Below are 144,179 nucleotides of genomic sequence, written 5' to 3' on the forward strand. Positions count from 1 at the left end.
GTTGACATATGTTCAAACACAGAATAGGTAAACAGTAGTTATCATACCTTACCAGATATGCACATTGGTAAGTGTCGCTAAGACAAGCCCACACAGTTTAAACGCCTGTACATTTAATCGTGTGTTAGCTCTGCTTAGCTTTGTGCAAACTCGCGCAAACCTGCTTAAAGCCGCTTTAAAGTGCTTTAATCACCCTCTCTCCATGAGCCCTTGCTCTGCCCAGCAACAAAATAAACAACCGTTGTTAGTTTTGAACCCAGCAACATGCAAATCATAGTCACAGCATGTAACCATTAAGCCACATAAACTGTAAGAGCTCGGGATGATTTCATGAACATATCTTGCAGGACAATCACTGTACTATAGGGAATGTATATTGTGGAAGCAGTAAACATTCAAATAAGATATATACACACATACATAAATATAAATATATATATATATATATATATATATATATATATATATATATATATATACACACACACACACACACACACACACACACACACACACACACACACACACACACACACACACACACACACACACAAACACACATTATATATAATTATATATATACATATATTTATATGTGTGTAAACATATATCTGCAAATGTTTGTGTCTCCATTCTCTTTTCTGACTCTCTCAATATCTTACCACTTACAATTACCACTCCCACCTTCCACTCTGCAGAGCTACTCATAGTAACCTGACATCTCAACAGCTACCAAAAATGGCCATATCCTCAATCTATATCCCACCAGGGAATAATATCATCATCCTTGAAGACATTGTATCTTGGTGTTTTCTTCACATCCCCTTTGAAACTATCATACTTGGGGATGTAAATGTAGACTGGAACTCAGTTAACTCTACTACACCATCTCATAGTCTCACTCTACATGGTTTTACTCAGCTTGTCTCCTCCCCTACCCGCCTTGGCAAAAACCATTCCAATTCTATCCTAGACTGGATTCTCGTAAATTCTCCTAATTTGTACCACCAGCCAAGTACACTATCTGACTCCATCAGTGACCACCTACCTATCCACATTACTAGGTACTCACCCAACCTCACTAGTACTCACCTCTTAAAATACATCCGCAACCAAAGAAAATTCAATACCACTTCCTTCAACAAAATTCTCTCAAATATTTACTGGTCCTGCCTATACTCTCTACCTTTAAATGATGCAGTTAGCTACTTCAACCAGACATTCCTTAGCATACTCAACTCTCTTGCTCCCATCAGGAAAATAAAAGTGAAAGCTAAACATGCCCCCTGGCTATCCAAAGAAACTTTCTACCTTATGCATAAATGAGATGCCACTTGGAAACAATATCAGAAAAGCAAATCTCCCACCCTCCAGCAATCTTATAGGGAACTTAGAAACCTTACAAAAAAAAGAGTCAACCAGGACAAAAGAAAGTTTTACCTGTCTCACCAATCTCTACAAACTACTAACCCCCAGAAGTTTTGGTCAACCATAAAAACTCTTCTTAACCCTGGCTCACCCACAACCCCCAACCCTTTCCCCAAACAATCTCCCTCAGATACTGCCATCCATTTAAATCACTACTTCATTGATACCATTTCTAAACTAGTACCTAACACCTCTAATAACCCCAACTCCACCTCTAATTCCACTTCCAGTTCTGTCACTTCAGTTACCAGACTCACACCTTTTTCACATTCACAATCTGACTCCACTAACCTCTCAGACCCCTTCATGCTCAAACATGTCTCTGTTAGTTATATGAAAACTCTCCTCAGTAAACTAAAACCTTGTTCTCCTGCCCCTGATAACCTACCTCCTCAATTCCTTAAACTTGCTGCTAACTCTGTTGCCCTTCCTATTACCATTCTAATCAACCGCTCAATCCAAGAATCCACTGTCCCCCTATTTGGAAGGAATATTTCACTATCCCACTACATAAAGGAGGTAACTCCACAGAACCATCTAACTTCCGTCCCATTGCTATTCTTTCTCCCCTCTCAAAAATTCTTGAAAAGTGTATCCATTCTCAACTGCTTTCCCACCTTACTCAAAACAATCTTTTAACCAACACCCAGCATGGTTTCAGGCCCAAACACAGTGCAAACACTGCACTCTTATCCTTCTCTCATACTGTAGCTGAGGCCAGAGACAATAATAAACTTGTATCCTGCCTCTTCTTAGATCTCTCAAAGGCTTTCAATACTGTCTCTCACAACCTTCTACTTCATAAACTATCTCAGCTGAACATTTCCATCCTCACTTTAAATTGGTTCTCAAGTTACCTGTCCAGTCACCTACAAGCAGTTAAATGTCAAAATTCCTTCTCACCGTTTCTGAAAGTTTAGACTGGTGTTCCTCAAGGTTCAATTCTTGGTCCCCTCCTTTTTAACCTCTTCACCAATGACCTACACACTTCCAGCAGTCTCTCCTCTATCATACAGTATGCAGGTGACTCATCTCTGATCTCCAATGACCTACACACTTCCAGCAACCTCTCCTCTATCATACAGTATGCAGATGATTCAGCTCTGATCTCCAATGACCTACACACTTCCAGCAGCCTCTCCTCTATCATACAGTATGCAGATTACTCATCTCTGATCTCCAATGACCTACACACTTCCAGCAGCCTCTCCTCTATCATACAGTATGCAGATGATTCATCTCTGATCTCCATTTCTGACTCTATCAATAACTTCCACCATATCACCCAATCTTCATTTTACTCTATTGAGAAGTGGCTCTCCAATAATCAACTTATCCTGAACCCCACTAAAACTAAGCTCTTACTATTCCTACCTAAAATTCTAGCCCACCACAAATCCACCTTTCTCATATCTTCTCTAAATTTCACCATCATGACACCAGACTTACACACTAAACTCCCAGGTGTCATCATAGACAACCAGCTCAAACTGGACCTCCACATAATTCATTCTATAAAGAAAACGCACCAAAAACTGGACATGCTATACAGAAACAGCAAATTCCTAACCCCCAACTCAAAACTACTGCTAGCCCAATCCTTTCTCCTCCCCACCCTCCTCTATGGCTCCCCTCTATTTTCCAATCTACAAAATAACCTACTGGCAAAACTAGACCAAACCTATAACAAAATTGCTAGATTTGTCACCAGCAGCCCCTATAAATCTCATCAATGCTCTGCTCTCATAAAATTACATTGGCTCGAATCCCCACACCTTCTAACCAAATGTCAGCTGATCCAAGCTTTCAGAATTCTTAATTCAAACTCTGACTGTCCATCTCTGTCCAACCTGATCTCCTGGTACACCCCTCCCCAATCCCTGCACAGCTTTGAAAAATGCTTACTACAAGTCAATAAACCCAACAAGAACATAGGTAAAATACTCTATAAACACTCCACCTCCCTTACCTGGAACAATTTTCCACTCCATATTAGAAGTCTTACCTCCCTTCCTAACTTCAAACATGACCTAATAGTGTACCTCCATAACAACCCTTTATGTACCTGTTATCATCCTACTAAACCCCTCCCTCTCCATATACCCACTTCACCATTAAGTCTGGTCTATAAGACCTTTTTCCTCTTTCTATAACTTATTTCATCCAACTGCTCTTCTTTCTGTACCCTCCCTCTAGTTCACTACATCCTCCTCTACTTCTATTTTCTTTTGCACCATTCCCTTTTCTGACCTACAGTCCCTTGTGCAGTGACCCCTCTCTACTTTTTACTCTCAGTCTACTTTCCCTCAGTTCTGAAGCCCCTGCACTTACACATTTCTTCTTCTAGCCACTAATCAAATTATATCTTGTTTCTTTTCATTATATTACCTACAACCTTAACTTCCTTCCTGCTTACCTGCTGGATTTATTATTGTTGTTTCTCCTGTTACAACCTATTACTACACCTTTTGTATATATAGCTATGTACTATTCCACTGAGTACATTATGTTCTGCTTATCCATTGTATCCATAAGATTGTTTTGCTCTTTAATATTGTTAATTTGTCTCTATTTGTATGTATTTGTATGTCTGTTTGGGGCTTTTCCCCTCGGGTCTCCACTGAAAAAGGGAAAATTCTTACCCAGCTGGACCAACCCGGTAACAAATGCGAAATGAATAACTATATATATATATATATATATATATATATATATATATACATATATATATATATACATATATATATATATATATATATATATATATATATATATATATATATATGTATGTATATATATAGATATACATATAAACAACACACTTGCAGATAAATACTGGTAAGCCTAGCAAACACCACAGTACAATGGCTGTGTGGATAGATATATCCCCCATGAGAGTCACACAATACCCCTATATATCCTGTGGCAAGTCATACTGTAGATATAATGCTGGGGTGGTATGGGACATTCATCTGCTGACCCCACACATATACAGTCCAAGTAACAAGTACACACTCTGCCAATACATGATCATGATAGGCCTTACAAAGTGGCTAGACACACAGCAATCTCTTAGGCAAGTAATTGAAATTACTAAAGAGAGCAAAGTAAAACCCAAATAGCCAGTAATCCTACAGTTTCCACCTTATCAAATGGCCAGAGTATGATATGTTTGCACAAATGAGAATGTTTTCATTAAAAAACACATATAACACTGCTGTTTTCCCAAAACAGGTTTATTTCTTTACTGTTTCAATTGTTTATGCCATGTCTTACAACATGTAGGTGTGTAAAATACAACATAACTGAATTATGCACATGGTTAGAATTGCTGGAGCCATGTCGGACTCCAAACCAGTTACAAGTGGCGTCCCACAAGGCTCAGTCCTGGGACCTTTCTTGTTCGGTATATATTTCTCGGAGGTACAGGCCAACACAGAAGGACTGTGGCTGACCAAGTTCCCAGATGTCTGCAAACTGGGCACCATAATCGACTCTCCAGCCGACACAAGCATCCTCCAAAAGGGCCTCATAGAAACAGACAACTGGTGCCAGAGCCATGGCCTCAAGCTAAATGCCAAAAAGTGTATAGTCATCCCCTTTGGCAAAAACAAAGTGCCCACAAATTACCACATAGGTGGTAATCCATTAAGTACAGAAGAAGTAATTAGGGACCTGGGGACCCAAGTTGATAGCAATCTCTCATTTGACAACCACATGGCCAAAGTGGTTAGAAAAACATTTTATATAGCCCACCTAATCATGAAGGGATTCACATCTAGATTAGGGGAGGTCATCATGCCTCTTTCCTCATCCCTCATCAGGCCCATAATTGAGTACAATGCCCCTTTTGGGATATACCTTACCAAACACCTGCAGCAACTGAAAAGACCCCAAAAGTACCTCACCAAGAGGATCAAAGGGATCAAACAGATACCATATGCTGCCCGGTTAAAGAAACTCCAGCTCTACTCAGTGGCATACCACCTGCTCAGAGGCGACCTGTGCCTGACGTATAAAGCCATGTCCAACCCAGAATTAAGGGACATGCTGCACCTCAAAAAATCCAAATCCCATCGAGCTACACGCTCGAGAGACTTGAACCTCAGTACTGAAATAAATAGGACATGCTGGAGGGACAGATTCATAACCCAGAGACTCCCTTCACTCTGGAATAAAATCCCAGTCAAGGTTAGGCAGAGTCCCTCATTGACTCTCTTCAAGAGGAATCTTGATGAGTGGATGGGAGATCGTAGGTTTACCCCAGGTTTCACTTCTGTGTCATTGTTAGACAGAGGCACAGTATACTAACCTCGAAAAAGGGCATAGCAAAATTAATTTAAAATGGGTGGCGAAAGCCAAACATACTCTGGCTAGGCTTATAAATGCCCTAGGGCAGATAGCCTAGTATGAACCTATGAACTTATGAACCTATGCAAATAATAAAGGAAACATATGATACAGTCTTGCTTCTACCATCTCAGGACATTTTCCAATTGTAAAAATTGTTGTCATCAGTACCATACCTCTCAACCTGTTATAAGCAAAAATATGGACAAAGCATAACATGACGGCGGACAAATAGGGACTGATTATAAATATTCTCCACATTTTTTCATACTACCATTTAATGAATGTTGGTCACCTTGTTTGTCTCAAAAATGTTTTTTTTAGACACCTCCCCTTCCTATATACTATCGTGGGGCATTCATCTAGTTTATTGTGAATATCTTTATTGCTAGACAAAGTAACCCAATTTTTGTACAAAATATATTTAATCAGTTTACTGGATATATTAAAAGTAGTAATAAAAGCTCTTTTAAAGTCCCTTTGTTCTGTATTATCAGATGTTAACCTATTTAGTACTGTTCTTTCATCATTTTCATTATAGTCATTAAAAGTAGGGAGTTCCAGGGCGGAAATGGCCATATCTATTTGGCCATTACCAGGATAGTTATCCTCCATAAGGCCTCTTTCCCTCAGTAGTTGTTTAAAAAATCCAGATTCTCTTTTATTCATCACCTCCAGCATGACATCCTTCACCATTCCAACTGGATAACCTCTTTTCAAAAACATCTTTTTCAGCACTTCACATTCATCTAAAAATGAATCGAAGCAAGATACCATCCTCGCAGCCCTCACAAACTGTACCTTCACTACACATTTATTCTGCTTATAGGGATGCCCACTATCAAAATGTAAAAAACTATTAGACTAAGTGGGTTTTCTATAAATTTCAGCTAAAAAGCATTGTGAAGTAGAAAATTGAGCATGATAGGATGGAATACAGTAAGAACATAGCTTATCTTGAACCACCCAGATCCAAAGCATGGGGGGAGAGGGCTGGCCAGGAAAGGAGAAATGTGACAGTTGAACAAGAGGTTTTTTAGACGACCAGGAGGAATTCCCTGTTTTGAGATGGTCACAATGCCTCAGAGAGAAAAACAACAGGGAAGAATTTCGACAGAGGAGTTATCAGGGACATTGGGGAAGGGGCAAGAACAAATATCCCCGAGAGGCAACACCAGGGGGAATTGGAGAGGCAACAGCCATGGACACTGGTGAATATCCAGCGATTTGAGAACAAGACTACTAATATTTTAACTATTCACCTAAACACGAATGGGGACTTTAAAGTGTTTAATTTCTCCACTCTGCCAATTAACTCTGTGGACTGTGATCTTTTGGCTAGGGGTTTGTCTTTTGTTCCAGAAAGTGATTTGAATATGGCTGAAACAATTGTAGATTTGAAACTTTTCATTAGAAAGTTAAATTTGAAAATTTTATTCCAGAATGTTAAATATGTTAGTAATCCATTACATATATCTAGCACATATAATCCACCCATCCATCCAGCTTTATTATTGTTTGAAAGGTTATGTGAGATAGTCATTCGTGACACATTAAGAAATTGTCCTGGTGTCAATTTGAGTAAAGCTAAAAATTCTAGCTTGAAAAAAATGAAAGGGAATAATAATGTAAGGATCATTAAACCTGACAAGGGTGGGGGGATTATAATTATGGATAACAAATTGTATCACGAGAAAATGATAGAAGTATTAATAACTGATACTTATCAAGTAGTGTCCCTAAATGAAGTAAATGGAGCACATAGGAGAATTAAAAATTAACTAAATGATCTCTTTATTGAGAATAGTATTACGATTGATGAATATAATTATATGAATGCAGCTTATCCAAAAATGCCAACAATTTTTGGTCTCCCTAAGATCCACAAAAATTTAGAATACCCACCCATGAGACCTATTGTGGATTCTAGGGGTTCCATCACTCAACCTGTTGCTAAGCTTATTGATGCCAAGTTGAAGAACTTACTAAAAGATGAATTGAGCATAGTGAAAGATTCTTGGGATTTCTTGGACAGGATGAATAGACTTGAATTTTTGCTAGATGGTATCTTTATTACTACTGATGTTAAGGATGTGTATACCTCCATCCCTCATGATATAGGTTTGGAATGGTTCTGTGACTATCTATTAAGAAAATGTTTACAGCAAGAAGTTATTAATACTTTTGAACAATTAATGCAAATAGTATTGAAGAATAATTTTATTTTGTTCAACAGTGAATTTTATCTATAAATGAAAGGTATTGCAATGGGGGCATCATGTGGTGGTATCTACACTAACATAGTGATGTTAGAGTGGGAACAAAGATGCCTTGTAAACTCTCCTTTTTACAGTTTTTGTAAGACCTATTTACAGTTTTTGGATGATATCTTTATTTTCTGGAATGGACCAGTTAGTGCAATTTCTGAGCTTATTGAATATATAAATGGGTCAACATGTTTTTTTAAATTTTCACATATTATAGACCACCAAGAAATTGCTTATTTGGATGTAAAATTGAAGAAAGATTCTACTTCATGATGCTTTTTAGCTGAAATGTATAGAAAGCCCACTTATTCTAATCATTTTTTACATTTTTGATAGTGGGCATCCCTATAATCAGAAAAAAGGTGTAGTGAAGGGGCAGTTTGTGAGGGCTGTGAGGATGGTATCTTGCTTCGATTCATTTTTCGATGAATGTGAAGTGCTATAAAAGATGTTTTTGAATAGAGGTTATCCAGTTGGAATGGTGAAGGATGTCATGCTGGAGGTGATGAATAAAAGAGAATCTGTTTTTTTTAAACCACTACTGAGTGAAAGAGGCTTTATAGAGGATAACTATCCTGGTAATGGCCAAATAGATATGGCCATTTCTGCCCTGGAACTCATTACTTTTAATGACTATAATGAAAACGATGAAAGAACAGTACTAAATAGGTTAACATCTGATAATATAAAACACAGGGACTTTAAAACAGCTTTTATTACTACTTTTAATATATCTAGTAACCTGATTAAAGATATTTTGCACAAAAATTGGGTCATTTAGTCTAGCAGTAAAGATCTTCACAATTAACTAGATGGATGCCCCATGAGAGTATATTGGAAGGGGAGGTGTTTAAAAAACATTTTTTGAGACAGACAAACAACGTCACCAGCATTCATTAAATGGTAGTATGAAAAAATGTGGAGCTTGCAACTATTGTCCATTCATTTATAAGTGAAATAAATTCACTATTAACAAGGTGCAAGTAAAGTTAAAAAATAAATGTGATTGTAATACTGAAAGGGTGGTATATTGTGCTTTGTGTAACAAATGCAGATGATTCTATATTGGAAAAGCTGAGAGGAAATTAAAAAAATAGAATATATGAACACTTGAGGGACATAAAAATAGAAAAGAAACAAATGCCTTAGCAAAATATATTTTAGAATTTAATGATCATACATTCAAGTTTTTTTATTATTGAAGTAATAGAATATAGGGCTAGAGGGGGTCCCTGGAATCTTCTCGTAGCAAAAAAAGAAACATTATGGCAAATCAGGACCAATGCTATAGAATGCCCAGGCTTGAATGAATCTCTGTCTGTGACATGTTTTTTTAAAGTTAAAAGCTTTAGAGAGATAGCTATTTAGTTTTAAAATGTGCAATTGTTTATTCACTTTAATTCTATACAACATGTATTTATATGAGTGAATATAATGCATTGTACTCATGTTTTTTTGAAAGAATGCTAATGTTTTTGTATCAAACGGTGACTTTCATTGGATGTTTTATATTGGAGGCGTGGTTGTGGTTTATTATAAAATCTCATTCATAAAACGTGATTATATTCTGAGGAAGTTTATGATTGGACAGAAACGAAAGTGCTTGAGTTAATGATATTTTATTCACAAGGACCAGTATTGGTACTGTGGAGTTTTTAACAAAGTGATCTGTGTTCATGTACAAGGACCAGCATTGGTATTGTGTGTAACTGCTTTTTTTTACCTAGGATTAAAGTTTGTTCATTGGGTCTACCTTCAGCATGCTATTTCTTTCATACATCCACTAATGATGATGAGATCTGGGAATCAAATGTCAGTCATTCATTAGTGACATCCGTCCTCATATCATCTCAGTCATGTGTCAGACAAACACATAGGGGTGGTGAAGAACAGAGGAGACATAACTTCTACACATCTAACACATTCAGCAATGATTTGTGTAGTTGTGAGGTATGGTGTACAGTGCATGCCAGTGTGCTGTATAGGTGCACACCATTAATGTGTACAAGGGTGCAGTGAATCCCAGGTGAAGGGGCATCACCTACTAACATGACTCATGCATCCCACATATGTATATTGTTTGCAACCAGGATTTAAAATGGCTGCACTGCCTGATATTGAGTGCCATGTGTCATGCATATCAATTGTTGGGTACTGAGGTCTGTATAATATGTTTTTGCCACCTCACCTGTAAGTGTGTATGTGTGCAGAAGTAAACCATAATGTACAGTCTTAATTTACATTTCTTGTCTGCCCCTCATAGGTGGCAAGGTGGGTCAGGGTCCCTTCTTCAGGGAAACTGATGTCAGTGTCCATACAGACTCTGACAATGATGATAGGCATAGTGACACACAGGTAGTTTGTCAGGGGCTGAATCTGTGCCATTGGTTGACATCAAACTTTTATCCACCCCATCCCCGCACACAGTCACAATGCCCATACATACACCATTACCAGTGGCCATAGATGAGGGACAGTTGGCAAGTCGTGGCATGGGACAGGAAAGTGTGGGGACTATGGCAAGTGTGTCTGTACACAGCAGCCATAGCTGGATGACCGGCAATGTTCCACATAGGCAGATGTGCAGGGGTGTTCGTATGAGGGTTGCTCACCATCATGCCCCTGGCAGAAGTCCCACAGCAGGTGTCACCAGACACATGTTTTGGGCCATCATGGAAGCAGAGGCACATAAGGAACACTACACCAGAGATAGTCTGAGGCTCCAGAGGGCTAATCTTCCTGCTGTATGTGACAACATCCATGATCTTGTAGGTGCCCACCATTATTTGGCAGAGGTCATGGATAGACGGTTGGGTGAGATGGTGGGAATCCTCGACCATTTGATGTCTGTGGTACAGCATGTGGTGGGAGTAGGGCTTTGGCCATGTGGACATAGGTCAGCAACACCAACAGGTGGAGGTCTACATGGCTATGCAACAACTCACAGCCGTTCCCATAGTGCAGCACCAGCACTGCAGGGAGGGTGCTGTCCATGCCACAACACAGTAGGACATGTGCACATGATCCTGGCTGGTCCCAACAGGGATGCGGATCCAGCGAACAATTATCATCATCAGAGGAGAGTAACATATCTGGACATCTCCCTGGTAGTGCTCATGCAACCCCTGGCAGGCACAGTTCCCATGACCATGGCCAGACACAGTGAACTGTACAACCTGCATGTACAGTCTGCAGTTGTCCAACAAACTCCTGTATACGGCAGCCACATGGCAGAAATGTGTGCATACATACACACACACACACACACACACACACACACACACACACACACACACACACACACACACATCACCAACACAGCTAGGGCACCTCCATACCTACACATACCATGTCTGCACAGCACATTTAATAAAGAACCCCCTAACCCACACACATGATGTCAACCAAATGGCTCAGCCTAGGCCTCTGGCAAACCCACAGCACACCCTGTGCATATGATGATACCTGTGCCACATCCCTGTCATCCATACCATCAATGCAGGGACATGCTACTATGGTTCTGATGCACAGAGTGAATGTACTAAGGTTTAGCAATGTAATGCTGTTTAACATGTTTTCAGCTGGAATGATTAATGCTTACACATCAGGGTGTGTAGCTGTCCAGCCATGATGCATTATAGCTGTCATTAACACTGACTGATTGTGGTCTCTATAATGTATTCTGTGTTCTAGGTGTCTATGTGTCAGCAGGATGTTAGTCTACTGTCCTTTCCTACAAGAGGTATGGCACTGTGGTGAAACATTGACTGTGTCATATCCTGGGCACAGCTGAATACAAGTAACAGGTCTGTATAACAGATACTGTATGTGCCACATGGCTGATAGGTCTGAGGGGTGTATACAGGTGAGTGCATGGTGGCTGATGTAAACAGCTCTTCTACAGTGGACAATGGTAAGTGTACTGGGTGGCACACATTAAATGTTTGTGAATAACACACACACACACACACACACACACACACACACACACACACACACACACACACACACACATACACACAGAGGATTTGGTGTTGATGCAATACACAGAGAATACTGTTCACATGGATTTACTTCATTTTGCAGTGAACTCATTCTGGCCTATGTAATTCCACGAAGACCAAACTGACAAAACATCATATCAGTAAATAATCAGTCCGCCAGTTTAATGTCATTGACAATGGTACTGGAAGGGTATATGTCCTCTTCTCCAATGTAATGCAGTCCTGGAGTGGGTAAACATAGGTGTGCTGGTGTGGGTGGTACAGCCCCCCACTTTGGAGGGTGTGGAGTGGTGTAGAACCACACATAGTGTGATTAACATCTACTTAACCTGTTAACATATACTGTACAGTATAACAGCACACTAAGTGGGGGGATACACAAAATAATAACCCCTATGTAGGTGGCTGTGCCCACAACAACCACACCCAGCTGTATATACCAACTCCAATATCACTGTACAGTTGTAGAGTGGGGAAGAGGGCATTTACACATCCACTACTAGTTTTGATGGAATGAATTTCCACAAGATGATTGCTTTGAAGTGTTACCTTTTGCCAGTTAGTTCTCGGAAAAATGATCTCCTGGGACATATATCTTCTGCAAACTGAAGTAGATCCCTTCACATACACATTCAGTTATTTGGCAACACAGAGAGTAGAACCCCTACCTATATACTTATTTGTGGCCTTAATTGCACAAACTACAGAGCTTTTAGGGTGAGGTGTGTCCCGAGTTTTCTGTTAAGGGAAGAACATCACCAGGCCTTGTACAGTATGGTAATTGGGGATATACTGGGTGTTAATGAACAATACATTGTATGACATACTGTCATACACACATTGACAAACACATACAGTCATAGACACATTTGACATACCTGGGTTTAGCAGTGCTAACTACCTTGTCAGTGACTCCATACTGTTACAGAGTTTTTGCACACAGCACATGCATCATTGGGCTGGATAGTGTAATCAGTTACCTGTATGGTTGATGGTGACAGCGGTCCTCATACAGTGGACCTTGGGATATGTACTGGGGGTACCATGGTGTAAAGACAGCATACCCAGCACCAACACCCCACATTGGATATTTTATTCATTGAAACCCATGATAATGCTCTGACATACCTGCAATCATACATTGACCAGGACTGCAATACAAACCCTTTTCTATATAATCAGTGCTACTACAGGGATATGCATTTATTGTACATGCCACAGGGATAGTAGGGTGAGGGTTTGTCCTGGCTCTCCTAATGTCAGCAACATCACCATCCCATATAATGTATGGCAACATTTTAGTGTATTTGGAGAATGTGTCCTCAGAATGCTGCCCCCTACAAATATGCACACTCACACACAATTGCACACACATACACACATAGACACACACACACACTCACATTTTCAAGGACTCAGAGGGTAATTCATGGCTATCTACCCATTTGTAGAACAGTATTATGCAGGTACTGCAAGGTCCAGGTAGCCCATAGGGGGAAGAGTGTCACATGGTGCATTTAATGTGAATTACAGCAGCAGTGATTTCTAAGTATAGCAAGGGGGGTGTAGTGGGTGAGAAGGCCCTCAGAGGATTTTCAACTACAAGCTTACAAACACACAGACACTGTTATACTCAATAATGCACACAAACATTTGTCAGTACTGAGGTCCATAGGTACAGGTGTTCCTAGGTGTGTACCCGGCTAATGTCCATGGAGAGATTAGATGAGTAGGTGATATGAGTACACTGGTATCATGCCACCTGACATTTGTCAGCAGGCCATCTATCAACTGATGCCACCTGCGTGATCTCCAGGGTGACAGTTAAATTCAACATCCATTCATCTGGTTTTCTCTTGAAGAGGGCCAGTGAGGTGCTCCAATTGACATGTATGCAACTTATATTGCATAACATGGCCAGTGTCTGGGATAGGGACCTGTACCCAAACATGTTCTGTTGACTGTGGTAGTCTGGCTGAGGTATCCATGAGATGTGGTGCATACAGAGTGGGGTTTCCTAGCTGTGGCATTCATAAGACAGCTGGGCAAACATGTAAATGTCAGTCAATCAGAGATTGCCTGTAAGCAGCCAAGATGAATACCTGACATCTGCACATCTGTACAGAGAATAGACAGAAAGTAGCTAGCCAACAGGTTATACATTAAGAGGAATGTTTTGACAGATAGACATCTGAAACTGATATGTATGCCATAACTACATGACAGCAGTCCTCAATGACATGTCCTAAAAATACAGTAGTCTACAGTTAATATCAACATATCAGATCAATATCCAATAGCAGATGGTCAAACACCAAGAACACGATAGTTAGTACTCAGAGTCCAGCTTTGCATGCAGGAGTGTATGGTTCCAGTACTACGATCTGCAATCTACTCTTACTTGGAAAAGCACAGTTAAAAGTAGTAATGTAATGATACAGTATATGTTTGTGTGACTGCATATAACCTGGGATACTATCCAAGTATGAATTACATACATAGAGAAAAGATTGTGGTACTATCCATGTATACTCAGGTGTCCCATACAGTATATTCACACCCCTTGCTACTTTAATGAAAGCACATAGAAGCATGTTATGTACATGGAATTAAATACACTAATTAAAGATGTTATTACCCTGCTATTTTATCTGACTGGAATGTGATCACTGGTTACCAGGGCTGAGCTATGATTAGCAGGTGTACACATGGCTTAAATGTAAATGTTAAGCAGATTTACACTCTGGTAAGCAAAGCCAACACGATGTAAGCACCTTTTTGTTTAACCGTACATTTGCACCACTTACCATCACACAAAATCACGCAAACACGCTTAAAGCTGCTCAGACCTGCCTTAACCACTCTGTATCGAACAGTCCTTGTTCTGCCTAGCACCAAAATAAACAGCCCTTGCATGTCTTGAACCAGGTTCCTGTACACTATAGTCACAGCAATTAAACACTAGGTCATCTGAGCTATGAACATGTCTGTTGTTTTTCAAATATATCATTCAGTACACATACTGAATAGTAGTGAACAACTGCTTTGACTACTACAATTGTTTAGTACTTGTAAGTGAAAATAGCGTTGAATCAGTCATATTCTTATATGTAAGATATACATATAGATTAATATGGTGGGATACATCAGAGAAGGAATATACAACACTCATGTTTACACATAAAAGGATATAGATATATGTTTATAGGTTCATAGATTCATAGGTTCATAAGTTGATAATAGGCTATCTGCCCTAGGGCATTTATAAGCCTGGCCAGAGAGTGTTTGGCTTTCGCCACCCTTTTAGAATAATTGACTGTGCCTCTGTATAGTAGATCACAGAAGATAGCCCTTTTAAGGTTAGTTTACTGTGCCTCAGTCTAGTAGTGACACAGAAGAGATCCCAGGGGTAAACCTATGATCTCCCATCCACTCATCAAGATTTATCTTGAAGAAGGTCATTGAGGGGCTCTGCCTAACATGGATTGGGATTTTGTTCCAGAGTGAGGGGAGCCTCTGGGATATGAATCTGTCCCTCCAGCATGTCCTATTTATTTCTGTGCTGAGGTTTAAGTCCCTGGAGCATGTAGCTCTAAGGGATTTGAATTTCCTGAGGTGGAGCATGTCCATTAATTCTGGATTGGACATGACTTTATACGTCAGACACAGATCGCCTCTGAGTAGGCGGTACGCAAGGCTAGTCAGGCTTATAGGGCGATAGTTTCCAGGGTCCATTGTGGCACCACCTTTGTGGAGTGGGACCACTGTTGCTGTACGCCATTCCTTGGGTACATATCTGGTAGTAAGGCTGAGATTGAACAATAACTTTATATGAGGGTTTAGTTCTTCTTGAAGCTTGTGTAAGATGCAGCCCAGGACACCGTCTGGTCCCATTGATGCTGTGTTTTTTGCTTTGGAGAGGGCAGTTCTCACCTGTGCATCTGTGATCTCAGGAAGGCTACACTCTGTTGGGATAGACATTTGCTCTTTTGGGGGGGGAAGGGGGGAGTTTGCACTGAACATTTCTACCAGGATGTTGGCAATGTATGTGGGTTCAGTGTATTTTTTGTCATTTTGCACTAACTCAGAGTATATCTGGGAGTTGTCTCCCAGGTTTCTGACATAACCTAAGAAGGCCTTGTGATTATCTTTAGTGTCTTGTGCAATTTTTCTTTCGAAGCTGGCTTTAGATGATTTTATGAGGGATTGTAGTTTCTTGCTAGTACTGATCAGAGATGCCTTCCCTTTTTGGGATTTTGCTCTATCATGTAGTAGCTTTCTCTTTCTGTTGTATAGCTTATTTGTGGCCGGGGTCCACCAGGCAGGTCTCCTGCCTTTGGAGGAGTGAGTCTTGGTTTTATTTGGGATAACATGCTCCATGCATTCCTGCAGGTGTCCATAGAATGCTTTTGTAAAGGATTCTGCATTTTGGGCCATATTTTCCACTGGCCCAGGGGCTTTGAAGGATTCCACCATGGTTTTGAGAAGTGTAAAGTTTGCTTTTGAGAAGTTCTTCACCGTGGTTTCCTTGGCTGGGTGTGGGGACGGGATATGGATGTCCAGTGAGATTAGTTTATGGTCTGATCTTACCAATGAGGGGTATACCCCTGGTGTGGAACATAGAGACCCCATGTTGGTGATGACCAGATCCAATATGTTTTGCCCTCTTGTGGGAGTGGTGACCAGTTGTTCCATAGCATTTGAGTTTATAAATTCTAGGAACCATTGGGTGAGGTTGTTTGGGCTTGGGTAGTTTTTCCAATCAATGTTTGGGTAGTTGAAGTCACCCAATATAATAGTGTTTGGAGAGACCTTCATATTCTCCAGTGTTCTCAGGAAAGCCAAGTGAGGTTCCTGTGTTTGGGAGGGTGGTCTGTAGCAAGCTACAAACTGAAAGGCAGTTTTGCCCACTTTTATTTGCACATGGATGGTCTCCGATGCTTTGTGCAGTGCCACTAACCTAGAGGTGTGGGTATCTTTGATAAATATGGATACTCCCTTGTGGTTCGGTCTGAGTTTTGGGGCCGAAAAGCATGGTGTGAAATATAACCTGTTAGTGCTGGGGTGCTCTCGGGAGCCTTGAACCAGGTTTCTGTTACTGCACAGATATCGATATTCTCCATACTGAGGAGAGTCCCGAGTGCATGCATCTTGAGGTTTAGACTTCTGGCGTTGAGCAGCATTACCCCTAGTTTTTTTTTTCTTTGTGTTTCTATGGAGGTGGGTTTGTCTTTTGAGCCTTGCCTAAAAAAGGCACTATGTTATTTATATATATATATATATATATATATATATATATATATATATATAAATATTGGTAAATCTCTCTCTCTCTCTCACTATATATATATATAAATGTGTGTGTGTATATATATATATATATATATATATATATATATATAGATATATATATAGTATATATATATATATATATATATATATATATGTATATATATATATGTATATGTATATATATATATATATATACATATATATATATATGTGTGTGTGTGTATATATATATATATATATATATATATATATATATACATATACAACATATGTCCATGACATGTAGTGAAGTCATACCTCAGCATCATAACTCTCAACCTCTCATTGCAAAGGAAAGTAATGCATGTATTTCAGTTATAAATGTAGAATGTTCCTACAGTGGCAGGAGTTGTGTAAACATACATGTTGTGAAGGAAGGATCTTCTGAAACTGACATGTACAACATCAGTTATTGACAGGCATCATAAAATCATCATAGTGAAGTACCACACAAATCACAGTAATGATCCTTTGGAACTGAGAAGAAATATGAGCAATAAACATGGACAGTCTGAAAGGCCTTAGTGCAAGAAATGTGGAACAAGCCTGACAAGGGGGATGTTTAAAGCCATGAAGATGGGGATATATCAGAAATACTGAACTAGATAAGCTCACACAGTTGATGTAGTCACACCCTCCTGTCTGTCCTAACACATATTAACTGGAGGAGCAGAGATCCCAAGCTACATACTTCACACTAGTTAGTGACATACATCTTCACACCAGCCCCATGCTTTGTCAGAAATACACAACACGTATGGTCTCCAGGCAACAGTACATCTGACAACTATCTGGACATAACATCGCACTAGGGTAAATACACTAAGCTACTAGGCATGTCACCAAGCACTGTCTACACTACAGGCAGACTGCCACAACACTAACCCAATTTACTTATGGGGGAATACACATGTAATTGCAAATATAGAAGGTACTACAGGCATGTAACAGCATGGAGTAATAGACACCAGTGTGAAAGTGCATACCCACAACCAGTCTCAACATAGTTACAGTCACATAATGGTAAGCCTAAGTAATAGTACAGTTTATGGCCTGTGAGAACAAAAGTCATCAACATGTTTCCCACTCACGCACTAACCCTATATATACTGGCCTAATTCACAGTGTAGTCTGATGCCTGACTGTGGTATGGGACATGTCTCAGTCTGGCCCTACAAATATATAGGCTGATAAGGTATCAGAAACTGGAGCAGCATGCAATGTCAGATAGAACAGGACCAAGAACACTGACATCTGCCCCAGTCTGTACACAGGCCAATAACATGATCACAATACACCGCTACATAATACACACACTCTGTCAACAATCACCATAAGTATACAGACCTCACTACTGTACAGACTACAACAAAATGTCCAGGTTTTGTCCTCAACTATTAGGCCTCCTATACATTACATATCTGGCAGTCTGATATATTACTGCTTGATATCAGGAATTATGTCAGTAAATAATGGTATACTGTACATATTCACCTCTTACTGCATGCCATATGAACAAAGGGTGACAGACTTGGGGGACAGAGGCACAAACATGGGCAATATTGACATACTGCAGTTATAAACTGAGAACATTGCTGGTGTAACAGGGTTTGTTGTGACATATCTCTTCAGAGGGATATGAAGTCAGTAACACACATGGATGTTACCATTTACTGAGTACAGTCATCAGAGTTTGCTACAGCATTTATAAAGACAGAAAATGTGTGAGTAACACACTATATCTAAGACTCCAAACTCTGGTCAGTCTGCAGATAGCCCTACAGGTGAGAGTTTTCTCAGCCACATAAGACTGTCATATCAGACTTTAAATCATGCAGAACAGCCATATCCACACAAACTCTATTAAACCAACATTACTTCAAATGTAGAACAGCAATGCTTACATTCTGTCCCCATGTCTGGAATATTCCCCTCCAGTTTGTAGGCCTGTCTCCACAGTGTTTGTTGTAAGAGGTATTTCCAACTACCCTCTGCGATGCTGTTTGTCGCGCACCCACATGAAGGCCTGCTCACCATGAAGGAAAATGGCCAACACACATTTGCAGTGCTTACTTATAGGAGTGTGTTTCCATGCAATTGGCTATAGGAATGATACCATATGTGTTCCACATGCAATTAGCAAGTGGAGGACTCCAATTCATGTACAAGCCATTAGCTGATCTTGAGCATTACCTACCAAAGTCAAGCTGCTGCCTATGCAAAACAGATGCATTTTTCCACATCTACCAGAGAGGGGGAGAGAGAGAGACAGAGGGAAAGAAAGAAAGGAAAACAAAATGACCCAAGTGTGTTTGTGTATGATCCATGGGTGGAGAGACATCTCTGGGTATTATTATAGTTGCCTATATATACATGTATGGCTGTGGATTGTCTACAACAACCTCTATGGTGTTTGACAACTATTGGCCTTCTAGTGTGACATTGGGACATATGGGACCTCAATATGAAAATGTAGCAAAGCCCACCCTGCAATGGATGCTGCTATTTACACAATCCCACCAACATAGGACACTAATGATGCACACACTTGCCAGTACTGAGTTTCAAACCCCTACCTAGCTATGCATCGGTACCATAGTGTTAGGCAATTATCATGAGCATCACAGAGTTTATATGCTGAAGAGCTGTCCAAGCATATCCTTGAAGGTGAGTGACATCAGTTGCAGTACTAAAGAAGGGGTAAGGGAAGTGCAGCAAGTGTGAATGACAACAAAATCAGGTGTCAACAAAGACTCACACACACATTTTCACAGTTGTCAGGACTAGGATTAGAACTCCAACCTAACTAGCTTGCTACATTATAGTATTATGCAGTTATCACAAGCACCACGGTGCTTATATGTTGGAAAGTTGTCCAAAGGTATCTTTTAAGGTGAGTGACATCAGTTGCAGAACTAAAGGAGGGGAAAGGGCAGTGTAGTAAGTGTGAATTACCACAGAATCTGATGTCAACAAAGACACACACACTCTCACACACACATTTCACAGATGCCAGGACCAGGAGTAAATCTCCTACCTAACTAGTTTGCTACACTACAGTATTACACATTTATTGCGAGTGCCATGAAGCTTATATGGATGAGAGTTGGCCAAAAGGTTATTTCAAGCTGACTGACATCAGCAGGCATAATAAAATGAGCAATGGCAGGTGTAGTGAGTGTGAATGGCCTCAAAATCATTCACATCCACATATGCACACACACATTATCACAGTTGCCATATCTGATATTAGAATTCCTAACAAACTAGCTTGCTATACTATGGTATTATGCAGTTATCTCAAGTGCCACGGAGCTTATAAGGCTAAGACTTGGCCAAAGGGTTATTTCAAGGTGACTGACATCAGGAGGAGTGTTAACATGAGCAATGGGGAAGAGCAGTATGTGTGAATGGGCCATAAAGCATTCTTCTGGAAACACACACACACACAACTTTAAATTTGACAGGACTGAGTATACAAATGCTACATGAATACTGATTTTTACTATTGTGTTACACAGTTATCACAAGCACCACAGACAGTATAGGGCTGAGGGCTCATAAAAGGAATGTCTGCAGTGATTGACATCAGCACATGTGATATCGGCCAGTTGGATGTGTAGTGGATGGGACAGACCTCATAATGGAATTTTATCTGTCACTGTCTGTCTCTCCCTTCCCCACATATCTGTGTGTGTATGTTTGACATATTATAGTGTGTTGGCCTTTCATATGTGTGAGTATTCCTATCCAATGTGTGTGTGAAGCATGAATGGTGTACAATTTGGTGTGTGCGCTCAGACATCTGCAAATGACAGATATGTATAGTCCACTGTGTTGTCAGACATGGGCTTCATTATCTAAGTTTAAGAGCATGCCCAGTATGACCTTCTGTATTGAGTTTCTGAATCCATTCCAGGTAGGGTTGTACTCCAGTCCAGGGTTTGGTGTTCTCAACCTACAGATAGCAACCTGTTTCTGCAGGATATCTGTAGATAGCTTGACAATACGTAGTCACAATGGGCAACGGATAGGGGATACTGTAACTATTGCTGTCTGTGCTGCTTTTGTTGCATGGTTGGTGTTAGCAGAGATATTCAGACATATGTACTGTTTTACACTGTGATGTATTATGTCATTGACTACTGACAGATATAATTATTTGCTCACAGTTATTTACTGGGAAATACAAGATGAATGAAGCTGAGTCCAGTACTGCAGTCCGCAGTCTACACATTCTTGCACATTCCTGCCATTCTGGAGGGGTAGCTACAGACACTTGCAGATGGGTCTGTGTAAATGGTCCAGCACCTTGGCAGTATGGCGGCTGAGGGTCCTCTTCTTGTACATATATCGACTTTCCAGAATGGCCATATCCTGCTGTGGACATACCTCTCAGCTGTACAGATTCACCCAGGATACCCAGAGGCAGGACTCATATATCTGGTCAGTTTCCCTTCACATTGTGGTTTACGAGCAGGTTTGTAACCACCCATTACAGAGTTTGCAAGCAGGGGTAGTATGGGCACATATCATAGTTTCAGACTTCACACACTCCATGACGTCCATGCATCTACACCCCCCACTCTGTTATTCTATTCTCGTCCTAACATTATGAGAGCGTTATCTGGGAAGTATCCCTATAGTTGGCCATATATACCAACGGTATTTATGGATTGGTCCACAATTCATGCAGTAGGACATTGGGACCACTCTACTGAAATGTGTCAACATGGCCTTGCATTTGTGTTCTGTTGACTGTGTTAGTTTGTTAATTGGGATCCCATGAGATACCATACATTGACACTATGGGTGAGGCACAGGCCTTTGACAGAAGACTGTAGGTCATTTGGTAGTGATGCAGGTCATCTGTAGCAGACCAGTGCATTCTGTCACTCCTACATTTCCCAGGCAGCAAGCCAGTGGATTCCCCTGGGGTGACAGGGTAAGTGTGCATGCTGTTAATGGCAATAGTTCCTGTACATATTGACCCATTGGTCTGGATGCAGGCAGGGTGCTGCTTACAGCTAGGCACACACCTGCATAGGACACCTCTTCAGCATGCTGCATTCTGTGGCTATTCCTATACAGAAGTGAGGTCATACTGTACTCATTCCCAACAGCAAGGATATGACGTGTGATAAACCTGTGGCTGATGGTGGGGGTGAACTGAGTGCATGTGTGATATAGAAGCTACAAACAGCTGACTCACAGATATACCTGGGACATTCCCCTTATGCTGCCTTGTGCAGGGACATTGGCAGTCTCTCAGTACTTCATAACTATGCCTTTTGTGGTCTGCCAGTGATTTTCCAGACTACATCACTATTTAATACTACACGGACAACTAATATGCTGCTAACCTGTATGTACAATTCCAAAGTTGTGTGCAGCTGACAGTTACATTTTATGCACTCTGTCTGTGTACTGTGTGTATGTATGGGCCCACATTCATGGCATGTCCATCTTTCAGACTGTGACAGATATTGACATCTGGACAGTGAGTATGGATGACTGCTGACATGGGTATTGCTGAGAAGCATTGTGGTTGGCACTGCAGTTGTCAGAACATGGCCCTGTCATCCACAGTACTGCTCATAGGCCACAGAGACACAACCCTCCATGCCTACATGCTGACCACCTCCACACAATATTGAACACATGACAACCTAACACATGGACCCCTGCATATTGTACACATGCAACACTCCATCATGTAGATTGGGCTAGCTCGGGTAAACTGTGCTCCATTGTTATTACACCACACACTTACATGTCACTGCATTTCTACATAGGATTGTGAGGGGGGCACACCAGATGACTTTAAACATTTGCTATGACTGTACTGGTATTTCAGGTACTCTGTTGGCTTCCATTTCATTTTGTATTCTGATCTATAATGCAGACTGGAGGCATATCAGTAGAGTACAGATCATAGGTTTTATTGGCTTGGCCTACATTTCACTTTCAGACTTCTTACCCTTCAGAACTGACATACAACTGCCAGACCTGTTGTAGTCTGTCTGTGTAGGTCTGGAGGGGGGGCTGTTGATCATTGCCATCAATTGGAGGCCTTAGGCCAGCCTTTCTTTATGGTCATCTACACCTGCCTTGCTGGCTGAGGCTGGTGGTGGGTATGTGAGCCCCACTGACATGCATTTGTGTGTCCTATGGACACACATTTGGGCCACCACATGTACAGCAGTGAGATTTCTCACTTTGTCTAATACTGCCTAATATGTTGACAGCAGTATTTGTTATGGATTTCATGCTGCCCATATAGGTGTCCACTATCTGCTGCCATCACATTCAGTGACCGATTCCCTTGCATGCTCATTTCCATACCATAGATACAACTATCAAAACATACTACTCCGTTCAGCAGGTGATAGGAAGACTCACTTACCTTGTGGCTGTGCCAGTACTGAGGACGGTGCTGGAGAGCTGACTATGCTGGATGCACATAGTACACTCCCTATACTTGGTAAAGCACAGGTAGTGTCATGTTTGACATCCCTTTTACTGTATGTGCGAGTCAGAGAGAGGTGTCATTCCCTGGGTCCCTACCATGTCATGTATGTGCTATGCATTGTCTCTTTGCCAAGGCCTGGGAATACTGGGCATGCCTCCTTCTGCCTACATGGGCAGGCTCAGGTAGTTCCTCCTCCGAGTCCCTCTGTGCCTGTGATGGCCTTGGCAATGGTGGGGGGCTGTGTGGCCTTGACTCATGCTGTTCCTGCTGCAGCTGTTTCCACAGAATCATATTGTGTAGCATGGCACATACTATGAACATCTGTGTACATGTAACTGGGGAGTACTGCAAGGCTCCACCGGATATGTCCAGGCAGAGGAACCATGACTTGAGCATCCCAAACACACACTCTATTATGATTCTGCTTTGTGCGTGTGCCTCATTATGGAGTTCTTGTTCAGGTGTGTGTGCATTTCTGAGAGGTGTCATCAGCCACGGCTCCAGTGTGTAGGCATCATCCCCCACTAGGTGGCCATATGGGATGTCCCCACTGGCAAATGCCTGGTACAGCTGTGTCATATGCCATATGTGGGAGTCGTGATAGTTTCCAGGACTGCCACCACTCACATTCAGGATAATGCCCTGGGCATCACACAAGACCTGGCAGTTGATGGAGGGGAAGCCCTTGCGGTTTATCTAGACTCCACCCTGCTTGCTGGGTGGTGCTTTGATGTGTATGTGTGTGCAGTCTTTAGCACCCACTACCTCAGGGTATTCTGCTATTTGGTGGAAGAGACCCATATTGCTGGTCAACGCCTCATGAGTTTTGAGGAAATATATGTGCTCACCAGCATGTGCTGACATGGCATCCAGGAACTGGTGGAGTACCCTGGATGCTGATGCCTGTAAGATCCCCATGATATCCCCATTTACCCTTTGGAAGGTACATGTGGCTAGCATTCTTAAGCCTACACATACCTTGGTATCCACTGGAATGGGTTCCCATCTGTTGGTTCTGTGTTTGAGGCATGGCCGGCACAGCTCAACAATTTGCTATAGAATGTCCCTGTCCACCCTATAGTGCTCCACTATCTCTAGTTCATGTAGCCCCTGGTAGGTTACACTGGCTCTTCTCCTCCTCATCACTGTGGGCTGGTCATCAGCATTCACATCCTCATCACCCTCAGGCTTTTGCACATTTTTATGTATGAGAGCGATATCAGCCCCTAACATTTTGTTAGTTTTGTCAGATAAAATTTCCCCATCGGTGTACACCACTGGTGTAGAGTTTGTGGAAAAAAACAGACTGGAAGGTGTTTGCATAGTTTATAGTAGTGTGCTAGGCTGTTCCATGCATAATTGGCTGCTTCTGATACATTTCACCTGCCAGCTATGCTAGTTATCCTTGATTGCCTTCCTACTGCTGTTTTCCCTTCCCATTGCCTTCCTGTTTATGCTCCAAGGCACGACACTCATACCCAGTGCTCAGATGTGAAGAGAGCTGGTATTTCCTGTTTTTTTTTTTTTTTTTTTTTTTTTTTAAACCTGGTGCGCAGCGCACACACTCGTTTAGGCAATGTAAACACTGCTAGGCAGCCTCAGACACACCCCTTTCCTTAGCTGTGCTTATTTAAGGGCAAACTCGGGCCACAGAGCTCCAATACGCTTACAGCATGCATGACACTCCCAATTATGAGGTCATCTACCTCTTATACTTATACCATGGTGTTGCTGCACCTACACAGTTGTGTGCAAGCTAACACTGGAAGAAATCTGTGATTCAGTATCAATCCCCTCATTTGCATAAAAGAGAATTCTAATTCATAGTTACCACACTCACACTAAGCCTTCCCCCTTAGCAACCATTATTCCCTGGTATTGTTGTCTTATGCATGCCATTGGCTATTATGGCAAAATGCTGATTTGGATTTAAAAGCTTATTTCCAACTTTTTTTTTCTTATTTTTGGGCCGATCCCATTTGTGCCCTACTCTTAAACGGCCAGAATCGTCCAAAAAAATAAAAGTTATTTTTTTATAATTTTGCAACTATTTCTCATTCCAATGGTCATATATTTGGCCACTGGCATGCCTACTACATTGAATACATGCTTTCTTTCAAGCTGTCATGCCTCCGTTTTGTAATTTGCAGAAATGCATTTGGTTAGTAACTGAATACATTTCTGCAGGTTACACTAGTCCTGCACAGACACTTTCCTGCTTCCTGGATTGCTAATTCACCTCAATTGCATTTTGTTTTTTACCAGAAAATGAGGTAATTAGCATATAACAGTGGTGTCCATGCAGGAATAGTGTAGGAGCCTTTGTGCACATCCAAAGAGGTTGTTCCTGGATCACTTATCGGCCATATTGCATGCAGCACCTATTGCACTATTCCTGCACTACATGCAGAGCTTGCTGAATCCATGGAAATATTTTTGTTACTGTATTGCTCTTAGGTCATTTTAACAGTATTCTGTATTTCCTAACCTCCTCTGATACTGCAAAAGCTGTTCCGAGTTTCCCGAAATATTTCCAAGTTTCGCAAAGTTTTTGTGTGTTTGTAGAAGTTTGTGAACTTATTTCCAATGCTTCTTGATACTGCAGGAGTTCTGCATTTTGTTGTAAAGCATTTGTTACTGCACTTCAGCTCAAAACCAGTTTGTTTTACATTAAGAGGGTTTTATTCCTCACTCTGGTGGGAGCAGAGGGCTTATTCAACTCATCTGAATTGGGACAGCTGATAGAAGGCTTATTTTGCTTTTATCTGATTGGACTGAGGGCTTAACTATGTAAAAGTCTTTCATTCTACTAGTATAAAAGCCTCAAACATGGTTAAGCATGCCTCGTATATAAACAAACCTCTCCAGTTTAAAATCCTCTATAGGATATGCCCTCCATAGTCTCCCACTCTTCATAGCTGCTGAAAGAGCTGCCAGTTTGCACAGAGGGCAGTACCACTGCAGGTCATTTAATAATATACTACAAAACACACTCACTTAACCCTTTAAATGACTCTCCCCATCTACTAAGGATCTGGTACAATGGATAGGTGCTTCCCTCTCATTTCTTTTTCTGGCCTGGTGGATATGGCCAGCCTTAGGCAGTGCAGTAACTGCCTCATGTTCACTAAAAACATATATTTAGAACAGACAACTATAGTGTGTAAGAGATACAGATATACAATGTCATTGGTGGCAAAAGCTCTCACATGCAAACATGAAAAATGCAAAAGATTGTCAGCCATAAACCCAAAACCCTTACTACCAACAATAAGGAACAACTAGATACACCCACATATGCATAGTTACATACATGTAATCTACACAAACCTTCAGGACTTCCTAAAAGCATCTCTCAGTGTCCCCACACATACTGAAAAAAGACAGCACCTCACAAAAAACATAACTCTGAAAATCAGCAGCTAAGCTTCCAGTCCCAAAAGGCAACACACCACACAGCCAATCATTCTAGTTATTTGGGACTCCATTGTAAGACATACTGATCTTCCCCTTTCCCGGCTAAACAAGGAGAAGACCTCAGTGAGCTGGCTGCCTGGAGCCAGGATCTGCCAGATCATGCTTGCACTTAGGTCTTTAAACCATAAGTACCAGTATTACATGGCTATATTCCATGTGGACGTAAATGACTCAAGACGTACTTCACTGGACTATATGAAGAGAGATATGATGGAGCTCTCTGAAAATGTATCCCAGGTGGGTATGAATCTAGCTTTGAGTAGCATCCTACCTTCACCAATGATGATACCACAGTACCAGCAAAAATGACTGACTTCAACAGTTTGCTTAGTTTCTGGTGCCACAACAAGGGGATCCAAGACCTGTCAGCATGGGGAGACATGATTGACAAACCATGATGCTTTGCCAGAGGTGGATTGCACTTGTCACCACTTGGCTTCCGAATAGTGGCAAAAATTTTATCTATCCCCACGGTGTGTTTTTTAGGGTGTGCTAAGTTGTTAAACCCTCCAACATAACAAACATCACTCATGACTTCCTCTCCCTGGAAACACTTCTTCCCCAGGAGAATGCAGACATATGTGCAGTCATGGAAACATGGTTCAGAACCATGGAAAGCACCCCTGCTATCAAAGGTTACAATGCCTTTCATACATTTTGATGTCCCTCAGCTCAGGATAAAATAAAGGGAGGAGGTGTATCAGTGTTTATAAAGGACTAGTACGCTGCTAGACTGGTCCAACAACATGACTCACTTGAGCTGCTCCATGTGAAACTATGGCACAAATATATAGTAACCTAAATTTTGGCCACCAGATATCTACACACAGATATAGTAACCTAAAGTTTGACCACCAGATAGCTACATTAGTGAGGAAATCCTTCAGTATGGCTCAACATATAAGTAAAGGCATGACATCAAGTTCAAAGGAAGTCATAATAGCCATTGTACTCAGCCCTCAACAGGCCCATATTTGAGTACAATGTTCACTTCTACATGTACCTAACCAGGCACTTACACCAACTGGAGTGGCCCCAGAGGTTTCTCACTAAAAAGATACAAAGTGAAAGACACGTCTTATGCAGACTGACTAACAACCCTATCCCTTTACTTCATCTCATATCATTTATTAACAGCTGACTTATGCCTAACCTACAAGACATTTTCAGATCCAACCCTAATGAATATGTTACATGTATGCAATAAAAATTGTATGAAGGTTATGCGTTCCATGAAACTGAACCTTATTTGTGACTGTAACAGTACTTACTGGGGAGACAAGTTTTTGTCCCAAAGGCTACTTTGTCTATGGAATAAACTTCCCATCTTGATAAAACAAAGCTCATCCCTCACTCTCTTCAAAAAGAATTTGGATAAATGGATGGGGAACTGTAAATTCACACCTGGGGTACTGTCCATTTCCCTTATGGACAGAGTCAGTCTGTAACATGATTCAAGGCTCCAACACCCAAAGGCCCACTACCCTGTTACTACCCAATCCCATATCTGGGTGATTAAGATATAATATCGCTATATCCTGGGTATTATTGCCTAACCTTGTAAAGGCTTTTGTGCTATTAGCCTAGTAATCACCAATGAACTTATGCTGATGATATCCATACCAAACTCCATCTCTTCATGGAAAATTTGTATAGTTATGTGCATACCTGCCAATCCCAGATCTGTTTTGCATTAATGACATTCTTCTAGTCATTTAATGGCTTAGTCCTTATTACCTCCTCATTTATATGCTCTATGCTCTTAGGTGTAAAGTAAATTCACCATTATAAGATGCTTTTCTCAGGCTTTGAACAGGTGTAGAGGTACTTACTCCCCAGAGCTGATATGTTAGTTTTCCCTCTGCATGGAAAGCATGATATATTTCCCGACACAAAAAAAAATTCTAAACTTTTGTTGAATTCTTTTCTTTTGTTTAAATTGACTATTGAGGAGCTAAAATTCAGTGTGCTCTTTCAGAACCTGTAGTTATTATGTTTCTAATAATCAATAGACAGCAATATGACAGTAACATCTTAATTCAGTTGTCCTTGTCAATCTCATTTGGCCAATAGATTAGTCAATCTTTTCTCTTTCCAGTTTAACACATAATAAAACTTTAACATCTATTCTGTTTTACCCTTTCTCTTTTTACTACAACTTATAGTAACAGCTGAAAATACAGCTCCATTTACTAACAGCAGATCTGTGTACATAAAACCTCCCTACATGGTTCTAAACTGCAACACAATAAGTCATAAATCATAACTTTAACCTGATAATCTTTCCCAGTCTATCAATGGGAAAGCAGGAGTGTTTGTCTTGATAAAATTATTATCACCTTTACCAGGTATTTCTGTTTACCTCACAGATGTTTAATGCAGGGGTTAGTATAAATAAGTATGGGGGTATGATACCAAATACCCTCACATTTGGTAAGCAAGATGTCCTGTTCCCAGCAAATAACATTTGTTTTTCTTTTTTTTGTTCAAGATTTGTGCACCTGCAGTAACCTGTCTCCTTGGTACACAGGGATGTAGCCCTTAGTTTGGCCCAGGCAGCTGGAGTTGAATTAGTCACCCAAGCACTGGAGAGGTATGGCAGGGATGAAAAAGATTAAGGTGGCATACTATTACTATTCTCATTTGAATAGTAACGACTGCTTATGAGGGTAAGAGCACATGTGGAATACATATAGATGTGCCATCAGGAAAACCACTTCCCATGCTGAGTGGTGGGAAAGGTGCTGCTTATGAACAATGGCCATTGAATAACTGAGGAATGACAGATAGCCCATTGTACATCATCCTTTGATTTCACAAGCTGTACTGATGAACATAGGAATAAGCCAGAATACCCTCAAACCACCCCTAATGGCTATGCAAGTGATGGCCTAACCAGGTCAACATTCACAATGGTAATGGGAAACAAATGGTCTTCTAGGCACAAATGAGGGCTGATAGTCAACAGGCAGCAGGGGCAAAGAAATGGAAAAAATAAAAAAATTGTGTTGGTGAGATGTGATCATCTAGTTGGTATATCAAGGAGATGGAAGATGAGGATAAGCAGGTGAACCATAAGTCTCACTGCTATCTTAAGAGAGACAAGGCCCAAACTCTAAAGTAACTGATTTGCATATATGCTATACCATCAGAAACATTTCCCTGAAAATTGAACAACACGTACTTACAAGAGAGAAATATATTAAACACGAAATACTGCTTTCCTCTACTTCCTTAGTACATTCAATTCTCAACCTTCATCTTACTCTGCACTTCCTCTGCTGTAATTTGCATTCAGTAGCCCTTGAATATTTAACAGATGGCACAACCTTCTGTGATATGAGAAGATCAGGATGCTAACCATTATACTACTCATGTATGGAAGAGACAGGGGTAACTGCCGTTGGTGCTATTGTGCTTTCCTAAATGGTTCTGATGGCTACCAGAGGGATGGTCGCTCATGTCATATCACTGGTACAAAACATGTTAAGGCAAAAATGAAAAGTGCATATAGACCTGATTTAATAAATAATTCACCAAATTCAACCAGGTCACTAGAGAATAAGGGAAATATGTGATGTTCTCTGAATATATATTGCCACCATCCACACCCAAACTTGAACTACACACTGGCCACTTAAAGAGGTCCCTTTCCCACCACTTTCTATGAAACACTGTATTTTCTAGTGTTCTTTATAAACAATAACTGCCTTTCAAACAAATTTGTATTTTCTCACACAAACATAAATAAATGCACACACAGACACAGACACACACATACTTCCCATGGAAGTCTGGTAAAATTATCCTAGTCCCCACAGCTTTCCTCTGGCCATGGTAGCAAAGGCATGGAACCCAACCATGCCAGTTACTTGCCCCTCTTGATTTAGGCAAACAGAAAGAACAAATATTAATTTCTCACTAGAAAGTGATCAGGTGATCTGGCTTCTAGACATGGACATCACGGCTTGTCAACCTACGGTGCTAAATAACATCCTCTTCCTGAATAATAAATGATAATGCATTAAATGAGCCAATAGTCTGAAATAAGAAAAAAATGCACCATTTTAAATGTTTCTGTACCCCATTACCACAGAATAAATCTGTTATAATTTATCTTCAAATCACTTTCAGATTCCTCTTTTTCTACTTCAGAAAACATGAAAAGTATGCATTGTGTTATGCATTACATATTCTGGAACTTGGTTATTTTTTTCTGCAAAACTACACAAAGAAGACATAGGAAGACATATATCCATTTTGGTCTCATTTTTCTGCCTACTTTATAAATGCAAACTCCAGCTTCTACTTGTCTAATGACATATGTTCCATATATGCCAAAGCTTGTGTATGTCTGTGTATAACTAAATTTAGTCACTGTATTTGGCACAATAACTTCCAGAAGAAAACAGTTAAAATCATTTACAGCCCTTCTTATGAAACAATAATATATTCTATTAACTCAAAGCCACTCAGAAAACATGGAATTGCAATAGATTCATATACTGTTTCTAGGCTAATGACCCAAGGGAGCCTTTCTAAGTCTAGCCAAGTTTTCCCAAAAGAATAGTGATATCCTGCATCCAAATAGGACATTCAGGGCCAGGCATTTATAAGCTACCTCTATCCATAAAGGACATGGATGCCAAGCCCAGTGTAAATTTCCTGTGTCCCATCTACTTGTCCAGGTTGTGCTTAAACTGGGTAAGAGACAAACTCAGCTTCACATGGATAGGAGGCCTGTTCTATAGGATGGGCAGTTTCTGGGACATATATGTTTCTCTTCAGCATGTCTTAATTAGGTCACAGACAAAATTCAGGTCCCTAGACCTTCTATTTCTAGTACATTTTTGATTTATGAATATGTTGGAGATTCATAAGTGCAGGGTAGGCATAGATCACTCCTCAGCAATCTACAAGAGAGTGAGTAGAGGGAAAGGGCTTTAAGGCATTCTGCATAAGACAAGTTTGTTACACCTTGTATTCTTTTTGTGAGGAACCTTCAAGGTCACTGTAGTTGCTGCATATACCTGGTCAGATACATACCAAAGGCAGCATTGCACTCTATGACTAGTCTGATAAGGGCAGAGTGCAGTGGGATAATGGCTTCTTTGGACCTATATGCCATGCCCTTACTTATAAGTTGTGCAACATAAAAGGATTTCCTCACCACTATGACCACATGGTGGCAGAAGGTAAGGCTTCTCACTATGTGTATACCCAGATCCCTGACCACTGGGTCGACTCTTAGGGGTGTATTATCAACATGGTAATTAGCTGGGATGGTTGATTTCACAAAGGGTACAATCATGTATTTCTCAGCATCAAATTTAAGACCATGGCTTTGGCACTATTTATTGGTTAGAAAGAGACCTTCTTGAAGAATGCTAGTGTCTGCAGGGGAGTTGAAGATAAAGCCCAATTTGCAATCATCTGCAAACTTAGTCAATCATAAACCTTCAGCATTTGCTTCCATTTCAGATAAATAGATGCTAAAAAGGAGAGGGCCTATTTCCTAGCCATAGGAGACTCTGCTAGTGACTGGCCTCTTGGACTAGGTGCCCTCATCTGTTCTGATGCCTGTAACTGATACCTGCAGCTGTAACTACTCATAATTTTGTGCATGTGTTTCTTAGGTGCCTTTTCACCTATGCTCATACCTGCATATGTAGTACATTTCATATCAATGCATCTTTGGTTATGGTAAAAAAAACACACATCAAAATGTTAACATTTAACACTATGATGACAAACAGTATTAGTTCTTGCTATTTCAAAGGGAGTTGAGCCACCCACCTTCTAACATCATACTGTGTTATTTTATTGCCATTCAACTCTTTATTTTTACTATAGTACCCATACAGTCTTAACAGATACACTGGCTCAGGGATTAAATAAACTCCTTGTAGGATTCACATGAAGTCTAAATGGAGTTTGCATCTTTGCATGATGAGCAGCACTAATCACATATACATGCCCCCATCACACTTTCTTGAATAAAAGTGAGGTTTTGTGGTCAGTAACAGTGTTGCCAACCAGAAAACCATGCAGAGGAGCACGGATGCAGAGGGATCATGCATACAAGTTTATCTACAGGCAAACTTGCTCTGTGAGATTGTGCAAAGAGCCACAATGACTACCAGGATAAAATTACTGCAATGATTGCAATAGTAACACGTTACAGAAAGTGTACTTAGTGCAATGTACACTACAATAACTTTTTGCATGATGAAATATTGGATATTGGGGTGATCAACAAGGGAAATGCAATGCAAGATTAATACACTGGGCAGGGGAAGTGTGCTGCTTAAAATGACCACAGACATAAATTATAGGAATGAAGAAAGATAAAGAGGACATGCACAATATGTCAATGTACACAAGATAGGATAATTCAATGTATGTATACTTCCAAGACAAGTCAATAGTATAACACTAAGTACAAAAGTACATAGCACAGCACATACTGCTGTTTATACCTCCTGTTTTAAGCACATTCATATCATCAAAAAAATAGTATATATGCAACTGTCACACAAGGATACATCTAAATGTAAATAAATAGTTGTGATATTAACATTACTGACTGGGGAGGAGGAGAGGACATTTATCAAGGATGTTTTATACAATGGGGGTATGTGCATGTTGTGAAGATCTACAAAATGACTTGCTTGAATATGACTGAAATGTCAGCATACCTCAAAAACAATCATGAAGAAATAAGCAACAGACTCATGGACAACTCCTGACAGAAGCAGGCACAATCAGAAACTATTTTAAAATATTGCAAACATTAATCTGTGATATTGCCAGAATATGTGAATTTAAGTTATTATACATGTTCTGCATGAACAGATGTGTACAACTATAATAATTGTCAGTATTCTATAAGGTGAAGTCACCAACCCTTTTCTAAAAATAAACAAAGTTTGGAGGGGTTAAGTGGGACAGTGTTGAATTCACAACCAATTCTGGCCATTAAAAGGGTAGCATAACACATAAGCCACTAGCCAGACTCACAAGAATCAAACCCATGCCAACGATGTTGTCAATGTCCTCTGTATTTATTGTGTGCAACACAGAAATACATATCACACATGCATCTTGCACAATACCTTGAAGGGAAGTATGCACTGTCAATTACTTCTAGGTCTGCATACCAAAGAATAGTTCAGTAAGGGCAACAAGATGTGTGCAAGCTTACTGCACCCAATGTAATGCACTTGACTAAAGCATCCCTGTCAGAAATAGCTATCAACCATAAGGATAGAAACACTTACAGACAGTATACTATTATGAGTGGATTCCCTACACACATCTGGGTATTGCATGCATGTGTCATATGTAATAGCAATGGATTTTATCTGACGCATCTGCAGTTGATGAGTGAATTAAGAAGAGGTGTGTTATAATGAATGGTACATCAGTATTTGAGACTGTCAGCAATCCATCAACTATGCCCATGTGCATAGAAACTACAGCAGTGCAAATCTAACATCAATGAGTGAGGAAAATGTCAGTGTGATATTGTTCACATTCCAAACAATGCATGGAGCACACTGTAAGAAGAGCATGTCAAAACTCAACACATGTGTGTTAAATAAAATCAAGAAATCAATACACAGGAGGTTCAGGTTCAAAAGTTTACTACTGTACACCAGGAGGCAAAAAACGTACAAGTACAGAATTTTGTCTAACATGAAACAGGAAGTATACAATTTTTATAGTCTTAACATTCAAGTTGTGCCCACCTTACTGACGTGGTATGTCACAGGGCATCTACATCACTTTAGCTTACAGTCCTTCATTCATAAAATATTGCTGATGCTGTATATTTAAAAAAAGTTTTCCTCTGGTAACAATACGGCCTTGCTATCCACCTGGTCAGACATAATGTCTTTCTGTAAAGTTACTTCTTCAAGGCTTCAAACTAGTCCGAATACAATAGCAGATTCAGTCTTTTAATACACTTCTTTGTTCCCTGTAACACTTTCCCAACAGCTGCGTGTTATCTTAGTGACACATACACAAGGCCAAATCATCCCAGCAGGAAAGAGCAGAAGATTTCATTATTTCACATATTTAATTTCCTGACCCAGCAGATAATCACTTGTGAAAAGCATAAACATTAAGACTTGCTGAGCTGGCAGCTGCCAGGGTCAGAGTTCAACTTGCTACAAGCCACACTGCAGTTTCAAAACTACTTGCAATTACACATGAATTCAGCCTTTTTGTTATATCATTAATAGAATAAAATGCATTACATACTACTTTGCTTTTAAACTAGCATTTCACATATATTCAAATGCATATTTTTCTAACATTTTCCCTCCTATTAATTCTTTTTATTCTATTTTGAAGTATGCATAATGTCATTTCGTCTCCTAACCTCTTCCACTAAGGATTTTCAGCTAGGTGAGTCATTTGATCTATACTTCTGAGATCAGGTTTTCAATCTCAATATCTTGATACATAGTTTCAGTAACAGATACATCAATAAAATCTTTGATTAATCTTTTCATGCAGGGAATTCCACAACAAACACATGTTCCTATTAGGAGTATACCCACACAAATAGCAATCAGAATATTCATTAGGATGGAATCCCCCCCCCAAATAGATTCTGGAAAAAGTCCATCAGTGGGTTTGGGCCTGGTTCAGTCATGGCTGATACTTGCTGAATTACCTCTAGGTGATTGTTAATTTCATGCCTATAGTCTGGAATGTACGCACAGCATTCTTCTTTGATAAGAGCGCACGTACCACCTCTCGCCGCTAGGGTGAAGTCAAGAGCCATTCGATTTTGTAGCACAACAGTTCTCATTGCTTTCAGTTCATCAGTCACCAGTTCTAGGGCAGAGAAAGTTGCATTACTCATTACTTCGAGAAGTTTTGACAGTTTCCTCAACTCCCAGATTGATTTGACTGCTCCATATGCTGGGAATATTCCTGCCCAAGATATAACACTGTCACTCAAGTCCATATGAGTTAATTTGCTTTTGTCCTTTATGTTATTATGGTCTTTCCAGCCAGCTTCGATCCGTCCTACTGGATTTACAGGTTTCTCGACTGGACCTTCAGGTTTTCGGGCTGCTTCTCTCACGTTTCGTATCTTACCCAAAGGTAATTCTGCAGTATGTCTTATAGCCGGAACTAGATAACCCAAAAAACAACTGCCGGACCAATTCTCAGGTAGCCATTTATATGCTTTTTTCCCACAAATAAAATAACAGTTTTCTACTTTAGTACTAATACGCATTAACCCTGCATGAAACATTTTTTGGTCTATAACTGACAATTGTTTAAATAAAACAGGATTCTTGCGAATTTCATTCATGGTTGTTTTCAGTGAGTTCAGATATGAGTCATAATTAGTATTGCAAAGAGTATTGCCATTACTAGTCTTAATATAACACCAATAAGATATTGTTATATTACAATTACTCCAGCCCACCTGGAGAGTGTCATTTTTGTAAAAACATACAATTCCCTTTTGTGTGACAGGTAAAAATAAAGCTATTTTGTCCTGTGATCTCACAGTTCCTGTATCAAAAAGTAAATTCTCCCAAGTCTCATTTATCCCCAGAGGGACAGCAGACATTATCAGTCCTCCATATGCTGTTGGTATAGCTGTACAGACCCAGCAATTTGAAATGTTCATAGTCTCTGCATATACACGCTTCATGGCTAGGTATGTGTTAAAATTTGGATGCCAGTCTATAGACGTTTCGTCATGCCTTCCCACTTTCACTTGTGTGGTTGAGTGTAGGAAAAAACACAACAAGAGGAAAATTGTCACAATTGTAGTCAATAAATGTATACTCAACAAAATGATTATGCAACATCTCTGGGGTTGATCTAAATTTCTATTTGCTTTGTTCTTGGCCATTTTGCCCTTGTTGTATATCAGTCACAAAGTTTTTATCAAGTTGAAAGTTCTTTACCGGTTTGCAGTGTGTCAGATGGACCCAAGACGTCCTCTCAGCCGCTCTTACTGCAGTAGGCATTGCCAACAGTACCTGGTACGGTCCTTCCCACTTTGGACTCACCCAATTCTTCCTCTTTGTCACTTTTAGCCACACCCACGTTCCGGGAGCCAAAACTGCTTCCACTGGTCTGGTCTGTTCCTGATCTGAAAAAGAGTTAAACTGCAAAACAGATTTATTTGTTAACAGTTTCCTCATATAACTAGCTAATGAACTGTCAGCCTCTTGTTTTGCGGGCATGAGAGCTTTCCACTGAGGCACATAATATGCTCTCCCAAAAACCATTTCAAAGGGAGTCAAACCCTTCACATTTGGAACCATTCTCATACTCAGCAGTGCTAAAGGCAGACAGTGTATCCAATTCTTCTGGGTCTCCTCAACTAACTTCCTAAGTTTACTTTTAAGGGTTCCATTGTACCTTTCCACCAGTCCTGCTGACTGTGGGTGGTAGGCACAATGGTTCTTCAAGGAGATTCCAAAAAATCTTCCAAGTTGTTGGATTGTCTGATTAACAAAATGTGTGCCATTTTCACTATAAATCCTTTCCGGAATGCCAAATCTAGGGATTACTTCTTTTATCAGGGCTTTCGCCACTCTTGCTGCATCTGGATTTTTAGTTGGAAACGCTTCTACCCATTTAGAAAACATATCTACAATGACTAGACAATATTTTTTCCCTTCGCACTTATTCAATTCTATGAAATCCATACAAATAGTATGGAACAGATATGGTGGTATAGGAAAACTTCCTTGCTTAGGTTTAAATGCCCCTTGTGCATGGTGCTTGTTACAAGTATGACAAGCTGCACAAAATTTTTTTGTGTAGTTTGTGAATCCGTATGTTTGGAATATTTGGTTTACTAACTGTACCATCCCCCCTGTTGAGACATGGCACTGTCCATGACTCAACAAAGCTGCATATCTAAATAAGTTAGACGGCAATATCGTTTTTTTCTCTTTGGAAATGTACAGTCCATTTTCAAGAATTGCGCCTTGTTTTTCCCATTTTTGTTTTTCTGCTTTTGTAGTAAACGTCTGCATTGTTTTCAACATGTCTAAATCTAAAATCTCAGAGGGTTGCAATTCCTCATTCAAAAGTAAAGTTTCTGAGTCTGAGGCCGCCTGCTTTGCAGCTGCATCAGCTCTCGCATTGCCTTTCGAAATTCTATCCTGTTGTTTTGTATGAGCTACACATTTGCAAATAGCCACTTTAGTAGGTAACTGAATAGATTCTAATAATTCCAAAATAAACTGTGCATGATTAATTGGTTTTCCACTAGATGTTATCATTCCCCTATTTTTCCATTGTTGTGCAAATACATGTACTGTAGAGAAAGCATACTGACTATCAGTATATATGTTTACACATTTGTCTTTTGCTAAAGTACATGCCCGTGTCAAAGCTATCAATTCTGCTGCTTGTGCAGACAAGTTATGTGGTAGGGGTTGGGCTTCTAAAATTTCAGTGTCTGTAACTACTGCATACCCCACTAGATTCTTTCCTGTAGGACCCCTTTTGCATGAGCCTTCCACGTAATATGTCACCTTGGCATCATCCAAGGGCATATCTGTGAGATCTTGTCTAGGCAAGGTTAACTGTTCAATTTCCTGCAGGCAGCTATGCGGTGTGCCATCCGCAGGAGTTGGGAGTAATGCTGATGGATTTAATGTCGTACATCGTTCAATTGTCATATGAGGTTGGCTCAGCAGTATAGTCATACATGAAAGATGTCTAGCAGGGGAGAGATATGCTACTTTTTCTTGCAGTAAAATTATTGCGACTGCATGAGGCACTCTCAATGTGAGAGGGTGGAATAATACCACTGAGGCCGAAGCCTGTACTGCCATTGCAGCTGCAACTACTGCTTGTACACAGTGAGGCAAAGATTGCGCCACTGGGTCTAACTGCGATGAATAATAGGCTATGGGGTGTTGCTTATCCCCATGTTGTAGTGTCAGCACTGACGTCATATATCCTTGCTTGCAATCTACTGTCTGGAAGAACCATTTGTGATAATTTGGGAGTCCTAAAATTAATGAAGAAGCTATCAACTGCTTCAACCTGCAGAAAGCCGTTTCTGCTTCGGGTGACCATTGTAACAAATCTTGTGCTGCCATTGGCATTTTATATATTAAGTCAGTCAGTGGAGCAGATTCCAAAGCATAATTTGGTATCCAACTCCGACAAAAATTAGTTGTCCCCAAGAAGGACATCATTTCCTTCTTGGTTGTTGGTTTGGGTGCTTGTAAAATTGCTGTTTTTCTATCCTCGTCTAGTATCCTACCTTCATTGGATATCACATATCCTAGGTATTTAACCTGCTTTTTCCAGAGTTGTAACTTACTTTTGTTCACTTTGTGTCCTTGTGTTGCTAAGAATTTCAATAGTGCTACAGTATCGTCCCTGCATTGCACTGGGTGGGGGCTGCTAGCAAGATGTCATCTACATAAAGTAGAATTTGACTACCTCCTGGTGGGATAAACCCTGCCAGGTTGCTAGCCATTTCTTGTGCAAATATTGTTGGGCTCTCACAATATCCCTGTGGTAGTCGAGTATAGGTATACCTTTTACCCTGAAATGTAAATGCAAACCAGTATTGACTATCAGGATGTATAGGTATTGAAAAGAAAGCATTACTGATATCTACCACAGAAAAATATTTCTGTTGTGGTTTTAAGTCATTTAACAAAGTATGTGGGTCTGGCACCGTGGGTGCTCTGGGTATCACTGCATTGTTCACAGCTTGTAAATCTTGAACCATCCGCCATTCCCCGTTTGCTTTTTTAACAGGAAATAGGGGTGTATTACATGGTGAATCAGGAGATTCTACCAGTACTCCTTCCCTGAGTAATGCTGCTATTATAGGTTTGATTCCTATTTCTGCATCTTTCCTCAAGGGGTATTGTCTTTTCTGTGGCCTAAACGCCGATTTTGGTGTAATTGTAACTGGTCCTGCTATTCGAATAAGTCCTACATCTGACTTGCCTGTTGACCAAAGAGCCATTGGTATCTCACATAAGGCTTTCTCTTCTTCCTCTAATAAAAATGCTAATCATCTGTCCTCGCTAGATTGCAAGTGAACAGCCGGATGTGTCTGTGTCAACCAATTCAACTTTTATTTCTATATTCCCTGTTCTGACAATTCCAAGTCAGTCTGTTTCTCCCACCTTGTTACCTTTTCTCCTAAGTCTGCCCATTTCACGTTTTTATTCTTAGTCAAGCTGATATGTGGTAATCAATTTGACCTATATAATGCAAGGAATTCTTGAGGTAATGAACAGCTAACCACACTGTTCCCCTCAGTATCCCAGTACAAAGTACGTAATGCTAATCTAGTTGCACGATTTCTAAATAATTCTTGCTCATATTCTCTATCAGGTCCTGGCGTAGTACAGTAGTATAGAGTACAGTGTAACAAATGCTGTCGATCAGTGTCAAGGGAGGGGGCTTTACTGATGGCTACGTTCATCACTTCCTCGGTTACTGTCCCTGGACCAGTCGTAACTAGGTCCTGGCTGTACCAGTAAAATGTTTCACCCTCCGATCGCACTACAAACGTATCCATTTGTCTCTGTGCCTCCATACCCTGTACAGTTGGAACTACTGCTATGCCAAATATCTGCATAAGGTCCCTACCCAATAGGTTCACTGGACACTTTGCAAAAACAACAATTTTACTTCTTTGGGTCATACCTGAAACAGGGTCAGTTATTGCTATATCATGGGAAAGTGGTTCCCTGTATAGCTGTCCATTTGCAGCTTTCACTAGTATATAATCAGGTGATTCAGAATGTTCTGGTAACTTGGAGGGGTGTATCAGGGTATGTGACGCTCCTGAGTCACACAGGAATTTGACTTCCCTTCCCTCCACCAGAAGTGTAACTTCCGGTTTCATATCTGCTAAGTAGAGCTCTAAGCTCAATAATGCTAAATCCAAAATTTCACTTTCTTCATCCTCCGTATCCACTTGCACTTCCTCTATTCCTTCTATCACATTTACATTTGTTCTCTGTTTATTAACTTCTCCTGACGATTTCTGACTTCTGCATGATGTATCTTCACTATCATATACTCAGTCCTCATCTCCCTTATCTTCTGTGATTACCTTTTTGTTCTGTGTACAATCCCTCGCTAAATGTCCCTTCTTTCCGCACTTAAAGCATTCACCTCTCTTTTTTCTTTCTTCAAAATCTTCTGACCGTTTGTCAGACTGTTTATTTCCCTGGGCATTTTTCTTTCCCTTTTTACCTGACTGTAACACAAATACTTCAGCTCCGTCTTCAGCAGTGAAGACTTGCTCCTTCTTTTTCTTCTTGCTATTAAAATGTCTTTCAGCATGTCTAGCATATTCAAGTAAGGCTTGTAGCCTACCTGTTCGATGGTCTATCATGTGCTTTGTAATGAAGCTGCTGATAGGTGCAATGCAACCTTTTAAAAATGCATTTTTCAATTGTTGTTCATACTTGGAATAATTCACTTGATTTTCAGGAACTGTCATACCGCTATGATTATTAAAACATTCCAATAATCTAGCATAGTACCCATCTATCGTTTCATTTTCCTGTTGTATGCATTGGTTAATGCAAGTCCAATCTGCTCTAGGTTTCCATTTCTCAGAGATTCGGTCTGTAAGACCTTTCACTCTATTGTCTAATTCTGCATCACTATGTGGGAGTGGTTTAAGCTCTGCATTACGAGGATTCCAGGTGCCACAAATCATGTGCCAATCTGGACCTATAATTTGTCTTACTACTTTTTCTACTTCTTCCCCATTCAAGTGGTAACTCAACCTCATGCCTTGAAATCTTCTAAAAATTTCGTAAAATTAACTTTCGGATAGGGGATTCTCTCAGTAGCTTTCCGGATATCCTCCGGTGTCCATGGTCAGTATACTAAGAGTGTTGGGTCCTGCCCTGCCTGTCCTGCCTGAGGATTTGGAACCTCTATAAGTGGACATATTTCTTCCTCACTCTCATCCTGTAGGTTTCTCTCTATCTGATATGATTCTGTGTCCCCATGTATTTTACGTGCTCGGGATCTAGTTTCAATAGGATCTCTAACAAATGGTTGTGGTCTTGCTGAGACCTCAGGATAACGCGGAGGCGGACCAGCCTGTCCACTCGCTTCATATCCTGAAAAAGGCAACAGAGGGGGCAGGGGAGGAGGAGCTGTTGCCATTACTAAGTTATTGTCTTCCTTGTCTAAGAATAATGTTTTTGAATTTTTAATCTTCTGTTCCCTACGATTTGCTTCCTCAATCCACCTGTGTGCCTGAGGAATGCCTAATTGGCGTTGCTTTTTTGCCTGACCTCCCGCATCGGATTTAAGTTGCTTAAGGAGTTTAACCAGTGAAGTTTTATCTAATTTACCATTAAATTAATATTTGTTAACCCATTTCGTATAATACCTAACATTATCAGAACGTTGTGATTGCATATATTTTGCGTCTTCGGTTAGGGGCGGATCTCACGACGTTTTAGTGCACTGATTTCCCATGTCAAAAGAAAATGTTATGTAATCCTTCTTATCACGTGATATCAAGATTTCAATTTCTTTTCACAGTTTATCTAGAATAACTGCCTACCTTATTCTGTTACCCTAATCTATGACCAAATACACAGTAATTCCTTTTGTCCCTGATCTGAATAACAAATCTTGACAACAATATTTACTGTAACCTAGTCCCTGATCTAAAACGGAAAAAAGGCAAAATCTTCCTACCTGAGCCTCCGGTATTGAGCTGTCCAGGATCCGCTCTTCGGCCACAGATCAGAAAGTGGCCAGCCTCTTTAAACGACAATTCAGTCAGAGGTCTTTTCACCCAAGAAGAACCGTTTTGGTAACTTCTCCTGCGCAGTATTCGACCACCGGTAGACTCTGATCTGCAGCTGTCTGAGGGATTTCAGGTCCGAAGGACCAAACTGTTAAATAAAATCAAGAAATCAATACACAGGAGGTTCAGGTTCAAAAGTTTACTAGTGTACACCAGGAGGCAAAAAACGTACAAGTACAGAATTTTGTCTAACATGAAACAGGAAGTATACAATTTTTATAGTCTTAACATTCAAGTTGTGCCCACCTTACTGACATGGTATGTCACAGGGCATCTACATCACTTTAGCTTACAGTCCATCATTCATAAAATACTGCTGATGCTGTATATTTAAAAAAAGTTTTCCTCTGGTAACAATACGGCCTTGCTATCCACCTGGTCAGACATAATGTCTCTCTGTAAAGTTACTTCTTCAAGGCTTCAAACTAGTCCGAATACAATAGCAGATTCAGTCTTTTAATACACTTCTTTGTTCCCTGTAACACTTTCCCAACAGCTGTATGTTATCTTAGTAACACATACACAAGGCCAAATCATCCCAGCAGGAAAGAGCAGAAGATTTCATTATTTCACATATTTAATTTCCTGACCCAGCAGATAATCACTTGTGAAAAGCATAAACATTAAGACTTGCTGAGCTGGCAGCTGCCAGGGTCAGAGGTCAACTTGCTACAAGCCACACTGCAGTTTCAAAACTACTTGCAATTACACATGAATTCAGCCTTTTTGTTATATCACTAATAGAATAAAATGCATTACATACTACTTTGCTTTTAAACTAGCATTTCACATATATTCAAATGCATATTTTTCTAACAATGTGCCACCGATCACTATCCCTCTGACACTGACATTGAAATAGTTAAATTGTATGAAATCCTGACAGGTATGCATGTATGTTCATGTAAACTAGCAAGTGGTAATACTGATCTGATATACTGTTATGTCGGTGATGCTGTGTAGTCACAACATAGTTGTACCTAGGGTCCAATTGCACTTCATAGTTTCATGGTTTCATGGGGAGAGTACTATGCTAATGTTCCAAGATGACAGAAAATCCTAGCCATATTTAACATGAGTTTCACAATTTTAAATAGCAATGTGAACAATGTTTACACATTTATGAGAATATGCTATGTTATCTAAGACCAAGCATGAGGGACATGGTATAAACACCATGAGAACAATTACCATTAGCCATATGTTAATGTAGTTTGTACCTGATTAGCGTCAGGAAAGGCCTTTGCTTTACATGAATGGCAAGCTTGTTCCAGAGAAGGTGTAATGTCTGAGAGATGTTTCTATTTCACCAACATGATTTATTATGCCAGAGGCTAGGTTAACATCCTTGGAACAAGTGACTCTTGTGCAGTTTGCTTTATCAATGTGTAACATTTTCATCAGGATCAGACTGCAGAATGCCATTTAGAGGGACACAAATCGGGCCTTAGTAGTCTGTAAGGGACAAAACACAATAATATGCCTTTCAGTCCTTCCACATAGTTCTTGTCTTTTACACCCTGTATCTTCATTGTGCAAAATCTGTGGTGTTTCTACAGCTGTTGCTGATGTCTCATGAGTTACATGCAAAAAGGTGCATTGTTCTCAATTATTGTAGTGGTGGGGGCTAAGTACAATGGAATTATAAATCCCTTTAATCTGGATGACATGCCCATTTTTATGAGTTGTGCCACATGAAGGGGATTTGTAACCACTCTGGACACATGGTGTTCAAACTTCCAATTACTATCTACCTGAGTACACAGATCATGTACCACTGGCTCCACATTTTGGGGTGCGCTGTCTATATTGTAATAAACTTGGGTATTTACTTTAAAAAGTGTAATAATTAAGTTTTCTTGGACATTTTATTGTGTTGTCATGGCTTTGGCACTAATCATTTGTGTGAGTTAATACTTTCTGCAGTATATCAATGTTATTATTAGATTCAAGGATTGTTCACAATTTACAGTCATCTGCAAATTAGATTGGATGAACGCTAAGTGTGCCTTGACTTCTGTGAATTAAATATCAAACAGGAAAGAGCCTAATATGGAACTCTGTGGTACTGCACTAGTCAGTGACCTTTTAGTAGAGGTGAATTCACACACTTTGACAGTATGTCCTGTTGGTGATCCATTGTGCTACACACCTGGTGACACAGTGGTTTATGGCCAGTTTAGACAGTTTCTCTGTAATATCTAAGTGGGGAATTGACCCAAATGCATTGGCCAGGTCAAGTTAGGTGGGATGGCCATTCTGTCCCTCATCCATGGCCTTGGTGACCTTCTCAAAGAAGTACACAATATTTAACAGACATGATATAGCTTTAACAAATAAAAAAATGTGTTTATTACACTGTCAAGAGATTACATATGTCCTTGTTGATAAGGTCCATAATGATTCTTTCCATTGGCTTACAGATGAAGCTAGTCAGGGTTGTGTATCTATAATTACCTGTGTTGGGTGATGGTCCCCCATGTTCAGACAGATGACTGTTGTTGGCCACCATTCTGCCAGACAATAGCTTGTCTGGAGACTGAGGTTAAGTAGTAATCCAACTGTGTTGGCTAGGTCATGTTTTACATTATTAATAAGCCAAAATGGGATGATGTCTGAGCTCATTGATGAGATGTTTTTAGCCTTAGACAGTGCACAGATTATCTGCTCTCTTGAGAAAATAATGCTGAGTAATGTTTGTATGTAATCATTGGTGAAGTTTGATCCAAATCTGTCAGCTAGTAAGTTGTCTATTGCCTCCAGTTGAGTATTGATAGTGCCATCCACCACCAGCTCTTTGCATAGCTGGGTATTTCCCTTAAGATTTTGTACTTACTTAACAAAAGATTTGTGACAGCACTGCTAAATACAACCTTGGGTTTGCATCTCATGACACACAGTGGAACTGTTAACACAGTCGTACTTCTCCACATAGTTCACGTCATTACATCAGTTGCACATCATATGCCTATATGTTTATCATTGGAAAGGTGTGTGTTAGCACTCAGATACTATATATGGGCACATTACAAATTAGGTGCATGCAGTGCCTGCAGAACAGTTAATGATACAAATACTGACAGTCAAACAATGCTGCTGGGCAACACATGAGTAATCCCCTTGTGAATAATAGCACAGATGTGCATACAATGAATTCCACAAGGTTGCAAGAACATATGACCTGCTTATATGTGTGGTGGCCCACCTCTAGCCCAGTAATCAAGGAGCCTCAATCCTCACAACTAGCACCAGTGTAGGATGTGCATTGGGATAGTGACAGGTACACACAGAATTTCCAGATGCAGCTCACTGCATCAAGTGCAATTTCCATTAAGAACACACAGAGACCAAAGTCAGTCCAGGGCTGGTTTCTCCCTCTTTCTCCATATCCCCAGTATGTCTCCCCACTGGCACAGCCATAGAGTTGAGATCTCAGTTGAGTGACCAAGCCAAGGCCTCCAGCACCCTCTCTGTCCAACCAGTGTTTCATGTTCCTGCCCAAGTAGCTGACACACACACTCTTTGAGGTTCGAGTTACACACATGCACACACATACACACACACACACACACACACACACACACACACACACACACACACACACACACACACACACACACACACACACACACACACACTTTACTAGCTATGCTCCCTTCTGCCAAGATTATAAGGTAGTTTCCCCTACCACCAGTCACTCCTTATCAGCTACTTTAAGGCCATTAACAAAGGGTGTCCAGTCTCACTGTGTAATTTTACTATCAATACAAATGGTACTTTGACCAAGAACAAGGCTATTAGAGGTGACCTACACAGTGTCACCAAATAAATATTAGAGTACTCTCAGAGCTTAAATATGTCACACAAAGATCAGCCATAAAGAAATGTTCACATATATTTAATAATAAATAATAAAAGAACAAGACAATGTTAATATATATATATATATGTACAGTGATCCCAGAGTTCAAAAGCACAGGAAATATTTAAAACAACATTGCAGGACAGTCTCAAATTATTAAAGAAAAATATCTAAGCTAAGCTTTGTTATATATCTGACTATATCTAAAATAATTATACTATACCCTCATACACGTACATCAGAGCACGCAAGGCAGATGTGATGAGTGGATCTTAATGTTGTCAGATCAAAGACAAATACAGAATAATGCCTCTCACTAAGAAACTTCCAAATTAATATCTCAAATATTGCTGCTGGGATAGCTTACAAAATGACTCTATCCTAGGTGAAAAACAACCATTGATGCAGCTGGTAGCATTTGGCATCTACCTGTGAAAATACATACACAAGGGCTTTTCCTCAAATCCTGGTACTTGCTGGAAGTCATGAAACAATAAAACACTTGCAAGATAATGCAGAAAGTTCCCTAGTTTTAGACATTGTGTCTCCTTAATGCCATAAAGTAATTTAATTTCAGCTATTTTTCTGAATTTTTTTTCCTCTTGTGTTCCAGTTTCCATTGTTAAAATATATACATTCAAACTGTTACAATAGTGTATGTACATTTCTGTTCCCTTCCAGCAGGGCATGGTGTGGATCCATTTTTAAACAGCACCTTGTAAAATACCTATTTAGCACATGTCTGTACATACCATCTTATATGACATTCAGTTCTAATACATTTGTAACGCAAGCATATGAATCATGTTGATATTCACAAATGACATATAATTATTTATTAAATTCCAGACCGCTGTGCTGCCAGTATCTCTGTTTGTCACACTTCTATATATATCATGTTGATATTCACAAATGACATATAATTATTTACAAAATTCCAGACAGCTGGACTGGCAATATCTCCTTTCATGACAATATGGCGACATGTATATCAGCATTAAGTGGACGAAACAAGGTTTTTGTGCCCATGTAATCAGAGTGATGCAATATTACTGTATGTCACATATCAGTTTATAATGTTAGACATACACATGCACACATGTGCCATACTATAAGTGTCACTGTGATGGCTAAATGAGAAATGTGTAGAATGTTAATATACTCCATGACAAGAACACATGCCTTACCAAGGCAACAGTATACATAGCATCATCCCACATCAACAGCCTTCAAGAGGCATATTATTACAGCTGTTATGGAAGGAGCATGTAATAAAATGGCAGCACTCTCCATCAATACATTACCTGAAAACGCAGATTGGAATGCACTGTTGTAGGGCTACCATGCATCCACAGCTCTACACAGCACATATGGATGGCAGCAACATTGGCAAGTGCAGTCTTCATAGGGTCATAGGACATTACTAAGCTAATGACCAACATCACATAAAATTCTGGCCATTAATATAGCATTTAAACTAAAATTACCATATCTATATGATGGTAGATAGTAGGGTTACATGCATATGAGTGCATGTGAAGGATTGTATTACATGCTCCCTTTATGCGTATGAAATGTGACCATCCCATGACTGAATTAGCAACAACACATCCAGTGGTCTGCAGATGGCTTGCTGAGGTTCCCAGAATGGCTGACTTTCATTATGTATCTATGCATCTATGCATCTATGAGATGATAGCATCGTCCCTGGTTCTGCAGAAAGCATGTCATAATACCAGAGGGAATTAGGGTATTTTGGATTCATGGGGCTATGTTAAAGGTGCTCCTGAGTGTGATTCAAATGAAAAGAGATTCAAAAGATCATATAGTGGCATCAATATACCACCAACCACACACACACACACACACACACACACACACACACACACACACACACACACACACACACACACACACACATACCAGTTGAATGAGGTCACATTTGAACATTAGGCCTTTGTACATATACAAACTGGATTCCATATAATGCAATGGTAGTACCACTGCAGTTGTCTGACTTTACATTGTTCCAGTGCATTTTATAGAGGATGACAGCATCAGTATATGCTAAGGAGATGATGTTGGGAAGAGTGTGTTGCATAAATGTGGATTCACATCTTGCTGTAGAATTGTTTACCAATCCAATTTAAACACACACACACACACACACACACACACACACACACATAGTCTGCTGTGAGGTTAGAACCACAATCTACCTACACAAGCTAGAAAACACAGTTGTTAATGCTCGTGCCAACACAGATATTTGATTTTAATACTGTCAGAGTGAACCTTACAGGGGGGTCACATCATAAGTGTCTGTTTATAATAAGAAGTGGATAGGAGTGTATGACATAGCAATTGTATCACATGATTGTTAAAACTGTCTCAAGGCTGATAATATAATGAAAATACACATACAAGTTAACCACAGTGAGTACAGAACCCCTGTCTAACTATCTTCAGAACGCACTACCTAACACAAGCACAACAGCACAAGCCTGTCTTTCATAGTGTCAGACAATAATTTATCACAGACGACATCATTTATATTGAGAAGAAGATGGTAGGAGTGTCTTGCATGGTGTTCTAAAATGGTCTCTAGAATGTGAGCTAACTGAACACAAACACATACCAGTTGACTGCAGTGAGAGTAGATCTTCTGCCTAGCTATCTACAGAACACAGTATATAATGCAAGTACAGCAACACAAGTCTGACTGTCATACTGTCAGATAACACTTTATAGCAAATTACATCATCAATATTTGTTTATAAAGAAGTTGATAGTAAGAGTGTCTCTCTCTCTCTCTCACACAACACACACACACACACACACACACACACACACACACACACACACACACACACACACACACACATTGACCAAACTGAGAATAGAATACCTACGTTGTTATTGACCATCGTACATAATGCAAGATAACTGGATGTAAAGCAGAAAATACACCCCTGAGATTCCACCTGTGTCACTGCTGGACAGGGGCTTTGGGTGCTGACTTGTCTAAACATGGGCTAAACTCTTGGCTAGGCTTATAAGGGCCTCAGGACCTCAAATCCTATGATCCTATGGCATTTATGCCAATTTTGATAGAATTAATATGAAAGAATGATGTTTTTTTTTTAGTTAGAATGTATTGATTACTAGTGGGAATTAAACACACCAAATCTGAATATACCATTACACTTGCCTTCTACAATTACATTAAGCAATAAAATAAAGCATGGATGATTGCTTTTTTCTAATATTTGTTTTAAATAATTTAATGTATTTACAATGTATACACAAAAAGAAGAAAGTCAACATCACTTATTGTTATACAATAATGGGAGTACATTGAATCATCAAGATTAAGAGTCTTGGCATTTCAATAGCAACATTTAAAGGTTATCCCAAACACTAAAAGTCTTAGTATGATTTATAGATCTTATTCTGATCTTTTCAGTTTTATATAGTATTGCTGTTAAATTTAAAATTTCTCTTCTGAATATACATTTAATTTTTCACAATCCATAAACATATGTCCAGTCAGCTTTTACATCTTTACTACAGCTCCAGAAAACTGAAGACGTCATTTTACTAAACTTACAGATTTTATAACTAGTAACAAACATTCTATGTATGTATTTCCACATGAAAACTTTACAGTATAAACTTGAAGAAGTTTGACTAATGATTAAAGTAACAAAGTTTTATTCTTACCATCTACTGAGTCATTCAATTCACTGCTATCTTGCATCAAAATTATTATTTGTAATTAAATTATATAACTCGGACAGGCTTCCTCTGTGCATCAATCTACCTTCAATGATAACATTCATACATTCATATAATGGGAGAATAGTGTTCTGTTCCTCTTTACTCATATTATCTGCAAATTAATTTAATTTCTTACTGATGAATAATATTAACTGGTTAACATACCACAATACTAATCCATTCTTTTTAGTAAATTCATTTTTACATTGTTCTGAGTTTCATTAAATCTAAAGCTGTATGCAATGGAAAAGCACAACAATTTCCATTTTGATATCAATGGAGTTTTAAAAACATATTTCTAAACTGTCTTAAGAATTGATTTCATATATACAGAGTATAAAGATTGAAATGAATTTCCTTCTAAGGTAAATTTTTGTTAACTAGATGAAAGGATTGTTACATACTTCGAATTTATTATATTTAATAAACTTATAAGAATTTAGTATGGTGTCCCCTGGTGGTTTTCCATTGAGTATTGTAAGTTTGAGTCTATCCAGAGTATAAGAGAGTTAAAATTTGTATCAGCAAAATAAGATTCTACATCTGTGAAGCAAATACCACTATATTCCCATAATCCTATATGATTTTATAAGCAATTCTCTGCTTTTTAGGATTCCATATGAATGAAGTTAACATTTTTTTTCTATTCCTATTTTCTTTAAAAGTTTTTTTGTCAGGTATTAAAGTTACTGAATGCAATATATACACATACACACACACACACACACACACACACACACACACACATATATATATATATATATATATATATATATATATATATATATATGTGGGTCTGCTTTGACCCATCAAAATTACACATAATCAAATCTCACATACCTGTTCCCACTTGTTCGAAAGTACACTAATCGGAAAGCCTAGACTACTGAAATCCTTTCCCTTGGAAAGGAATCACTTGGCCACCATGGTAAACTTTGCCCTTTCTTCAATGAAGTGTGATCTTGGAGTGGGCATATTTAAGTAGGGGGGTATGGGAGTGAAACCCCCCAGTTTGGTGGGTTTTGTTTTGGTTCATTTATGTTTTTATTCACGGTGGTCAAGTGGTTCCTTTCTAAGGGAAAGAATTTTGGAAATCTGTGGTTTTGAATTACTGTACTTTCAAACAAGTGGAAATGGGTAAGTGAGATTCGATTATGTGTAATTTCGATGGGTTGAAGTAGACCAATATATATATATATATATATATATATATATATATATATATATAATCATTTAAATAATTACTAACATATCGTCAAAGCTGAAAAAAGTAATTAATTCCATTTTTAATAAGAAGTGACACTTCAGTTTTTTTTCAGAAGTATTATTAATAATCTTACTCACATCTTGATAGAGTTTTATTTCTAAATATTTTAGTCTTTTTCCTTCCAAATTATATATTTATTTATATTTAAACTTTACTATCTAGCAGTTGATTTAACACTGTTTCAGTTTTATTATTACATTTCAGCAGTGATACTTCTTGAAACATTTCAATTTCCTTATCAATTTCTTTGAATGAATAATTTAAATCTCCTATAGTTAACAAAATATCATCTGCAAAAAGTTGTATTTTAGATTGACACTCTATGTTAATTAAGATTCCATCATCTTTTCATTGCTTCTCATTCTATTAGCTAAGGGTTTGATAACTAATGCAAACAGAGGGGACTAGGGACATCCTTGCTTTTTGCCTTTACTTGAAGTGAATCCTTTAGATATTTAAGATCCACTTTTAACATATGCTTTGGAGTTTCTATACAGTTTTTATACTCCAATAAACTGTTCTGAAATGCAAATGCTTCTAAAGTTGTAAACAAATAGTTCCAATCTACAATATCAAGAGTTTTTTTCAATATCTAGACTAATTATGGACAATTTCTTATACATTCCTTTAGCAAAATCTAAGATAGTTACTACCCTTTTATATTATTGTAATTTAATCTGTTGACTATAAATCCTGTTTGAGCTTTTTTAATTAATTTATCTACCATATCTTTTAATCTGTTAGTAAAAATGGAAGTAAATATGTTATAGTCCATTTAATAATGAAATAGGTCTTTATGAGGAAAGTAACTTAATATCCTTTCCTTGTTTAAGTATAGGTAAACTTACAGGAAACTTCTATGAGGGAAGAATTTTTTTGTCACTCTGAATTATCCTGAAAATGTCATTCTGTAATTCTAAAATATTTAACCAAAGCAGACTATATAATTCCATACTTGAACCATCTACACTGGAGCTTTACCATTTTTTCACTTCTTTTACTTTTATTGAGATAATAGGCTTATTCAACATAGAGATATTTGTTGGTCATTAAGTTTATTAGTGAAATTTTTCTTTAATTACTTGTCAATGTTGTAATCATCAGGATTTTTACTTTTATCTTCATAAAGATCTTCACAGATTATTTTTAAAAATATTAAGCATTTCATCTATGTCTGAGACAAGGGTATTAGTGGATATTATTTATTGTGCTTTTTTGCTTAACATCTTACTTCCATTAGCTTATATATGTAAATTTTTGAAGTCATTGGATAACTGTGCAATTTTATTTCTTCTAAAGCCATCTCCACCTTATGCATCAAAACTGTTTAATATTTTGTCATTACTTTTTTGTTATTCATACCTCACTTTGTCTATTTCATTAAGTATTTCTAATAACTTTTTATCCCACTATTTCATTTTATTACTACCCCATCTTGCCATTTTTATCTTTAATATACATTTTAAGGAGTCCCATAGAATGACTTTAAAGATAAAAAAAATATTGATTTGTTCCTTAACTAATTGCATTATCTATACTAGGATTCTATAAATAATCTGAAATTTCCTTATATGCAGTAATATAGTAATACTTAGTGCAGTATGATCAGGTGAAGGACAGGGAATAGTTTTAAAATCATTTGTTGTATTAAGTAAATCTATACAGGCATAAATCCTGTCAATTCTAGTTTGTTCCCATGTGCATAAGAATAATGAATGAAGAAGAATAACTTATCTTCTGCTTTTACCAGTAATTCAACTAAATTATTATTACTAATCCTTCTGTTTAGTGCTTTAGCTGATGCCAGTAATTTAGCTTTTTCTGTTCACTTGTATTTTCTGTACTAGATATGCAGTTAATATCCCCTGCTAAAATTAAACTACCCTTCCAATGACTTTGAGTAAGTTTTAATGATCTTTAGCCATTCTTGCATCATTTCTAAGGATCAAGTAAAAAATAGCTAGTGTATAGTATTTGCCATTATATGTAATTATTACAAATGTATACATTCCTTTAGGATCATTAATAGAGTCCATGACCTTACGCATTACAGTAGATTTTCTCCGAAGTATAGCAGATCATCTCCTCTTTTTGTTAAAAGAAGCAGATGATAACAGTTTGTAACCTAAGTTATTTAAATATTGTGTATCTTTATCAAGTGATTCTTTTACAAGAATTTAATGCTGCCTTTATTTAACTTTAGATATCTCATTAATGATTTGCTTTTTTTGCAATTATTTAATCCATTTACACTAATTGATAATAGATTAAATCTATCCATGCTGTGTATTTAAAAATGTTTCTATTCAAAAATATGACATATTTATCCACACTATCTTAATATTCCACATTTTTTTAATTCTGCCTTGCTAAAACTCAGAAATAACAACAACAAAGACAAGTCTACAGCTCTAACTGTACATATTGCTAACAAAATACAACATAGCATGGATACCAACATTTCTAGTTTGCCTGTCCAGTAGTCAAAGTACTGCATTATCTTTCTGCCTACCAGCACCTAAAAATTAATAAAAAGAAAACTGGCCAAAAGCTACCATAACTTACAAATAATTAATATAATATTATATACAAGTCAAAAATAATAGAATATTAATGTAGTTATATATTTTGCATTTTAAACCCCCCATTGCTGCATAAAGGTTTAATAATCCTCTTCTATTAATCACAAATATTAAATAATTCACAAATAGTGTGCTATATACCTATTTAAGTAATAGTAGTATAAATTGTCCATTAAAATAGTCCTAAGTTATTCACTTATTCAACATTATTATAACTAAATCTTTAAATAAATAAGTAGAACAGAGTGGGACCTGAAGAGATAAAGTTATCTTTAAACTTACAGATCAAAGGTAATCTTGTCATACTTAGCTATAATACAAAAGGGAAATCAATGCACATATATACATACTGATGATACTGATACATATTTTATAGATCTCGCAAAAGGTGTGAATTTATTTTTAAAGTACACATGTCTTTATCTCAGAATTGTGTATCACTATTAACATGACAAATATCAAAATATTTAAAAATCCTTTAGCTTATTAAAGTACGTCATAACATTATAGGCATTATTGAGGTGAATGTCTTACTATTTCTTCTTCTCCTTCTTCTTCTTTTTCTTCTTCTTTTGACTGTTCCTATTAGGGGTTACCACAGGGTATCATTTGTTTCCATTTCTTCCAGTCCTGTGTATCTTGCTCTGTCACAGGAACCACCTGTGTGTCCTCTCTTACCACATCTATAAACCTTATCTTTGGCCTTCCTCTTTTCCTCTTAACTGGCAGCTCCATCCTTAGCATCCCTCTCCCAATATAACCGGCATTCCTCCTCAGCACATATCCAAAAGAATGCAATCTTGCCTCTCTGACTTTGCCTCCAAACCATCCAATGTCTTGCTATTTCTATGAAGTTAAAAATATTTGCAGTCTCTATTGCATTCAAAAGTTACAATGTGCTTAATTCAAATCCCTTTCTCCCTTCCCAGATTCAAATATATTGAAAAATCTACTATACTTTATATTAAAATGGATAAACTGAGTTAGAAATATAACACTCAAATGTCAGCTTTGACTTATGAATTTAATTATTTCAGGTAGTCTTAGTGAATCTAATAACATACAACATGTAAAAAATCTTCAAAGTTCATATGACTAAGCTTCAAATTTCAGCTTTCAGATTATTTGCAAATATTTTATATGATGTTCTATGTAACTAATATGAGATATTGTATATTCACATTTCTGCCATATGTAGGTATATGTAATATACATCTTTCGCATAGGCAGTTTGTTATGCAAATATATTTTCTGTCTCATTTTCCCACTATATTCTACCTTATTCTATATATCTTGTATTTCTAAAACCTCACATCAAAGAGCCATTTATTCGTAAGCACTCTATTAAAGATTATAGCATGCGTATATATATCTCTTACCTTACTGATACTGCTCTTTTATTAATCTCACCTATTAAATATTTCATTCCTTCCACATTTGCATATTATTCATAAGATGTTTAATCCTATTAATTCTAGTACTACAAGGAATCTCGATTATATAAAATAATTCCCAATTTTTTAATCTGAATGTATGTGTCTTTAGCCATTGTGAACTGCTCTACTGATCTAAGCTTCATATCCTGACATCAGAATTTTGATTACAGAATGCAAATATGACAGCTCACAGCACAAAGCAGCTGCTAATTTCTTCTGTAAGTTTCTCATTCTTCGTAGTTGTTTTAAGCTGTTCTAACCAGTGAACATCTAACTTTACTTTTTTCCATTAATATGTACAGTGAGAGTTAATAACACTATAACTAACATAAGCTATGTTCAACAAAATGTAAGCAAATTATATGTTAGCAACAGCTCAATATAAACATTATTATAGCTTTTGTTTTACCATTTCTTTCCTTCCTTTTAGTAGATTTCTCACATATTTACTTAAAAAAATATTCCCTTCTGTTTTCACAGACATCAGTGATGAACTTTGACCTAGATTTTCTTCAGAACAGTTCAAGAAAGGAAGATGCAAAAATTCTGACATGGAGCATTCTTTTGATGTTAAGTTGTCTATCTCACCTTCATTCTTGCTGGTTGGTTCGGAGCCAATCCTCAGCTCCGACTCGGCCATCTTCTAAAGCTCGAGAGCTATTTACTGGCTCGAGGCCTCCCCATATCCCATGATGCCTGGCGGAAGATACCCAGATCTTGCTTGCCGCTTCTGCTGTGAGGTTGTCTTACTGGCTCAGGTCGTATATTTTATTATTGTTCTCTGTTTTTCTGATAAAAAAACTAGTAGTTTTAGTGTAGTTTGTAAACTTTAGAATTCTGTTTTCTAGGGATAACTTTGTTTAAGTGTGTATTTTTTCTGTACTGTATTCCCCGTCCCTTCAGAAAACTCATTTTAGTTAGAGAGCCCCCCCCTCTCTCCCTTCTGTATTAGCCATTTAAGTTAGAGGCTAATCTATTCCTCCTTAATAAAAAAAAAAAAAAAAAGAAAAAGTAGTATATATATATATATATATATATATATATATATATATATATATGTATATATATTTATAGATATATATAGTAGTGTTTCTTACTTAGTCTAGTTGTTGTTGTTAGGCCTTGTGATTGTTGCTTGGGTGTGGTATTCGTGTGTGTGTGTGTGTGTGTGTGTGTCTGACAGTTATCATACCCAAAATTGTTAGTTTGTGTATTTTTTTTTTTGGTATTCCTTTCTTTTAATTATGTCTAAGGATACCAAGGTGTCCGGATTCAAGAAGTGTGATTCATGTTGTCAGAAGATGTCTCTGACAGATGGTCACACTTCTTGTGTCTATTGTCTCGGCACCGTACACCTGCAGGACTCTTGTTCGGTCTGCCATGCTTTCAGTCCAAGAGTCCTGCAGGAGAGTAGGAATAAATTAATCCTATGGGGTTTTCTTAAACTCGAAGAGTCACCGGCAAAGGCTCAGCCTGTGAAGTCCTCCAAGCCACCTAAAACTTCGGCTCCCAGCTCGGAGCCGTTGTTAGGTGAAGCTACCACTTCTGCTTCGGTTCCAGCTGGAATCGATGCTCCTGCCTCTCAGTCGGTTCCGACACGTACTTCAGAGCCATCTGGGAGTTGAAAAAGATCCAGGTTTCCATCCCTGGAGTCAATACGCTCAGCTCTGAGGTCTCCTCTGCTCCAATCGGAGCACAGTCATCGGTCCTCCCACTCTTCTCGGTCATCGAGATTATCAGATCACAACTTGGAGAGAGTGGTCAGCAGGCTTTTGAAATCACAGGCCCTAGCAAAAATGTTGTCCAGCCCCCCTCAACAGGGTTCGGCTCCGTCCTTGTCTGCAGTCATTCCTCCTCCGACTCCTCCCTTGAGTTCGGAGCCAGAGTTCATGGGGGTTCAAATCGTGGAACCTTTGGCACCAATTCCTTCTCCTTCGGTTCTGTCGTCGGCTCCGATCACTTCCTTGGTACCGTCCTTGGAGGGATCTGGGCGCCAAGACTCCCTTGTCAGCTCCGAGGGGGCGAGTGGCATCGGACACTTGTCAGACCCCGATCTCCCCCTCGGAGCTTTGGCGCAGGTGAGCTCGGCTCCTACATTGGCTTTGGAGCTGTCCCCCTCTGTGCGGAGAGGGATTCCGATATCATCAGAACCAGAGCCTTCTCAGCATCCAAGCAGGGATGCCTTCGAGGTCATGAGGAGTGTGCTGGCCCCTGAATCAGCCCCACAATCTTCCCCTTTGGCTCCTCCCCCTATGGTGCCTGTGCCTGCCTCTGCCCCTCCTCCAGACACCAAGCATGGGGAACCAACACTCCAGGGCACCCCATTGGGTGTATCTTCCTCTTCCGAGGCCTTCCCTGATCATTCAGAGGAGCCACCTCGTCAGAGGAAATGCAAGAGGAAGCATGTTGACTTCCCAGAGTCTGTCACATCAGATACCGACTTAGAGGAGTCGGAAGGGTCCCCGAGATCCCCCTCTGAAGATGTCTCATTCAAAGACATCCTTGAGATGCTTAGGCAGAGGGGGAACTGGTCTACCTTTAGCCCTTCTGAGGATGAGTCGGTATTCCTGGATGCATTTGGATCCCGACCCTCCACCTCCTGGGTGTCTCCGCCTTTCGACCCACTCATGTCTGTGGTGGCTCGGAAGGCATGGTCAGCTCCAGACACAGTGGAACCGACCCCTAGAAGACCAGCCAAATTCATAACTGCACCACAAGACAGTTTTTGACCAAAGGTGTCCCCGTTGATGCCATGGTGGTAGCGGCGGCCATGAAGAAGGAGTTGGCTGAAACTTCATCTGTCCATCCCCCTAACAAGGAGTCTAGGACGATGGACAGATATGGGAAGCGGATGTTCTCTTCAGTGACTTTCTCTATGAAGTATCTGAGTTATTTGTGCCACTTTACCCGTCTTCAGAGGGATCTCCTTAAAGAGCTTGGAGATACCCTCGAAGATCCATCAGCTGAGGGGGCACAGGCTACGGTAGCCTCCCAGCTGGTGACTCTTAATTCAGTGGTGAACTCCTCCATGAGGCTCATTTCTTATGCAGCCGATGGTGCTAGTAGAGCCGCAGGCACAGGCGTTGCCCTAAGGAGACACGCTTGGATGTGGCTTTGTAACTTTGCGGAACCTTTCAGAATATCTTTCACCAACACCCCCTTTGATGGTTCCTCTCTCTTTGGATCACAGGTGAAGGACACCCTTACCAAGTGTGAGCAGGAAGGCAAGACTCTCTCTGCTGTGGGAGTCAATTTTTCCACTCCTTCCAGACCATATCCCAAGGGTCAGAAGAGTGGAAAGATGTGGTTCCAGAAATCCCAGGGAGCCTTGCCGGGCACATGTGGTGAGTTCCCCTCCAGGGGCAGAGGAGGTAACAATAACAGATGCTGCCCTCGTGGCAGAGGGGGTCCGCAAAACCAGGGCAGCAGAGAATCTTTCTCTGACAAGCCCTTCCAGCATCCCTGAAGGGTTGCCCGGCTGCCCACCTCTGGAGGCAGTCGGGTGAAGATTATCGCTGTACCCAAGACCCTGGCAAGACATAACACAAGACAAATGGGTACAGTCTGTTATTTCTGGAGGCTACAGAATTCCCTTTGTTCCCGCTCCCTTGTTGTCGAACAAGTCCCTTCCAGATGTTCCACCCAATCTAAGGGATCAAGCAGTTCAGGAAGTTTCAAAACTGCTAAGAAAAAGGGCCATCCAGCAAGTCCCAGCAGACCAGCAAGGATCTGGAATTTACTCAAGGTTCTTTTTGGTACCAAAAAAGATAGGGGACTGGAGACCCATTCTGGATCTTAGCAGACTAAACAGGTCTGTACACAGAACAAAGTTTTGGATGGTCATGCTACAGTCCATTTTACCCTTTCTGGGTCAGGACAATTTGATGTGCTCCATAGATCTTCAGGATGCATACTACCACATCAAAATGGACAGGTGCTCCAGAAGATTCCTTCGCTTCCGGCTGGCAGCCAGCCATTATCAGTTCAGAACTCTGCCCTTTGGTCTCACCACAGCCCACATGGTGTTCACCAAATGTATGGCAGTAGTTACCATTCACCTGAGACAGCAAGGATTCCAGGTGTTTCCATATCTAGACAACTGGCTCCTCACTGCTACCACCAGGCACCACCTTCTGCAAGCCAGAGACTACACTATCCAAACTTGCTCCAGACTAGGTATCACAATAAATTTTGAAAAGTCTGCATTGTCGCCTTGTCAGTCTATCACCTTTATAGGCGCAGATTTAAATACAAAAGACAGGTCAGCCAGCCATCCACCAGATAGGGTGTTAGTCATTTGGCGACATGTCCAGGTTTTGTTAGGATGCAAAAAAATTCAAGCCAGGTTCGTCCTCCAAACCTTGGGTCTTATGGCAGCAGCGATCATACTCATCCCTCTGGCTCGTTTTCACATGAGGATCCTCCAGTGGTTTCTTTTCACCCAATGGTCCTTCCAGCAGCTTCCCATGTCTCACATGATTACTATCACAGAAGCATGCAAAAAGCAGTTTGCTTGGTGGATGGTCTCCTCATCAGTGCCCCAAGGGCAGACCATTTGTACTTCCCCCTCCAGTTGCTACAGTGACCACGGATGCCTCCCTGATCAGGTGGGGGGGCATTATCAGGGCATAACAGTCCAGGCCACCTGGCAACCTCAAGAGTACCATCTGCACATAAACGTCTTGGAGATGAGGGCCGTGCTTTTAGCATTGCAAGCTCTTCAGAACTCTCTTCCTACCAGGACCATTGCAATTCAAATGGACAATATTTCAGTCGTGTGGTACATCAACAAGCAGGGCAGGACCAGATCCTACCCCCTATGTCGAGAAGTACTCAGACTCTGGCAGTGGGTGATCTCTTCCCAACAGTTTCTGACCACAATGCACATCCCTGGGAGATCCAACGTCATAGCAGACAGGCTGAGCAGAGCTATTCTCATGCCTCACAAGTGGTCTCTGAATCAGGTGGTGGCGGACCAAATCTTCCGCAAATGGGGACAACCTTGCTGCAACCTCTTTGCCACCCTCTTCAACAGCAAGCAACTTCTTCTCTCTCCTTCCACTTCTGGGACGTTCCCCCAAGACACTCTAGTCCACGATTGGCCTCAGGGACTTCTGTATGCATTCCCTCTTTTTCCCCTAATTCCCAAGCTGATACAGAAAGCTACCGTATTGGGCTGCAAAATGATCCTCATTGTTCCTTACTGACCTCGACAAATTTGGTTCCTGTTCCTGCATCATCATCATCCTCTCGAGCACCCTTGGACTCTGGACCTAGTTCCAGACCTTCTGATCCATCAATCAGGTGGGCTGCATCATTCCCTACAATCGCACCAGCTCACTGCTTGGTTGCTCCACTTCCAACCTTAGCCAGGCTTCCTGATATCTCCCAATCGGTGCATGAAATCATTTTATCATCGCAAAAGTCTACCCCTAGAAAAACTTACGCTAGTAAGTGGAAGCATTTTTCTTGCTGAGCAGAGGCTAAGAGTATAGACCCCTTTTCAGCCCCTGTACACCACATCTTGGAATCTCTCGCGGAGCTTTTTCATACCGGGTCTGCTTCCGCTACAATCAAGGTGCAGTTAGCTGCAATTTCAAATTTTCACTTTGGCCTGTCAGAAAATAATATAATGTCTCATAAGCTTTGTAAAGCCTTTCTCAAAGGGATCACTCTGCTCAGGCCCCCAGTGAGAGATCCTCCACTCCCGTGGGATCTGAATTTGATTCTAGCTTCTCTAATTTTGCCCCCCTTATAACCTGCAGCTTCTTGTTCTTTGAAGTTTTTATCTTGGAAAACACTTTTTCTGGTAGCAATTACTTCAGCCAGAAGAGTTTCGGAAGTTCAGGCTCTTTGTATCCATCCCCCATACCTGGTATTCCACAATGACAGGGTTGCTCTCAGGACTAATCCTGCCTTCCTTCCTAAGGCCTCTTCTGAAAATAACTTGAATCAGTCCATTGACCTTCCTGTGTTTTTTCCCAACCATTCCAACAGGGCGGAATATAAGTTGCATCAGTTAGATGTTCACAGGCAACTGCGCTTTTATTTGCATAGGACTAAGGACTTCAGAAAATCGGACCAGCTCTTCCTTTCTTATGCAAAGGGTAAACAAGGTCTACCAGTCTCAAAAGTGACTTTATCCAGGTGGTTGACTTCTATCATCACTTTTATATATCAGATAAGGAATAAACAATTGCCTGTTAAACCAAAAGGTCACTCCACCAGAGCATTAGCCACTTCTGTGGCTTTTCAGACTAGGTTGCCCATGGAATCTATTTGCGCAGCGGCCACGTGAGCCAACCCTCATACTTTCATCTCGCGTTATAAGTTGGACGTGGTTTCCAAGAGCAGAGCTGATTTTGGTTCCACTGTTCTGAAGAGTTTGTTCCACTTAGCCACCCAGGATATTAGGTGCTAGGGACGCTGTCCCAACCAGCAAGAATGACGGCAAGATAGACAACTTAACATAAAGAAGTTATGTACCTACCATAATGTTCCATGTTAGTTATCTCCTCTCACCTTCTTTCTTGCATCCCACCCTCCATCCCCCTATCCTAGTAGACCGAGAAGAGTTCTCTATGGGTTTTCACTGGCTGAGTCTTCTCTGGCTGTTCCACTCTACCTGGTAGTCTCTATGGTAGGTTTTGTGTATTATAGGATAGGATTCCTTCATTATTTTGTCTGCTGTTAGTCTTACCAAACGAGATCTGGGTATCTACCACCAGGCATCATGGGATATGGGGAGGCCTCGAGCCAGTAAACAGCTCTCGAGCTTTAGAAGATGGCCGAGTCAGAGCCGAGGATCGGCTCCGAACCAACCAGCAAGAAATAAGGCGAGAGGAGACAACATGTAACATTATGGTAGGTACATAACTTCTTTTTTTCAAACTTTTTTTAAATGTTACTTGCCTCATAAATGACCTGTGATAGAAATGTGTTACACAGGAACAAAGAAAACAAAATCACCAGCACTTTAACACTTCTAATTAACATATTACTTATATCTGACATTCAGTTAACCTAGCAATGCACAAACTAAGCAATATTGAACAAATAAAATAAAATTCTTGACTTATATAGTCTTAAAGTTAGCAATTTGATTGATTATAATATAATGACATTCTCTTACATGAAGTATTTGTTTAAAATTTAGAAATACACTTATAAGTTTATTTAAATGAAATATGTTAAAGTCTTTCACTGTAAATATAGCAAAACAAAAACCTAACCATTTATATTCTCATCATGAAAATTGTTTTAGCTGAAAATTTAAATAAATACTCGCATATGTTTTGAAACTTAAATTCTAGTACAGATCTTTTACTTGAAGGGTAAATCTATTGCTTCAGAAAATAAAAGCCTGTAATCACACAATAAAACCCACTTGTTTTTAAGATTTTTAATTTTAGAAGCAGTTTTACAGAAATTCAGCTCACTCTGTCTCTTGAGGGATATACTGTTCCATTTAATTACCTCAGTATTATTAAAGATGTTAATACTGTTAACAAAAGTGGATGCCTTCTCCAGTGTGTTTAAATATTTTGGTTTCTTCAGAAAGAAATTATTTGATCTTTACGGGAACACCAACATGGCTTTCATATTATACTTTATAAGTTCATTGATCAGTGGTAAACAGAATTTTCTTTTACTCATTAACTTTACTGTAATAATCAGTTTCAAATCTGACTACATGTTCACCTATTTTAATTAGTGGGCTGGATCATGCTGTTTTTAATATTTGATCTTTTTCTACGCTACACATGAACTTAACTATAATTTAACATGCTAGTGAGCTTTCCTTCTGTGAAGGTGCTCTCAAAGATCTATGTGTCCTTTCCATTCCAAAAGATAAAGTTTCAGGTAGATTTAATGTTTTAAGAAGCCAGGTTGTTAAGAATTTTATTATATTGTCTCCCTCATACTTTTCAAGCATGCTATAAATTCTAATGCTATTTCATCTAAGTCTATTTTCTAAATCATCAGCTTTTTCTGAGCCAGTTATTTTATTTTAAAATAAATTCAGTGTGAGACTCAGCTTCAGTTGTTCTCCATTCATGATCATTTAAACCTTCTTACATATTGCTTATTTGTGCATTTTTTGTGTTTCATAAGAATTTCCTAAACGTTCTATCCTCTTTCTGGTCTCTTCTTGAAACCTTCTAGTTTGGTATCCATTTTATCTATTTTAAGTAATAGTTACTTCATACTAGATATTAGTTACAGCATGTCTTTTTTAACACAAGAATCACACATACCATTTCTTGAGTGACTCATGTTGAAGTCTCTTCTCTCTTAACCAAGCACTTGAAATTCTGACAGAAAAAATACTGCTTTTGAACAACTTGAAGCTATAAATCGTTTTATCTGAATATTAATGAATAAAATTAACTAACTAGTATCTCCAATTTTTAATTTTTTTCATTGTATTTTCTGTCAGAGAAAAGTTTTTGATCACAGAGGTTTCCCCAGTTGCTGCTCTCAGTTAGCCATCTTGGCTATGCCCCCTTACAATTATTCCTTGAAAGACATACAGATGACTATGTATTCACTGTCCCCTTGAGTTTCCCCCATTGTGATTCTTAATTGTTGCCCATTCCTTGCTTCATTTCTTTCATGACCATCCTCCCTGCAAATTGTGGAGACATCTACACATGGTAAGCAAATGTTTATTTGCTTATTACTAACAATTATTATGATATATAATTATCTGAATGTGTAAGGAGGATGTAATGAGTGTCTCTTTTGCTGTACCATCTGTGATAGTGTGACCAGTGTTACTTTTTTTCATCTATGTTGGTTTAATATTTAGTGTAGTAGTAATTTCATTCCTTTGTTTATTCTTATTATCACAGGTGATCCTGACACTGAAACTTTAGGACTCCAACCACCTGATGTGGTAGGCTCTGATGATGATGGTAAACAAACATAAGCACAGTCAGGGGGTGCAGAGGTTGAATCTAACAATGAGGTTGTGACTCACTCTTCCCTTGGATTGCCTTCAGACATGCTTACACATACCAATTCCACTGACCCCTCAGATAGCGGACAGGTTGAGAATGACACAGTTGATCAGGGTAGTGTGGTTAGTGTGACTTCAGTGCTGTTTGATTCTGACCATAGCCAAAATGTGGGTAAGGTGTCATATGGGAGGGTTGGTAAGGGTGCTTAGAAGATGCCTGTTGTCCACCTTGCACTTGATCCTGGTGTGTCATTACATGGCACTTAATGTATGTTTAGGTCTGTCATGGAGGTACAGGCACATACCACTAGGGCCTCTGAGGAAATACTTAGGGTTCTACATGTGACACAAGCTGATGTGAATGACTGCCTCCACTGTCTGGTCAATTCTATGGATCAGATGAATGACATAATGGAACAGGCAGTGTCTATGATGGAATGTCTGCTGTGAGGGGGACTGAATCCACATGGCTGTAGGTCTGTAACATCATCTACTGTTAGCCGACATAGCCGTGATAATCCTGCTCAAGTAGTGGCACTACTTCAACTTCTCCATCAGTGGTTCAGGTGACCTTACCCAGGCATGGTAGGCCATGGGGTTATATAGTAATGAGGAAAGCTCATCCATCAGACATCACTAATGTTCAGGTTGCACCAGCACATCTGACTAATGGCATATATGTGCTAATGCAACTCCTGGCAGAGCCAGTTCTAGCAACTGGGGACATTGAAGATAAACTGACTCTACCATGCATGGCTCACACCTGGCTAACATTCCAGGATGCAGAGCTACCACAGTGATTGGCTGTGTTCATGCAAGCATTCACATACACATTTCACATCAACTGTCTAACAGACACCTGCACATAACAGGTACATGAGGCATTTGTTAGAATTACAGGCCATTCTGTCTAAGTGACCATTTGATAATTAGCTACATTTCTGCCTTTCTATCTTTCTTATTCACACACACACTCACTACTTTTGTGTCAGGCTTTGGCTCCTGCCCCCCGCAACCCCATCCTGTGCAAATGATGATAACTGTGCCATCACCCTGTTCTATCGTTTGGATTCAGGGATATACATACATATATATATATATATATATATATATATATATATATATATATATATATATATATATACAGCCTTTTTAGTGTTGTGAATTGTGATTACTTCCTTGAAATCATTGCTACATCAGTGAGGCTTATAGTTCTACTTGTGAGACTGGAGGAATAATTAGAGTTTGAACTGCCTTTTTCTATTCTGGGTATTTCAGATGCATGAGGCATGTTAGCTGATAAATGGCAGAAATCTTTCTACATAAGTCAGTCCTATTTCATATTGATGTCATTGGTGCACAACTCCCACACATTCTGCCTCAGTAGATTTTCAGGTAGCAGTATGCAAGTATTTTCCATTCATTAATATTCTTACCCATTTATTTTTCTGTTCCAGGTTCAGGGCTGAATCTGTCTGATGCTAGTAGTGCACAGCCATTATATGGGTAAGTAAAGGTTGTGAGAATTGCCTGGCATCAACTCTACTAAACGGATATGCGTAAGATGTGTACTATCCACTGTCTCTTGGCCAAAATGAGGGCATATTGTGCACACCTATGTCCAACTACATGCACGGCAACTGGTGGTACCCCTCTCTGATTCCTCACCTGTATGTGGCTGTGGTGACCTTGCCAGTGGTGGTGGAATGTGTACTCCTTCCCCTTGGTGTTCCTGTTGCAGCTGTTTTCTCTGGATAATATTGTTTAGGATAGCACAGAGAGTAATAATTTTGGAACAAGTACTGGGATTGTACTGCAGAGCACCCCTTGATGTATTTAGGTGCAGAAACCATGACTTCAGCAGCCCAAACACATGCTCTATGATATTTCCTATGTGAGCATTCCTCCATGGGTTTGTGTGCATTTCTGATGAGTGTCAACAGCCATGGTTCGAATGCATCCCCTGCATCACCCAGTAAATGGCCTTGTGGGATATCACCCCTGGAAAACGTCTGGTAGAACTGTGAGTTGTGCCAGATGTGGGATTAGTGATAACTGCTGGGTGTGTTAGCATACACATTCAGGATGATTCCCTTAGCATTACACATGACCTGGCAGTTAATGCAGTGGAACCCCCATTCTGTTACTGTAGACCCTTCCCTATTACTTGGGTGGTGATTGATCTTAATGTATGTGCAGTCTGTGATACCCAAGACTTCAGGGAAGTGTGCTATGGGGTAGACATTCTGCATAGTTGTAGCTCTGTCCTCAGGAGTATGGGGAAAATGTATGTGCCTCTGGTATTTTATAGCATAGCATTCAGGAATTGATGCAGAATCCTGGATGCTAATGCATGTGACACTCCCAGCATATCCACTGTTGGTCTCTGGAAAGTCCTGTCATTAAAATTTTAGGTGTTACACATACCTTAGTCTCCACAGTTAATGGTTCCCCTTGTTTTGCCCATGCTCTCAGTTGAGGAAGCCAAAGGTTGCAGAGTTCTTGGACTGTGTCTCTCCCCACACTCTAGTACTCTACTATTTGCACCTCATGCAGACCATGAAACCTTAAATAGCATCAATATACCTTTATCCTTCTTGCCCAAGGTTTGTACACAGCAGCAGCAGAAGCAGCATAGATCTGAGCCTGTTGCACATACATTTGCACAAAAGCAGCAGAAGCCTAACATTCTCTCCCTCTAGTGTAGTTTGCATGGCAGTATTCCAATAGGTTTTGGAATACAAGTCAAAAGCCTACACTAGGGGTAAAGGATTGCTTTATTGCTTGTTGAATAGCTCCACCATCTTGGATTGGTTGATTAGCATACAGTTCAGTTGCTTATGCTGTAATTAGCATGCCATGATGTTTACCATGTTTGTGCAGCTCTACATATCATATAGTCACTGACTTAATACAAAGCAGCACGCTACTATGTGCACATCATGCTGCGACACACATACAGTTTTAGAGAGCAGTGTAGGGTTTATTGAGTCCTGCCCATTATCTTTCTTGTAGTGGTATGTTAATTTTAAAATGATGTGGAGTGATTTAAAAATTCAGTGAAATCACCAACCTTGTCTTCTGGCCCTTTCCATAAAATAAATATAGCATGTAAAAGTCTAAGGTATAGTTTGCAAAATTAAAAAAAAAACTCAGAGGTAAACACATAATTCATTTATCAACTACTTAAAACCGAATTAGCATAGGTCAGTGCACATACTGCATCCATAGCTTCTTCTCTGTTTACCTATTGGTCTCACCTTCAAACAAAATAAAATAAAATTATCTAAAACCATTTCCATAAGGCCCATAACAGGGTTATTATCATTGTTCATTAAAAATTCACAACAGATAAGAGTGTCATGAAATAAAAATAATTATTCAGCCTGTGAATACATGAAAATTGATCAGTAATGTCAATAGTTAAAAAATCCCATGTTCTATCCTATACTTCACTGTTAAGTCTGCACACAAAATCCCAATATTTTTTTAAAATATGGGAATGCCTCTGCAATATGAGTTTGAGAACTCTATTAATGTAGACTAACAATAGGTACATTTTTGAGCCTCAAGCACCTACAATAGGTCTTATGTACTTTTATGTATTTTCAGAATACCGAAAATTGTAGGGATTTTAGGTGAGTCTATGTACAGGAACTGGAAAATCTCTCTGGAGATAGATGTCTGTAGTAGGCAATCATTTAAGTATAAATCAGTTTTCTTGTATATTATGTTGACTTGATTCTCCGAACTGGGTTCATATATGGAGTCATCCTGAAGAATGTTAAACATTTTATGTATATAATCTATACAATAAAAAATCACACTATTAACCTTAAGTGTCACCCCTGGGGTTCCAGATCTTGGCCAAAGCTCTTGTCTTCCCATTGTGCCTTTTTTAGGCCATGTCCCAAAGACAAATCTTCCAATGTAAAAGATCTGTCAAAAAGCAAATTGAAGGTCATGCTGCTCAATGCTATGAGCCTTAATCTGAAAATGCACTTACTGGAGGCTCTCCTCACACTGGAAGATGCCAATGTCTGTGCAGTCACAGAAACTTGGCTCAGGGATACAGAGAGCACACCTGCCTTACCAGGCTATACCTCATTCCACACTTTATGACCCCAAAATGAGGTTGCAAAGACTAAGGGTGGTGGAATCTCTATCCTCATTAAGGACAGGCACACCTCCAGACTGGTTTACCAACATGGCGCACCAGAATTACTCCCGGTGCAACTGACAGTTAGCAAAACACCTATCCAAGTTATAGACAGCTATAGACCCCCTTCCATGTCTCAGAACACCCTTACCTCCTACCTGGACCTACTTGACTCCAACAAGGTACCCCCCTAACACCCTGATCCTTGGTGACTTCAACTACCCCACCATAGACTGGGTGTACTATTCCTGCACTAATGCACTCAGCCAAAAATTCCTTGACTTCATCAGTTCTGACGCACTACATCAGCTGGTCTTATCCCCCACAAGGGGAGATAACATACTAGACTTGGTTCTCACCAACATGGGTGACCACTGTACCACTCCGATGGTGTGTTCTTTCCTGGTGATATCAGATCATTGGTCTGTCTCATTCAAAGTTTCTATCCCACTCAACTCCTCCCCAACTATAACCAGGCTAAAAAACTTCTTAAAAGCTGACTACAACATCCTAAGGGAAGTTATCAGCAGCTTCACACCACCGCCCCCCTCAGATGATGCAGACAACTATGCTGAACAGTATGCCAGTGCACTATACAAGTACCTGTGCAACTGCATGGACTCAATCATACCCAACAGAACTAAAATCGCCAGTACTTTCCCCACTCCTCACATCTCTGTAGATTAAGTGTTAAAGGCCCTATACAAGGTAATAAACACAGCTTCCATGGGACCTGATAGTATCCCAGGCTGTATTCTGCACCATCTCCAGCAAGAACTAGTTTCACCTTTGAGCACCCTATTCAACCACAGCCTAACTACAGGCTTTCTTCAAGCAGAGTGGAGAACTGCCATTGTCATTCCTTTGCACAAAGGTGGTGCCAGTACTGACCTAGGAAACTATCGTCCCCTCAACTTGACTAGTCTGATGTGTAAAGTCATGGAATGTATTATTATGGATCTCATAAACAGGGACATAGGCATAGGCATTCTCCTAGCACTTGACCCCACACAATTTGGATTTGTCAGGGGTAGATCTTCCCTATTAAACCTAGTTGACTTCTTTGAGACTGTCACCAAGGCCCTGGATGAGGGAAAGTCTGTACATACAGCTTACCTTGACCTGGCCAAGGCCTTTGACACAATCCCCCACTCGGCCATCATTGAAAAGCTAACACAACTTGTTGTTAATCCCTGTCTTGTCAGATGGGTGGCCAACTGGCTCACAAATAGGACCCACAAGGTCAAAATAGGAGCTGCCACCTCTGACAGCAGACCTGTCACTGGTGGTGTTCCCCAGGGAGCTGTCCTGGGACCTCTACTGTTTGGCATTTACTTCTCAGAGGTCCAGGCAAAGACAAGGGGCCTGTGGCTGACCAAGTTTGTGAATGACTGTAAGTTGGGTGCTGTTAATGACTTCCCAGTTGATGTTAACATACCGCCAGAGGGTCTCACAGCTACAAATAACTGGTGCCAAAGTCATGGCCTTAAGTTAAATGCAAAAAAAATGTATTATCGTACCATTCAGCAAAAACATAGTCCCTACTGATTACCACATCAATAGCAACCTCCTAAACACACAACCTGTAGTGAGAGACCTTGGTACTCAGTTTGACAACAATCTCACATTCGACCATCATGTGGTGGTCAGAAAAGCCTTTTACTTGGTTCATAAGTAAAGGGATTGCATCCGGAAAAAAGGAGGCTATTATCTCTCTGTACTCCCCCCTTAACGCCCCATTTGGTATGTACCTCTTCAAACACCTGCACCAACTGGAAAGGCCACAGAAATACCTCACAAAGAGAATCCATGGCCTCTAACACCTATCCTATGTGGACAGGCCTAAATCACTATCACTCTATTCGGTATCATACAGATTGCTCAGAGGTGATCTGTGTCTCGCCTACAAGACAATATCAGACCCTGCCCTACTAGAGATGCTCCATATCCATAAGTCTAACTCCTTGTGCATTAGCCGCTCAATAGGCTTAAACCTAATATGGGACATCAACAAATCCTGCTGGAGAGACAGGTTTGTCTCCCAGAGGCTGCCTATCTCTGGACTAGACTTCCCATACATGTTAGAGTACCTCACTGATCCTCTTCAAACACAACCTTGATGAGTGGATGGGAAACCATACATTAGTCCTAGGTTTTCCACCTTTGTCCTTCATTGACAGAGGCAACAGGTGCTGACTGAGGTTTCTTTTTTCGGCATAAGCTCTTGGCTAGGCTTGTAAGGGGCACGGGGCCATTAGCCTAGTAACCTCCTATGATCCTATGGTCCTATAATCACAATCTCCTCACCTTTGTCCAGCTTCATTATTCTAATACTTTTATCTTTGGTTAATTGATCAGGAAGTAATTTCTCACCTTTTGACAAATTAAATCTATTAACATATTTCTTTTTGTTTCCAAAGTATTTATAAATATCCTGTTATAAACCTTCTCAGAACAATGGACAATAGGATGTGGAGTAGTATTATAAATGCTTTTCTTTTTAATGTTAGTTGTGTTAACCCCTCCTGTTCCATAGATGTCCTCTGAGTTATAATGCAAAGTTAGGATTGTTATTCTTGTGCACATTTTTTTTTTATTTTTTTAAAATCAATACCCAAGTTTTATCTGTGGTAGAGGAAGAACACCATTTCAGTTACAAAACAGCCCAAAACCTGAAAAATCTCTTTGAGAAGGATGTACCCCATAGCTTTAAGAACACTGTGAAAGGAACAAAAATGTATGTAGAAGTTGTAGGCAGTGGCCAAATATTTTGGCAGAAGGCATTTTAACCATAACTTGTAACAATGAAACTATTACAAATTTAAAGCTTGGTAACTGTTGCTCAAAAGGAGTTGTATACATCAAAAATGTGTTAATTGTCCAAGTTTTCATATAGGCAAGACTGAAAGGTTTTTAAAAAGGAGGATATACGAGCATAAGCTAGACATCAAGGAATGTGCAAATAATTCCTTATTCAAGCATGCAGAGAAGTATAAGGATTTTAAGGTGTTCAAATGACCAATTATTGATGATATTAAACCCGACCCAAGGGGAATGTTGGGAGACCAGGTTAGAATATACAGAACTATTTGGCAATTAAAATTTAATGCAATATCTACAACAGGTCTTAAAAAATGTATCCATTGTCCCAGTTCTAAAATTGAGAGCTGCTAAATATTGAATATTTAAAATATATTTTTAATATTATAAAATATGTTTTAATATTTTAATTATAAAATATTAGGCACACAAATCAAGCAACCTAATTTTGTTTGATGGGACTTTAGCAGGAATGGGATTCAGATATGGCCTTTTATCCCACATGTCTTACTTGTGATTAAAACTTTTTAGACCATCCATAGCCACTTTAAATTATTTCAAAACAAAAACAAATAGCCCAAGAAAATGGACCAGCCAGATTGCAAAAATAACTTGTTTAATGAGCGCTTTCATCCACTAAAAAACTCAGGTGAACTTCATCAAATAAAATGTAACAATTAACCAAATGCTTATATTTAACTCAAAACCAATTACTGCATTTCCTAATAGGTTCATAGGTTCATAGGTAGGTACTAGGCTATCGGCCCAAGGGTCTATGTAAGCCTAGCCAACAAGGTTCCCTGGCTTATGCCACCCAAGAAAGTTATTTTTCTGTGCCACTGTCGAGCAGAGGCACAGAAGTGATCCCCGGGGTGTATTTCCTATTTCCCATCCACTCATCAAGATTTTTCTTGAAGAGTGCTAATGAAGAACTTTGCTTGACATAGATGGGTAGCCTGTTCCAGAGTATAGGAAGTCTTTGAGACAGGAATCTATCCCTCCAGCATGTCCTGTTTATTGTGGTGACAAGGTTTAGGTCCCTAGAGCATGTAGCTCGGAGGGATTGGGATTTCTTTAGGTGTAGCATGTCCAATAGCTCTGGGTTTGACATAGCTTTATATGTTAGGCAGAGATCACCTTGGAGTAGGCGATATGCTATGGAGTAAAGCTGGAGTTTTTTGAGGTGGTCAGTCTAGGGCATTTGTTTGAGGCCAGTAATCCTCTTTGTGAGGTACTTCTGTGGCCTTTCCAGCTGCAGCAGATGTCTTGTGAGGTACATTCCAAAAGGGGCGTTGTACTCTATAGTGGGTCTAATGAGTGTCGAGTAGAGGGGAACAATGACCTCTTTTTTCCTGGATGAGAACCCTTTTATGATGAGGTGTGCCATGTAGAAGGACTTCCTGACTACTGTGGTGATGTGAATATCATAGGAGAGACTACTGTCCACCTATGTCCCAAGGTCTCTTATCACACATTCGGTGTTAAGTAGATTGCTGCCTATGTGGTAGTGCATGGGTACAGAGTTTTTACCAAAGGGGGTGACACTGCACTTTTTGGCTTTAAGCTTGAGGCCATGGCTCTGACACCAGGCATCTGTCTCAGCAAAGCCCTTCTGTAGGATGTCCGCATCATTTGGGGACTTGACTATGGCTCCTAGTTTGCAGTCATCTGTGAAATTCATTAGCCAGAGGCTTCTGTGTTAGCCTGTACTTCAGAGAAGTAGATACCAAACAGGAGAGGTCCCAGGAAGGAACCCTGTGGTACTCCACTTGTCACTGCTTTGAGGTCAGATTTGGAGTCTGCAACTTTTACAGTGTGGGTTCTGTCAGTGAGCCAGTTGGCAACCCATCTTGTGACGTAGGGATTTATACCTAGTTTAGTGAGTTTAGCTATAATTTCAGAATGGGGGATGGTGTTGAAAGTCTTTGCGAGGTCAAGATAGGCTGTGTCAACCACCTTACCCATATCTACAGCTTTGGTGACTGCCTCAAAGAAGTCGATCAGGTTCAGGAGGCATGATCTGCCTTTCACAAACCCGAACTGGGTGGGATCCAGAGTTTGGAGGTTACCAATGTCTTAGTTTATGAGTTCCATGATGATACGTTCCATGGCCTCATCAGGTTTGTTCCCGGGATCAGTGATGGCATCCCTTTGTGGAGTGGGATAACTGTTGCTGTGTGCCATTCAGTGGGCACAAGCCTGATGCGAGGTTATTATTGAACACGGTGCTTAAGTGGGGAGCCAGTTTGTTCTGAAATTCATGTAAGACGCAGCCTGGGATGTTGTCCAGTCCTATGGATGCTGTGTTTTTGGCTTTAGAGAGTGCAGCTTTTACCTGCATAGTTGTGATTACAGGGACTCTGCATTCTTCCTGTATAAATATGGGCCCTTTAGGGGGTGGGGTGGGGGAGGGGGTAAAGTTAGCACTGAACCTATCTGCCAGGATGTTGGCAATATCAGTTGGTTCTGTAATTTCCGTGCCTTTGTGCTGTAACTCAGAGCAGATCTGGATGCTGCCATAGAGATTCTTGACATAGCTATAGAATTCTTTGTGGTTGTCCTTAGAATTAGTGGCGATTTTGTTTTCGTAGCTAGCTTTGGAGGATCTTATAAGGGATATCAGCTTCTTACTGAGGCTGACCAGGGAGCTTTTCCACTCATGGGATTTTACTCTCTTTTGCAACAGTTTCTTCCTTCTGTCGTACAGTTTGTTTATGGCAGGGGACCACCAGATTGGCTTCCTTTTTTGGAGGATAGCATCTTGGTTCTGTTTGGGATAGCACAATCCATGCACTTGTGTAAGTGCTTATAGAGTGCATTTGTGTAGGATTCAACAGTTGTAACTGTATTATCCATCTGCATGGGTGTCATTAAGTTCACCACTTCTGTCTTAAGAAGCATGAAGTTGGCTTTGGAGAAATTTTTTACCGTGGTTTCCTTAATGGGGGGTGGGGGCAGGATGTGGATATCAAGGGTGATTAGCTTATGGTCGGATCAGACCAACGAGGAGTTGATTTCAGGTGTGGAACACCGGTCACATGTTGGTAATGACTAGGTCTAGGATATTCTTGCCCCTGGTGGGGGTGTGGATAAGTTGATCCAGGGCATTGGAGTTTATGAATTCCAGAAAGTGTTGAGCTAAGGAGTTGGTACATGAGTAGTTTTCCCAGTTAATGGTGGGGTAGTTGAAGTAGGCCTTTATTAGGGTGTTTGGTTGAACCCTAATATTTTCCAGTACATCAGGAAAAGAGGAGTGGGAATCCTGGGGCATGGTGGGGGATCTGTAGAAAGCTACAATTTGGATTGCAGTTTTGCCCAGAGTTAGTTGCACTGGATTGCAGTTTTGCCCAGAGTTAGTTCACAAAACCACTCCCCCTCCTTTTTAAAAAACATACATCCCAAAATCAATTTCCACAACAAAAAACACTTAACAAATGTCTAAAACCATAAAGTGTTCTGGGAATAAACACTTGCCATATTTGTCATTGTATAATTAATCTTATTCACATTAATACAAATGAATATAAAAAGAAAATAAAAACGGTAATAGTAATGTTAGTAGTAATAAGGAGCAACGTGGTATGGGGACATGAAAATGCCAGCAGGGGAGACAATTCTGGAACTTTAGACACGCAGATTAACAAATTTCTGAAACTTGTTCGTCAATACAAAAAACTTCAACTTGAAAACTGTTATTTGGGGGAATGTCTTTGGCATGAGCATGTTCCTAAGGGGCTGTGAATGTGGAGATACTCCACAGGACTTGTAAAAGACTCATCCTTGCATCGACAACTGATTTCATTATTTAACAGGCAAGGGTGTGATTTGCTTAAAATTTTAATGGCTGATAATGTTTCTATAATGTCAAATTTGAATGTGGATATTTGTAAGTTGGATATTAGTATCAGGAATGATTTATTTGTGCATAAAATCAATGAGTTTAGTCTGTCATTGACAGTGTTGACAAAACTGTGCCTGAATTAAAAATGAGAAAAGACAAAAAGTTGGTTAGAGACAAAAGTGACTATGATAGTGGAAGAGCTTACCCTGACTTGCCTTTAGGGCAACAAAGGATGCAACAGGGGGAAACATTTAACACTAGTATGGATGTTGAAAGCGACGTAGTAGAACAGGCACATTACAATGAGAACTACCCTTTAGGGAACCCCCCCTTATGAAGGTCCCAGAGAATAATGAATCAGAGAAATGGGCAACAACACAATGGTTACCAGGACACTTACTTTTACCAGGATTATCAGTGGACGGGAAAGGGGGGGCAGAATCAGACACACTACAGGAATTAAATGTTAAAACAGTGATGCTGAATTTTATGACATCTGTTCCATAGTAAATAATGATGAAAATGATTTCAAGATATATAATTTAAGTCAGGCATCCATCATGACAGCTTGGGAAAATATGTTTGAAAGGGGACTGAATTTTGTACTGCCCAGGAAGGCCAATGTGGTAGAGAGTATCCTGCAGTTAAAAACATTTAGTAGGAAACCGAATTTAGCTCTGCATTTCAGACATAACAGCAATGAGGGACCCCATTATGTAATAAATTAAAGCGACCAAGTACACCCCCCCATGCACCCTAAGGTTGGATTATTTGAGAAGTTATGTGAAATGGACATCAGGAAAAAAATAATTGTATGACATCCTTGAATAAATGTAGTAACCTGCCCCAAGATGAACTAGAATTGTTAAAACACATTACTATGAATAAAACAATTAGGATAATGAAACCGGATAAGGGTGGAGGGTTAGTGATTATGGATACGAATGACTACATTGGGAGGATGTTTGAGATTTTATATAGTGACATCTATATGGAAATTTCCCGTAACGAGCTCAGTACTGCATATAGGAACATAGACTTAGTGATTGATGAGCTTATGTTAAATGGGCAGATTACCCTGGAGGAACATGTTTTCCTGAGTACAGCCCATCCTAGGATTCCGACCATCTTCGAAATTCCCAAGATTCATAAAAGTGTCAATAATTCACCACTCTGCCCAATTGTGGATGATAAAGCATCCAAGACCTTTTGTCTGGCTAAATTCATTGACCATAAAGTGAAGAATGTATTAGAGCAAAGACCCTCTTTGTTCAAGGACTCCTGGGACTTCTTATCAAAGATAAGGCAGGACTTATATGATGATAGGTTACTTATGGTTACCATAGACATTTGTGACCTACTCTTTGTGATCCCACATGATTAGGGAATTGAACGGTTTTATGACTTTTTGTTTACTAACACTAATTTAGATTACAATACTATTCTTAGTTAGGACATGCATGGAACTTGTATTAGATGACAATTTCCTGATTTTTGAAGGGCAGATTTTTAAGCAAACACAGGGGATGTCTATGGGTGTTTGCTGCGCCCCAGTGTTTGCTAATATAGTTTTAGCCCAATGGGAAGATTTGTTTGTCCTGAATTCTCCTTATAGGAATCCTTGGGTACTCTATGGTCGTTATTTGGACAATATAGTCCTGTTATGGAAAGAAGGGAGGAAGCAATTGGAGAGTTCGTTTGAATATCGTAACAACGCTACCTCATTCTTGAGATTCACGATGAGTGTTGATGACAACAAGCTCAGGTATTTAGATGTTACTTTAAGAAAGGACTATAACAACAAAATGTTTACGTCTGTGTTATATAGGAAGCCCACATATTCGAATATGTTTTTGCATTATGACAGTTGGCATCCCATGCATCAGAAGAAGGCCCTAGTTAAAGGGCAATACGTGAGACTAGCTAGAATGGTGCCAGAAAACGACAAATTTATTGATGAGTGTATGGTATTATTGGGGATGTTAACAAAAAGGGGATATCCTGAACAATTTGCCAAAATTATCATGGACGAGGTTGTTAACAAGAGAACTGATACTGTTTACTGTATTCTTTTGGGTAACAGAGATGGAATGGGACAAAATGCTTCCCTTGAAAAGGCTAACAGCTTTGAGAGGGCTTTAGTGTTACCATTTACAAAAAACTTTTTTGATATCCATAACATTGTTTTCAAACATTGGAATGTATTTACACTAGAACAAAAGTTAATTGCTGTATTGGGTAACAGTACTACTTTTGTATATAAGAAGGAGACCTCATTTAAAGGTATGTTGGAAAGAGTTCATGCACCTTTTATGGAAGGTGGTTGTTTTAAATGCAGTAGGTGGTTTCGGTGTAAGTTTATGTTGGAAGCAAAACAGGTCAGAATTCTCCATTTTGGGGTGATAAATCCAAGGAGAAAATATTTTTGTTATTCTAAGGGGGTAGTTTATGTCGCTATGTGCCAGCTCTGTGAATGGTTCTATGTGGTAAGACCAAGAGGGCCATTAAGCAGAGAGTGTATCAGCACAATTATGACATTCTTAACAAAAATGAAATCAATGCCTTGTTCAGGCATATTAGAGACCATCCTAACCACACTTTTAAGTTTTGTGTGATTGCCAGTGTAGACCTTGGGTCAAGAGGGGGTCCCTCTGATGATTATCTTGAGTTTTTAGAAATGAAACGACAGGTTAGATTGAATGCTTCCATCTATCCTGGACTCAATGACAGAATTGCACTTTTCCCCTTACTGAAATTAAAATCTGCTTTTTGCATTTAGCAGTTTTAATGTATGTCAACACAAGGGCTTTATTTCATGAATACAATGGGCTAAATTATTATTCTTTAGGTCTAAATGTTATTAGTATGAATACATTTTAGTTTTTATGAAGTGTTTTCATGAGATTCAGTCAGGATTTTTGTTTTATGTGACTTGTATTAATTAAGGGTGAGGACTTGATTAGTGTTCAATTAATTCTTGTGCAGGAGGTTTTGTGTGTGTGAGTAAGACCAAGAGGGCTTATATATATATAGGGAAATGTGTGCTTTGTTAACTTATTCTGAAGAAGTCTTGTATTTGGAAACAAAAGCGCTCAATAAATTTTACTTTTTGCACCTGTGGAGTTTGGCTGCTTACTTCTACTTCCCTTGTTATTCTTGGTTCTTGTCCTTGTGGTTTAAGTAGTGATAAAAGGAATTCATGTAATGATAGTACACGTTCAGAACCCTCCAAAGACATAAATCAATATAAATTAATACATTATTTTGTTGTCCTATATAAACATCCTCCAAAATATTAACCCTCTCTAGTCAAGGCTTTTAACTTCAATAAACAGGAAATCGAACAGTAATCATTTAATCCTGGCCATCTTTAGGCACTCAATTTAAGCTGCCATAACAATTGCTTTTTCTCTAAATAAAGTTTATCTGGTCCACCTCTCGGACCCATCTTAACATTGTTGATAGCCATATACTTAAAACTGTGCCCCAGAAACTGTAGCACATGCTTTGCAAGGACATTGTTCTGTCCTTTCCTGATATTATATTCATATAACTATATCCTAGCCCTAAGTCTACAGTCAGTTTTTCCCACATTAAAACATGGGAAATCATTACACTTGGGCAGATATACCATCCCCTTGGAGTTAAAGTCACATTTCTGTGATAATTTGTATTCCATCATGCCTATTTGGAAATGAAAGCCCGTATTGATCTTACTACAAAAGAGGCATCTCCCATATTTCCCCATTTGGGAAAGACTGTTCCTCTTTTTGTTACTCAAGTTGTCCAGGATAGTCAAAATTAAGGCCTCTCCTGTACACTGTTCTAGGTGCACTCCCGAGCTTCTATCTACACAATTTCTCTTCGGCTAGTATTGGCCAGCTTTTATTTAATCATAATCTTCTTTCGGCTATTCCCGTTAGGGTTCACCACAGCAGATCACCTGTTTCCATTTCTTCCTGTCCTCTGCATCTTGCTCTCACACACCAACCACCTGCATGTTCTCTCTTACCACATGCATAAACCTTATCTTAGGCCTTCCTTATTTCCTGTTACCTGGTAGCTTCATCCTTTGCATCTTTTTCCCAATATACTCAGCATCCCCCCTCAGCACATATCCAAACCAACGTAATCTTGCCTCTCTGGCTTTGTCTCCAAACCTTCCAACCTGGGCTGATCCTCTAATATACTTATTCCTAATCCTGTCCACCCTCATCACACCCAGTGCAAATCTCAACATCTTTATCTCTGCCACATCCAGCTCAAACTCCTGCCTTTTTGTCAGTGCCACTGTCTCCAACCCATATAACATAGCTGGTCTCACTACCCTCTTGTAGACCTTCCCTTTCACTCTTACAGGTACTTGTCTGTCACAAATCACTCCTGACACTCTTCTCCACCCACTCCATCCTGCCTGTACTCTCTTCACCTCTCTTCCACACTCACCGTTACTCTGAACTATTGACCCCAAGTATTTAAACTCATACACCTTCGCCAACTCTACTCCTTGCATCCTCACCATTCTTCTATCCTCCCTCTTATTCACACACATATATTCTGTCTTAGTCCTGCTGACCTTCATTCCTCTTCTCTCTAGAGCATATCTCCATCTCTCCAGGGTCTCCTCCACCTGTTCTCTACTCTCACTACAGATCACAATGTCATCTGCAAATATCATAATCCATGGGGACTCCTGTCTGATCTCGTCTGTCAACCTGTCCATCACCATTGCAAATAAGAAAGGGCTCAGAGCTGATCCTTGATGTAACCCCACTCCACCTTAAACGCATCCATCACACCCACCGCAGACCTCACCACTGTCACACTAACCTCACACATATCCTGTATCACTCTAACATACTTCTCTGACACTCCTGACTTCCTCATACAATACCACAACTTCTCTCTAGACACCCTGTCATATGCTTTATCTAAGTCTACAAAAACAGAATGCAACTCCTTCTGACATTCTCTGTACTTCTCCATCAACACTCTCAGAGCAAACATTGCATCTGTAGTGCTCTTTTCCGGTATGAAACCATACTGCTGTTCACTAATCATCACATCCCTTTTTAACCTAGCTTCCACTACTCTTTCCCTTAACTTCATGCTGTGACTGATCAATTTAATCCCTCTGTAGTTACTACAGCTCAGCACATCAAACTTATTCTTAAAAATTGGTACCAAAACACTTTTTCTCCATTCCTCAGACATCATCTCACTTTCTAAGATTTCATTAAACAATGTGGTTAAAAACTCCATTGCCATTTCACCTAAACACCTCCATGCTTCCACAGGTATGTCATCTGGGCCAACAGCCTTCCCATTCTTCATTCTCTTCATAGCTATCCTTACTTCCTCCTTGCTAATCCATTGTACTTCATGATTCACTATCCCTACATCATCCAACCTTCTCTCCCTCTCATTCTCTTCATTCATCAACCCCTCAAAGTACTCTTTCCATCTCCTCAACACACTCTCCTCACTTGTGAGTATGTTTCCCTCATTATCCTTTATCACCTTTACCTGCTGCACATCTTTCCTAGCTCGGTCCCTCTGTCTACCCAATTGGGACAGGTCCTTTTCTCCCTCCTTAGTGTCCAACCTTTCATACAACTCTTCATATGCCTTATCCTTAGCCTTCATTACCTCTCCCTTTGTCATGCACCTCATCTCCTTATACTCCTGTCTACTTTCTTCATCTCTCTGACAATCCCACTTCTTCTTTGCCAACCTCTTTGTCTGTATACTCTCCTGTACTTCCTCATTCCAGCACCATGTCTCCTTGTCATCCTTCCTCTGTCCAGATGTGGTACCAAGCACCTTTCTAGCCGTCTCCTTTACTAGCTCTGCTGTAGTTGCCCAGCTATTTTATAACTCTTCACTGCCACCCAGTGCCTGTGTTAACTCATCCCTGAACTCCACCTCACAATTACCCTTTTTCGATTTCGACCATTTGATCCTTGGTGCTGCCCTCACACTCCTCCTCTTCTTGATCACCAACATCATCCTACAAACCACCATCCTATGCTGCCTAACTGCACTTTCTCCGGTCACTACTTTACAGTCTCCAGTCTCCTTCAAACTGGCCCTCCTGCATAAGACATAATCCACCTGTGTGCATTTTCCTCCACTCTTGTATGTCACCCTATGCTCCTCCCCCTTGTTAAAATACATATTCACCACAGCCATGTCCATCCCTTTCGCAAAATCCACTACCATCTGACCTTCTGCATTCCTTTGTTTAACACCATACCTACCCATCACTTCCTCATCCCCTCTGTTCCCTTCACCAACATGCCCATTGAAATCTGCTACAATCACCACTCTCGTGAATCACCCTTGGGTACAGTCATCACCACTTCATCCAATTCACTCCAAAATTTTTCTCATCCATTGCACACCCAACTTGTGGAGCATATGCGCTAACAACATTCATCATTACACCATCAATTTCCAGCTTCATAAGCATTGCTCTATCCAACACTCTTTTCACCTCCAAAACATTCTTCGCATACTGCTCCTTCAGAATAACTCCTATGCCATTTCTCCTCTCATCCAAACCATGATAAAACAATTTGAACCCAACTTCTGACACACCTAGCCTTACTCCCCTTCCATCTGGTCTCTTGCACACACAATATACCAACCTTCCTTCTGTCCATCATATCAGCTAGCTCTCTCCCTATAACAGTCATACTGCCAACATTCAAAGTTCCGACCCTCACTACCACAGTCCTAGCCTTTCTCCTCTCTTCCTGCCTTCGGCCATGCCTTCCACCTCTTCTCCTCCTTCGGCCAACAGTAGCCCAATTTCTGCCAGCAGCCTGTTGGCTAACAGCACTGGTGGCGATCGTTGTTAACCCGGGCCTCGACCGATCCGGTATGGAAATATTTACTGGTGACTGCATGAAATGATTTGGTGAAGTTTTACATCGGATGCCCTTCCTTACGCAACCCTCCCCATATATCTGGGCTTGGGACTGGCACAAAGAAATGCACTGGATTGTGCATCCCCAGTGGCTGGGTTGGCCAGCTTTTATTTAATATCCATTTAATTTCTCTGTGGTTACTGCTAAAATCCATAATACAATTAATCTGAAAGTCAATTATTGTACATGCAGTCTTTTCCCTACTGCCAGTATACATATCTGAATGGATTAGGTGCATATTGTTTGAACCTTGGAAAATCAGGCAAAAATGTCCAGCAGCCCTCTTACTCATGACTTCCTCCACTAGTTCATTTAGGACCGCCAATGGGTACCCCTTCCTTTTAAACATTCAAATTAAGTGGTGGCACTCTTGCTCAAAATGTTCATCCAAAGTTATCATAAGGGCAGCCCTAATGAGCTACCCTTTTACCATTGATCTTTTTTGGTGGAATGGATGGGAGCTAGTTTAGTGTAGAAAGCTATTCAAATAGGTACTTTTTCTGAAAATCTTGAAAATATATCTCCCTTTGTTCCTGTCATTTTCTAGTAAGACATTTAAATAGGAAATTCTTTCAGTATTTAATTCATAAGTAAATTAAAAAATAACTGGTTATTCCATTGATAGAAACAATAAAATCATCAAAATCTCTTTCAGTACCTTTCTGGATGATAAATATATCATCCAGGTAATGTGAATACATCACCATATTCTTCCATTAACTACTATTAAAAATATATTCATGATCCCAATAAGCAAAGACCAAATTAGCACTATAAAGCATAGGCTGGTGTGATGCTTACTTGTAATTTCACACTGACGACGCCAGGGGGCAAAACCGGTCACCGATCTGTGTTTTTGATTCAGTTGAGCTGAATGGCTGCATGAAGGAGCAACAATCTGAATGTTTGTTCCATCCAACATTAAAAGTACTTTTGTACCTCCAAAGTGCTTTTTGGGTCTTTTTATTACATTCGATACTGGATTTATTATTTCGAGTGCTGGAATTTCTTTTTTTGGAACTATATATATATATATATATATATATATATATATATTATTTTATTTATTTTTTATTTTTATTTTACATTTGTTGACCGGGCTAGTCTAACTGGATACATGTCCATTTTCAGTAGAGGCCTGGGGAGAAAAGCTCCAAGCATCTGCAGAGAGTAAATAATGCAATATATAGTAATAGTCAAGTGGAATTACAGTACATTAGCTACATTGTGCATTAGCTAGATAAGTAGAAAAAAAATGTTTACAGAGTAGGTTAGTAGCTTTAAGCTAAGATTAAATACAGTAATATATATATATATATATATATATATAGGTCTACTTCTACATTTCAAAATTTCAAAACTTCAAATTTCTTATGGTCGAGACCACAAGATGAAAGTTTTGAAATTTTGAAATGTAAGTAAAAAAAACAATAAAAAGAAAAACATTTTTTTTTACTTTTTTACCAGGGGGCAAGCCCCCCACAACACCCCACCCCCGCTAATTAAATATACCGATGCTGAGATTGCACTAGAGCAAGAAAAACAGTAAATATACTGTCCGCATTGTACAGCAATCTCCATTTAAATGGCTCAAAGTTTCAAAACTTCGATCTTATGGTCTCGACCATAAGAAATGTAAGGCTTTGAAACGTCGAAATTTAGAAGTAGACCCATATATATATATATATATATATATATATATATATATATATATATATAAATACTTTTCATAGTTACATGTGAGCAAATCCAGTATATAACTGAAAATTTCAAGTATACCTTATCAAGATCAGTAGTCTTCTGTGCAGCTAAATCTATACTAATAGCAATCTTCTTCTCTGTCATCCATTTACTCAGCTAGACAATTATCTTTTTATAGTGTACATTCAGGCCTGTGAGCACAGTGAAGATGCAAATGAGGTGTGAATTCATTAGAATTACTGAATCCCAACTTTTTGGCTCTGTGTAGCAAATGCAAACATAGTGCAGGCACTACCTCAGTGTTTGATGCTAATGGAGTGCAACTGTGAATGATTACTGGTAGGGAGAAGGAAAGCACAACAGCAATTCAGACTCCCTTACCTCCAATGGGTGTGTCACCCAGATTACACTTACAAACTGTAGAAGTAATTGTATCAAGCATTTAAAAGTAAACAGCACACATTTCTCAGTTTCTGTTCAGTAACATCCAACCTCCCCTTCATTTCTTAACAACTGTACATTATTGCCATTTAATATTCTCTCACATTTTAATGACAATGATACAAAATGCCTTATAGACTCCATGTCTCACGTTACTCCTCTGATAGGAGAAAAATGAACACCATACGAAGATAAGACAGAGCTGCATTTCTGCAAATGACAGTCATAAATGATTGCGTAATCATTCAGTGCAGTTTGAAATTAACAGTTCACTATCAAAATTCTGAAAGGCACACAGTTGAGTACAGGTTGGTCAAATGTGTGGTTTCTAAGCTGTTGTAATGTTGAACAGAAAATGGTCAAGTTTATATTAGGGAAAGTGGGAATACATTCGCTAATATAAAGTCAACATTTTGAATGGAGATCAGTGTACAGTGTAAATGGGGTAATTTACCCTTTTCATTCACTGCGGTGTGACCTCTGTGTTAGTATATATAATAAGCAGGGGGTGTTTGGAGTGCAGGGGGGCTTGCCCCCACTTCTAAAACATAAAAAGACACACAGGGCCGGATTCATGATGGCTTGCACGGAGTCTAAGAGTAGAGTAAGACTCTATGCAGCCATCATGTCTGACGAGCGATCCAGGAACAGCCTGTAGGGGCATGTAAGAGAGCTCCTAAAATGGCTCTTACACGGACAGGGCTGGGGCATGCAAATCACCTCAATTGCAGGTGAAAGGCATGCAAATGAGGTAGATTTGTGATTCAGGAAACCCAAACCTGTCTGAGTAAGAGCAGTGTTATTTGCAGAAATGTACAAAGTTGACAACTGAGTACTGTTCTGCAAATAGCAAAACGGAGCCATGGCAGCTCCAAATAAAGGTTGCATCCAGTGCAGCAAGCATGCCAATGGCCAAATATATGGCCATTGGAAATGTTCCCTGATGCAAAATTAAAATAAAAATAATTTTTTTTCGCTGATTTCTGATGTTTAAGCATAGCGCAGCGCCGCGCAAATGGGCTGCACTCTAAAAAACAGAATACTACAAATTAAAACCCACAAATGTGGATTTTATTGAAAGTGGTAATGTACAATGCAAGGGAATGGCAGGCTGAAGACAAGATGGCCACCGAGTAGAGGTTGCTAATGGGGAAAGCTCAGTCTAAGACATGTAACCAAGCATTAGTAGGCAATCCTATGTAAATGAGTGTTAGGATAGTGAATCACTAGTTTATATAGCAAATGAGCACAGTCAGTGGAGTGTAGGAGTAGGATATGGGGAGTAACAGAGTAGAAGATAGGTGACATCACGAGGGGGGTATGTATGAAAGAAGTGAAGCTCATTGGAGCAGAGTGGCATGTGTCCGCTGTCATTTAGACATCATGGAAAGAGGTGTGTCAACAGGTAGGCTAGGGAAAGCCAAGAAATGGAAGGTATATACCATGGATAACACCAAAGTTTCTTGCTGAGCATGCATGCGTGCGTGTGTGTGCATGTAAACCTGAGTAATACAGAGTACGCGCATGTAAGCATGAGTGTGCACGTTTAAGCCGGAGTAAGCATGTATAAGGCTGTTTAAAGAGTTGTAAGTGCGTTTGCACTGGTGTGCGCAAGGTTTTAACCTGAATAAGCAAGTTTTAGTCCATGTAAGCATGTGTGCGCGTGTGTTAGTTGGTGTGCTCGTGTTTGCGCTTGTGTGCACGGCGCTCCCCCCTGAGGAAACAGAAAGGAAAAAGGAAGCACAACAAATAGTAGGAAGTTACCAGGGAGGACTAGCAGAGCTAGCAGGTGAAAACAATCAGAATCAGGCAATTACACAGGCAGTACACTAGCGCAGCCCAGCCTAGCACTTAAAACTCTGCAAACAACAGTCCATTATGTTTCTCACAAGAGACACTGCAGTAAGCTAATAGAAGTGAAAACTGAAAAAGCTTTACTGAGACAAAGAAATGTTAATGGCTGCCATTGCTGTTATAAGGTGACATATGCAACATGCTGAGGGTGGTGACAATGGAAATGCTGCTGGACAACCCACAGTGAGGAGACGGAGAAGAGTGTACAGGCCTAGGGTAACCTACCAGGGGCTACATGAGCTGGAGATAGTGGCGCACTATAGAGTAGACAGAGATCTCCTGCAGCAAATTGTTGAGCTGTGCAGGTCACGCCTCACACACAGAACCAACAGAGGGGAACCCATCCCAGTGGAAAGCAAGGCATGTGTTGGCCTAAGAATATTAGCAACAGGTACCTTCCAGAGACCAACTGGTGATATGATGGGGATATCACAGGCATCAGCATCCAGGGTACTACACCAGTTCCTGGATGCCATGTCAGCACATGTCGGTGATCATGTATATTTCCCCAATTCCCATGAGGTATCGGTCAGCAATACGCGTCTCTTCCAGCAAATAGTGGAATACCCTGAGGTAGAGGGTGCAATAAACTGCACGCACATATGCATCAAAGCACCAGCCAGCAAGCGAGGTAGGGTCTACTTCAACCGCAAGGGGTTCCCCTCCATCAACTGCCAGGTCATGTGTGATGCCCAGGGTATAATACTGAATGTGTGTGCAGGCTGCCCTGGAAGCTACCAGATTCCCATATCTGGCATCTGACGCAGCTGTACCAGACATTTGCCAATGAGGACATCCCACATGGTCACCTAGTGGGGGATGCTGGCTATGCACTGGAGCCGTGGCTGATGATACCCATCAGAAAAGCACACACACCTGAACAGGAATGCCATAATGAGGCACACGCACAAACACGTGATGTAATAGAGCGTGTGTTTGGGCTGCTCAAGTCATGGTTCCAGTGCCTGGACACATCTGGTGGAGCCTTGCAGTACTCACCAACTACATGTACCCAAATTGTCATGGTATGTGCTACGCTACATAATATGATCCTGCGAAAACAGCTGCAGCAGGACCAGCATAGGCCTGGGCCAAACAGCCCCCCACCATTGCCAAGGCCATCACAGGCAGATCGTGACTCGGAGGAGGAACAACCTGAGCCTGCCCCAGTAGGCAGAAGGAGGTGTGCCCAGTATGCTTTGGCCTTGGCAAAGAGGCAATGCATAGCACATACACTGGCTCAGTAGGAACTCTGGAAATGGTACCCCTCTTCGACTCGCACATAAAGTAAAAGGGATGCCTAAGTTGACACTACTTGCTTCCAAACACGTGCAGGGAGTGTAGTATGTGCATCCGACATAGGCAGCCCTGCAGCACCACCTAAGGCATGAATGCCATGTGATAAGCAATATAAAGCAGTGCTAAACAGCAATTACCACCATGTAGTATATGCAAACAAAATCGCACACACCAACTAGCACAACTGTGGTCAATGTTCAGTAATATTGGGCAACGTCCAGCAATGTTGGTGAATATTGAGCAATGTCAGACAAGCCTGGTCTAAGTAGGGCATAGCTGAACAAAAGCCAACATGCTCATATTTGCTTAACAGGCCCTTAAGCAGTGTGGTCTGCTCAGTATGAAAATATAAAGCAGTGATGGGCCTCAAACCCAGAATACTATGCACTATAGCCAAAGTACTGAACCACTAAACCATGACAGTATTGCAGTGGTCCACGTGTATGATGGAATGTTGATAAGTCTATGCAAAGTATTCCATGGCAACCCTGCAGGCACAGCATAATCCTTATTGAGTTATGACACAAAGGTGAGTCCTGCAGTGAGAACAGAACCTGACTTCCAACACACACACAGTATAAATGTTAATATTGGTCATGTTCGCACACATCAGCAAATGTAGTGGACCTCAGATAGCAACATACTGAAGGGTCGCACTGGGCATGCTCACACACTTGAATAAATGAGACAGATGTCAGGCAACAAAACATGTAATGTCAGAACTGGGCATGCTCACACACTTTGGCCATGTTTGAGTACAGCAGTGGGCCACGCATATCTGGCAGTTGCATGTGTTAACCCAGGAACCTGTCACTGTACAGCAATCTGCCCTGTGCACACAGTTATATGACAACAGACACATCTATAATATAGTGGAACCTTGTCATAATCAAATATGTTCTGCAGATACTGAAGTTCTTCATGGAAACTGGTAAAGCAAAGATGATAAAGACCTGCAAACAGTATCAGCAATAAACATTGTGCATCTTGAACATTAGTATAGGTTCAGAGGTCGATACTAGGCTATCTGCCCTAAAGCATGTACAAGCCTAGCCAGAGTATGTTTGGCATTCGCAACCCTGTCAGATTACTACACTGTGTGTGTGTGTATAGTATGTCACACAAGATAGCCCATGTACGTTTATGCTAGTGTGCCTCTGTCTAACAGGGACACAGAAGATATCCCAGGGGTAAATATACAATCACCCATACGGTCATCAAGATGTCTCCAGTAGGTGGTCAGTGGGTGGCTCTGCCTATGTGAAACTGGGATTACATTCTGTAGTGAGTGGAGCCTCTGGGATAAGAATCTGTCCCTCCACAATGTCTTATTAACATCTGTGCTGAGGTATATGTCCCTGCAGTGTGTAGCTCCAAGGGAGTTGGATATCCTGAGGTGGAGCATGTCCAGTAATTCTGGTTTGGGTATATCTGTAAACAACAGGCACACATCATATCTGAGTAGGTGGTAAGTGACTCAGTAGAGCTGGAGTTACTGCATCTGAACTATGCAGGGCATCTGTGTGAGTCCCTAGATCTGCTTGGTGAGGACTGTCCATGGCTAGTACAGTTGCTGCAGGTGTCAGGTAAGGTAGACCCCAAATGTGGCATTGTAACCAAGCATGGATGTGATGAGTATAGGGGCACAATGACCTCACTCGATCTAGATGTGAAACCATATGGGATAAGGTGGCACACATAGAAGGTGTGTCCAACCACTTTGGCAATGTGAATGTTAAAGGCAACAGTACGAACAACTGATGTCCCCAAACCCCTAACAACTCCTACCGTATGTAATGGAGTACTACCTATGTGGTAATGTGTGGGTATGTTGTTACTCCCAAAGGGGATGACTATGCAACTAATGGCATTTAGCTGTAGGCCATGGCTCAGGCACCAGTCATCCATCTCTGTGAGACCCTGATTGAGTATGCATGTGGCAGCTGGAGAGTTGATCATGGCACCCAGTTTGCAGTCAAGTGCAAACATGTTCAGCCATATTCCCCCTGTGATAGCCTGTATGTAAGACAAATATATACTGAACAAGTGAGATCCCAGGACCAAGCTGTGGGGATGACATGTGTAACTGGTGTATAGTCAGACATGGCACCTGCAATCCTGACCATGTGGGTGTTATCCTTGATCTAGGTATCAATCCATTGTGTGAGATATGTGTCCAAATTGACGCTGGTGAGCCTATGCATAATGGCCCAGTGGGTTATTGTGTTGAATGGTTTTGCAAGGTTCAGGTAGGCTGTGTGGATAGCCATCCCTATGTCGATGGACCTGTTAGCCATTTAAAGAATACCTACAGGTTCAAGAGGCAAGATCTGCCCACAACAATGCTGAAATGAGTAGGACACAGTGTCTGTAGGTTCCCGATGTCTATGTGTAGGAGTCCTATGACAATATGCTCCATAGCTTTGCAGAACAGGCTACATAGGCTTATAGGACAATATTGTCTGTGGTCCGTTGTGGCACCAACTCTGTGGAGCGGGACCACTGTCGCAGTACGCCATTCCTTGGGTACATATCCTGTGGTAACTCCGATATTGAACAGTGATGTAATGTGAGGGTTGCGTTTGTCATGATGCTCGTGTATGATGCAGGCTGGGAAACCATCTGGTCACATTGATACTGTGATGTACGCTGTGGGGAGGGCAGCACTCGCCTGTTACTGCGTGATGTCAGGGAGGTTATACTCTGTTGGGATGGATAGTTGCTCCTTAGGGGGGATGGGTGGGAGACATCTGAACTGAACCTGTTTGCCAGGATGTAGGCAATGCCAGTGGGCTCAGGGTAGGTTTAGTCAGTATGCAGTAACTCACATCATATCAATGAGTGTCCACCCAGGTTCCTGACATAACTGAAGAAGGCCGTGTGATAGTCCTACATGTCAGGTGCAATTGTCTGGTAGAAGCGGCCCTTAGAAAAGTCCATGAGTGATTGTAGCTGTCTGCTAGTACAGATCACAGATGCCTTCCCAGTCTGGGATTGTGCTCTATCATGTAGTAGCGTCCTCCTGACATTGTACAGCTTATTAATGGCTGGGGTCTACCAGACAGGTCCCCTGCCATTGTAGTAGTGGGCCTTGTTGTTATTTGGGATAGCACAATCCATGCAGTCCACTAGGTGTACATAGAATGTGTATGTAAAGGATGCAGCAGTGTGAGCCGTATATGCCACTGTCTCAGAATCTTTGAAGGATACCACCTTGCTTCGGTGAAGTGAGATGTTGGCTCATGAGAAGTTCACCAAGATTACCCAGGATGGGTGTGTGGAGGGTATATGTATGTCCTGTGAGATACATGTATGTTCTGATCTTACCAATGAGGTGTATATCGCTGGTGTGGAACATAGAGTCCCCATGTTGGTGATGAGCAGGTCCAGTATGTATTCCCCCTTGTGGCTGTGCTGACTGGTTAAGCCAAAGCATGAGTCCTCAAATTGTAGTGACTGTTGGGTGAGGTTGTCGGGGCTTGAGTAGTATCCCCAGTCAATATGTGTGTATATGAAGTCACACAATATAATGGTGTCTGTGGAGACCTTCATATTCTCCATAGTTCCCACAAAAGCTGAGTGTGGTTCCTGAGTTTGGGAGTGTGTTCTGTAGCAGGCAACAAACTGAAAGGCAGTATTGCACAATGGTAGTTGTATATGTATGGTCTGTGATGCTTTGTGCAGTGCTACTAACCTGGAGGTGTGTGTATCTGTGATGTATATGGATACTCTCCCTAGTTGTGTTGTCTGTTCTAAGTCCTGTTGTCAGACAGCATGGTATGAAACATAACCTGGTAGTGCTGGTGTGCATAAGCAAGCCTGAACCGGGTGTCTGTCAGTGCACAGATATTGCTCTCCTCCATACTGAGGAGAGTCCTGAGTGGCCACAATATGAGGTTAACACAACTGTTGTTGAGCAGCATTACCCTTAGTTTCATTTAACCTGTAATGTCTATGGAGGTGGGTTTGTCTTCTGAGCCCTGCTTAAAAAAGGCACTCTGGTGGTAGCAAGAGCCTTAGCCAGCATACCAAAGTCCAAGGGTGACAGGTGCAAGCTGTCCATAGTGAAGCTACGTGGCATGTTGAGGATGTCACCATACGCTGACAGACACTGTATCCCCTATGAATGAAACAAATTTGTTAGCCAACTGTTAAATGTGATATGTGTGTCCGTATACTGTGACATCATAATTGGTGGGTGTAAGATGCTAGACAAGGTCAGGGTCATACTGGCCAGGGCTACATGATCAGAGTGTACCTCCATGTATCATGTCATGTGGTCCAGCGAGTAACGTCTGAGGTTACACACACCACCATGGACAATGATGGTGCCAGTCTTGTACTTGCTTTGGAGTGACCCGACTGCCTGTGTTATGCGGCAGATCCTGGCACCCAACAGACAGCCCGAAGTGACTATTCCTTTGTCAGGACTGATGAGTGATACGTCAGTGTGTCTGAACATAAGTGTTGCCTATTACAAGTGTATTAGGTGTGTTGTTTAGCCCAAAGGGCAGTGACTGTGTGGCACACTGACATTGTGAACTCAGTGATATGTGGGTATTGTAGTGGGGTAGCAGGTGTGTGTGTATCTGCTTTGGAGGTCTCTGCTGCTTAGGTAGAGTACATTTACAGCATCCAAGTATGTCAATGTGTGCTAATGTGGTTTGAGTGCTGTTGCTAGAGGATATGTGAGACTGATATGTGGTGTGTGTGGTTACTTTCACCCCCTGATAGACTGTGCCAGTCATGGGTCAAGAGAGTTCAGCTCCCTGTATGTCTATATAGGTGCATTTCACACATATATCTGAGTTTGTCGGGAGGAGGAGAGGGTTGTCTGTGTACATGAGGCAGATGTGACATTGTGTCAATATCACAATATCCACCAGCTGGACTGAAGAGTACACACAAAACCGACCCCTGGACATGCCAGGATATTATTATGACATACTCTGTAGCCTGATCACAAAGGATCAGTAGGGTTTTAAGCGTGTAAAAGAGTATAACAGGGATTAGTGCTCATGTTCATTAGTGTTTTGTAAAGAGGAGCTGAGAAGGAGTCCAGACTGAATCATGACACCTCCTTCAGCTATGTCATAAATATCAATGTACACAAATATATGTCCTGAGTCAGGGCCAACTGTACCTGAGTGACAATGCCGGCATCATGACAGACAGGCCCATATGTACATACCCATCCCCTACTGACAATAGTCCACATCATCATACCAGGAGATATCACATGTAGAATGGATAAGCAGATACCCCCACTGCCAAAAGCATGGCAGCAGGTGGAATAGATTGATTCCTAATATGTGTCATGCACAAACTACAGAACAAACAGATCATGCACCTGAACAGTCAGCTGAGCCGCACCCCCTACACAGGATGTGGAACCGTTGAATGTGTCAAAGCTACATATGGCACTCCCCACAAGTGTTGGTGCACAACACACCATGGTAAGTCAAGTCCAGTACACCTATGAGGTCTGATCTGCAAGGTCATGGAGTCCATCATGGTTGCAGTCATAAACAGAGCTAATGGAAGCTGACACACACACAATCCTACCAACTGTGGTATGTTCATGTGGGGATCATGGTTCCCAAACATGCTAGACTGTTTGCAAGGCAGCCACCGAGGACATACATCAATGAACACATCTACACATGTGTCACATAAACTTTGAATAGCCCTTTATCAACATCACAGACACATGTAGTATCCACAAAGCCAAGAAGCTGTGCATAAATGTGTGTTGACATATGAAGGAATGTCAATGTGTCCACAGATAGATCACACAAGGTAAGAATACTGAGGTCATGTTCAAGCTGTTGACACCTTCTGACTCACATGGACCAGTCCTGGAATGGCATAAAACAAAGTGTACACACATCACCATGTCCAGTCTGATGATGTCACCATCCTACAAATACAGCAGGAGAAGGGAAACCAGCCAGTAAAGCAAAGGTGGGGGGGTGTATGTGTGTAGTTTGCTTTGAGAGGTGTTCCCTTTATGGAGACTGGGAAAACGCAGTACATTCCTCTTTGTAAAGTTTGATGATGTCACCATCCTACAAATACAGCAGGAGAAGGGAAACCAGCCAGTAAAGCAAATAGCGCACCGTGTTAATGCGTTACTCTCTAGTATCATAACATAATTAGGTAGGGGTTTGAATTCTGCAAACAGTGAGTGTGTATGTGTGCAATTATCTTTGAAAGGGGTACCCTTTTTGGAGACTGTGAAAACACACTGAAAGAGGTACATTCCTCTTTGGAATGTCTGATGATGTCACCATCCTACAAATACAGCAGGAGATGGGAAACCAGCCAGTAAAGCAAATAGTGTGCTGTGTTAATGCGTCACTCTCTAATATCATAACATAGTTAGGTAGGGGTTTGAATCCTACAAGCAGTGTGTGTGTGGGGGGGGTTGTGTGTATGTGTGCAATTGTCTTTGAAAGGAGTGTTCTTTTTGGAGACTGTGAAAACACACTAAAAGAGGTACATTACTCTTTGGAAAGTCTGATGATGTCACCATCCTACAAATACAGCAGGAGAAAGGAAACTAGCTAATAAAGCAAATAGTGTGCTGTGTTAATGCGTCACTCTCTAGTATCATAACATTGTTAGGTAGGGGTTTGAACCCTGCAAATGCTGACTGTGTGTGTCACTGTTGGTTAACACCGTGTGAGTTTTGCTTTTACTATGGTATGACATAGTATGATGGCAACAGTAAGTGCATTGCAGACGTCAGGTATCTGCGTGGCAAATATATATGTGTACATGTCCCCTCAGTCAGTACATAGGTGTGAAGCCTGCATACTACATGAATACATTTGTTTCCATTGACAGGTTGTGCCGCTGCTACTCAGATCGTAGGTCACATATGTAGGGTTTTGCTTTTACTATGGTATGACATAGTATGATGACAACAGTAAGTGCATTGCAGATGTCAGGTATCTGTGTGGCAAATATATATGTGTACATGTCCCCTCAATCAGTACATAGGTGTGAAGCCTGCATACTACATGAATACATTTGTTTCCATTGACAGGTTGTGCCGCTGCTACTCAGATCGTAGGTCACATATGTATGTACGTGACATGGCCGTCCATTGTCGTGTTCTGTGGCCAAGGTCATCTGTGGTGCACACACCCATGACAGTTAGTTAAGAGTAGTGTGAGTGAGGGTATATGCCTGGGGTATATGTCAGACATGGTCATACACAACAAAATCTGCCAAGAATGGACAGTCTTTATAGGTGTACGGCTGCCTTGTGGATATGCATTCAGGCCTCTAATGTCTGTGATACGCCTTGGGACTCCACAATACCTATGGATATGTGGATACCAAGGGACACATGACATAACATGGGTCTGTATGTACACAATGGTACCCGACATACATGTTGAGGGCTACCACCAGTGTGGTACTGACGGGATAGTATGTATAGTACATGAGGATGACTATGCCATAGTTGGCTCTACAGCATGACTCACACAATTGGTATCTGTCTGTATGATACCCTTGTGTAGGATATGAGTCCCATCCAGGGAATGCATTGTAGGCCATTCCATGCATTCCCAGATTTGGATGGACACATCCCTAGTGTGTCTGCATGTACCTAAGGGGGCTATATGACACACAGGTGTGGTCACAGTAATGGGTGGCAGTCATCACCACTGGTTAGTGTTATAGTGTAGCACTGGAAGGTCCAATTGATACTGGGTTCCCTACTACTGTGTATCATTTGTCAGGACATCATCCAATGATTGCTTATAGTCATGCTGTTGAGGTTGTGTATACTACCAGACTGCAAATCATTGACTGATATTAACGGTATCACCTGCAGCATAGTGTCAACCCATGTCATACACGTGTACCCATGTTAGTACATAACTGTAGTAGAATGCATACTGGCCATTGAACGATGCAATGGGATGTTAATAATGTGTATGACAGGGTATGCCACACGTCCCATGTGTCCACTATGCACGTACATCCAGACAGTGCTCACCCACCATGTTCACAGATGTACACTTGCTAATCTGTACTGCACACATCACACACGTACTGTCCACTTGCTAACACATGCTGGCAACACATCACACATCAGCCAAGTGGCACATGGGTGGATAATACATACTCAGACCTAACAGTGGTGTAAACAATGCTACATTGACAATCAGAGCTTTGATGCATAATGTCCGCTCAGATATACCTACAAGGATGTAGTTAGACTTCCTTCTTGACAACTCGCTATTATTGCTACACTGCTATAGTGTCAAACTATGCATCAGCACCATGTTAGCCTGTCCCTCCATTGATAATGCAGATGACAGGAGGCGGCACAGGTATCATCATATGCACAGGGCGTTTTGTTGTTTGCCAGAGCCTGACACTGACCCATTCAATCGACATGTCTGTGTGTGTGTGTGTGTGTGTGTGTGTGTGTGTGTGTGTGTGTGTGTGTGTGTGTGTGTGTGTGTGTGTGGGACAACTGTACAGCATTGGCCAATGTTGATGTAATGTGTGTGTGTGTATGTGTGAGCCCTAGTTGTTTGCTTAATGTGTGTGTGTCTGCATGCACACAGCTCCACCGTGTGGCTGCCATATACGGTGGTTTGTGGGACAGCCACAGACTGTACCTGCTTGGCTGTACAGGTCACTGTCTCGGGCCACAGACACAGTACCTGTGTTTGGCAGGGGTGCTATGGACGGTATCCGGTACCAACCCTGACTGGGTACTGTCATCAGAGGCAGAGGTATGACGACTGGACCCATGTCCCTGCTGGGACTGGCCAGAGCCACGTGCACGTGGTCTACTGGGATGGACAATGGACAGGCCAGCCCCAGCATTGCTGGTGCTGGTACTGCCACTACGGGAGCGGCTGTGAGCTGTGGGCCATCCGAGACCACTGCCAGCTGTTGTTGTTGCTGGCATGCGTCCGCGTTGACATCGCAACCATCCTGCATGGTCCTGGCTTGAGGAAGACATGTTGTGGAGGGCATCTGTTGTCTCCCCGCAGCATCTATCAATGACCTCGGTGTATGTCCGGATGGCACCGGCAATGTCACGGATGCTGTCATTGATAGCAGTGTTATGTGCCCTCTGCTCCATAAGTCCCTGCCTGGTGTACCATTCAAAACGTGCCTGAGCCTGCATTACAACCCGGAACATAGTGGTCATCGTAAGACCTGTGAGGGCACTCCTGCTAGGGGCAATATGTCCAGTGGTGCTCCCCCGAGAACTCCTGGACCTCCGCCTATGTGGTACCATTCTGGGTCTACAGCTATGGCTGCTGTGAGGGGATGCACGTGCCATGGGTACCACACTCTCCTGGTCAATGCCAACTGTATGCTGTCCCTCTCCTATGGCCATTGCTGGTGAGGGATGTAATGGCAGTATGAGTGTGTGCATAGATGGGGTTGAATGCTGTGTACTGTCGATTAGTGGACCAATGACAGACCCTGTCAAATCTCCCTGTGCCAAAATACATGTGTCATCATCTCCACTATCCGTGGCAGTGGTTTCAGGTTGCCTGCTGCTTTTGCCAAGCCCTATCTCAGCACCTGTGAGAGGAAGACAAGAAACATACATTACAGTCTGCACATGCACACTTGCACACATGCACACATGCACACAGGAACACATGAACACAGGAACACAGGAACACAAGCACACTCATCACTACAGCAGATACACACACACAACAGAAATCCAAATCATACTCAATACTGGTTGAAGGTGGGTGACAGTATCACAAGGCAAACAGTCACACACACGTGTCAGCATGCAGAAAAAGTGTTGATCAAGACCATGCAGTGTGAGTGTAGACAGCCATAGTTAATGGCAGTGTACATGGCTGTGGTGCATGTGTGTACATGTTCAGTGATTGCCTACACCCTGGAACACAATGTGTACAAGGACACAACATTTCTGTGCAAGTATTATAAGCTCTGCAATGTCCTGTGCACCATCACACACAGGTAAACATACCATGGCTGCCTGTGTTATCTGTGTGTCACATGGATTTCCATGTCTGATTGCAGTGTCTGTGTCTGTAGCAGATAATTGTGGACACAGGTGTAGCACATGCATGCTATATACACACTCGGGATGAGTGGTGTATGTATACGTGATGGGATACCAGTCCTGGACATAGCCATTGTAACAGTATGGGGTGTAGTACCATTAGCCATCATCATCATGCATCATGCGGTCACTCAAGGCCACTAAAGTGTGCTAGACCACCGCCTAGCATGCTGTACCTGAACCACAGTGCCATGGCTAAGTTCACAATTACACAGCCACAATGCACAAGGGTGTGTGAGGTGTCTAATAGGGAGCATTGCCTAACATGACTGTGTTATGTGTTGAGGAGTGTTGCACAGCCCCATGCTAGGCCCTACCCCTCAGGTATAGTATGTGTGGTGTGTGGATGACATGTGGGATACTGAAGTGTGACCTGGCAGCAGGTGTCCGGTTACACTATGTGTAGCATGTTGAGGTGTATTGCGTATGACAAACGTGTTATGTTGTGTACATGTGTGTCAACTATGCCTATCCAATGTGCAGTACAGTGTTACCACATTTGTGTCTGATGCTCTGTGCATTGCATGTGATTGAGGCAGCTACTGACATTACTGAGATGTTTCACGTCTCACAGCAAACATGCACAGCATGCATTATGCATAGGTGTGTTATGTGTACATGGCCTACACCTCACCTATGACATGCACAGTTCACCAGCATGTAATGTCTGCCCTGCTGTCAGACCAGAGGGACCTGCAAGAATATGACACAGTTTGTCAGTGGCCACAACGGTGGCATTGCTACTGTGAGTGTGCTAAACTACAGTAGAACAACAGGCATAGGTGTACAGATACTATTAAAATTATCAGTATTGCACACAATAGGCAGCACAACTGCTAAACACAGTGCACATCTCACACATGCATTAATCTAACAATACAGGTAACAGTAGTCTACAGCTAGGGCATGTTACCTGCATGCTCCATGTCACCATGCTGGGTGGCTCCGGCCTCCATGATGACACATGTGTGATGTTGTTGTTGCTGTAGGCCAGGAGCCACCACACTTAGCAGCAGTTCCTCCACTCTGGTGAGGGGGGGGGTGTATGGCCACCCCCACCACCTGTAGCAAGCTGTTGTCTGTGGATATCAGATGCATGCCACCGAACATGTCTAATTAAATCACTGCAGTGATGGGGTACCAGCTCATATGTCCGGTTATGCATGCCTATGTCATTTACCCGACGAACAAGTTCTTGCCACAGTGCAGTATGCTCCTGCTGGTGCTGGCTGGTCCTTGAAAACAGCAGTGTATAGTGCTGAACCAGGCTGTGGTGGATTTCCTGTTCCTCTGCAGCTGTGTAGCAGGGTTCCTGTGATGAGCCATAAGCCTGGAAGACAAGTAAACGATATGTGTGAGCAAGTCATGTGGCACACTTAACATTATACAGTACAGATATCAGTTAACTGCCATATATAGCATCTGTTTGTCTGTCAGAGGATACACACATTCAATACCACATATCAGTGCTCAGCCCACAACTGGCTGACAGTGCCTGCCACACTCCATATGACACACCAGTATACACCAGTACTCAGCTCACTGTTTGGGATCCAATGCACAGCCTTGCCAGGGGGGGTACATATCAAGCTAATGCATGCAGAAATATGTCATCCATTGCAATAAATGTGAAGTGCAGTTACAGTATAACCAGTAACCCACCCTAGTCGTTGATGCCATAACCCTACCTAACATATGTGCACAGTTGTTAATATAGCTGGCATACTGCTGTAACAGAGTATACATGTTGCTAGGTACACATGCAAACCCTGCATCACACATGTGATTGTGGACATGGTACAGGCATCATTACACACACATCAGACATTCATACAACACACAAATGTATGCTAACACAGATGAGCATTTGCTATGTACCTTACAGTACTGTGTGCCCCTACTTACAGATACCTATGCCTGAGGAATGTAGTCTGTGCAGACTACAGGAAACACACAAGACAGTGTTACCAGGGAATGTGAACATACACCATACTATGCTGTTTAGGCCTACAGCTTCAGGTGGTACAACAGTTCAAATGTCGGCTGGATTCACCAGCAGTACCACTTACCGAGCATACATGTATTGCTTCAGCCTATGATGGGACACCACAGTCGTACACAAGGAACTACGTTACAACATATACCATTCTACTATGTCTGCATCCTAATAACCGACACATCTTTCTCTGGCCTCACACTTAGGACACAAACGAACATGACAGAAATAACCTCACGCTTAGCTATCACACCATCACAGACCTTGCACACATTCACTGTCACACTCATTCCACCTCACATAGCAGGCATTGCACTGTGTACATGTCTGTGTGCATTGTGTCATAGGTAGGTAATACGCTATTGTCCCTGAGGCCTAAAGCAGCCTAGCCATATGCTACCCTGGCCTGTGACACACATGTAATAAGATTTCACTTCCTCCTGTCAACCGGATACACAGAGGTGATTCCAGGGGCGTGTTACCTATCACCCAGACAATCATCAGGGGTATGTCTGACATCTGCTACTGTGGAGCCTTGTTTGTTCATGCTGGGTGGTTTACTCCAGAGTATGGCATATTTGCCAATAGGAGCCTATCCCTCCATATGTGCTGTTTAGTGAGGTTGCAGGGACTAGGGACCTAGGCCGTGTAGCCCGGTGGGATTGTGAGGTGTTGACATGGTGGTTGTCTGACTGCTATGGGTGTGGCATACCTCTGTATGTTTGGCAGAGGTAACCTCTGGGTGGCCGGTTTACAATGCACTGTAGCTGTGGTTATGTGAGTCAGTCTGCATAGGGTATGTGTTTCAGGGCAGTAGTACCCTTTGTGAGGTATGTCTGTGGCCTTTCCACTTGCTGTAGTTGTCATGTGAGGTACATACCACATGGGGCATTGTGATGAGTACAGGGGAACACTGACCTATATTTCCGTACATGACACATCGTTTGTGATTACACGTACCACGTAGACAGATTACAAGACTAGTGTGGCACTGTGAATATCAAAGGGGAGGCTACTGTCCACCTGTGTCCCATGTTCCCTTCTGACACCTTCAGTGTTAGTCAGGTAACCATATATCTTGTAGTTAGTGGGTAAAGTGTTTTGGAATAGGGTATGACACTGCAGTATCAACACTGGTGTTCAGTCAATGCCTTGGTCACCAGGCACCTGTTGCAATACGTCTGACCCTGTGTCTCCCTCTCTCACTCTATATATATATATATATATATATATATATATATATATATATATATATTTATATACATATATATTTATATATCACTCTATATATACATATCTATAAATATCTATATACATATATGTATATATATATATATATAGATATATACATATACATATACATATCTATATATATCCATAGATATCCATATATATCTGTATATATCTATATATCTCTATATATATATCTATATATGTATATATCTATATACATCTATATATGTATATATGTGTATATATATATATATATATATATATATATATATATATATATATATATATATATATATATATATATATATATATATATATATATATATGTGTGTGTGTGTGTGTGTGTGTGTGTATATACACATATATATATATATATATATATATATATATATATATACATACTTGTAAACAGCCACTGCTGTACATATACATGCACATATATGCACATATACTGGCCACCTTTCATGGTGAGAATATCAGTTATGGAACAGTTGTGAGACATACAATTATGTAATAATATTGCACAGTGTTGTGCAGAATGCATTTTGCTGTCCTCAGACCGTATAGCCGTAGCAGACCTCACTGGCTGTAACTCAGTCCCACAGCATTTAACCACCACATGACATATACCTGCACTGCTTGCTGTTTTCAATGCCACACACTACAACCTACATAGATATGTGCACATAGCAACCTTCAAATACATATACATATGTCCAGCCTTCACTAACAGTTGCAGTATGTCCCTTGCCCTATGCACATCTGCATATACATATAGATATGGACTGCTACCACATAAGGAGTGTTCACAGAATGTAGAGTACCTTTCAGACGCATCATTCGGATGCCAGCAAATACATCTGTGTTACATACCTTACCTTTGTATTTCTCACCTCAGTCTGTTGTATCTGTTGATGCTTTTATTTTTTATTTGTTTAGGTTGGTGTCTTCCACTGCCTGTGTTTGTTGTTTTTCTTTTGTTTTGGTTGGTGTCTCCAACCGCCTTTTTTTTTGGGGGGGGGGTTGGTGTATCCAACTGCCTCTGTTTGTTGTTATTTATTGGGTTGGTCTCCAACTGCCTCTGTATGTTTGTTTGTTTGTCTGTCTGTCTGTCTGTCTGTCTGTCTCTCTCTCTCTCTCTCTCTCTCTCTCCAGTTGCTGCAATGACATTATTGTATGTGTGGACAGCAAGTACAGGCTGCTTTTGTAGGTATCTGCACATGGGCATGTGATGGCCTCTGCACCAATTGGTGCCCACCATTTAGTGATTGCATGCAGCCTGCTGTGTGGTAATTGCAGTTCTCACTGTGATTTCAGGACACTGCTATAAAATGATAGGTTAGGTAGGTTAGGCCTTTCAGTTTTGCAAGGTGGGGACCAGGCTTGTTTGCTGTGGACACTGTTGTGTCAGTCAGAAGGATGGTATACATCTCATATCTGAAGCTGGGTTGTAGCCAGTGAAATGCATGTTGCACTGAAACCTGACTGTTGCTTCTTCCAGTACACTCTTCTCAGTGTGTAAGTTTACTCACACCTCCTAATGCTAACACTGGATACATGGGAGTATGCACTTTCTTTTGGAATTAGGGAATTAACTGGCATACAACAGTAGTTATTGCAATGTATTCCTATGGCTTTCCTATTTCCCTTTACATTCACTCCTTGCAATGCATGTTATATTTCTTTATTGCAATGTATTCCTATGGCTTTCCTATTTTCCCTTTACATTCACTCCTTGTAATGCATGTTATATTTCTTTATTGCAATGTATTCTTATGGCTTTCCTATTTTCCCTTTACATTCACTCCTTGTAATGCATGTTATATTTCTTTATTGCAATGTATTCCTATGGCTTTCCTATTTTCCGTTTACATTCACTCCTTGTAATGCATGTTATATTTCTTTATTGCAATGTATTCCTATGGCTTTCCTATTTTCCCTTTACATTAACTCCTTGTAATGCATGTTATATTTCCTTCAGCACCAAGCTGCTGTATATCTGCTGTGGTTTAGTGGTACATCATGCAGACTGGTGAATGCAAGGTGTGGGGTTTGAAACTGACAAGGTTATTTTATTTTGCTGCTGAGCAATACAAGGGCCTTGTCATACAGAGTGACAAAGGCACTTTTAAGCAGTTGTAAGCGAGTTGGCGCAGGTTTGCACGACGCCTAGCAATGCTACGCGACGCTTAGCGATGCTAAGCAACGCTTAGCTTAGCTTATTGTATTTTAGCAATACTAAGCTAAGCTTAGCTTAGCTTATTTTATGTTAGCAATAGTAAGCTAAGTTTGGCGTAGCTTATCATATCTTAACAATGCTAAGCTAGGCGCACACATGCGCACACTGGTGCAAACCCGCTTACTACTGTTTACAAGTGCTCACTCCCGCTAACCCCCGCGCTCATGTCTTTGATAGAAAAGTAAATGGGGAGATAGGAATGTGGTGATAAAGGGTGCTCAAAGAGGGGAAGACAGTAGGGAAACTAGCTTGGGATGTACACGATGGGTGTGGAGAAGGTCCATAGCTGCCCATTTCTTTACCAGCAACAGCTGTGCATATGCAGTACATTAGGTGGGATATTTGAAACCTTCCACCCCTGAGAGAGTGGTGAGGACATCTAAGTATGCTGTACTACCAATTATTAATATCAGGCACATGCACTGTTTGTGAACAGCTATACTGTCATTAGTACGTTACTCACATCTGAACAGTTTGTGGTTTGTGTTGGCATTAGCACAGTCTGCTCAGGACGACTGGACATATTTCTGTACTGTGTATGCCTGCCTACACCCTTGGTTGTGCCTGACTGCACGGGTATATAGTATCTTTGGGTAGGGGTGCAGAACTGCAGTGTGCATTATTTATTATCGTGTGATGTTTATCTTGCTGAACATGCAGAGTTGCTGTGTACCTGTAAGTCTATGAAGGCTTGTAGTCTGTCTGAGTAGCTCCCACCTGTGGACATATCCAGATGGTAGACAGAGGTCAGCCTAGTATTCTTTGACTGTGCACCACAGCATTCTTTTCAACACCTAAACAATGGCATTGTCACAAGTGGTTGCTAGCAGTACATGGCTACATCTTTTGCTATTTCTGTGTTGTACTTCTACATAAGGGCATGCTTGTGGGATTGATTCTACAGCTATTTGCAGAGTGTGTAACAGCAGACAAGCTGATATGCCTGTGTGTTTCTGACTCTTCCAGGCCTCAGTTACTCTCACGTATATATTTGAACAGCCTCAGGGAAAGGTACATATTACTGGAATAAACCTGTGATATAGTTCTGACATTTTTCAGTTCAGACTTTCTGTGATTCAGACCATTTCTATTACTGCACCTTTTCTGATGTGCAAGCAGTGTCTACTCTCACTTATTGACATTTGTTATTAAGTGAGACTCAACACATTTCTGCCTACTGTTAGTACATTTCACAGGGAGTCAGAGGGGCACAGCTAGCTTTTGTTTACTAATCAGGGTCATCACTGTAGAGCAGTCACTGTTGGGAGGTCTGGCCTGTGACCTATGCTAATATGCCAGTGTGTATCCTGCTCTGATACTGTGTGGGGTTTGTAAGCTGCTACTGTAATGTTATTCCCTACTAGCATGGCTGATTCTCTTTTCACAGTCACGTCAAGCAATTCAACAACACCTGCTGGTTAAGGCCCAGAGAACAAGATTTGTGTTATGCCATTCCTATTTTCCCGTTACATTCATTCATGGTAATGCATGATAAATTGCTTTCAGCACTATGTTATTGTATATCTGTTGTGGTTTAGTGGTTCTTCATGCAGACTGGTAAGTCCCGGGTTCGAGACTGACAAGGGTATTTTTATTTTGCTGCTGAGCAATACAAGGGCCTTGTCATACAGAGTGACTAAGCACTTTTAAGAAGTTATAAGTGGGTTGGCGTGGGTTTGCGCAACGCTTAGCAATGCTTAGCTAAGCACACACAAGCTCACACTCATGCACCCCCGCTAACTACTGCTTAAAAGTGCTTACTCCCGCTAACCCTGCGCTAATTTCTTTTAAAGAAAAGAAAATGGGGAGATAGGAAAGTGGTGAAAAAAGGGACACAGAGAAGGACAGACTGTAGGAAAACAAGGTTGGGGTGTGCAGGAAGGATGTAGGGAAGGTCCATAGCTGCCCATTTCTTTAATAGCAACAGCTGTGCATATGTTTAAAATTTGGAGTGAGTTTTGAGACCTTCCACCCTTGAGATAGGGGTGTGGACAACATAGTTTGTTGCATTGCCAATTAGAATTATCGGTGTACATGTCCTATGGACATGTGTGCAAAATGGGAAGCTATGTATGGGACGTAATTTTTTTTCGGGTACAGATTGCCCTTCTTTTTTTTTTTTTTTCAGGTGAGAGTGGTAAGTGAGGTAGGGGAAATAGGTATATTTGGGGAGGTAGGTTGGGGAGGTAAACAGACAAGACAAACAAGGCGCATACAGGGGCGGAATTTGACACATGGGCTGGGTGAACCCAATTGACGGGGAAGGTTGTTTGGAAATTGCAAGCCCATGAGCCCACAGATGGTAACAGTGGAACTAAGATCCCCACCCATGGGTAGTCACCACTGCACCTTCACAGCCCCGGGGGTGGCTGTGCTGAGGGCTGAGTAGGACAGGCAGGCTCACCTGTGAGATGTGCCACTCTCGCCTCAAGCTGGCATAGGGGATCAGTGACTGAACGCTGGATCTCCCTACGCACCACAGCCCGGACCCTTCAAAGGGTGACGGGTGGCCCTTCTCCGCCCATGCTTGCACAGGGGGGATGAGCCCCATCCCCTGCAGCACTTCCACCCAAAGGTGGCACAGGACCAATGGAGGAGGGGAGTCCGGGCTGGGCACCAGAGCCACTGGTGCCAGGTGCACTTGTCAACTGAGGAGGGACAGGTGGGTCCGCTGGGACCGGCCTTCCCATACGTTCTGTGATTCGGTGTGTTTCATTACAACATAAACAACAGCATTACAGATTAGTTGTAACAGCATGCAGTAATATTCCCATTAACCCAACACACCACAGTTCCAACAGTTGAACAGCAAACATAACACATGCATATATTGAACAACAGTGGTTATTCCAACCGCATGCAGGGATGATTGGTAGCAACAGGCCACCATGAACATGGTGTTTGAACAGGGCACATGCATCAACATGAGTGCAAATATTCATGGAACAATAGGACATATATCCCGACAAATATTTAAGATTACACATACCCATTGAGGTGCGGAATTGCATGGTTTATGCACAAACAGTAGGGTGTAGAACAAACCTCCATTAACATCTTATAAACACTTTTACTCTACACTACATTCCTAGTGACTGCAGGTGTATATTCCTCACATGTATTATTACACTTGCCACCATGCATTAGGTTGTGTAATGGGTTTGGCTAGTTCAATCTATATTTGACCTATATCTCACATGCTAACTGTCCAGGATGCAGATGTTACTGCTACATATTTCATGGTTGCATTTATATTTCTTTATCTACATATCTGGATGTTTTCACATGACATTTTCACTTCTAATTGTACAGAACCCTGCATTTATTGAAGCACACTTACATTTCTGGGGAACATATTTGCATGCTACTCATGTGCCAGATTTACATATGCTGGCCAGCCAGTAACTGACTGTTGAGGACTGTATATTTACTTCACAGCTACTAGCACTTCCATCACCCAATTTAGATGGGACTGCAGAACTCTGGGTTGCCAGCACTTTCTAACACATTACGATTTGTATAATGCAAGGGTAAAACAACATTTCATACTAAGTAAAACAGACACACTCTGGGTTTTAGACCTTTATTAATGACATTACACACTTTTCCACAGGCTCACTCCTTTATTTGTTTTAACGGTATATATGGCAGACATGTTCACAACATAATATACCTTTATTAATAGGTTAGCAAACTCTTTTTTCAGGCTCACTCACATATTATTTTATATGACAGTGCCTGCAGAGATATTATTCCAGACATTTGTTACCTTTCTTAATGGGTTACTACACTCTTTTTCTGCCTCTCTAACATTTTTATCTGACAGTACATACAGAGGACTTATTCAGTCCATTTTATGGCTGTATTATTGGACTACAACACTTTCTTTCATGCTCTCTCCCATATTTTATATAACAATACATGCAGAATAATCACTAACCTGCCTGGCGGCGCAGCCTTAGCAGCCTATCTTCATAGGCTTGCTGATTCGTAACACGGTCACCTGCAGCTGTAAAGTAAATGAAGGGATATTGAGACATTCCTATCCGTTATACATACTCCATTTTAAATCCTTACATACTCAGTTGTGGGGCATCCCGCATCCCACGGGCCTCCTGTATCCACTGGTTCAGGTGGTCCTCCGTTCGTCTCTTCAGGTCCGCATGGTGGTGATGGACCTGCTCACCAGTCCGGAGAATGCCTGTGGCACTGGTGAGGTCACGAGCTAACTGGTTCCAAGCCTTTGCCTTGTACTCCGTCCCTTGGAACTGGCCCTGCAGGAGTCTTGCCTCGTGATGGTGGACTAGGAGCCAAACCATGTATTTGGACTCCTCGGTGCCCCATCTCTGCACTCAAAAGAGCACTCCCTCTCCAACACCAGACATTCTGACTGCAGATGGGAGCTACAATTAGTTATGGCGTGTATTCCCGCCTGTGGGGCTTAAATATGCCGCATTTCCCACACTTTTTTGTGATTGGCCATTTTGTAAAATTCTCAGCTGACTGCAGGCCTGCTTAGTAATGGTTAAACTACCATTCCTAAGTTTATGTATGTTAATAGTGGCTGCTTCCCCTATGTTGTCATGGCTTAGTGGTTCTGTACTTTGATTATGATGCAGAGGGTCCTGGGTTCAAACCTTGTCATTCTTTTATTTTAATACTGTCTAAATAAGCTAGGGGGTGTGGCTGCATTTAAGCAACTTAGCTCTACGTTGCTCCCCTGTGCCCTATGGTGCCCTGGTTGGCGTGGCGCGCAAGTCCATGCAAACACATTGCGCTGGGTAAAGCGTTTTTAAATGTTGGGCAACTCTATTGTGCCGGGTAAAGCACTATTATACTATGGGAAACTCTGGTTAGCTGGGTGAAGTGCTATTAAACTATGGGCAACTCTGTTTAGCTGGGTGAAGCGCTATTAAACTATGGCCAACTCTGTTTAGCTGGATAAAGTGCTATTAAACTATGAGCACATCTGTTTAGATGGGTATAGCGCTATTAAACTATGGGCACCTGTGTTTAGCTGTGTAAAACATTGCTTAACGGCAGGCTATTATATATATGGGTCTTTCAAAAATATATATTTTGTTCGCCAATACATTGGCCATGTCACTGCTTTTAATAAAATTGTAATCATATTTGTCTGGTATTATTTCAAATACTGATTTAAAACATAAATAAGAAGGGGAGTGGTGGGACTCGAACCGCGAATGCCTTCTCTTTATGCATACGCTCTACCATTACACTATTGCTATTTGGATTAATTTGCATAAGTAGTTCTTATATGCTCTTCAATGTTACAATTGCTAACTGTGGTTAAGCAATGGGCACACCTGCGCAAACAAGTGCAAATACGGGCAGCTATATCGTGGATTTAAAAAAAAAATTACATTTTTTCCATTTTATAACTCTGATGGCGGTTTACAGTGTTAGGGAGTGTGGTGTTGGGTGCAAGTACATTTGAGCGGACTCGCTCTTGTATGTTGACATTATGCTTTTTAAAACCTTGCAGGGGCGTGGACTTTTAAACTGCTCGGCAGTCGGACACGCCCCCTACTTGCCTACTCAGTCCGTGTAAGAGTTACGGATGAGTCAGCATGCCCTCATGAATATTCATGGCACGCTGACGTCATACCGTTCAACTGCAGCCTCCGAGTAAGACATATTAAGTCTTACACGGAGGTTTCGTGAATCTGGCCCACAGACTTTCAAAACTGGAAATCTGGCTTGTCAAATTTCGATTGTGTTTATCACTTTCCACATTTAGGTGAATTTTTTTTTTTTTTGTTTTCGATATTATATTTCAATCTTTTTATGGAAAAATGTCCTGCCTTTCAGAATTTCAATAGTAAAGCAAAATTATACATGTACACACCACTCAGAAGTATGCAAATGCCATATGTATTTTTAATATTGTGGATGATTGTGGACTTGCTTGCATGCAAAATGACTTCCATTCCTGATGCAAAGCTGTTTCTGTGGCAAAGATGGATAAAAATCCTGACTAAGGTTTGTAAATTCATTTGTGTGAGAGTTCAAATTCAGATTTATGTAAAAGTCTTTGCTACAGTTTAATCTCTATTATAATTAACATGAAACAATTATTATACACTCCCAGTTTTATTAAGGGTTGTACACTCAATTTTAATAAAAACATAAAAAAATTAAATATAATTATAAATAACAATAAGTATGTACTGCAGTGGAGCTCACATGCATTATTTGTGTGACTGAGGATGTACTGACTATTATGTTTCTGTAATTATAATTACGTTTTCTGACCTTGGATGGTCTTAAGACTTCAATAATACCCATAAACACATGAATTTATAAACCAGGACCTTGTCAGGTTGCACACATAGATGGCTAACCCCTCAGACTGATATGTGTATTTATATATAATTCATGAGTATATCTTCAAAGCACTTCCTCTGTGACAAGGATGGAAAATCACTTCTGTGAAAGAAAATGTTTTGTCTGTTATGCATAGGTTTGAATGAAACATTGTGATATTAATTTTATCAGTGTGTAAAGCCACACAAAAAAATGTATCAGGTCAGAATGTTTATGCCCCCAGTACATGTTTTCCAAATGAAATCACCTAACAGTTACAGCAGCAAACAACTGGAAAATTAATGCCAAGTATCAGATTAAATGTCTAGTTTCAAAAACGGCCTTCCTCTCTGTCACTGTTGCTGTCTGCATAATATCACACAAACATGGCTGGCATTGTTGTTTGGGTTTGTGCTCTACCAGTAAACATGAAACACACATTGGTAGGAAATCATTTAGAATTTTTGCTGTTTTTCCTGATTGGATATGTCTGGTGGAAGAAGGAAAGGTGCCCAATTTAGAGCAAAGAGGTGGGCTGCTGAGGAATCCAGAATGTTCACAGGACTCCCTGTAAAGTGCCACAGCTGAAGGTTGCTGGAGGAGGACTATACCGGCTCTCAGTACAATTCAGGGGCATGGAATAGTCTGGCCAAGGCTGTCTCCAATGCAACTGGCATTCCATGCACTGGAGAACAGTGTAGATATCATTTTATTGACCTGAAAAAGCACAATTGGGATACACTCAACCAGTGGCTGGATAAATTCAGGACTGCTGACATCCCACAATAGTGCAAGTATACTGATAAATAGAATTTATAGTAGATAGAAAGCTGCATATAGGCAATACTGGTATGCATAATGCTCTTCTCTTTATTTCACAGCCAACCAAGCGATTTTGGCACATAGAGATGCCCATGATGAGCATCTAGAGAGACTGAGCGAAGCAAGGGGCATGTATGCAAAGCACCATAACTATTATTTTAGCTAAATTATTATTGCTCTTCTATACAGTAGTATTTATTTATTTTTATTTATTTGCAGTTTGTTCACCAGGATAGTCCATCGGGCTGAGCAGAGCCCATTTTCAAAGGAGTCCTGGGGAGAAAAGCTCCATAAAGATATTGTACAATGTAATCAAATCTTTAACAAATTATTAATACGATAATGCAGGTGAAGAATCATAGGGTTATAATAATTACAGTGTAAAAAATTTAAAAGAAAAGCTTAAAAAATAGCAAATATTTACAATTATGTTTGTTTATACAATAGAAATATAGCAGAAGAGGCAAAGAAGCTTCACATAGGTATCCTATGAGAGTTAAGATAAGGTAAGTGGGACAGGAGGAATTTTGTATGTAATAGAGTAAAGAGGGAATAGTAAGAAGAAACATAGGGTAAAAAGTAAGGGGGAGGAGAAATGGTGGACTAAGAGGCATTGTAGCATAGGGTAAAGTGTAAGAAGACTGGCAGAGGGAGAAAACTAGGTGTAAAACTGAAGTTGTTATGTGAGGTGAGAGCAGGAACATTCCCAGAGGGAGGTGAGATGGGAGTGAAGCAAGGTCTTAAAGGTTGAGTGGTTATGGGTGGTGCAGATTAGAGGTGGCAGGGAGTTCCAAAGGTGTGCTAGAGAACAGGATAATATGATTTTGCCTAGTGGATGTACAGGCTTATGCAGTTCAATCAGGTTCTGGTTGTTGGATCTTAGAATTCGGTCAGGTATATGCATTTTGAAAGAGGAGGCAAGAGAGGGGTAGAGAGAAGGACTAAAGATAAGTTTTTGACCATGGTGAGTTGAATGTAGGCAAGATAATTGGGCAGCTCTAGCCAATTCAGTTTGTGAAGGGCATCACAATGGTGGGTGGAGGGTTTGTAGCCTGTGGCAAATTTGGAAATGTTGTTGTAACAGGAAGAGAGATTTGTCTTGAAAGAAGAATGTAGGTTTATAAGAAGTGGAGCACCATATAAGAAGGAGGGTATGAGGTATGTGATGGAGAGCACAAACTTAGTAGAGGGGTGAGGAAACAGTTGTGGCAGTACAACATACAAGTTTCTGGTGTTTTTTTGATATTCATTTGTAGGTGGGTATCAAACTTAAGTTGCTCATCAATGATGACACCTAGAAGTTTGTCATGGGATACTACCTCGAGAGATGTGTTGTTCTGACTAGTAATGGAGAATTAGTTTTTGTCTATGGTGGGGTTTTTAGAAGATGTAAATATCATGAGTTTAATTTTTGAAGTGTTGAGAGCTAAGTGGTTATCTAACATCAATTGTTCGGTCGAAGAAAAGGCATCTTGGGTTAGTTTAATGAGTGTGGAGATGGAGGTGTCAGAGCAGATGATTGTAAAGTCATCTGCATATTGAATGAGTTTAGTATTAGGAATGGTCTGGTGGAAGTCATTTATGAAGATATTAAACAGTAGGGGATCTAATATGAAACCCTTGGGGACACCTGTAGGAGTATTACGGAAGGGGGAGGTAGTTTTTTTCCATTTGACTGCTTGTTGCCTGTTGTAAATGTAACTAGTGAACCAATTTATTGAAGAGAAGGATAGATTAAGTTTAGAGAGTTTTGACAGAAGAAGGTTATGAGAGATAGTATCGAAGGCCTTCAAAAGGTCCAGAAGGAGGTTAGACACAAGGCAGATGGAATCACAAGCTTTACTGATGGATTCAAGGAAGGAGAGGAGAGCAGTAGTAGCACTGTGGCCAGGTCTAAATCCGTGTTGTATGGGGGAAAGCAGCTGGTTATCTATGAGGTAGGGTAAAAGTTGTAAGTGGATACATTTTTCGAGAACCTTTGAGATAGGGCATAGAATGGCAATAGGTCAAAAATTGGAAATATTATTGTTGCCCCATTTGTGAAGGGGGATGATAAAGGCTTTTTTCTAGGGTGCATAGCCTTCTTGGATTGACCGGTTTATTAGAATGGAGATGGGGAAAGCAATGGCATTGGCAGCTAGTTTTAGAAAGTAGGAAGGGATGTTGTCAGGGATGATAAAGCATGTTTTCAATTTCAAAAGCAGTTTTTTAATGTTAGATGTAGGGATGGGTTTGATAGAGAAGGGTAAGGAATGGTGGGGTGGAGTAGGAAGGGATGTTGTCAGGGGAGAGAGAGCATGGTTTCAATTTCAAAAGGAGTTTTTTACTGGTAGATGTAGAGATGGGTTTGATAGAGAAGGGTAAGGAGTGAGGGGGTGGTAGTGTTAGAGAAAGGAGGAATGAGAGAAGGTGGAGAGGAGGATGTAGAATTATCGATGAAGGATGATGTTAGTTCGGCTATGGATTCAATGAAGAAGGAATTGAATTGGGTGGCTAAGGCCAGGTCAGTGGCATTTGGGTCAGGGCAAGTGTTTTCTTTTTTACCAGGATTAAGGAGGGAGATGATACTAGTTCAGAACATTTTGGGGTTTGTTTTATGGTTGTTTTGCAGTAAGGAGAAGTAAGATTTATGGTCGGCTACAATAAGTTTTTTTAACTTTGTTACACAGTAGTTTGTATTCGTTCAGAGAGATGGGAGTTTTATTTTTGGTAATATTTCCAGGCTTTTTCTCAGGGATGCATGATGGTTGTGGTCTCTTTGGTTAACAAGGGGATAGTGCTGCTTTTAATTCTTTTTTGTTATGGGGGAGCAAAAGTATTTAGAAAGTTTAAGAATGCTGTATTGAAGTACAAAACAAAATTATCCAGGGAGAGGATTTTTTAAGGGCTCCACTTTATGGAATTCAAAGAGTTAGGGAAGCTGTCAGGGTTGAAGTTTTTTAGGGTGTGAGTAGAGATATAAGTGTGGGACAGTTGTAACGGGGAGGGAAGGTGATGAACAAAACAGGGAAGTAGAGTCAGGAAGGGTACCACTATCTGAGATGTAATGGGGTTGGGAAACCAGAATCCAGTCAAGGTTACTACTGCAGGAGTAATCCCTGGAAGGTCTGGTAGTAGAATTGATTAGATGTGAGAAGTTACATAGGTTTATGTTTGAGGAGTTTGTAGGAGATTGAATGGTGGTCCAGTTAATATTAACATCGCCAAGAATTATGGTCTCATTGGCAATATTAGAGGAAAGCCAGGAGAGGATATCCTAGAGAATGGGGATATTGTCTCCATGAGGAATGAAGATAGTGGCTAAGCATAAGCTGAAGTAGGGCCAGATTGAGTTCGGCATCGGCAAATTGGGGGACAGGTTCACTATAAGGAATAACTGAAAGGGAGGAGGAATAGGGGAGAGTGACTCCACCCCCTTTCCTACGGGTTCTATCTTTTCTAATGATGTAATAGTTGGGGGGGGTTATTTTGGAGTCTTTAATATGGGGTTTCAGCCAAGTTTCTGAGATGGACAGGATATCAGGCTGATTATGAAGAAGCTAGGCATGGAAGCTAGGGATTTTTTTTGCATAAGCTTTGAGTGTTCAATATGGTGAAAAGAAGAGACTTTTTTGGTTGGGGGGGAGTAAATAGGGGATAATTAGACTTGAGAGGTGAAGTGGGACCAGGGTTAGGATGAATATCGTTAGAGAGGAGGATGGTAATGGGTTGCCGGATGTGAGAAAAAAGGTATATTGAGTGTTTAGTACATGGTTTGTGGGTCAGGTAGTCTGTGGGAATAAAGTTAATTGGCACTGGAGTAGAATATCTGCAGATAGAAATAAGTTTATAGGGAGAAAGGAGACAGTTATTGAAGGAGTATATGTAGGGGGATATGAAGGTTACAGGATATTTGTGTTGTATAGGGTAAGGACAGGTAAGATGAAAGGGGGGAGAGTGATTTGTATTGGGGGGACTTGTGAGAAGGTTCAGGCAGGATAGGGTGAGAAGGAGAAATGTTAGGGTTATGAAGGATGCAGGTTTATTATGCATAATGGTAAATTAGTGTTTTAGCTGAGGAAGGATATAAAGTTTAGTGGATAGTTGAATGGAGTAATCCAAGTAAGGATAACTGTTGAGGAGGGGTGAGGAGATGGGCTCTAGTAGAGAGGAGAGGGAAGGATGATTATGGTGTGAAGTAGGGTGGGAAAAGCTGATTGGGAACTGTAAAAGTGGGAGTGGTATGATGGCTATGGGTCTATATCATAACATCAACTTTCTCTAGCATCGAATGTTATTATATCGAACTCTAAACACAGAAGTGTGAAAACATTGAACAGTCAGAATAGCGAATTTTTCCCCAGGGAAAAAAATTGCTATTCCAAGAAACATACACACAGCAAAAAACCCACACAAAAAACAGCCATCCACACACATACACTTAAAATCCTACACCTAAACTAAACTATGCATACAGTACTAGCTATCCACTTACCTTAACCCATCCCTAACCCTAAGGTCCGTCACTATCGCACACTCACCTCACCCGCGCCCTAACCCTAACTCACCTAACCCGCCCCCTAACCCTAACCTACACACAATCGCACACTTACCTGACCCACACCCTAACCCTAACTCACCTAACCTGCCCCCTAACCTACACACAATTGCACACTTACCTGAACCTGTACCCTAACACTAACATCCACACAACCGCACACTTACCTGACCCACTCCCTAACCCTAACTCACCTAACGCACCCCCCCTAACCCTAACCTACACACAATCGCACACTTAGCTGAACCCAACCTGTAATGGTCCAACATATCGAACACTGAAAACAGCGAAGCCACAACAACAGCCCTCCGAATTCTTTCTCTGGGAAAAAATTAAATGTCCTGCACCTTCTCTGTTTTCAGTGTTCGACATTACGGGTTCGATATTATAACATTCAATGTTAGAGAACTTCGATGTTATAATATAGACCCAACGGCTATAAGTGTAGAGACAGTGGGAATGGGTGGGATATGGGTTCAGAGTAGGGGAGTTGAGTGAGCCCATAGGGTAAACAGAGTGGGTAGAGAAAAGAAGAAGGAGGGGGACTTTCCAAAAGCAATCAGTGATATGGAGGATGAGACCTAGAGCTAGCGAGCAAGCTCGGAGGTAGCAGGTACAGGGAAAGACACTGGGCCAAATACAGGAAAAAGGTAAGCTGAAATGGAGGAATGAAAGGGGGTGTGGTGTTAATATAGAGCTGCTATAGGTTAAGTGAAATAACAGGGAATGGGTGAACACTGCCACCTAGTGGCTAAACTATGAAAGACTGCAGGAAAATACCAGGAAACGGGCAAGTGAGTGGAAAGGAGATCGAGGGAGTAAAGAGGGAGCTATATAACTCAGTAGGCTGCCAGCGGATATGTGGTGGAGTACAGTATTAGGAAAAAATGGATGCAACAGTAAAACTACATAAAAAAGGAAAAAAACACAATAGAGTTACATATATATTGCAATTCTAGTCCTTGGGGGGGGGGGCTGAGTGGTTACAAATGCACTGCAGACTCCCGATAACTTGTTCTTTCAGGGCAGGGATGCCAGGGTGATTTGTAGAACTGTGGGAAAACACCTGGGGCAGTTGAAACACAGTAAAAGCGGCTGTAACATTAAAAGGTTATAGTGTACTAGCTAGAAGACAGACAGAGAAGGATACAGGTAGGAAGTTCAGTGGAATAGAAAGTGGGAGACCTAGGGGTGGGCTTAGTGTGAGATTGAGTGTGTACAGAGCAATGGAGACAGAGGGCAAAAGTGACAGAGGATAAAGTTTCAGCAGTTTAGTAGATACAAACTAGAGATGAGGTAAAGGGAAGAAGAAAATATATTCAAAGTTGAAGGGTTTTAGTGTGAAACAGAGCAACAGATGCAGCTCATTCAATGAGAACATAACATATAGATAGAAGGTTTCAAAAATGCAACATAACAATAGTTACAGCTCAATAGTGCAATAGTACATGGAGGAACACCTAAGAAAACAGCTCTATGCGAGTCTAAATGCTAGCTGTTTCTCTTGCTTTATATACATACATTCAAACAGACACTGAATTAAAATGACTGCATTAAATGCGGACAAAAATGTAGCTTAAAAACATTTAAATTGTCTTCAAAAACAGCCTATAACACTTAAATATAATAGTGTAACAATAAAGTCATTGGTTTATGCAATTCTATGGCTTATGATAATATCTTAGCAGGAAGCATTCCAGATGCACTATACAAATAAACCGCAAATCCAGGTGACTCAAAAGTACGAGTCTAACTCCATTCAGACAAGCAGAAAGCTTAAACAGTTGAATAACATATAGCAACAATTGTGATAGGAGACTAGTTTTAAACTAATAATTTAAGACAGAGTAAGCACTCATTGATGAGCAAAGCCAGCAGCCTATGGCAGGGCAGGACTGGAATGATTCAGCGAAATTTAAAAATGGTGTCGCTATATAGACTTATGGGCAGGATATTGGTATGAAGGGGAGGGGCAGGAGAGAGTGAGAAAGGTAACTGAAAAGGGGGGGGGGTAAGATGTAGAAGAAACATGGAGAGAGAGGAGCCTAGGAGAAGGAGGAGGACTTTCCAAAAATAATCAGTGATATGGAGGATGAGACCTGGAGCTTGAGAGCAAGCTAGTAGCATGTTAAGCATGCATATCCTAACTGTAAAAGCAAGCACGCATGCTTCACTCTGTAGCACAAGCCAACTGTAAGAGTCAAGTGTAATACTGCAGTCAGACATTGTGAGCTCAAATACCACCAGTAATGAATAAGTATAAGTAAAATCCTTTAAAATATTACATCATTTAATTTCAATAGAACTGACATAAAAGTTCTGCTGATAACTTAATCTGTATAATTTGACCAAGCATATGTGCAATATATGCACATTGTAAGGATTACTTTGAGCTAACATCTCTTAGAGTTTGTAGTTGTTAAGAAGTGTACTTCAATGTAAAAGCACAGATAAATATAAAATGGTTTATTATTGTGATAATGCATTGTATGTTACACATGATGGCACTAATTATCTCTTTTTTTTCTCTTAGCCCAACCCTTATTTCCCTTTGGTACTTTTCTCTGTGCCATCAAAACGTTTATGTCATCCATCTCTGACAGATCATAAAATGCTTTACATCATAGAGAGGTAGGCCAATCCCAATATCTCAGCCTGCCTTCACTCCACTGTTTCCTGCACTGATACCCAGCACATCTGGGACCCAACCTGGCAATACTGCCTGTGCTACCCCTGCACTACCTGGACCCTCCATATCAGGTAGCACTACCCTGTCAGCTACTGCTGTGGTACCCTCTAGGAGTACTGGCATTAGTGGGAATTTTATCACCAGCCAGGAGTTGCCAAGCTTGGTGTTTAGAGTAATGCACATCACCATTGGTGCATGCCTACACCAGATTGAGAGAATGCTCTATTTTAACATCTAGAGGAGAAGACATCAAGCACTCCAACAGCCACCAGTGTAAGAGGACAGTGATGACAGTCCAGCATGTGATGACTAGATTCTCACTGTCTCCATGTGTTACAGGCAAGGGCATCTGTTATCCCATCCCTAACACCAATCATGGTGTCCCCAACCTGTAATGTCCCTCAACATCCCTGTTTCTGTCTTGTTTGTCCTGTTTGTTTATATCTCCTTCCTGACCTACTCTACTTACCTGACCTAGAAATACCTACATCACTTTCCCAAAATTCCTCTCTTACTAAAGTAAAAAAAAAAAAAAAAGGCACCTGTCCTGCAAAAAATGTTGCCCTGTACATAGCTCTCCATTTTACACACATGTCTTCTTGACACACTTGATTTGGTCCAATTGGCAATACAGCATGATTTTGTTGTTGTCATCCTTCTTTGTTGAGGTGACAGACCAAATTCAGTTAGTATTCTGTACATATTTTCGTTTTACGCTGTTGAAGAAGTGGATAGCTATGGTTATTTCCTGCCTCCTGCTGCATATTCCTATATTGCTTTCCCTTTGTTTTTCCTCCTGCTTATCCCTCACTTCACCACTTTCCCTTCTACCCCATTTTAATACCTTTAATTTGGTCAAAATATAGAATCACACACCACACACCTAAGTGAAAAAAACCCAATGAAGCCCTTCACTTTTTTGTCTTCTGTGTGTGCACGAAGTTTGGCATTGCTCAGCAATGCTGATCGATGGTGAACGGCTCCTCAATGGTGCAGTCACCTTCGCAGAATGCTGCTTAAACATGCTGTGCTAAGGTAACACAGTGAAGGCAGAATAAAGAATTATGTCCTTGTATTATAAATACATATTTAAAACTATTAGATACACCTAGATTCAGAGGAAGTATCATCTACACTCAAAAAGAAATCTCTCAATGCATTTATAACTGGTGCCACAGAATCACTTTGGCTGTAGGTGTGTTTCTTACAATCTGTACTATCTACAATTTTATCAGTGACTCAGAGTCTTGCATTTGCTCAACACTTGCAGAAATGGGGAAAGCAGTATAAATGTGTATGTCACATGTGCAAACATTTGCCATTGATCATGCAAACCAGTTGCTCAGGGGTGTGTGTTATGGAAAGTGCATGTTAGCATCTATTGTTTCTGTTTACTGCCCATTTAGTCTTCATCCCATGAACGTACATGTAAAAACACAAAGGGAAGGCAATTTTTAAGGAAAGAACATGTATTTACACTGTAGCCATGAGTTAAATGCACCCATGCACCTAAAACTTGGTCTCTCAGTACTTGTTCCCAAAAACATCAACTACACTGCAGAAATAAATAAGAAACACTTTCTTGTATGCCATGTACATCTTTATATTGACAATACACATATAGATTTTCCAATACCTGTAATGTGAACAGCTGTTTGCAAATAGTTTGCAAAGCTTTCTTTTCTCACTGCAGTAAGTGTGTGTGTGTGTGTGTGTGTGTGTGTGTGTGTGTGTGTGTGTGTGTGTGTGTGTGTGTGTGTGTGTGTGTGTGTGAGTGTGTGTGTTCACTTGGTTCATATTTGAGACAACATCTTACACCATCATGACAGACAGTGCCAGTATCATCTTGTTCTCACTAGACATTGCTGATATCATCAACTATAAAGTGTTGTCAGGCACTGTCAAAGCCATACAGATGGTTGTTATGCTGTCATATAGACAACCAATGTATCACATGTTTTGGTGCAATTGAAACCTTATGTAATTCATTGTGTGTGCAGTTATATTGCTATACCAAAGGATTATTGAGGTGGTCAGTACCCCCATTGTTTGACTATTCACATTTGTGTCAAGAAATGTTCTGCATGAGCCACAAACAACTGCTCTCTGATGCGTCCTGATATGACATCAGGCTGCTCAAACACAGCTTGCCCCTGAAACACATATAGGCACATGTTGTGCAAGTGAAGTAAGTACGTGACATTGGTACAGTTGTAGTCTGTGTGCACTGCAATAGTGTGTGAATGTGATGAATGACCAAGGCTGTGTGGAGGTCTTGTCACAAATCATTTATTCCAATAGATATGAAATTGTTAAGTGTTATACACAACTAAGCAGATATCTGTGTGTGGATGTCCACAGACATAGCCACCCAGAGGACAAAGACAATCTGCTAGCTGGCAGTTTGTCTCACATGTCACATCCCTGTCGCCACTGGCCATAAGCTAAAGTATAGATAAAAATATTACTCAGATATTATTCTCAGCAGGGCAGCACATCTGTGTGCTCTCTGTGGCTAATAACATGGAAGCAATGGGCCTGACAACATCACATTTTGCCTGTAGCATGACTTAAAACCTGACCTACTAGACACAGTTGGATCCGTATGTCAACACAGCCTCTAGACAAATATGATCCCATAGAAGGGTGTACAGCAACAGAGAGCACACAGATGTGCTGCCCTGCTGAGAATAATATTTTTATCTAATACACAGGATAATTATAATATGGACACCCCCCCTATGAGTAGACAAAGTGGTATGCACACCTGTCAACTAGCCAGCATTGCTCATTACTTCTAACACAGGTGTAACAGTCCCCCTAAACACCTCCAGAAGATGTCTACTGTTGTCCATAGGCCTGTTACTGTGTGTCCCACTTGGTTGAAACCTATTCTAACAATACATGTCAGGCAACTCATTTTGCACAGCTTCACAATATGCGCATAATATGTATTGTGTATACCATCCCTGATATATATCCTGTCCATTGTTCATGTCAGGATGCTTATATCACAAGCTATCCACTTCACTGATATGTCACCATGTGTGACAGCCACATAATATACAACATATAATACCTCCAGGACTGCATGGATCAGGCAATCCCTAATAAAACCAAGACTCTTTCCACCAAGTGCAAATGTCCAGTCTGGTGGACCCCAGCCATAAACAAACTTTACAATAAGAGGAGAAAGCTGTTACATGATAGAGCAAAATCCATAAAAGAGAAGACACCTTTGATCATTATTAGTAAAAAAATACGAGCACTCATAAAATCATCCAAGGCCAACTTTGAGAGAAAAATTGCCATAGATTCAAAAGACAATCATAAGGCCTTCTTCAGCTATGTTAGAAACCTGGGTGGAAACTCCCAGATATGCTCAGAATTAATCCAAAATGATAGAAAAATCACTGAACCCACAGACATTGCCAACATACTGGCAGACAGGTTCAGTGCAAATTTCACCCCCCTCTCCCCCCCAAAAGGAGAGATAACTATCCCAGCAGAGTGCAGCCTCCCAGATATCTCCAATGCGCAGGTGAAAGCTGCTCTCTCTAAAGCTAAAAACACAGCATCAATGGGACCGGATGGTGTCCCCAGCTGCGTGCTACACAAATTCAATGAGGAACTAAACCCGCACATAAGGCAGCTGTTTAATCTTAGCCTTACCACAGGATACATGCCCAAGGAGTGGCGTACGGCAACTGTGGTCCCACTCCACAAAGGTGGTGCCTCTACGGACCCTGGTAATTACTGCCCCATAAGCTTAACAAGCCTGGTCTGCAAAGCTATGGAGAGGATCATAATGGAACTCATAAACAAAGACATAGGGGACTTGCAGACATTGGACCCGACCCAGTTTGGCTTTGTCAAGGGCAGATCATGCCTTTTGAACTTGGTCGACTTCTTCAAAACAGTCACCAAGGCCATTGATGAGGGAAAGGCAATCCATACAGCCTACCTTGACCTTGCAAAAGCTTTCGACACAATACCCCATTCGGGTATTATAGAGAAACTTACCAGCTTAAATGTAAATCCATATGTCACAAGATGGGTTGCAAACTGGCTAAAGGACAGAACCCACAGGGTTAGAGTAGCTGGTGCCATGTCAGACTCCAAGCCGGTCACAAGTGGTGTCCCACAGGGCTCAGTCCTTGGCCCCCTGTTGTTCGGCATCTACTTCTCAGAAGTACAGGCTAACATAGGAGGACTATGGCTGACAAAGTTTGCAAATGACTGCAAACTGGGAGCCATAGTGGAAAGTACATCGGACACAGATATCCTTCAGAGGGGTCTCACGGAAACTGATAGCTGGTGCCAGAGCCATGGCCTGAAGTTAAATGCCAAAAAATGTATAGTCATACCCTTCGGGAAAAACAAGGTAACCCCAAGCTAACATATAGGTGGCAATCCACTAAGCACAGAAGAGGTTATCAGGGACCTGGGGACCCAGGTTGACAGTGGCCTTTCTTTTGACACTCACATTGCTAAAGTGGTTAGAAAAACCTTCTACATTGCCCACCTGATCATGAAGGATTCACATCCAGATCAAGTGAGGTCATTGTTCCCCTGTACTCTTCACTTATCAGACCAATGATCGAGTACAATACCCCATTCGGGATGTATCTCACCTGACACCTGCAGCAATTGGAGAGACCCCAAAAGTTCCTCACCAAAAGGATAAAGGGACTCCAAAATCTGTCATATGCTGCCAGACTGAAGAAACTCCAGCTCTATTCAGTCGCATACCGTCTGCTCAGAGGTGACCTGTGCCTGACATACAAGGCCATGTCCAACCCGGAATTAATGGACATGCTCCACCTCAAAAAATCCAAATCTACCAGATCCACTAGAGCAAGCGACTTAAACTTTAGCACGACTATAAATAGGACATGCTGGAGGGATAGATTTGTCACCCAGAGACTCCCTATGATGTGGAATAAAATCCCGGTCCATGTGAGGCAGAGCACCTCGCTGGCTCTGTTCAAGAGAAATATTGACCGGTGGATGGGAGATCGTAGGTTTACCCCGGGAATCATTTCTGTGTCACTGCTGGACAAAGGCACAACAAACTAATGGGCACAGTATTTTTTAACATAAGGGGTGGCGTAAAGCCACAAAAACTCTGGGCTAGGCTTATAAATGCCTTAGGGCAGATAGCCTAGTATAAACCTATGAACCTATGAACCTATGAACAACTGTGCAGTCCGTACTGTATCATGTCCATATGTGATTACTGTTCATTTTACATCTGTCTTCACTGGCATGCCCTTGTTTGATGTACATTAACATACTTAACCTGTCCTCTTCTCCTGTGTTCATTCCTGCAATTCATCTGTGTGTCCCTTTTCAATATACACACGTCCCCTGATGATTTATAATGCAGTCTATGTATCCTTAATGATCATTTACACAACTTTTATTCAGTGTGCCTGACACACATTTGCACAATATTTTGCACTATTTACACTTTCATGTAATGTTTTGGAACTATATACATTGCTTTATTAAAATCCCTAATAGTCATTGGGGCTTTCTGCCTAATCCCGCAGAACTAGTTTGTCCTTAAGTAAATAGGTACACATGTCTGCAGGTGTTCATGTTGCTTTACACTGTTTTCTGACTGGCAACACTGTTGCTGACCACAAAACCATGCCTATTTATGTTTAAACAAGGTCTGTGGCATGCTTATGCAATTAGCGCTGCTATTCACGAGGCAAACACGTAAACTCTGTGTAGGCTTCGTGCTAAGCCTACATGGAGTTGAATGAATACCAGGATCACCTTTATAATACAAAATATGTGAAAGAAGATAGTATTTATTTCATTTTGTACTTGAAGTGTGTTACAAAACAATGACACTGTAATATGTTCTTGATTCGGTTCTCTGAATGATGTGAATTTGTTATGATATATATAAATGGATTTCAATAAAGTGCCCCCCTGCCCAGAATGAAGGCAGGCATTTTTGTTTACCTGATGCTGGGCATGTAGCTGAAATGTCATTACTGAAATGCACAGGGAACACAAGCCAATCAATTTACACTTAGAATCAGGTCAAAATAGAATCAGGGATTCCAGCTTGAAATGAGAAAGCTAAACATGAGCCAAACCCCAGATAATTTCTAACATTCTATAAATGTTTTCATTGAACAAAATGCGTATTTGGACAATAACAAGTTTGCCATGGCTGTCAGATGTGTATGTGGCAGATGTAAGTCAGACTTTTGACTTTGTCTGTCAGTTGTATACAAGATCAAGGCAAGTTAGACCTAATATTGGAGCATATTTCAGATTAATACATGACCATGTTTGGATCCTTTAAAATAGAATATTATGCTACCCTCATCCTGCCCAATGATTAAGTCACACTGTCATTGGTGTGTCTTCAGCAGTAACAATTGTATTAAGTAAACATAATCCTGTGGGGAAAAAAAACTTTCTTGCTTTATAGTTGTGTAAAATATACTGAAATGGAGAAGTCTCAAGGTGTTCTGATAGAAAATCCCTAAAAACTACTGTTTAGAAACATTATTTGTCTAAAATCTCAGAGCTGTAATAATAGGCTTGCAGTCATATCCTTTATGCTGTCTATTATAAGATACTATGAGAAGCTTGGTGTCTTTTATTCCATGCCATCAAAGTTCTTGGCTACCTTGCACCTCCATAAAACAAAACTCCACAAATTTTCAGACTTAAGATCTAAAGCTTCACAATACATAAATGCATTTATGATGGAGTGACAGATTTATTAGCCAGTGGTTAACATCATTTCTTTTGATGTTAAATAAGTAGACATCTTCACATCTTCTAAGAAGAATCTGTATGACTGGATGGGTATTCACAAATGTATCCTTGTGTGACATAATTTTCCCACCTGGAATTGAGAGCTACATTTTTAAAGGTGGGTTTTGTCAAGGTACAAATGATCTCTTGAGATACTTTCCCCAGAACTCCTATGATGCTGTTATTGTACTAGTAATTTGTTGATAAAATGAATGGTTCCTTGCATCTAATACAACAGTTGTCATCTGCATAGGTTCATAAGTTCATAGGTTGGTACTAGGCTATCAGCCCTAAGGCCTATACAAGCCTAGCCAAAACAATTCCCTGGCTATTTCTTCCCACACTATTTACTTGCCGGGACCCTTATCTAGCAGGGTAACTGACATGATCCCTGGGGTGAATTTCCTTTCTCCCAACCAATCATCAAGGTTCCTTTTGATGAGGGCCAAAGAGGCACTCTGCTTGACATGTATGGGCAGTCTATCCCAGAGTCTGGGGAGTCTCTGGGTCAGGAACATATCCCTCAGCATGTTTTGTTTATTGTGATGACAAGGTTTATATCCCTGGAGCATGTGTGTCCCAGGGATTGGGATTTCTTTAAGTGTAGCATGCCCAACAGCTCTGGGTTTGACATGGCCTTGTATGTTAAGCAGAGATTGCCCCTGAGTAGACGATATGCGACAGAGTATAGCTGGAGTTTTATAAGGCGGTCAGCATAGGGCATCTGCTTTAGGCCTGTGATTCTTTTAGTGAGGTATTTCTGCAGCCTTTCCAGTTATTGTAGATGTCTTGAGAGGTACATACCAAATGAGACGTGCATCCTATAATGGGTCTAATGAGAGATGAGTACAGTGGGACAATGACCTCCTTTTTCTGGATGAAAAGCCCTTAGAGATGAGGTGTGCCACATAGAAGGATTTCCTGACTGTTGTGGTGATGTGGCTATTGAAGGTGAGAACACTGTCCACCTGTGTCACCAAGTCTCTTATACTTTCAGTGTTTAGTGTACTGCCACCTATGTGGTAATTCACGGGTACATGTTTTTTCCCAAAGGGGATAACTATACATTTTTTGGCATTGAGCTTGGGCCCATGGCTCTGGCACCAAGCATCTGTTTCTGTAAGGCCCTTCTGTAGAGTATCCACATCATTTGGGGATTCAATAATGGCTCCCTGTTTGCAGTCGTCTGTGAACTTTATTAGTCAGAGAAGTAGATGCCAAACAAGAGCGGTCCCAGGGCTGAACCCTGAGGTACTCCACTTGTCACTTGTCTGGAGCTGGATTTGGAGTTGGCTACTTTTACAGTGTGGGTTCTGTCAGCAAGCCAGTTGGCAACCCATCGAGTGATGTAGGGATCAATGCCCAGCTTAGTAAGTCTATCTATGATTGTAGCATGGGGGTTGGTGTCAAAGGCATTGGCGAGGTCCAGATAGGCTGTGTGGACTGCCTTACCCTCATCCACAGCTCTGGAGACTGATTCAAAGAAGTCAATCAGGTTCAGGAGATAAGACTGGCCCTTCATGAACCCAAACTGGGTGGGGTTCAGTGTTTGAAGGTTGCCAATGTCTTTGTTTATAAGTTCAATGATAATACGTTCCATTGCCTTGCAGATCAGACTCGTCAGATTGATGGGGCAGTAGTTCCTGGGATCCAAGGTGGATCCCCCCTTATGGAGTGGGATAACTGTAGCTGTGCACCACTCAGTGGGCATGAAGCCTGAGGTGAGGCTATGATTAAACATGACACTTAGGTGAGCTGCCAGTTCATTTTGTAGTTCATGTAATACACAGTCCCCTGGGATGTCATCTGGTCCCATGGATGTTGTAGCTTTGGAGAGTGCATTTTTTACCTGTGTGGCCATTATTACCGGAATTTGGCTATCTTCCGGTATTGAGATGGGCCGTTTAAGGGTTGAGAGGGGGGTGAAATTGGCACTGAATTGCTCTGCAAGGATATTGGCAATATCCTTGGGATCAGTATATTTAATGCCATTCTGTTTTAGCTCAGAGCTGATCTGAGAATTGCCATTTAGATTCTTGACATATTTATAGAATGCCTTGTGGTTTTATTTGGAATCTTTGGCAATTTTATTTTCATAACTAGCTTTGGAGGATTTTATGAGGGAACTCAGCTTTTTACTGAGGCTGGTAAGGGAGATTTTTGCATCCTGGGATTTTCATCTTTTCTGCAACAGTTTATTCTTTTTGTTGTAAAGTTTGTTTATGGCAGAGGACCACCAGATTGGCTTCCTTTTTTTGGAGGAGAGCATCTTGGTTCTATTTGGGATGGCATGATTTATGCATGAGTGGATGTGCTCGTACAGTGTCTTAGTGTAGGATTCAGCAGTCGAACTTTCATTTCCGTCTGCATAGGTGTCATAAAGTTTTTCACTTCTGACTTGAGAAGCATGAAGTTGGCTTTGGAGAAGTTTTTATGGAGGTTTCCTTACTGGGGGGGGGGTAGGATTTGGATGTTACAGGTGATTAGCTTATGGTCAAACCTGACCAACGAGGGGGTGACCATAGGTATGGAGCATCAATTTCCCATGTTGGTAATAACCAAGTCTAGGATATTGTAGCCCCTGGTGGGACTATGGATTAGTTGATCCAGGGTGTTGGAATTTATGAATTCTTAGAACCGTTGGGCAAAGGTGTTGGTACATGAGTAGTTCTCCCAGTTAATGGCAGGGTAGTTGAAATCACCCAGTATTAGGCTGTTTGGTTGTATCTTAATATTGTCCAGTATGCTTAGAAAGGTGTAGTGAAAATCTTGGGGCATGGTGGGGATCTGTAGCAAGCTATAATTTGGATTTCAGTCTTACCTAGTGTTAGTTGCACCTGGAGAATTTCAGACGCATTGTGTTGGGCAACTAGCTTGGTGGTGTGAATATCCTTGGTGAATATGGACACTCCTCCATTTTTAGGGTTTTGATCCTGGTTTGATGGCAGAAAAGTGTGGCAAGAGTTGTAGCCTGGCATTGCAGGGTTGCGCTCTCTAGCCTTGAACCAGGTCTCAGTTACTGCACAGATATCGATGTTCTCCATTTTTAGGAGTGCCTCGAGAGAGTGCATTTTGAGGTTTAGACTTCTAGCATTAAGTAGCATTACCTTCAGAATGTGCATGCTTGTACCTGTTATGGTGGTGGTTTTGTCCTTTGAACTTTGCTTAAAAAAGGCACTATAAGGGTGGCAAAAGCCTTAGCCAGTTACCTGAATCCCAGGGGTGATAAGTGCAGACCATCTCTGGCAAAGCATTGTGGTCTGTCAATCATGTCGTCCCAAGCAGTCAGATACTGGATCCCCTTTGAATGACACCAGAAGCGTAGCCAATTGTTGAAGTCAATCATTGTGTCCTTATACAGTGGTATCATTCTGGGTGAAGGCAGGATGCTACTCAAAGCTAGGGTCATACCTGCCTGGGCCACATGATCCGAGAGCTCTTCCATGTCTCTTTTCATGTAGACCAGGGCGGTACTACATCACCCTGCTGTGTAGCAAAAGTGTAGCAAATTACTCTTCCCACAGGTGGTGTGAGGAGTATAGACAGAATAAACTAGCTGATACAGTGGCAAATATAAGGTGATCTATAAGAAAAGGAGAGAACGAGAGAGAGAGAGAAAGATGTTGGTAGTAGATGAATGTTATCAAAAAATCAGTTTATACTTTATCAGAACTGTGGGTTAATAGAATCCCAGACCATGAAGGTGATCAGAAATTCTCATTGCTATGATTATAAATTGTATAGAATAGCCTACAAGAAATGTTAAGTAGTATATAAAACACAGTAATTATGCTCAAAAACTGAGAAAAGGCCATCCTTATTGTTATGTACCTCTCAGATGTCAAAGAGGTGAATAATACGTTTGTTAGTAGTACATGGAATGCTACAAGTATGCTCCAAAAATAGGAAGAAAACAAGCATGATATGCATCTTTCCAATGTCAAAAATGTGCATAACAAGCTTTTGTTAAGAAAACCTAAGTAGTGTTAAGATCAAATCTCACTCGGCTGATTAACAGCAGACAGTGGTGGTCAGCAAGGAAATATGCAGAAGGTAAAACAGATTATAAGGCTGTTTTATACTTTATTGTGCAAAACTTATACATAAAAACTGTAGCAGAACAAAGTTCTTAACAGCTTTTAAAGCTGATAAACACTGCACTAGTACACATTTGTTTTGCATAAGTAGTATGTGGAGCAGATAAACCTCCATGTACTACTAAGAATTATGATCAGGTCTCAATGATCATAATCCTAATTGTGGGTTCTTGACACGGATACCAAAATCCTCTCAAACTTTGCACGAGGTGAATTTCTTGGCATCTACATCTCAGACACAATATAGAGGATTATTATGAGGTCCTAGATTATAACAATGTTATTATATGTTTGAGACATGGATGCTAAGAAATTCACCTTTGGAATGCCAGAGAGGTTAATCTTAGCATCCCTGTTGAGAACATATCATATTAGATTACAATAAGAGATCCAATCATACTTTTTCATACTGCATAGGGATTTCTCTGTTCTATGTACTACTAGTTAAAGAAAAATAAATTAATTAATAAATAAATACAAGTGAAGTGTTTACTACCTTCAAGAGCTGGTAAGCAATTAGCAAGTGCTATCAAACAGTCAGCTAGACATGTCAGGGAAAGATTTTGAGCAAAAGTTAGGAACATATTGTACAAACATAAAGTTGTCAGAAACAAAACTGTTTTGATTTCTGTTATCATCTGCTGGCTGTCCCTGTCATTTCTTAGTGTGATGTTAGGCCCAAACAGTTTTTTTTTGTGGGGGGGGGTGCTTAACAATTAAGATTTGGTAGTGCAGTACTGAAGTATTTATCTGGTTTCTTTTTTTCCTGATTTTAGTGATTTATCAAGGTGTACCATGTACTACAGATTAGTTGTGATCAAAGACATGAAGATAATTTTCTATGTTATGCACTTTCAGAGCTATTATGCTCTAATATCATGCAAGTGCATAGAGGGCACTTAACACTGAACTGTGTGAGTAGTAGTGACAACAGTTTTAAAAGCTGGGAAACTGCACTGCCACATTAAAAACTAATACTATATAGGAACTTAGTGTCATAGAACGTTACTAGGCTAGGCTAACAGCCCTAGAACCTTTTTCATCCTAGCCATTTACACCCCAATTTTCCCATTTATCAGTGTCCACTGACTGGAATGGCTTTGGTATATGCCTGTGACATAGGGCATCTACAAGCTACCCCTGTCCATAAGGGACACAGGTGTCAAGCCAGGGGTGAGTTTATGATTTCCCATCCATTGGTTAAATTGTACTTATATAGGCTTAGGGAAGAGCTCTGTTTTACATGAATGGAGGTCTGTTCCAGAGAAGAAGTAATCTCTGAGACACATACCTGTTCTTCCAGCAGTTTTGCACAATGTTTAGATCCTTTGTTTGTTTAATTCTAGTGCTGTTTTCTTTTTTGAATGTGCAACAGAACCATCAGGTCTAGATCAGAGAATGCCTTTTAGGTTAGGCATAGATCACCCCTCAGTAGTCTGTAAGAGACCAAATGCAGGAACAGAGCCTTGAGGTGGTCTTCATAGAACATATTATTTGCACCCTGCATTCTTTTGGTGAGGAACCCCTGTGGGCACTCCAGCTTTGAAAATGCCCGATCCTGTACATGCCAAAGGGTGCATTGCACTCAATTATTGATCTAATTAGGGCTGAGTACAGTGAGATTATGATCTTCTTAAGTCTAGATGTCATGCCCTTACTTACAAGTCGTGTCATATAAAAGGATTTATTCACCACCATGGGCATATGGTAATCAGAGGTCAAATTACTATCAACCTAAGCTCCCAAGTCCCTTACCACTAGATCTTGTCTACTCTTAATGGAGTGTTAGCAATGCTGTAATTTGCAGGGGTGGTTGTCTTCCCAAATGGTATAATTATACTTTTTTTTGTATTGATTTTTGGGCCATGATTATGGCATCAGTAATTTGTCATGTCAGACCCTCCTGGCGGATATCTACATCTTTCAGAGATTCATTGATTGCCATTAGTAAATTTTGTCTTCACTTCAGAGAAGTATATTACAGACCAGTGAGGTCTAGTACTGAGCTCTGCGGGATACCACTAATAACAGGCCTCTTGTTGGAGGTGGGTACCCCACCATAACTTCATATGTCCTATCAGAGAGCCATTTGGTTCTCCATCTGGTGACACAGGGATTTATGCATAAATTTGTGAGTTTGTCTATAATACACTTGTAAGTTATTGTGCCAAATGCCTTTGCCAGGTTGAGGAAGACAGTATGCACCATTATATACTCATCCATGGCTCTAGTGACCTTCTCGAAGACATCTACCAGGTTTTCCCTTGACAAAACTGAACTGATGTTGGTCCAGTGTCTGAAGATTTCCTATCTCTTTGTTTATCAGGTCCACAATAATTCTTTCCATGGCCTTCCAGGATGAAGCCTACCTGGAGGCTGTGGTTGAATAGTGATTCTGGTGGACCTGGCAGGTTGTGTTTCAAGCTACTTAGGACGCATCCTGGGATATTACCAGAACTCACTGACACAGTGTTTTTAGTTTTGAGGCCACAGAGAGGACCTGTTCTTTAGTGATAGCTGGGGGAGAAATGTTAAAGAGTATCTCCTAGGGGTTACTAGGGGTGGCAGAGCAATGAAATTGGTGCGAAATTTATTGGCCAGCAAATTTGTTATATCCTCCTGTTCAGTATAGAGAGTTGCATTTACTATTAGTTCAACACACTGTAGGTGTTCCACTTAAGGATGCATACATAACTGATAAATGCCTTATGATTATCCTTAGTAGAGGAGGCGATTTTGCCTCATAGTTGGCCTTGGTGGACTTGATTAGTTGTCCGAGTTGCTTTTTCAGACTGATAAGGGAGCTTTTGCCTCTGGGCATAGCCCTTCATATTTTTTAAAGGATTTTCTTTATTTTGTTATACAACCTATTTATACTGGGGGTACACCAAGGGGTCTTGTTTTTGGAGTTTGTCCTAATTTTATTTCAGTTTGGTACTGCTATTTCGATACAGTTATTTACATGCTTGCACATGGTTTCTGTAAACACTTCCACACAGACCACAGTATTCTTTGAGTCTGGAAGGGGGGTGGGGGGTGGCTTGGCATTTAGCTATGCTATCAGTTAATAGGACGTAGTTATCATAGACTGGTACTAGGTTAATGACCCGGGTTACCTTTCTAAGCTTTGCCAAGTTTTTCTGAAAGAATAATGACTTCTTGTATCTAAATACATTGAGGGCCAGGTATTTATAAGTTGCATCTATCCTTAAGGGACATGCGTGCCAAGCCCACTGTAAATTTCCTGTTCCCCATCCACTGGTCTAGGTTGCACTTAAATTGGATAATACACAGACCCTGGTTCACATGAATAGGAAGCCTGTTCCACAGGAGAGAGAGTCTCTGGGACACATGTCTGTCTGTCCAGCATGTTCCATTTAAGTTACCAACAAAATTCAGGTCCCTAGACCTGGTATTTCTGGTACTATTTGACTTATGAATATGCAGAAGATTCATAAGTGTGGGGTTTGTGGATGCCTTATAAGCCTGGAAAAGATTACCCCTAAGCAATCTACAGAAGACTGAATAGAGGGAAATGGCATTAAGGCACTATGTGTAAGGCAGGTTTATTATGCCTGCTATTCTGTTTGTAAGGAATCTTAAACATCACTTTAGTTGCTGCATTTGCCTTGTCAGGTACATACCAAAGAGAACACTGTACTCTATGACTGGGCTGATAAGGGCAGAGTACAGTGGGATAATGACCTCTTTGGACCTAGATGTCATGTCCTTACTTATAAGCTTTACAACATAAAAGGATTTCCAAGTCACTCTACCCACATGGTAGTCAAAGGTAAGGCTGCTGTCTACATGTGTACTCAGATCCCTGACCACTGGGTTGACTCTTAGGGGCATATCATTAACATGACAATTAGCTGGGATGGTTGACTCCCCAAAGGGAGCAATTAAACATTTCTTGGTATTGAGTTTCATACCATGGCTTTTGCACCATTTGTCAGTCAGATGTCATTGTCTGTGGGGGAATCAATGATAACTCCCAGCTTGCAATCATCTGTAAACTAGTCAGCCATAAACCTTTAGTATTTGCTTCCATTTCAGAGAATTAGATGTCCAGTACCAAGCCCTGGGGGACTACACTAGCCACTGGCCTCTTGGTAGAGATGGCCTTAGCTATTTTGTCCTCCTGGATCTTATCAGTGAGTCAGTTGGCTACCTAGTGGGTGATAAAAGGGTTTATACCTAAATTAGTAGCTTGTCTACAATGTCTGGGTTGGTATTGTATCAAAAGTCTTTGCCAGTTTGAGGTAAATTGTGTGCACAGTCTTGCACTCATTCATTGCTTTGGTGACCCTCTCAAAGAAGTCCAACAGGTTTAATACACATACCCTTTGTGATGACCACACTTAAAACCTAGGGCAATAACTAAGGAGCCTCAGTCCTCATTATTTTCTCCAGTAAGGGAATGTCACTGAAAGCAGGGATAGAAATACAAAATTTCTCCTAAGAGTACACGGGAAACAGGTTCCAAACCTGGGACTGGACAGTATGCTTTGCTCCAGGTCCCCAAATGAGTCTTCACACTAACCACTGCAGAGCACTGCATCCCAGTTTTAGGCATTTGACAGACTCACTCAAGTATTTGGTATTCTCACATACAAACATTCTTTGGAAAGACTGGCACAGATTTACCTGCTATGTCCTCTTTCCCAAATTCCAAGGAAATGGCTGCCACCAGTCAAATAGCACAATACCCTTCAAAAGAGGTGATCAATTATATTGGGTAAAATAAATATTGATATAAATGGTAGCATGTAAACCAAGCAGCAAGGCTTTTCTTTTTGGAGTGGCCCTGGTGTTATCACAATAAGCATATACACTCCCAGGTTACTAAAAGTACTTTCTAAATAACCAGCCATAAAAATATAGTAAAATATTTAATAAATAAAATTATTTAAAACATATATATACTGAATAACTGATTACAATAAACCACAAAGTGTCCCACACAGGAATAATGAAAACAACACTGTAGGATAGACCACACAATGAATGTAGATAAACTTCTAATGATCTAACTATAGTTCCCTGACTATCTAAAGATTAACTCTCTCTGTCTAATCTAATTAACTCAGCACGGCAAGATGAGAATCTTACTTCTGCCAAGCAATATAAGAATTTATGCCCACTCTTCAGGTTGTTGTCTGCTCCTCAGCAACAGGAATAGCAACTCCTACTATTTCTGCTGAGCAGCTCTGGAAAACTCTGAGTGATAACTATTGATATGGAAAACAACTGACCACTGAACAACTACAACAGCTGCTGCACTTTGACTCAGAACCTGTTTTTATAGCAGAATCTTTTTAAAAGTCACAGAAAGCTGTTATGAGAAATCTACTCTCTCGTGTCAGACTTAAACAAAACAGCTGCTGTGAAGATTCTATTCCTTTTAGCTCTGGTATACGATGACATCACATCTAGGTCAGCTGTCTGGCATAACCTACATTCAAAATTCGTTTTAAAAACATGTACATTTGGTCAACCAGAAGAAAACTGTTTGATTCAAACATCTTACATAAATCAATGCAATAATCAAAACACCCAAACTTATTTACAAAACTATAGCTAACATATATAGCAAGGGTAATTTACAATTGTTTATAAGTATTTGCAAATCTTCAGCCAATTATGCTAGCACAGACAACAACATCCAATATCCTCTCATTTCTCCCCCAATTTGAAGTCTGAGGCTAGATTTTCAAGTGACCCTAGAAAATTGTCGCTTGAGAAAAATTAGGCTGACTGAAAATATATCAACCCACATGCTGCGTTGAGAATCCCTTTGCATTGGCATTGCTGTAATCTGGACTGACAAACATAGGGGGTCTTCCTAAAGCTTCTTTAAGTTTTTGGAATGCCTGCTCACAATCTATGGTCCATACTACCTTATCTGTCTTGTTTTTCCTTTTTACGTCAGTAAGAGATGCGGCTATTGTACTATAGTTGGACACAAATTTCCTGTAGTTCCCTGCTGTCCTTAGGAAAGCTCTCACCTGCTTTTTGGTAACAGGAACAGGCCACACCTGAATAGCTTCCACTTTGGCTGGTTCTGGCCTAATCTTACCACTCCCTATTCTATGTCCTAGGTAGGAGATCTCTGTCATACCCACCTGACACTTATCAGGCTTAATGGACAACCCTGCCCTTTTTTATCTACCTAAGACCCCCTGACATTGCTCGACAGGAATGAGTGTAAATAGCAATGTCATCCAAATAAACAAGAACGTAATCTCCTGCACCTACTAATATATGCTCTACTAACCACTGGAAGTATACCAGACCATTCTTCATTCCAAAGGGCATCCTTGTAAACTCATATAATCCAAAAGGTGTTACAAAAACTGACCTCTCTCTAGCAATGGGAGTCAGGGGCACCTTCTAGTAACCTTTGCTCACATCAACAGTGGTCAAATACTTAGCCCCACCTAGCTGTTCTAAAGCTTCATCTGTTCTAAGCAAGGGGTAATCATCTGACTCTGTATAACTGTTTAACTTTCTGTAGTCTAATCAGAATCTTACACTATCATCTTTCTTCAGTACAAATACTACTGGGGAAGCCCAAAGACTACTGGACTCCTGGATTAACCCCAGCTCCACCATCTCCTTCATCTCTTCCATCAATGTCTGTTTGACTCGCTGAGGCACCCTATAAGGAACTTGCTTGATAGGCCTTTGGGGTCCTGTATCCATATGGTGCTGCACTAGGTGAGTACACCAATGTTTCCTGGTGAACATGCCTCCAAATTCCTGTAACACTGCTCATATTTCTTTAACCTGAATAGGGGATAGCTGCTGAGGTATTGTTTCTTCTAACAAAGAAGTTTCAATCTGAGCTTCACTGAGAAGATAATTGACCAGATCCCCCTCAGACTCCTCCTGCCATCCACTGTGAATACTCAGCACCAGGGCCTCCCTATATTGATGAGACTTCATTATGCTAACATGGTACAACTTATGCTCTGCCTCCTGCCTATCTTTTGGCATTTCTCACAGGTCCTTGCAATCTCAGACCAATAAGAATTCTGCATAATGCATCTTCTGGTACACTTTATTCTCATGTGACCTACAAAAGGAATGTGATAGGCTATGGCTAGAGGTGCCAAATGTAGGCTCTGGGCTCAACCAACTGCCTTATTACCTCACCTTCTAGCCCTCTCTCAGGGGTCAAATCTCTGTACAGTACCACTTTGTTATCGACAAAAGAATGTCATGGGCTATGGTTAGAGATGCCAAACAGGAGGGTCTGGGTTCCAACAACAGCTGTATTACCTCATCCTCTATCCATCCCTCAGGGGACCACTTTCTATTTCAGCATACAAACTCCCCTTTTTTGTGAGGATCAGGTGCCTCATTAGCTAACTCCCTCTAGCCTGGTTAGGTAGGTTCTGAAAATTGTTCATGTCTAAACTCTACTTTTGTGACCCCTCCAAGATCCCCTTCCACAGAAAGCCCAGTATCGTCTGTCAGTGGTCCCTCACTTGTCAGCCTGAATACCACCACTAACCTATGTCTTTGCAGTCACCATGTCCATGGGAACACCACTACCTTCCAGCAGCTGTGGTTCACCTTCAGGCTCACTGCTACAAGGTAGTTCACTCCCTGAAGTAATCATGTCACCAGCCCCAGCTTCAGGCATAGGATCTGTCTGGGTTTCCCAAAGGCTACCAGACCCACTTGTCTGTTTCTGAGCTTGACTGCATGTCACTGCTTGCACAGACGGTACTGCATTATCAAAATCATTCCCTAGTAAGACATCTGCAGGGATATCCTCAAACACACCTTTTTGCTTGTTCTCTTTTCCACCCTTCCAGTCAAGATTAACCCTGCCAAAGATATTTGGAATGGGTTCCACCCAAAGGTCTGACTGGTGTGGACTGCCCAAGGAAATACTGCTCCTCCTTAACCACTGCAGGCCTCACAATGTTTATATCATAAGCCATGTCTCTTTTAGTCATGGCCTGTCTTCCATCCATAATTTGGCACCTCTGTTGTTTTCAGACAATGTACCACTGGCATTCTGTCATTCCCACTTGCTGGGTTCCTCACATTTTGTTTCTCACTTTGCTTCAATGGACATTTGTGTGCTACATGGCCCCTCTGATTACATTTGAAGCATTTAATCCCTGATCCTGAATGTGTGCATGAACTGTTACTGGTGAACTCTGTTGGAGTGGTATAGACTGCCTCCACCATGAGTTACCTTATGCCTATATGCAGCAGTGGGTGTCCATTTCTTATGCAGTGGTGTCTTATTTGCTAAGTAGAATTCCACTTTTCTCCCCAACCCATTTTCAGAGTTACACTCTTGGTCTGCCAAACAGATCCTCATGTCCTCAGGAAAAGTGCTGAGAGCTTATTCCCTCACCAAAATGTCTGCCACCCTTTCAAAAGTGGTGACCTGACACCCACTCATCCACCTGTGAAAGTAAATACTTAAATCAGCAATGTAATCACAAACATTTTCATCTGCCTTGCATCTATATTTATGAAACTTTTTCCTATACATTTAAGGTGTTAATTTAAAACAAACAAGTAAACATTGTTTTACACAATTATATTTCAAACAACTATTAGACAGTTTAACAATTGCATTAACAGCTCTGCCATGAAATAAGGGGGTCAGGGACCGTACCCAGAGCCCTTGGTTAACATTGCATTGCTCACATACCCTCTAAAACATATAAATAAAACTATCAAAATCATCTCCCTCCCTGTACTGAGGAAAAAGTTTACTGACCTTTATGGCTTCAGAGGTTCAATCATTCCCCTACCCATTACTTCCATGATCCTGTCAATTGGTTAGGTGCTCCTTTTCATGCTTTCTCTGCTTCTCATGCTCTTCCATCTCCAAATGATGTAGTCTTTCTGCTGATTCGATTTCCAAATAGTTGGTTTCTAGTTACAGTTTCTCCTCAGTCTCCAAACATTTTTCTTCCAGTTCATGCTGACACAGCATCTGTCTCTCATCAGCTTCCAGTTTGAGTCTTCTTAACTCCAAATGAATTTTTAAGTCCTCTGAAGAGAAGGTACTGTCTTGTTTTGGAAGGCTGCTTATCCCCACTGCCAAATTGGATGTCCTCCAAGCTGCTGGTCTCCTATGTGGCTCTAAGGCTGAGATCATTGCTTCCTTGGTCAGGTTGGCATGCACCAGTCCTTTGGCTTCACACACCTTGGAAAACTAGTTCCTGGTCAGCATGTTATAATCCTCTGCTGACATCTTTGCCTGCTGTCCCTGACTAAAGTGACTAAAAAATAATCAGAACTGTTGTGAAATAAAACTCTGTATGTTTAAGTAGTGGCTCCAAGAATGCACTCCTCAGACACAACTACCCACAGGTGAATAAAGCTCAATTAAAATCCCACACTGTTGGCACAAAATAATGTGACAACCCACTTAAATCCAGGGCAGTAAACAAGGATCCTCAATCCTCATTACTGTCTCTAATAAGGGAGCGTCACTGAAAGCAGGGATAGAAATAGACAATTTCCCCTAAGAGTACACTGGGAACAGGCTCCAATCCTGGGACTATATGCTTCACTGCAGGTCCCCAAATAAGTCTTCACCCTAATCACTGCAGAGCATGTGTCCCAGTTCTAGGTATTTGACACACTTAAATATTTGATATTCATGCATACAAAGAGTCTTGGGAAAGAGCGGCACAGATTTACCTGCTATGTCCTCTTTCCCAAAATACAAGGTAACAGCTGCCACCAGTCAAATACAACAATACCTTTCAAAAGGGGTGTTCAATTATATTGGGTAAAATAAATATTGATATAAATGGCAGCAAATAAACCAAGCAGTCAGACTTTTTGGAGTGGCCCTTGTGCTATCACAATAAGTATAAACATTCTCCGGTTATTAAAAGTACTTTCTAAATAACCAGTCAAAATAAAAGGTAGTAAAATATTTAATAAATAAAATGATTTAAAACATATATACACTGAATAACTGATTCCAATAAACAACAGAGTTTCACACACAGGAATTATAAAAATAATACTGTAGGATACATTTCACACTGAATGTAGAAAAATTCTTAACTATATAACTATAGTTTCCTAACTATCTAAAGATTAACCGTCCCTGCCTAATCCAATTAACTCATTAAGGCAAGATGATACTCTTACTTCGGCCAAAATTTATGCCCACACTTCAGGCTGTTGTCCGGTCCTCAGTGACTAGAATAGCAACTTCTACTATTTCTGCTGGACAGCTCTGGAAAACTGAGTGATAACTGTTGATCTGGAAAACAACAACTGACCACTGAACAACAACTGAAAAACTACAACTACTGCACTTTGACTCAGAACCTGTTTTTATAGCAGAATCTTTTTAAAAGTCACAGAAAGCTGTTATGAGAATCCTACTTTCTCATGTCTACTTTAAAAAGTAAACAAAGCTTCTGTGGAGATTCTATACCTTTCAGCTCTGGCTCATGATGACATCACATATAGGTCAGCTGACTGGCATAACCTACATTCAGAATTCTTTTTAAAAAATATGTACATTTGGTCAGGCAGAAGAACACTGATTTAAACATCTTACATAAATCAAAGAAATAATCAAAAAACATAAAACTATTTACAAAATTATAGCTAATCATGCTGACATATATAGCACAGGGTAATTTACAGCTATTTGCAAGTGTTTGCTAAACTTCAGCCAGTCATGCTAGCACAGACAACAACATCCAATATCCTCACTACCTTCCTTTAACAAAGCCAAACTGTGATGGGTCCAGTATTTGCAGGTTATCTATAGCCTCATTTATCATGTCCATTATGATTTTTTCATGGCCTGGTTACTTGGATCACTAGTTGGACCTTCTTCGTGCAGAGAAATAACTGTAGCCCTCTTCTATTCCTTGGCCACAAGACCTGACTGTAGGCTCCAGGTGAAAAGTGATTCAAGTGGACCAGAGAAGTCATGTTTCATGCTATTAAAAAAGCATCCTGGCATGTTATTGGGGCTCATTGATGCAGTGTTTTTGGCCTTGGAAAGTGCATTGATGACTTGTTCCCTAGTAATAGTTGAGGAGATTGTAGTATGAGGTATTTCCTTTCGACTATCAGGGAGGAGAAATTTGAGCTGAGCCTGTCATCCAAAAGGTTGGCAATGGCCTCTGGTTCAGTGTGGGTGATGCCACTTACATTAAGTTCTATGTATTGTTGAGTATTTCCTCTGAGGTCCCAGACATAGCTGTAGAAAGCTTTGTGGTTGTCCTTTGCCTAAGAAGATATTTTTTTCTTCAAATTTAACCTTTGCCGTATTAATTAACACTCTTAACTCCCTGTTTAGACTGGTCAGAGGGCTTTTTATATGTATGGCATTGTTCCTCCTACACTTGGCCAAGATTTTTTTTTCATTTGTTGTATAACTGATTGATGTTGTGATCCCACCAGGGTGACTTGTCTTTTGTCTTTGTCTTATTCTTAATATGAGCGGGCAAAGCTTACTCTATACAGCTGTCAATGTGGCTGTACAGAGATCTTGCAAAAAGCTCAGCATATGCTCTGCTGTTTACTGGGTTTGGGTGCTTGGAATTTAGCCAAGTGTCACTTAGTAGAGAGAGGTTAATCTTGGAATAGTTCCTAAAGGATTTTGGTTTTGCTGGGTGCCCAGATTAAATTTTTATTTTGAGCAATACTGCCTTATGGTCAGATCTGACAGGCAAAGACATTACATTGGGTGAGGAACATCATTCCCCCATGTTTGTGAATACAAGGTCAAGAATTTCGATACCCCTAGTAGGAGGATGGACACACTTTTCCAGGACATTGGTATCAATGAAGTTTAGGAATTGCTGAGCTTGTGTTTTAAAAGTAGTGCAAGATTCCCAATCTATAGAGGGGTAGTTGAGACCCCCACAAAGATCATATTGGGTTGAATGGTGAGGGACTCCAATACATTGATACAGGTAGTAAGGGTGCCCTGGTACATGGTGGGGGACCTATAATTTGGAAGAATATGCTACAAGACCTGGTTTATGGTGAGTTTTACATGTATGAGTTCCAGTGGGTCATACACATTAACTAGTCTGAAAGTGAGTTTTTTTAAATGTAGACTGACACTCCTCCACCTTTGGCCCCCTCCTGTGCAGTATCTGGTCTAAAGGTGTGAAAGGCATTATAACTTGCATTGTTGGGGTACTCTCCATGACTTTAAACCATGTCTCCGTTACTACACAGATGTCTACACTCTCCAGAGAGAAGAAGGCTTGCAGGGAGTGGAGTTTCTTGTTAAGACTTTTAACACTGAGCAGCACTACCTTCAAATATTCCTTCATAGGTTCAGCTTAGTTGGAAGGTTTATCAGTTTGGCATTGCCTAAAAAATGCACTAAAAACTGTCTTTCAGCTTTTCCCGGTTGGGGGTCGCCACAGCAAAACTCTGGTCCGCTAATGATTGGCAGTTGATTTTTACGTGCTGGCTTGCCAGGCCTGACGCACAAACTTCAACGAAGGAATGCCCATTCACGTATGTCAACACACAGAAGACGCTCTGAGAATTGAACGGGCAACGTCTAACTGTGAGGCGACAATGCTACCGCAGCACCACCACCGCAGTCTATGGGGAATGAAAAAGGTCTTTTCCTATATCTGAAATACTAGAGGGGATAAATGCAGACCATCCCTGGTAAAGCAGCATGGTCTGTTAACTATGTCCTCTCAGGCCATCAAATATTGTACCTCCCTGGACTGACACCAAAAGCTAAGTCAGTTGTTAAAATAAATAATTTTATGTTGGTAATGTGACATCATCCTCGAAGAAGGTAGTATGCTGCTCATTGTTAGGCTCATACCTGCAGAACCAACAAAGCATTCAGTCTACAAATGTCGCCAAAAATTCTGCTACAAGAATTCCAGTCCACAGACTCCAGAGGTAATGAAACCACTCGAAATCAAAACCACCAACAAATGCAGACAGCACAAAACATTGGCATAAAAAATCTCCTTTTAATGGTTAAGTGCTTCCACCCACTGAATGTGGGCTTCATCAGAACATCTAATTACATTTTTGTTGCAGTTTAAATACTTCATTTTTGCGCCATCTGAATAATACGTGTTTTCTTAAAGTGATAAGTGCACCAAAATTAGATCTCTATATATAAACTGTTATACCCTAATACATAAATGTGTTCCTATGCAAAAATACTTTAAAATGTTAAAAACAAATGTTATTAAAATATCATTATAAAATGCACAAATCAACACACTTCACAGAAGGCATGCTGTAAATGTACCCTTTCACTATTCACTGAATACTTTTAACTTTTCATTGAATTAAAGTGCTTGTGTACTGAACCCAAATCCATGTACAAAATCATTCAGTACATCAAACACTGTTTGTTCCATTGTTACAAGTATCTATTTTACAAACAGGAAAAAACTTAACAAAAAACTTTACAATGGAAAAACATTACTATTGCACAAATATAATTCTATTCACTAATAAGTTTTTTTCCATATTTAATAATTGAAATACTGTTAGGTGTGCATTGACTGCTTCCTTACTAATAAAGGTTTGATAGGTATATGATCATTAAGACCTGGTGAGGTAGATGCAGCTGTAAATAATTGCCACCATACTTCTTTATACCCTAAGGTGGCCTTGTGGTTACCTCCTCTAGGGTCTATTGTAATGTTTTCCAAAATAGCAAATTTAAAACTGATTGTCCTCACATTGCTCTATATGTCTGTAAAGGACATTGTTTATGTCCTTTCTCCTGATACTGTATAGGTGGTCATAAATACGTTTTCTAAAACTTGTCTCAGTTTTCCCTATGTAATATCCTGAGCATATCATGCATTTCGCCAAAAAGATCACACATTTAGAATTGCAATTACCTTGTCAAAACCTGAGTCTGGTTTTGTTAACATTATTTAATGTGATCCCTTCATCTTCCATTATTGCATGACATTGATTACAATAACCACATTTTTTGCTATGCTTCTTGCAATAATCTAAAATTTTCTTTACTGTCGCTTGTTCCAAATACATTTTAATATTGTAGCCCATTTTGTACACAAACAAAGGCTTGGGACCTATAATATTCACTATTTCTTGATCAACCATCATAGCATTCCAGTTGTTGATCATAATATTCTTAACCTTGTTAGTAAATGGTCCATATTCTGAAATGCATGCTTGGAGAAATGCAGCATTAGTAGAATTCACCAGTTCTGCTCCTTTGGGTGTAACATCCTTCCTATTTGCTCCCAATAATGGGGTATATTTGTATCCCCATTCCTTTATAATGTATTTCCTCACATCTTTCATCATGGTCTTACAATAACCCCTTTCTTTAAACAGATCTGTAATAAAATCTATTTCTTCTATCATATCTGCATATTCTGATGTCATTCTCACTGCTCTAATGCATTGTCCTTTATATATGTTGTGTAACAGTTTTCTAGGGTGGTTACTGGTATATTCTAAATAACCATTAGAAAATGTATTTTTTTCTATGGATATGAGACTTGAAACCTTTGTCTCCGTTGGAAATAAGTGTCCAAGTATGCTGTGCCTTCACTATTACTAGAATAAGTGAACCTGAGATAATCACTAGTGTGATTCAAATATTCCATGAAACTGTTAAAATTCTCCTGACTTCCATCCCAGAGGATATAAATGTCATCCAAGAATCGGGAATAGTATCCAACATGTTTGTAATAAACACTTTTGAAAACTACAGACTCTTCCCAGTCTAGCATAACAAGATTGGCATATATGGGGGCACATTTAAAATTTTCACCCTCATAGAATATATAATTGTGATCTAACACAATGGACATAAGTTCTAAAATCAAACACACCCTATCCCACTCTAAGTCAGCATAGTTTTTGATACTGTTACTGAATGCTTCCATACCATCCTCCTTAGGAATGCATGAAAACAATTCCACTGCATCAGTGGTGATGTATAGTAACCCTTCTTTCCATAAATCAACAGGGTAATTCTTTAAAAAATCCCTCAAGTCCTTGACCATGTATGGAATTTTCTCATACATATGTTTTAACAATGTATCCAATGGTACTCCTAAGGGGTATGTTTTAGAGTGACTACCTGAAATTATAGAACGAAAAGGGAGGTTGTTGATATCTTTATGCACCTTTGGAATACCCACCAAAGTAGTTAATCTGGGATGTTCTACTTTCAGAAAGTTGTAAATGTCTACTGTAATTTCGTTCTCTATAAAAAATTCTTCAATGTACATATCTATGCGTCAATATGCAATATTTATTTCATT

Source organism: Protopterus annectens, chromosome 4.part0 (assembly GCF_019279795.1).
Source record: "Protopterus annectens isolate FY-2018-M chromosome 4.part0, PAN1.0, whole genome shotgun sequence".
Taxonomy (NCBI): domain Eukaryota; kingdom Metazoa; phylum Chordata; order Ceratodontiformes; family Protopteridae; genus Protopterus; species Protopterus annectens.